Source organism: Necator americanus, chromosome IV (genome assembly GCF_031761385.1).
Source record: "Necator americanus strain Aroian chromosome IV, whole genome shotgun sequence".
In the NCBI taxonomy this organism is placed as follows: domain Eukaryota; kingdom Metazoa; phylum Nematoda; class Chromadorea; order Rhabditida; family Ancylostomatidae; genus Necator; species Necator americanus.
Window position 1 is genome coordinate 2,122,627 of NC_087374.1, and position 142,475 is coordinate 2,265,101.

Consider the following 142,475-nt stretch of genomic DNA (forward strand, 5'->3'; position numbering starts at 1 on the left):
CTACGGAAGCGCATCATAGTAGAGATGGAACAAGCACAAGAAATTTCTCCTAGAGACACTCCCACCACACCCGCTTCATCTTCTATGCCCCCTCAGTCTACTGCAAAACGATATGTTCCCGGTGAGGCTCGAACTCACGACCTTCAGAATTATGAGACTGACGCGCTGCCACTCGCCGACTGCGCTACGGAAGCGCATCATAATCGATTTCGACCAATCACAAGAAATTTCTCCTAGAGAACATTCGACACTCCCACCACACCCGTTTCAACTTCTACGCCACTCAGTCTACTGCAAAACGATTGCTCCCGGTGAGGCTCGAACTCACGACCTTCAGATTATGAGACTGACGCGCTGCCGACTGCGCTACGGAAGCGCATCATAGTAGAGATGGAACAAACACAAGAAATTTCTCCTAGAGACACTCCCACCACACCCGTTTCATCTTCTATGCCCCTCAGTCTACTGCAAAACGATTGCTCCCGGTGAGGCTCGAACTCACGACCTTCAGATTATGAGACTGACGCGCTGCCGACTGCGCTACGGAAGCGCATCATAATCGATTTCGACCAATCACAAGAAATTTCTCCTAGAGAACATTCGACACTCCCACCACACCCGTTTCAACTTCTACGCCACTCAGTCTACTGCAAAACCATTGTTCCCGGTGAGGCTCGAACTCACGACCTTCAGATTATGAGACTGACGCGCTGCCGACTGCGCTACGGAAGCGCATCATAATCGATTTCGACCAATCACAAGAAATTTCTCCTAGAGAACATTCGACACTCCCACCACACCCGTTTCAACTTCTACGCCACTCAGTCTACTGCAAAACGATTGCTCCCGGTGAGGCTCGAACTCACGACCTTCAGATTATGAGACTGACGCGCTGCCGACTGCGCTACGGAAGCGCATCATAGTAGAGATGGAACAAACACAAGAAATTTCTCCTAGAGTTCGCGTTTAATTGATTCACATCAGCATTTTCTAAGAGGAACATTCGATACTGTTACAGTTTTGTAAAACAATATTTTAGAGTGGAATATCACCGCTTTCGTATGCCAACTGTAAAACTATATTTGAAATCTGTTATGTTAATTCCACTTTGAGATAATCAGTTTTTGTAAATCACTTCGGAAAAAATTGGCGTTGACAGCTTTTACAGCTTGGAAGTAACGTAGTTGCCCTTCACCGGACTTTCCAAAAATCGAAAATAGAAAGCAATTTTATTCCCAATTTTACTTTTCTTTAAGCTTTATTAGTGCATATAAACATTCAACAATAGAAATACACATCTTTTCTAGAACTACAATGAACTCTACTAGGTAAATTACTTAGATCCATTGTGTTCCGAAATCGTCGGTGCACCATGTTCCACCAGAAAGTGCTTCTGAGTAACGTGTTCCACCAGAAAGTGTTTCTGAGCACCGTGTTCCACCAGAATGAAAGAACACTGGGCTACTGCACGTGCTTTTAGCGTTATATGAGACTTACTGAGAAGACACAGTTTCTGCAACATAGCCTAAGTGCACTTTGATAACCGTGCTTCAAACTATGGTGCAAAAAACAATCCTCATTGCGAGATGTAATTTTTTGAAGTAATACATTTAATTCGTTAAAAATGGCTACACGTGAGACATTTTTAACATGATTTGAGCCTGCTGCCTTTTACAGGAATTCCGAGATAAATATAGTGCTGTTTAGCGAAGCTTGTTATCTACCACGTTCCGACGATATCGGAACACCCTGTAAATATTGCACTTATGTGCATGGACTTAAGTTATTTACGTGCAGGTTTCAAAGCAAACATCTTAACTTTATACATACCAGATGGGAATCCTGTTTGAACATTTTCGGCAACAACTCTTAAACCCGATTTTTCAAATAATTCTAGAACAAGTCTTTCTGGTCTGGTCCAACTGTTATCTTCACTGTCAAATTCGGACTCTTGCTGAGCGGAAAGATTGTCCTTGAATACTATCACACCCTCTTTAGTGAGACCTTCCTAAAACAAGTACCATAAGCTTTGTCGTATCTGCTATAGAATGTTTACAAAACCCACAACGCAACGCTCGAGAAACTGTATCATGTCGCTATCAGTCAAATGACCCGAACACCACTGAATCCAAATCATATCAAAACTACCAACATCCGGATAAAAGTTTTGAAGTCCAACTGGAATTCTTTTCACGTTTCCTTTATCACCTGGTAAATACAGATTATTATAAACTATGTTAACAACTTCAGTGAGCATACACGGAATGAACCCACCTACATATGTAACGCTCTTCTCAAGCAGTTCAGTAACTGGTTCCACCATGACAACGTTTTTGAAGAGAGGCAGAAGCAGATGTCGAGTAACTCGCCCAATGCCAGCTCCACAATCAGCAGCTCGATTCATATCAACAAGGAAATTCTTCAAAAGATAATTCCGAATAGGCGAAATGAGACCACTTAACGAAAATTTCTAGCAGAAGCTTATACTTGTAAAAACTCTAAGATGGCTTAATATTTCCAATAACCAAATGCTGTGCTGGTGCGGTGCGTTGTTGTACGATGGACGATCTCTAACTCATCGGGGTGGAGGAGTGTATGTTATTCTTCTACACAAAGCCACAAGGTAGAGGTCACTCCATTATGTACTACTTCAATATTCCCTTGTAGTGGAAGTGTAAAGTTGATACTGAGATTGAAATGGTTAGATGGCGATGCAACCCAAACCTAGTGAAAGTTTGCACTAAGCTTTACAGTACTCCCTACAATATGCAGAGAACCTGGACCTCTTTTCTTTTCATGGATTTTCATTATTTTTCTCGTATAATACTACACCAAAAAATTGTTGCAGCACACCTTTTAAAACCCTAGAAATCAATCATTGGAAACATGATTACGAGAGAAGTAAGAGTGACATCTGATGCCCGTGAGCATATCAATGAGGTCAACCTAGTGCAACGGATCGCGAATTGTAGTGATTACATTGACTCGAATAACATCGTTTCTGTTTCTTTTTCATAGCCGACGATTTGAGTAGAACAAAACGGGGTAGTCTGGTAAAGTGTGGTCTCGAAAACCAAGTGAGAGATGTGGAAGTGCTTCCCACAAATCTCAAGAAAAAGCTGACTCGAAAAAGAATGTACCATCGCTTCTGCCTAACTCCAGGTCGTGTAATATGCTCATTCGGCAACGAAGACGACTGCATGGTCTCTGGTGTAATGTATCTAATTTCGTCCAACACATGTGGGGAGCAATACATAGGCAAAACAGGGCGAGCACTTTGCGTTCGTACTAAATAGTACCTCTAAATGCGATGAAACACCCTCTTAAAGCTTACCGCGGACAGCCTCATAAAAATGCTGCTTTTCATGGCATAACTGCCACGATCCTATCGTACAAACCCCAAACTGAGGCTCGTAGAACTTTGGAGGCGTATTGGATAAACGCTAAAAGTCCAGAAATGAATAGAAGGGAAGAGTGCATAGCCAACGAGCTGACTCAACATCAAGACCATTGCGGGTTTTGATCAACGGGGTTACATGCGGGTCGCAACCTAATTAGTATTAGCGGAACGATTCTACCACACAGAGATCCGCTAACATCACGCCAACGCGACCATTTAGGTAAGCACAACGATTTGGGGTTTTTCGGTTCCTACTTCTAGGTGTAATATGTTAGGGGATGATGACTTTTTCTGGATAAGACTTTTGAGAGGAAATGTTGCAAATGTTCTGAATTCACTGGCTCTGACAAAGGTTACGTTAGCCGTTATAAAAACTGCTAACAATCTTGTCTCTTGCTTCACATTGACAATAGACAAGTACAGAAATAGTATTATGTAGCCCTGGTGAAGTCATTTTCCATAAGTTTTATCTATTGTTTTGTTAATAATACGCCTATGAAATTCTAGATTTATTTTGTTGTCCTGTTTTTCAATGTCACTGTGCTCGGCATTCATGTTTTGTGGTCGAAATACCATATAAATCCTTGTTCGTTGAATCAGTAATTCCAAATGATTCCATGGTCTATCCCTGAAGGAGTATTTCTGCACCACTTTCTATGTTATCGTGCAAAGTTAGGCCTTCTTCTAGATAGGATTTTCGGGTTTTAATGTGGATTCGATTACAACAAAAGCAAACAATCCACAATTTCTTTTAAAAAATGAAATAGAAATTGAACTGCTATAGCATAGATGAAATAGTCGGATGCAGTGCTCCAACTCCTTCACTGTTGGATGATTGGCGAAGGGACCCCTTCACTTTTCACGGTGGGCAAAAAGGTCCCCTTCACTTCTGGACGGTTGGTGAAGAGACTCGCTTCAGTTCTGGACAGTTGGCGAACACATCCTCATCACTTGAGCTCCACCCCAAGAGCCAGATCCCCTTCACCTGAAAAGGGTCCAGCTCCTCGCACCTATGCCCTATATGCATCCTGGGAGCAAAATAAACGATAAAAGTATTAGAAAAGGACTTTACTAGGGCCGTGTAATACTGTTCATGCACAATTACACGAGAAAAATAATGAAAAACCATGAAAAGCAAAGAGAAAACAAGTTCGGAGGTTTCTCGCATGTTTCAGAGGGAGCTCAGTGCGTTAATTATTCAATGATTATTTAATTATTCAATTATTTTTTAAACTGTGCATTCAATTATTGCTCATAGAAGAAAAAAAGTAGTAAAGTCCTCTTTGATAGAACTTTTGATTTAAGAATTTAACGCTAACTCGAAAACAATAAATAACTTGGGGGTAACACTCTCCTTTCCCATTAAATGCACGAAAAAAATGAAGGAAATACTACTGTCAAACCATAAAGAGGCAAGACCAGCAGAAAATTAACAAAGGATATAAGTTGGAGAACTGATTCACTGTCAAACTCCAATCACCAACCTTTGTCCTCAATTTTTTGATGAATGCTTTTGAAGCCCTTATATCTGGAGTATGAAGATGAGCGAATCCGCCAAGCATTCCATCAATGTCTCTGCTGGCATTCGACCAGTATTCCTCCGCCTGAAAAAGTCAACTAGTAGTTGATACATTCAACAACACCTCAAAATCTAAGGATTTTAGGAAAAGAACAATGGAAGCTGAATTTTCAGTGCAATGAACCGCAACTATTAATTATGTTGAAGGAGTAAAACAAAAAATTGAATGCTGAAGGTGAGCGATTACCTTTTTGTAGAAATCCTCCGCATTTTCAGGATCAGATTTCGAATGTGCCAACGCCATCCGAGAAGAATACAAACTCGGAAGCAAATAAACCGAAGTTCTGGTGAAAATACGTGAATAACTAGTTATAGGATGCAGTGCAATCCTGAAAACAGAGACAAATTAAAAAAAGAAAAGTATCCACTATGTCATAGTTGGCCAACAGAAGTTCTCAATACTTTAAGGTGAAAGATGGTAATACTTACTCATATTTACGAAAACACTGTAAACCTGTACACTTTGGAGTCGCACATGGACAAATCCTCGTGTGACGCGCCACAAAACAGAATGTTCCTGGCGCAACAAATGGAGTACGGTCACGTTTTCCTGATAAAGACACATTCGAATCAGGTGGTCATATTTCAATGCGTTTTGGGACCGTTGGATACGACGAACGACGAATCCGCAATTTGCAAAGGATCCATTGTTTAAGATGGAATCCAAATGGGTGTACGATAAGAACAAAGGGAGTTGGAGATGACTTAACCAATTTTTCACAAATTTTTGGTTCTCTACCCCTACGCGACTACAACGGGGTTATTTCACACGCTGACAATGAATATGACATACGCTCTTCCTATAAATGGACTACGTGGAGGGTTTTCGAGAAAAATCGAAGCCAATCAAAAGTGCTTCTCGTGGCTAAGCTAACTATTTGTTTTACGAAATCTGCATTCAAATCTAAGGTTTACATAATCTAAGGTTTTGTAACGGTACGTTGGTGTTATCTTCGTGTTCTACATCTGAAATTACCACGAAAGAGGTCTCAACAGTAGCAATAATGGCGCGTGCACAAGACTGGCGCGCTCCAATCGAACCCGTTGTAGAAAGTAGCGCGCCGAATCGCTCGCAGCCGTATCGTCTGGGCTGTTTTTTACGGCAATTAGAAAGAAATGGACGGAATCACCCCACTCTCCATTATCTACTATCCCTTATAAGAATAGTGAACACCTGAAATCCGTACCACCTCAGATTCGTGGGGTGATGCCTTTAAAAATAGGGCTGGTTACGCCTACATCAAGACAGCAACCACTTCAAATAGAATTTTACTTATCATAAAACATAGACCTCCAACATTTCCCGGCTCGACCCCAGCAACTCGTAGGAAAGAATACCTTGATACAGATTATCAAGAGTGGAAAAAGGGGAAAAAAACAAATGCAAGGACACGGCAGTAAGCTCCAAGACGCCCTGTTCCAACCCGGGTTGGAATTCCTCCGGGCGACACAACATGTTTGACGACTTGTGTTTTCACATACGTGCATAAATACACATGTAAGTAGGGTCAAAACGAAATGAAGCTCGGTGCAGTTGCGTTAGCGGCTGCGCTCGAAGCGGTACGGTGGAGCGTAGTGGTGAGGATCGAGTGAGGACCCTCAGCGGTCCAATTCACTGCGGGAATCCCAGCGACGGTCCCACCTCGATTCCGATCGCTATCTCCACCGCGCCGCTTCGGGTTTACGCAACTGCACCAAGCTTCATGCCGTTTTGATCCGACTACAGTGCGGTTGATGTACATAGATCAATCTGTTTGGGATGCGCCAATCTGTTTGACGGTAAGTAAGAATTGTAGAGGTTTATGAACACGTGAGTGACTTGAATGAACTCAAGGGATCAGGATATATCACGTCAGTATTCTAATTCTTCCAAATAAATCCGCCATCAATTTGTGGAGAGATGAAAGGCCTATGATGGTTTCGAAGCATCGCTCGTGCAGACGCTTTGGAATCTCTTATCAAAGCACTGCACCATTCCTTTTTTACGATATTTTCGTTAGAAATCGCATATGAGATTTGGTTCAAAGATTCGACTGGCTCATTAGTTAGAAGACGCAACCAAAGTAGCGCCATTAAGTTTAAGTTAGATCATTTCTACGATGAAATAGTAGCCTAACATGGATATTTCTAGGATGGTCCTATCTTAAATGCATAGTGGTTTCTTTTACCATAACTATAGAATAATTTTGATAACGATGCTCCTGAATAAAAAGTTCTATCCGGTAACATTCATTTTTTACTAACTATTGAAGCAGGTGGTGGTATGAGCTGAACGGTACAGTGTTTTGAGGTGGGTTCGCTGCTTTGTGAGAAACTTAATGATTTGAAGCAAAAAAGTGTGTAGATCATCAGGAAATCTTCCTGAATCTTTATTAGTAATCTGAGTCTTTTGAACACGTAATTCTCTGCAGTAAAAGTAAGAATTTACAGCAAAGGGATTATTCTAAGAAAGTAACGGGATTTGATTATAATTAACTGAAAAAATTCGTTTTTTTCAGTGTAACCAACTACTAAAAATATATATATTTAGCATAATGATCTTTCACATTTTAAAGCAAATTGAAGGAAAAAAAATCATTTTAAAAATGGAAAGAATCCACATAGAAGGAACTGAATATGTTTTTCAAAGTACTTAAAATGCCATTTTGCTTCTTGGAGTCATTCTGGATCAACTATTCTCATTACATTCTCATTATCCTTGAACATCAAAGTCCCGATGTTCACTGATCCCACGCATAATGTGTATATAGTCAGGTAAAAACGACATGAAGTTCGGTGCAGCTGCGTAACCAGAGCGTGGCGTTTATGGATCGAGATGGGGCCTCCGTGAATCGCAACGATGAGAGGTGCTGGCAAGGGTCCCCAGTCGATCTTAACCGCTACGCAACACCGCACCGCTTCGAGTGTATTCGATTACAGAAGTGCACCGAGCTTCAGGTCATTTTGACCTGACCGTACTGAAAATAGCAAAGAATAACTTACAGAATGGGACCTACTACAACTTTCCGCTGTAAATAATGCCGCAATAGCGAAGCCTGCAAATACGGGAGATCATTATGGCCAACGCTGTGCTAAAAGTCAGCAGAATTTCTTTTATATACATCTGTAAAATATTCGGATGCGTCTCCCCTCAGGTTCATAAATGAATTTTAAAAAAAGGCCAACAAAATAAACAGATCCAGGCGAAAGAGCACAAAAATAAATTGTGGACATCACAGACGCATCGTTGCTTATATCGGAAAAATTCGATACAGAGTGCTCGTTCTCCTTTTTTTCTGGACGTATCAGTTTCTATTCCCTGATCAGAATGAAGAAAATAAATAGGAAATTTTCTTTTATATAATTAATTGAGAATTCCGAAAACTAAATGTACTAAATAAGAACAGTCCAGTCTCTTTGGAGTCCCTCATTCGTTCCCATGCGACAAAATTTCCCGGATTTTCAATGGGGGCAATTATCGAACGTTTCTTAGTGCTTAAAAACTTCTCCGCTTAAACCACACATACAATTACTGGAAAGTTTGATAGTAAATTGTGTAAAAACTAAAAAAAAACAAAAAAGAAACAAAAATAGACATGGAAACCAATGACATTGTATTAATTCTATCAGGAAATAACGTCGTTTTCATACAATTTAAATTTTGATTCTACTTTTTTAAAATGAAGAACTCTTGTCATTGTACAAATCCACGGTTGAATATCAGGCCATTGACGGGTAGAATAACATCGATAATGGTGGCGAGATTGTATTATTAAATAGGAATAAAAATATGTAAAAATTATTCTGTCTTGATTTAGTTAAAAAGCAAGGCATCACTTTTTAGTAACCGTATATCATCACGTAACGTCATTCAATCCATTCTCCATGGATAAATCGAAAAACCTTTTTTCCTCATTGAAACTGACATTTTAGTTGCTGTTCGATTTTGTGAATAGCTCATCTGTGCCTGTGTCGTCGAATTTGTTTTAACGTTACACAGCTGGGTCATCCCTTCGAGGAGGCACACATTATTGAAATTCATTCACTTTATTAAAATTAAATAATTAGATTAGAACGAGGATTGTGAGAATACGAAAATTAATTGCGAGAGTCGATAGATGCTTGGCCTCGTTAATGTCATGCGTTATTTTTGAATTTTGAAGATTTTAATGATAATTTAACGGATTTTGTGAGGATATTTTTGCTACTGTTGGTTTTTTTTAATGTTTCGTACCCTCTAGGCAAGATTATGTGCTTGAATGGTTGTAAAATAGTGTCAGGAGATTTTAAGAAGCATACATATCTAGTTGTACAGGTCTTCTTAGTGCTAGTAACTTCTCCTTCGAAGTGGAGTATCCAGGTGAGAAAAGTTACAGGCAGTTTACTGGATAAACGTTTTTAGGCGGTTTGATTAATTACTAAGAAAAAGAACTGGCTTTACGCTATTTTGGAAATAATAACTCCATTTTCCACTATTTTCGTGGGGGTTAATTTTTCTTGATCAGATCCTATGGAAATCGCTCGAATCTTAGGTGGATTTCTCCGCGTTTTCGTTCTGATTCGTGTTTAAATCACAATTCGCCACTCGATGGTTTTCCCTTTCCAAACTAAGAATTTCTAACGTAGAATCCCAGAGGTGGATCTGTCGCTCTCTTGCTACAAGAATCAATCGACGGTGATATTGATAATCGGATTTTATTCGCTCGGCACGAAAGGGACACCTCTTTCTCTCGTTCTTTCTCTGAGTTCACCATATCTCCCGATCAAGGCATCATATACGTGGATTTTCATATTTATGTTTCATTCTGGTTTTGTCCCAGCGAGGTTTAGGTGAAATTTTTTAAAAATGGCCTGACATTTGGAAATACTCCTCTTTATGAAGATCCTAAAAATGGCACGCGGATTTTCATGCTGTGCACTCCTACGATATTAATTCTTAAATTTCATTTTATTTTATTTCATATTTATTTTTACATTTTATACAATGTGATAATTGTACTTATTCGCAAAAACTTATTTGTAAAAAGATTCTGGGTGGATTTTATATTTCAAGTTTATATTTATTTTATGTTTATTTTTACACTTAATTTTTTTTTATTTATTCTTGGTAATTTGAATTATTTCACTATTAATTTGTTTAGTCTAATTCCTATGACGACTTCCATATTTCCGCAGCTTTTTCTAAAATATTATCCTTCGATTCCATAATCTCTCTCATTGCTTGGGGGCTTTCCACTTTAATTTCAAAGGTTACTGTAGTACGCGGATAGCCCTACAAGTCTTAATCGGCCCAGAATCTTTTTACAAATAGGTTTTTGCGAATAAGTACAATCCCATCCCATTGTTCGCAGTTTTTTTTCCGAAAACGACTGAGGAACACGCTAAATTGCGCATGTGCTTAAATTTTCGTTCCCGACCGAACCAGTCTCCTGTCCGGTCAAGTGGATCCGGAAACGTAATTCTTGTTTACTTATCTACTTACTCAGATGCCTCACTGCTTGTTCACGCTCTTACTCTGAAAACCTCCTACCGAAGCTCCTATAGTCGGCGTTGAATGTTTTGAAGCGTGTCTTCAAGGCGATGCGATGAGAATTGTGGAGATTAAAAGAGTTGAACGAACAGAGGAGAAGCAGGTAATGCAGTGCGCGATGCGTCGCGTTGAGCCGGTTGAACACATTTGGTGTTGACTATACACTCCCTAATACTCGCTCTTTTTTAACTATAAATAAAAGGATGGGCGGGTGTGGTGTAGCGGTTAGAGTTTCCGCTTCCTGCACGATCGATCGGAGGTTCGAATCCGCCCTAGTGCTCACCAAGCCTTTCATCCCTCCGGGGTCGATAAATTGGTACCAGACTTGTCTGGGAGGATAAAAACACTGACTTGACACATCGGCCATAGCCCTTCGTAAACCTCGAACGATTCTTAACTGGAGTGAACGTGGGGGCGCATCCCAAGCTGATTGATCAACGCCAGAAACTTTATCCTTTTATCCTTAAATAAAAGGATAAAATCACTGGCGTATCAATCCACTTGGCATGCGCCTTGATGCGTTTTACTGGAATTCGTAATCGATGAGGTTATGGAACGCGTGTTGACCTATACAATGACTTTCGGGGACCAGCCGAAGATCAAGTCAGTGTTTCTATCCTCCCAGACAAGTCTGGTATCAATTTATCGGTCCCGGAGGAATGAAAGGCTTGGTGAGCACTAGGGCGGTTTCGAACCCTCGACCGCGTGGATACAACGGACCTCTAACCGACTGCGCCACACCCCAACCCCCCCCCCCCCTAACTATAAACATGGAGTAAAAAATAAGGATGAGGATGAAGGATAATCAGCGTGTCAATCCGCTTGGGATAGGTTAATTCGATTCTATTGGCTCTAGAGAGGTTTCGAACCATCTACCACCGTGCAGTCAAAGCTAGACCCCTTACCGACTGCGCTATGCTAGCCTTAAATGAATAATGGTTGCCATAAATTCCTGCCTTTTCAGTTCTTTTCTAAACGTCCTTACCTCCGCGAAGGTTACTCAATGTACCATCAGGCAAAGTATATATCTTACTAAATAGTGATCAACAAGCGAACTACAGCTGTATATGTTTAATGATGTGCACTACAGCTGAGTACACAAGTTCATATCTGTATAGATACATTTGTGACAGGTGCAACGCAATCCTTGCGTCATTTTCTCCTCAGTTTTGTAGGAAAGACATCTTTTTTAGTTTATAGCACCTTTATTTAAAAAAAAAACCTTCATCTAGAGTTTGGTGTGCACAGTAAAATTCTGATCACACCATCAATAAACTTCGTATTTCGTTTATTAATCCCTCAAGGAATCAGGATTAGAGACATTTTTGTCAGATTCTTGCCGAGATGTTTCTGAAAGTGGCAAAAATGGTGTTTTTCAAGAAATCTGAGACATATTTCGAAAATATGCATCTATTTTATGACCACTTGTGTACTGAATTTACCTCAATATTCATGGACGACTTTCTATCGTTGTTTCCTATTTATATATATATATATATATTTTTAATTTTCGAATTCTTTGTGAGGAAACAGACGTGTTCTGTGAAAGTAAATAAAGAGAAAGGGGCTCTTGTAAATGTAAAGAAATGTAAAGAAATTCAACACTGCTTCTCCATCTTTTCTCGCTGGTTCGACACTGATTTTCCACTAAATCCACTCTGTTTTGCTGTGGTAACCCGCTGTATGTGGATCGTTCCAGTCCCCAGTGTGGAATGAACCAGTTAGAATGGTTGGGCATGGCTACGGCTTTTCCTTCTTTCTTCTGGCTGCCAATCCGTTTTCTTCCCACATCGTCTACAATATGAAATACATACAGATTAACGAACACAGTTTACTCCGTAAAATTTCTGGATTCGCTGCAATTTTTCTGCAGAAATGAGATTTCCTGAGTTTTTTTTTTCTGAAACTTTCGTGTTGAAAGAATGATTACTATGCTTAATGTGAATGTGTGCTTGAAACGTGAAGCTTGTTCTTTCTGAGCATGGAAAACTCGTCCGAGAGTGCTGTTAAGCTCAGGCAGCACTGGATCAGTCGACGTAGTGCACTGGATAAGGTGCATACGTTCAAATGAACCGACCCACCGACCGACCGGTCTGATTTCACCCACTCGGTCTCGGGTCTTGTTTGTCCTCTGGTGGCGCTGGTGGTGGTCTTAATTTCGCTATCGCCGGTACCCGTCAACCGCGGGCTCCGAGGTCCGGTTCCTTGTTCTCACCTGTGCCTCAGTGAGCGTCGGTGAAAGGAGCTAGATATCCTGAGAACTGCTTCTTTTATTTTGGGATCTCATATTTGGACAAGGTTTTCCCATAACCATTTTTTTGGGAAAAAATGTGTAGATTAAACTAACATACCCTATTGTCACAGCTGTTTCCAGGATCCCCCCATCTCACAGAATCGCTACTAGAAAATTTCCACCCTGACATTGTTATTAGTTTTCGTCATTTCTCCGGTAAATATTCCGTTGATAATTTTAACTGATCTTCCTGATTATTTACCTATTTATTTATTTATTATTTTCATTGATCATTTTAATTATTTTGATTTTTCCATGGATTATTTTGACCAACATGAATAGCTTAATCAGATTTCTTATAAATTTTTCTTGATCTCTGGCAAATAACAGGATTGCGCTAGGAGAATATTGTAATTTTTGGAAAAGGGTGGATCGTTTGAACTCCCAAATCCAGACTTTGGGGACAGGTTTGGATAAAGTTGGAGTTGCCGATGTTCTGGGTTCATGCTAACATTTTCTGTCGACGTTCTATCCTCTAGCGCTTTGAAACTGGAAAATTGATTTTGTGCACAAATTTTTCAACTCTGGAATTTTTGTACTTTTTCCTACTGTGGCTACAACGGATAAAATTCGAAGCAACGCACGGAATAACCTCAATGATAGAGATTCGATAGTCCAACTTGCTTTTCTTTGAATCAAACGTTATGGATGAACGTTTAATTTCATTCCCAAAAATATAATTTATATAAATTATATCATATTTATTATATTTATTACATTATATTTATTTGTATATATTATAATTATATATATATTTATATTACTTTATATTTATTTATGCACTTATTTTTTAACCGGCATTATTGATTTGTACTCCGTAAAAATAGTTCGTGAGTACCGAAAACAATAAGTTCATGAAGTTTGGCTAACGTTCCAGACCAGATCCGAAAAGAAAATTGGTAGGAAATGGTCAGGAACCGGAAGGGTTAGGCGGTGAAATGACTAAGTATAGCAATTGGGTGAGGGGACCTGTCACATCATATCGTTCTCATCCCTGAGACATGCGTGGGTGTTACAATAAAATACCAATAGGGTTAGGTAATTTTAGATCTAACATTCCCAGTTTCCATACGATTTGCCCACGTGGAACCCGCCAGACCAAACATTTGTCTGATCATGATTTTATGATCTTTGTTATTGTGTGATTTTATTTTCCATTTTTTGATTTTTAACAATTGATTTGATGTGGCAACGATATAGAGAGTACCATTCTTAATAATATAATTAATTTTTTTTTCTTGGACGATAGTAGAGATTTCATAGTTCGAGCTGCTTTTGTTTTCTGTAAATTTCTGCAAAAAATAAATTAGACTTTACCAATAAACGACAAAATTTATTCCCAAAAATATAATTTTTTCTGGCGAACTAATTTTTTCTTACGTCCAATAATAGTTTTTAATTTGACCAAATCTAATCACGCCATTTCAACATTTATAAGGGTAAGGGTTAGTGGATAGGTGAAAACAATACGATGTGACAACTCATTCAATGTTGACATTCCATACCGTACCGTTTTTTTTTCACAACCTGTACGGTATTTTCCATACGGTTTTCCTTCGTTGTTTACCTCCTGAAATTGTTCTTCTTTCACGACGTTCACGTTGACATAAAAGCTACCGTATGTGCATGGGCTAGTTTCAAGCTTTCGTATATTTAATTCAACGCCCTTTTTTTTTCTTCGTGGAAAAGAAAATTCTTGTCAACACTCTTCTATTGAGTGTTTGTCTTTTGAGTGTTTACATGCACCGGAAACTTACGTACTTCCGGTGTAGTAATGTGTTTTTACTTCTACGCAACTGGTTGCATTTTCTCCATTGTATCCACGGTTATGTCTGGTGCTATGGATAAATAGGGTGAAGTCGTTTTTTTTTCCTAATTTTAAATAAAGGGTCGCTTTTGGTCATTAATTTAAACATCCTTCAAAACTTCATTAATCGGATACCTTATTTTTTCTAAGAACTCAACTTCTGATTTAACCATTATCCTACAATTAAAATAATAATATTAAAACAATAATAATAATATTAAAATCAAAATAATTAGAAATACTACATTAATGTAACGAAAATTTCAAAAGTTTAAAATATCTGGCTAATTTTATTAAATAGAAAAATAAAAGTTGCAAAAAAAATTGTGGAGAAACAAGAAATAAAAAACAAAAAAAAAAACAAATTGTAGCAGAAAAAAATTAACAAAAATCAAATCAGCATAAAAATTGAAAAACACTATTTTGTGAAGAAGGAAATGGTCTTTCAAATGACGCGTTACAAAACGTTACAATTTTTTCTGTGCACGAGGTTAACGAGGTTATACTTTGAAAAAACAACGCCATTACTTGTGCATCAACCTAATATGATATTAACGGTTCAAAAAAACCCAGGGCCCCGGCTAGGTTGTTCATGTTTCTCTCTGCCCAAAATGACACTAGACTTGTTTTTGAGGGAAAGCGCACTCTGATTTGAGCGAGGTCGGCTGATCCTCGCTAGTGATTGTCAGATCAACGCCTGATCAACGCTAAACATTTTGTCCTTAATCCTCACTTTCTTCCTCATTATTTCGTTGCTTTTTTTCAGCATTTTATTCAGTTTATTCATTATTCAGTTTCCAACAATCAAACAACAACATTCCAACAACAAAACAACAAACAACTCTCCTTACCCTTTTGAGAATTAGTTCATTCTATGAAACGCGATAAATTTCTTCATTTTTAAATAATTCTCAACAAATAAATAAAGTGGATAAACGACAAAGTGCCTGACGTTAATCAATCCGCTTGGGACCCCCGTCACCACGTTCACTTCAACTCAGAATCGTTTGAGGTTTACGAACGTGTAACGGGCCCATAGAGTGACTTGCAGTGGCTAGCCGATTGTAAAGTCAGCGTTTTTATCCTCCCAGACAAGTCTGGTACCAACCTCGGAGGGATGAAAAGCTTGGTGAGCACTGGGAGGGAATCGAACCTCCGATCGATCGTGAAGACACAGCAGAACCTCTTACCGACTCCGCGACACCGCTGCGGTTCCTAGGTAGCATAGGGGTAGGTATCCACGTCTGTCTTATTCTCAACAAATATAAGGGAATTATACACATACATACATAAAGGAGTTGTATTTGTTAAAAATCATTGAAAAAATGAAATAAACAGAATGAAATATGAAAAAAAAAACACCTGAGGCACACATCAACATGCCCTTTTGGCCATTGAGCGTAATAAATAAATAAATAAATAAATAAATAAGGCAGCGGATTCTAGTCATTTAATTAGGATCGCATGTAGCGCAGTCGGTTAAAGGTCCCGCTGTCTGCACGATCGATCGGAGGTTCGAATCCGCCCTGGTGCCAACCAGACCCTTCATCCCTCCGGAGTCGATAAATTGGTGCCAGACTTTTCTGAGAGGATAAAAACACTGACTTGACACATCGGCTAGTCACCGCAGGTCATTGTATGGGCCAGTTACACGTTCCCGTGAACCTCAAACGATTCTGAATTGAAGTGAACGTGGTGGCGCGGGTCCCAAGCGGATTGATTAACGTCAGAAACTTTGTCCTTTATTAATGAAGATCGACACGCAAAATGTTTCTTTTTTATCAGAGAATTTTCAACAATCTTGCGATAGATTCATTATTAACCAATAATACAGTATGTTCATGTTTCACAGTCAAAATATTGAAATGTTCCGGAGTTTTTCCAAGATATTATTCATTGCAAGAATTTATCATGAAGTTTCATGACTAATGTCTGTAATGCCGATTCCATGACGCTTTCCTTCCACCATACACATCGAGAGCCAAGCGATAAACAAGAAAAACGTCTTGGTTTTGAGTATTTTCAGTTACTGGGACCGGTTTTGTGCATAGTTTTCGTCTAACACTACACCAATTCTTCAAGATTACCCCTAAAGCATGTTGGTGTCAAAAATTCATCGCGTACTCTCGAGGATAAAAGAAAACCAAGGACCAACATGAACATAGTCGTCGACGAATGCGTTCAACCAAGTCAACACGTGACGCAACCGCGCGCACGCTCTTCCTCTACGCGTACCCTCCCCTTTCCTCTGCCTTACACCAACTCGTAGGTTGATGCGTAACTGGTGGCGCTTTTTTAAAAATTTAAACTTCGCGCACAGGAGAAAAAAATGAGTTCAGCGTTATGCAACACGTTATTTGAAAGCGCAATTCTTTCTCAATACAGTGTTTTTAGCTTGACTGATCTAAAAATTGACAAATCTTAAATCAGGATCAAGAAACAAAGATATCAGCTCGAAGATAAAGAATTTCTTTTTTAAATAACCTAAAGCTGGACTCTTTTTTCTTTTGGGACGGGGACTAAGGTCCTTGAAATCCCAAATAGAAAGAAGGATTTCCAGCAATGCTGGGAAAATTGTGAAGATATCACAATAGGCCTTCTAAATACTTTGAGAATCTGTCATTATCCTCTAAAATTTACGTCGATTAATTGCATTAAGATGTTGAAGTCTCCTAAGTCTAAGACTACGTTGAAAAATGCGACATTAATGAAATTAATACAAATTAAAAGCTAACAGGCACCCGAGGGAGCAAAAGAAACGAAAAAGCTAATAGGAAAGGATTTCACTAAGACTATGTGGTTTTATTCAAACATAATGATACTAAAAAATAATGAGAAAACATAAAAAACAAAGAGGAAACATGAAAATGACGACATAGGCATGAATCCCAGGTAACGTGAGATTCCTTGTGTGATTTTTCGGGGACGCTCGTTGGGGGGAACCGCAACCGAGCCTGTGCCTGCAGAATAGGTGAATCGATAGATCATAACAGGCATATCCTTGATCCGCTATGATCACTAACCTCCGCCAAATCTATCTAAATAAATGAATAAATGGCGGGCGATATTTTTTTTCTGAAAAACTTTTTAAAAAAAAACATGGAGTAAGTAACGTGGGAAATGTTGGAAAGTGGAATTGGTGAAGGATTGAAAAAAGACCTTGGGATATTTATTAGAGTATTAGAAGATCAACGATTGATTATTTTCTATGAGGAACAACAAAAAAAATGCGATGCTGTTCGTTTACATTTCAAAAAAAGTGTCAACCATCGTCCGAGGAGAAACTACACAAGTTCAGTCATATTCTTGACTACTGAACAGATTTTTTGCAATAATAAAAATGAGCAGACGAAATTGTTGACAATTATGCATACATATTATTTCGTCACGAAAATATTCAGCTTCGGATATTATATGAAAGATTTTTGGAGCGGTGGTTCAGGAGGAACGCATTTTTTTTGTGAACAAAAAGAATTGACCTATAAAAATACGGATAACACAGAAGGGGAATTATTAGGAATAGAAGAAAATTTAATTTTTGAGAAAAAAAATCGTATATTAACAAATCTATATACATATAACAGTACATTATAAAATTCTAGAGAAAATAACGCTAAGACAACAGCATTTGAAATAAATAATTAAAAAAAAACCACAGAGTGAAACTTTTCTCCTACTTCATGTGAAACCCTAAGAAATTTCCGTTCCTTATGTACCCCGAAAATGGAGTAAGAGGATTGGAGTGCCCTCTATTCTTACATATACGTACCTGATGCTGCTACCGTTCCTGAAATTTATTGGATATACTATTAAACCTCGTTGAAAAATAATAGTGGGGACGTTTTTGGGAAAATTTTAAAAATATTCACATGTCTCCAGTTTTTCTTGTGGGCTCAAAGTGCAGGCTTTTTTTTCGTTTCTGGACGTTTCTTTTCTTTTTTCTGCTCGGATTCTTGTGCAATTTATTTTTTACAGTTTTTTTTTGTTTTTTTTTTCGAGCTGCGTCATCATTAATTCAATGCAAGGTCGTTCATGCATATTTTCTCTAACTACTTCTCTGTATCTATTAAGAAGTCTTAGATCTTATTAATTCTATTAATAATTACCCTCAATCGGCCTCATCCTAAGGGACATTCAATGAATTTTAGAAATTTAGCACCTCCTATGACTTAGCATCACGTGTGTTTAAAATTAGACAAATAAATCACAACATTACGCTTTTATTAGAGACATGAATCATTCATAAGGCGTTAAGAAGCGGAGCAATCGCTTCCGAAGACGAAACTTTGTCGTATTCATCAGTTTTATTGTCCACGATCGCTCACGATTTACACGAAATATTCTAGGGATTCGTTGAGTGTATGGCGACTACAGGATTTTCAACACCTACTCAGAAAGGTAGATTCATTTTTTTCTTCTGGAGCTATGAAGTTAATAAATTGATGTGAAATTCAAGCAAGTTGCATGTTACAATTGATATTCAATGGAAATAGCTTAGATTTTTCTTTAAGCGTTGATCTTTGGCACACTTGCAACATCAATAGTATCCTTATTATCACTTTCTGGAGCACTTATTATTCCATTGTTGACTGGTAAAGCTAAACACAGGTACGATTACTGCTTTTATGGTTTTTTTCTCTTTTTTTTTTCTTTTTTTTCTTCTTCGGAGCACCTAAGTCAGCTCTTATGGGTTTTATCGGATGTTGCCCCTTATCACATTCTTAAGCACGTGCTGAGTTGAACTAAAGTTAATTTATGAGTTGAAATTCTGAAACATCAACATAAAAAACCGAAAAAAATCTAATTTCATTATATTTTGTAATTTTCCCAGCGTTGCGTGTCCAGATATTCATAAATGAAGTCTAAGAGAAACTTTTTTTTTTATTAATTAGACAATTCTCTTCACTATATAAACTTCTTAGACAATTCCCTTAGCGTAAAATTCTCACACCTGGTTCTAGTGGATTGGAGGGAAGTTCAGAGATAACCAGAGAGCAAATCATCTCTAATTTTTTTCTAAGTAATGAAAGAAAAAGAAAGAAAAATAGAGAGAAAGGAAGTAGGTATGTGTGTGCACTAACTGTATTAATGGTATATTTAAGCTTTTAGTTAAGGTTATTTTGGATTATTTTTATTCATTGAAATAAAATAAAATGAATAAATGAAATTTTATATATATATATATAAAATGAAAAATGAAATGAATTTAACTCATGTGAAAAACTCACCAGCCAGGAGCATGAGGCTTCAACTGATCTGACATATGGGAATTTTTCAAACCCGTACTGGTAATTAAGTCAATTAAGGAAGAGTATAAATATAAATATATATATATATATAAAATATCCTTCGCAGTTTTTTTTCAAATGCAGCACGATACAAGATGCAATAACTGGGCTGTAAAATGGGACAGAAGCTTAAGAGCGGCAAGAATTGCGCAAGCATCACAACGCGTTTGTCGCTCGCGTCTGTCGTTTGCGCTCGCAGCTCGCACGCTGCGCTACGCACCGCGGCAGACTATAAAAAGAACTTCGAACACTTTTACATCGTAACCGGCGGAAACTCTGTTTCGATGGCAGTTTTCCGAACTCCAGGTTTTTTTCGCGTGCTCCTGACTATTCTTCTCGGGAAGCTTACTCATTACCTTACTCATTGCCGGAAAGAATATCAAAGAATCTCATCAACGCTCCACTGAGTAGTTCTATGTCTCAAAGGAACACTGTAGTGACATTTTCAGTCAGTAGACTCGAATAATTTAAATTAGCTCCGGTGAAAAAACAGCATTCCGCTAAATATTTCACGCAATTGTATTGGGCCGAATTCCTTCACTTCGCCGTAGCTTTACGTCACCGGCTGATCTAAAAATTACCTTAGACTAGGCGAAGGAGGTAGAGAAAAGGTTTCCTTAGAGGTTAGAGGTACAAAAAAGTTTCTGCCTCCTTGAGTGACATGTTGAGATCATCAAAGTATTCGAAAATGATCCTGTAAAATATTGTTACGACCTCTCTTTCAACGTAAAACAGTTCAATCTCGAAATTTCCATTCTCCATTCAGATGGATGCATTTCTTTGTGGCAATGGCTGTCGCTACGTTGAGTTCCGATGCTATTCTGCATATTATACCTGAGGTTAGTTCTTATCATACGTGAATTAGGGTTCAACAGAGCCCACCATACGCAGAAATTCTTCCAACGGCCTAGTGGCACTAATGGTGGACCACGGTACTGGCGCGTGACCATACCACAGTACTGTGCTTGTGGATTTTGCAAATTTTCCGTTTTTGAAGGCGTAGCCCGCCCTGCTTTGTGCGATCAACAAAATTAATAAATTAATAATAATAATAATCAATATAACAACAAAATTAGCAAAACTGAGAGGAAAACATCGTTCATTCAAATTAATTTAAACGAGCGAGGCCATCAATTTATTATTTAATAGCGTTTTAATGTTTCGTGTCCTCCGTCATCCTCTGCTTATGAGAAATCGTTTTTTTTTTTCGTAAAATTATGATATTCTCCCTTGATTCATACTGAGTAAGAGAGTTGAACTTTGAAAAAAATCCCAGAGATTTCCAGGTCGTAGGCGTTCACAATCATGATTTTGCGCATCAGCACCACCACCACCACGATCACGATCATACTGTGTCTGAGAATCTAGGAAACACTACTCAGGTATTTTCCTTTTTCTTCTTCTTTTCTTTTCTGCCTACTGTAGAGAGAGCGTAGTGCACACCTTTACGGAAGAGGAGTCGAGTCGTTATTCCACAAAATGTTTTGCGCCAACTGTTTTTCTTTTTGATTCCCGAACCGCATAATCTCTGTGTACAGTAGAGCCTTACTATTTTTTTATTGTATTATTATTTATTATGTTATACTTTTTCTATATTCCCAAGATTTCCTTACAGAACCGGAATAACACTTCTCATGAGAATAGCCATGACCACCACGACCATCATGACCATGACCACGGTGAACGCGAACATCACAACCATACCATACAGAAACGTCACGATCACGTACGTATCATATTCTTATGCTTCATGTCTAATTGAGCGTATCACGATATTCACGTACTAGTACGAAAACCCCAGGGAACCTATAGAGTTCGCGTTGTAGCCTACGGAATTCAGTCTGGCTCCGCTCAGTTTCGTTGAAATCCCCGTGAAAAACGGCGTGGGAATGGCGTTTGTGCCTACGTCGTACGTTAGAACGTATCACAGTGGCGCACGCGACGCGTCCACGAGCGGGCTGTCGAGGATGAACTATGTCTCCTCACCAACCTACTCAAGTAGAACCAATAAGTAGGCTGCTGGGGGAACATGAGCGTGTTCTAGAGGACGTGTACTAACGTACTTCGTGGGAACAAACGTTCCCGTTCCCACGCCGTGTTCTACGACGAATAGGGGACGTTGAGCGAAGCCACGTTGGATCCTGTAATCTACAACGCGAACTCATCGGGTTTCCTGAGATTTCCGTACTACGTCGATTTCGTGAGAGGCTATCTTCAAGCACAAAAGTGTTGAAAGTTTTTAAAGGACCACGAACATCACGATGATTCCACGAATCAGGGAATTCCGAAATGGTTGGCGCTGAATGAAGAAAGAAAGATACTTCTGCGCCTTTCTGCTATTCTTATTTTGATTTATGTGTTGTACTTGATCGAGTTTGTTGCCTACTATCGGAAAAGAGAAGAGGTATGTATCTGAGACCTATTTGGCGGGAAAAAATAACTGAAAAGAAAGCTCACATTTATCCTGAATCCAAGAATCTTCTCTTAGAAATTGGTAGAGGGAAAAGAAAGGGTCAAAACGAACCGAAATCCTTTGTTGTACTGTTTTGTGTAGTGCTCACATCAACATCCAATACCAATACATCCAAGTGCGGAGAAGATCACTCAATGCGCCGGTACTCTAACTAATCATGCATGGGAAGAAGAACCCTCTTCCCATGCTATCAGTAGTGAAGCTCTTGTAACCAATACCCGGTAATTTTGCTTGGAAATTTCTTACCAACTCACATCCGGAACAAATTTCTCATTTTCAGCTCTTCAGAATTAGATACAGACGATTTAAGCGATGCCGTAGTGATTTGGGGTCTAAAGGTTGGTTGTTTACTTGCTTGTCAATTTGTTGATGTTTATTGTTTATATATTTACTTGCTATTTGTTAGTGATCTTGCAACAGAGTCTACTTTCAAAATCGCTGGAATAATTTATAAATCTGTATCCAAATATCTTCATGAAACTATGTACGGGTAAAAGGTAGTTGGGGGGGGGGGGGGGGGTTGCCCACTCAGTGCTGCTCTAATCGAACAGTAGTTTGGAGCGCAAGGATCGTTCTTAGAGCACAAAAACTGTCCTGAAGTGTCAAATGAGTTTTCCTTTATAGAAGCCAGTGGTTCATTAATTGATGGATCATCACAGAAAGCGAATAGCTGAATCAGTCAGGGGGGGGGGGGGGGGGACTCTAAAGTATTGGATAATTCCACGAAGGATGGGAATTTTCTTTGATATGGTTTGAATTAAACCTGCATTTAAATGGCTACGTACAGCCTGAACTTCTACCACAATTTGTGGGAAATTTCCCTCTTTTCTTTTTGCCTTTTTTTAAATTTTTTTCTGGAACTATTTCTTGTATAATAGTGCCTATATTGGCCTACATGGTCTTCACAGATTCCTTTTCCACTTCCGTTTCCTTTATCCTTTGAGTTGCTTCCAGAAAGCCTCTAAGATCTTAATTTGTAGGGGTTCAATTTTAACCTCATTTTTTAAAATGTAATTTTTAATAATAATGCTAATTGTAATGTAACTGTCTTACTATACTGTTATATAATTTTTTTTTTCTGAAATACAAAAAATGCAATTGTTCAGCAAAGGTCTGTCTTTTCGTAAATCTTATTAAACACACATTCAAATTCACAAAATAATTAATAAAATAATAAAACCAATAAAATAAAAATAATTAACAAAATAATGCATTAGTGAAGCTTTCCAAGGGTATTTTCTCGCCAATCATTCGATTCATATCTTTCCTCATATCGTGATATTTTCAGTCTCGAGCCCTCGTTATCCTTTTCGGTGACGGTGTCCACAATTTTGTGGATGGCATCGCCATTGGCGCATCATTCATTCATTCACCACAGTTAGGAATCGTCACCAGTGTGGCAGTGATCTGTCATGAACTGCCACATGAACTCGGTACGTTCCTTGAAACAAAAAAACGGAGCAAAGTGTTTTACAAAAGTTATTTGACATTTAGTATATATATAACGATTAGATTTTATAATTTTATAATTTTATATAATATATCATATATTAATTAAATGGCGCGGCCTTAGGAATATTCGCTCCAGGGTTCTTCCCACTAACAGATAAGGTTTGGACCATAGTTTTTGAAAATCGCAGTGTACTTCACTCACAAATTCCAGAGGAATTCCAGAGGTCTCACTCATCAAACAAAGACAAAAATCTGCCCTACGAAGCAACTCTGTACACCTACAGGAGAAATTGTTTGTACGCGCGTAGGGTTATTGAACTATTCGTATAATTGTAGAAGAAAATTCAAATTTTCAATTTCAGAATTAATGCTGGTGGGGGAAGTTTGATGTGGAGACTTCAGAATAAATCTTGTAATCACTTTATTGGGAAGAAATCTCGAATCTCTTCAAAAGTTGCTCTTGATCATTAGTCTAATTTTCTCCATTCTTGCGAGGATCTTTTCAAACGTTGTTCTCCTACTGTGTGGTTATTTATTATGCGAAAATATGCATGATAGCTGTTCCAAACAAAAATATTACTGATACTGTGAGAAATATGGCGGGAAAACTTCTTTTTCCAGCCTGAAATTTTACAAAAATCACTAATTTGAGTACTAATCGCTACCGGACATTACTCTTTTTCTAATGAACATTAAAAAAGAAAAAAAAAGATTTAGCAAGGTATTTCGAGACCTTTAATTATCGCTTACTTACAGGAGATCTAGCAGTACTTCTGGATTCCGGCTTATCCATGCGGAAAGCGTTGCTACTAAATCTTCTCTCAGCTTTAACAGCTTTTCTCGGTCTCTACATCAGTATTGGCGTAGGTAAGTGTCGCTCTCGCGTGTCTCTCTGATTGGTTTTCTGAGTTTTTTCTGAAAAGATGGCGATGCTGTGACCCAGATATGTTCAGGACATCTTATGATAGCACCATTATAATACGGTATAGATCACAAAAGGGAATATTTTCCCTGCGCCTAATAATTTCCTATTTAAGGTGAATCAAAAGAAGTTCAATTGTGGTTACTGGCAATAACTGCTGGAATGTTCCTGTATGTGGCATGGATCGATATGGTAAGCGCTGAGTCCTGCCCCAGTTCATCGATAACCCCCAAAATCCTCGAATCGTTACAGTTAGCACACCTTAAACACGACGGTGTACATAAGGATCATTGGGCGATCGCGTGTCTACTACAGTATTCCGGATTTATTGTTGGATTTACGGCTATATTCGCTTTAGGATGGTTTGAAGATGAACTTTACTCTACCTGATACATACATATGCTTATATGCTCAATGTATATGGAATCTTTCTTTCAGCTACAGTTTAACGATACAACGGGTACTGTAATCTGTCATTTTGTAAATTAGCTTATTAATTACTAACGATAGAGAATTCATTTGAATAGAAATATGAGATAGTAAGAAAATTTCTAATTCTTCTTATCTATACAATAGGATATGCTCGCTACGCTTCTTCACTTCATCGAAATAAATATTTTTTGAGAACAAGGGTCCCAACCAAGCAAATCCTTAAAGAGCGGCTCTTCGACTCGAAGGCATCACTCCACGATCCTGACGTGACGACGATTTCTGATGGACAAACTGTATACGGAGTCGTAGATTGGGGGATCAGGGTGGTTCCGCTCCACTCTCCCTGATCGTAGGTAAAAAACGTTGTGAAAGGTTCTATTTTTCACGGCGACTTCAGTTGCAACGCGCCACTCTCGCGCACGCGACGCATCCAGCTGCGCAGCGGTCGGGGATCAATGATGTCTTCTTACCAGCTCATCCAGGGGTAACCAATGAATAGACTGCCGAAGGGACTGGAACGTATACATAGAGGAGCGTTCTAAAGTTCCTCGTAGGAACTAAAGCGATTCCCGCGCCGTTTTTTTAAGACGATTGGAAAGAGGTGAGCGGAACCACTCTTGATTCCGCAATCTACAACTCGTCTCTCGGTTTTCCCGTAGATTCCCTCACTACATCAGATTTGTGGCATACTGCCTTTAATTCGCAATGCCCTAACCTCCGGAAAAAATCAGGATCGTTGCCAGAATGGATGATTCCTCGGTCATAGTGGAAGGCGCCAATTTTTTTTTTGAAAAATCTTTCCGAAAGTTATTTTAAAAGATGTATGTATGTGTAGTTCGTAGAAAGAAGAGAAAATGAAATATTGTGGGCTTCTTTCGACTAGCAGATAGTGTCAGCACCGGATGTGGATGATGGGAAATTGTAAAAATATTCGCTCATCCTCATTATTGGGAAAATAGAATTTTGAATCTTCGCTATTCATCTGATTCTTCGCGTTCACAATATGACTCAATTTATGGAAAAATTTTGGAGTTATACGGGTAGTTTTTTGCTTTTTTCGTTTATTCGTACACATGTACCGTGTAGGACCATTTTTTTTTGAGTGGAAATTAACAAGACACAATATTTATCAAGCTCCAGTTGATATCATGGCGAGTGATGGGGCGACACGTCAGTTGAGATCCGCGTATGGAAGTCCGTGTGGAAATCACCTCGGATCACCTCGAATGTGGCCTGCTGAAGAAATTTTTCTCTTGTTAATCGCTGTAAAATCAATAACATTTTTCCCAGTACAAAAACAAACTAATGGTTTTTTAAAGAAAAAAAGACTTACCTTACATAGTAGTACAGTGCACAGATAGAAAATTTATCGAGAACACAATCAGGAAAGATAATTACGATGGGATAGGAAGAAATTAGAACATTCTGAGAGCAACCGCTAAACACAATGGCTCAACTCAACTGCTTGAGGAGAGGAATGTACTGAAAGGAGGCTGTGATAGTTATAGAGAAAATTCTAACGTCAAATAATTATCTCTGTGTTATGTTAAAGGCGATGTAACTTGAGTAAAACCCCAGTCCTTCTTTTCGTTTTCATTTGACTTAAAGAATGGCCGTAACGCCGCATTGTTTCCGGTTATATCACGGTTACGCGTGGAAGCACACCCGATTAAAGGCAGCGTATCATAAAAATAACGTAATGAGGAAACCTTGGGGAAATATGAGTTTTAAAGTGTAGATTACGAATGTCAGCCTGGGCCCACTCATTCCCTCTGAATCGTCCTAAAAAACGGCGTGAGAAAGTGCATTTGTTCTTACGAGGCACGTGAAAACGAACCATTCTTGTGCACGGACTGCGTCCACGAGGAGCGAGCGGTCTAAGATCAGTAAGGTCTTCTCAACAGCCTTAGATTCAAGTAAAATCAATTCATAGGCTGCTGAGTGGACCGGGACGTATATAAGGGGCGCGTCCTAACGTGCCTCGTAGGGTGAAATGCAATTCCCACGCTATTTTTTTTACGATTACTGAGGGGGAATGAGTGGAGCTACGTTCATACTCGTATCCCGTAAATCCCGAACTCTATGTTTCCCCACAGGTTTTCTAACTACGTCAGTTTTGGGATCCGCTGTCTTTAAGCCTGTAGGCTAACCGAGCTAACTGGTATTTCAGTATTCCGATCAGTATCACCTACGGTTTTGTTTACATGTTGACGCGGGACGGCGTTTTAACAGTTTAACGATTTTTGGGAATCCTATTTTAAACTCGTACCGACTACCGTAATTGCCTAATATTATCCATGAACAATAAGTGCAGCTTGCGGAACAATAAGCAGTGCTAACAGTAAAGCGTAGCGGGCATGTGTAAGTACTACGACCTACTTTGCATAGCTGTTATTCGTGGAAAAGCGACTACGCCAGAGATCTGACGGAGGAAAACGAAAACAATCGGTCGATTTGCAAATCTGAACACGAAAGAATGCAATTAAAGCACGGACATTCACTTTTTCTTTAGAGAAATTGCAAAAGGCTTTTCTTCCAGAATTTTTATGGATGAAACAAGATTTTTCGCTCGTAACAATGTGCTAATGTTCATAATAATGCTATCCATAAGAATGCTAATGTCATTTAATGTCATTTCTTCCCGCAAACCTTTTGTTTTTAGCTCTTTCAAGTTTTTTCCCTTAATTTTTTAATAGGTAGCCCCATTTTTGGTCAGCAGCCCATCTCAGGAGAAATTCCATGAGAACATTTGTAGCTGTGAACTCCTCTAAACAGATTTCAACGATCCCAACGAGTACGAAATAACAATTTCTCATTTCTGTTCGAAAAAATATCAGATCAAGTAGCAGATATCCTTGAAAAGGGTTTATAGTACGCGTATACCACAATCTGCATGAAGTTCAGCACCCGGGGAGAAAGTAAGAGAATAAAACTTTTTAAAGGACTAGAAATCGAGAACATCTTACAAATTATTTCTTCTGATTTCTTCTCTCCTCTCTTTTTTCTTAAAAATTTCACCACAAAACTTTACTTAAGTATTAGTACGAGGGCACCATGTTTTTTTACAAACAGCACCAAAAATTTGATTTGAAAAAAAAAACGAGAATAATAAACGAGGGATGAGATTTCGATTCTTTGACACATATTGCACATAGAACTTTAAGAAACTGCGAAAAATCTGGGATTTCAAGGAAGGAAAAAACCGAAAATGCTGGCATTGATGGATAAAATTCGCTACCCAGAAGAAAAAATCGCTACACGTACGAAGAAGAGAAAAAAGCAAAAAGAATTTTAAGCAGAAAGACCACGCGAACAACAAGCGGTTATAGTAATTATGGGCATTACTGTGACCTGAGATACTATTCGCTTACTTTGGTAAAACGAAAGCCGTTGTTAATTCCACAAAACCTAGCAAATAACCCAAAAATTCGAAAATTATCTACAGTAATCACCTTGTTTTATACCAACTATTTACAATTTCACCATCCTCATTGAACCATGCGATGTACCCGCAAGTAGCTTTTCCTTTTAAGCCGAACAGATCAATTCGATCACAACGATCACCGTAGATGTCTGAAGAGTTTTGAGCCTGTAAAATAAAAAAGATAATTTGATAAATTAGAGGAATTAAAATATTCATTTAATTTTTTAGTTCTTGGAGCTTTCATATGTACAACAATAACAAAAAATCCATCAAATATTTCAGGATTGCTACCCATGAAAAACAATATTGAATATATCGTTGAAGTACAATCCCAATTATAATGCGTTATTATATTACTATTATTATTTTACGTATTTTTAATGAGATACTGTTTACATAAATTTTACATAAACTTTATTGATTTTATCAAAATTCTTTTGCAAAAAAAAACCAGAAATTATGTAAAATTAGTTCGTCAAGTTCAATTCCTTTTTCGTTTTTTTTCTTTTTGTTGGACATGGACCAATCCTTGCAGAGATGCGACCATGAGCCGAGCAATTCTGAGGTTCGAGCAAGTTCACAATCTCAATTGATCTCAAAAATCAAACAATGCAAACGAGACTCATTCGAATATCCATGGAATTAATCTATTAGGATTTATTTGCATGGGACGGCCCAGCGCTGCTCCAGGAATCAGCTCACCTCCAATGAGAGAAAAAAGAAATGAAGTTAAAATTGAACTGAGAATCTAAAAAGTGAATCAACTAATCCGAACAGTTTTACTCCAAATTTTCATTAATAGAGCACTACCTGACTAATCTAAAGGTGAAACTCCAACTAAAGAAGAATTCCATCAGATTCTTCTTGAGTAAAAAGTGAAAATAAAGAGAATAACCTCTTCAGACCATAAAATGAGGATCGGCAGTACTTGACATTACTCTCCACAATCGCAAAAATCTGTATCGTGGAGAACAATGCCTAAGAATTGGGTAGTGTAAAGAAAAATTTAGATGATGACGACTAATTTTTAATGGTCGACCTTGAAGTCGGACAACAAAGAACACACACTGGCAGCAAGTTTTCACCTACTTTCCCTAATCACACCTTAATAATTTTCCCTTAGGTAAAAAGGGAAAATTGAGAGAATAATGATGTGTGGTTCATATAGATTCTAATTCAGCTTATAATTCATACGAATTCATCATTCAATATAACTTATAATGCCGAATAATTAGGACTTTTTTTCATTTTAAAGTTAGAACGGTGGCGAAGATGCTAAACGCTACATTATTATGTTCACATTCTTTTTCAATCACATTTTCTTGTCCCCTTCTCTCCCAAAAATCCTCGCGTTACGTCGCAACCATTCGTGGTTCGAAAAAAAATTCTATTTTTGCTCAATAACTTACTTTTAATGTGAAATGATTAATGGAACAATCGATAGATCCACATTTCCCAACATTATCGTATCTACAGTAGATGTTATGTGCAGTGTTTGCGCCCATCCAGCGACCCGACCATGTACATTCTGTCGGATCCGACCTGCAAAGTGCAAAAGTGAAAATTTATGGGACCTTAAAAAACATACAACAGCTCCGCATCCAGTTCTAGGTACTAAGGGAACTATAAGGACAAATTGGTTGAGGTCTGCGACCGATTCTTACCTATGGAAATATTAGTAATCATAAAAAAAGTTGACTAACGTTGTAATATTTCTTGTGGACGAATCTGCTGTGTGAAACCGTTTAAAATATGTAATAAATAAAAAAGTCCAAGAGAAAACCGGTTTTCAGGCATAATTCTTCGTAATAAGAGGTAAAAATTTTCTCTGCTCTGACGGAGTGCTGAGATATCGCTGAAAAGATTTTGATTTCCTTTTTCCGAGTTTTTCCATAAAGATTTTTCCCCATGAGAACATGAATTTGGAAATTCACATACAATTCCAGGAGTTCTGCTCTGTTCAATTCAAGCAGGTTCCTGAAAGTCTCTTTCCCTATCTTTAGTCCCGTAAGAATATTTTTAGGGCGCTAGCGGCTCACCTTTGTTGACGTCCGCGAATCTAGATTTTGCACCGGAAAAAACTCGCTCCTTTCAAAAGAAAAAAGGAACAAACTGGACCGGAAACCGCTCACCGCTCAGACGTAAATGAGTCAACTCCTGGACTCCTCGTTTTTTTTTTCTTCAGCGCCAGCAAAGTGCTGCGATAGTAAACAGCTGACATTAACGGAAACGATTTCACTTACTTGCAACAAAATCGCTTGTGAAAATAACCTCCTAATACGGTAGAGCACGGTTTTCCAAAACTATCATCTGGAACACAGAAACCGCTGAACCACATATTGGAGCATCTGAAAAATTCACCTCATCTGACGTTATCGTATCACGATGGGATCCGAAAGATTTTCGATGTTACGTTTATAGTAGATTTCGGATTCGGGAAGGGATACTGTAGAGGCAGCACTTCGAAAATGGAGAAAGCCACGCATTAGTTCAAGAATCAGAGGACGAGGACTCAGAGAGGGGTCAATTCAACCGCGGAGCCTGAAGACTTTTCCCACTAGTCGTGGGATGAAGTGAAAAAGTGGAATTATTAGCCAAAGTACGATTTTTCTCCGAAAGTACGATCTACATCTCCACTTGTAGTTATGAGATCTACAGTAGACTTAGGATTTTCTCTATTTATTCCTTTTTCATTATTTTATTTTATTACTTTTTTCTTTATCTTTATTTATAGGGCATTTCTTTGGATGAATCACCTTCAATATCCCCCCTCCAAGCTCTGAAGAAGGCTGACTCACAAAAACGTTAGCCAAGGATTATAGCAGCCTCGTGTTCGGATCAATTTAAGAGCAAAAATGCCCCTAAAAAAACTGGATTACGGTAGCATTCGCGTGAGAATTCCTCATTATGAGTCAGTTTTGTCCTCTGATTCTTGCACTTGCGCGTCGATAGCTTTAAAAATCTCTCCGAACGTACTTTCAGTCTACTGTTTCAAATAATTACGGAGATAATGTTAATGATATAACGACAACAAGAAATTCTCGACTTACCTTCCATTATGCATTCGGATAAAATCATATTCAGAAGGGCAAGGCCAATTACATAACGGTGCTGTGCCGAACCATGTACAACCTCCTTCCGACTGTGAAGGATGGAAATTTGTCAGCTCCGAAACTGTTCGGGCAGTCATTCCTTGAAAAAATTTCATTTCATAAATTTCATAATAATTTCATAATTTCATGAAATAAAATTTCATAATTTCTCGAATTCTTCTGTTGTCATTTTCGTGATGGATAAATGATTGAATTTTTGTTACCAGAATATAAAAAATATAGAACACCAACAAAATATGGTGAAATTTCACTCAAAGACTGATCACGCAAGTATATCATAGGTTCTTTTAAAGGTATCACCCCACGAATCTGAGGTGGTGCAGGTTTTAGGTGGGTTATACCTATAAGGGGTTGTATATTATGGAGAGGAGGGTGATTCCGTCCATTTCTTCCTCATTCCCGTAAAAAAAACGGCCTGAAAGATGCGGTTTCGAGCGTTCCAGGGCGCCATTTTCTGCAACGAGTTCGATTGGAGCGCGCCAGCCGTGTGCCGCATCTTCCAGGCCGCAATTAGGAAGAAATGAACGGGATCACCCTCTTCAATCCATTGTCAGTCATCAATCCGTGAAATAATTGGGGTGTTAGGATCTCATGTGCATTTGAATGTCTGAGATATGTCTGTTGTTCCGAGAAAATTATGACATGGGTCAGAAGAACTAAGTAGAGAATTTCTCACGAGATATATCTGCGTATGTACTGCGTTATTCACCGCAAAAAAAGAGGAACGTTCTTCATTCAGTGTTCTAGTCATATTTTCAGTCACGCTACGTCCTTAATTGTCCGGACGATCCTCACGCGCTCGATTCAATCGACATTTCGAAATAATTATTTGATAAAGTACTTGTGTCGCTTTTTATTGTTGAGACGAGCCAGCGTGTCCTGAACTTTGCCGCGGGAACATCAACTTTCATACAAAAGTACCGTATTTCTCTACGTTTTGGCGGTTTCAAAAAATTCGCCGGGGTTTCTTTGGGATCTCCGCGTTACATGCGCGGTCTTTACTGCTTCACATATGTGCAATCGAGTCATTTATAATGGAATTCAAGGTGGCAAGGCCGGAACCGCGCTGTCCCTCGTAGTTTCCCGAAGCTGGGTCCGGCTAGGATCTCACCCCCGGGATCCCTCGGACACACATTGCATCATAAATCGGCTCAAAATGGCCTATTTTGATTTTAGCCGTATGTTAGACGACGGGTACAAAACATCAATAAACGACCCGATACGCAGCGTAATAAAGGGTGCGACGCAAGTGAAAAACATGCGACTACGTAAACGTTACGTAGATGGTTGTTGCGACAGCTGTTGTAAAGCAAATAAAATCGCTTAGCACATGAAAAATGTCTGCTATATGCTTTTTGTGCTTGCGTCACCGCGTTCCATGGATACCAGTGCTTGCAAGATGTTCTCTGACCCTGGATACCAATGGTCACAAGATGTTCAGTGATAAGCACAAAGAACACAGAACTACATGCTTCAACGAGAACCGGTTTGTGAATAATCGTGAAAAAGATCGAAAAAATCACTCACCAATCATTCCCGTCACAACAGCGGTGGCAATGGGACCCGAGACGAGACCACCGTCTCGTTTCTCTCTCAACGCCATTTTATTGACCATCTTCTTCCGTTTCGGCTCCGTTCTACCCCAATTATGGTAGTCATGTGAGAATTTCTCAGCCGTATAATTCGCGATACGAGCACGCATTTCGGTCTCATCCTCCCAATCAGTGGGTCCTTCGGGAAGTTCCAAAACTGGAATGGAAACATTTAGGAATATCAGGATTGAGAGGTTTATTTTTACTTGGATTTTTTCGCTCACACAATTAAAACACATACAGTAGAGTTAAAACGTCATGAAGCACGATGTAATCACACGAGCGGTCGAGTTGGAGCTGCGCGGTTTTCGGACCGCTCGCAGACGGCCTGCGAGCGGTTCGCTTGGCAGTTCGCCAACTGTTGCCAAGTGCCCTCATCCGAATCGATTTTTCCCGGAGTTTCTTGTTTTTTATTCTTTCTTTTTGGTTTTCTTCCTAGTTTCTTTCGTCTTTTATGATCCTTTTTCGCATATTTGTTATATTTGCTGTATTTCCTTTTGTTTTATAGATTTATATTGTATCTGTTTTTTGAAAATTGCTTCAAAATTATATATTTTTTCTATGCCAATGTTTTTTTTATTGTTTCTTCATCTACTTTACAAACAAAAAAAAAGAGCATTAACATGGAAATAAATGCATTTTTGAACCAAGATTCAAAACTGATACATGAACAAAAGCAGTGTAGATACAATATAGATCTATATAACAAACGGAAATACAGCAAACAGAATAAATATGCAAAAAAAGAGGCATGAAAAACAAAAAAGAATGGAAACAAACAGAAAATTGCGGCTAATATCGATATGGATTGACGTTACTTGGCTAGATTTGGCAAATTGCCAAGCGAACCGCGTTGCAACGCGACACGTGACCGCTCGTGTGACTTCACCGTGCTTCATGTCGTTTTAACCCGACTATAAACATTATTAATGCTAGATGAGAGGAGCATAATTCCTCTCAGTAACTGAACATTGGTTTTCATTCCATGATCAATTATTTCATCTATTCGGGATTAATTACTGTAGTAGCAAAATGTACGATCGTGACATTGACTTGATACATCCTGAAAAAGCGCCACCCTTGCTCACGCAACGCATCCACGAGCGAACGGTCAATTAATCGATTAGGTACCCTTAGCAGTCTGTTCAAGTAAAATCAATAAATAGGTGTTAAGAGAACTAGACTGGACCGAACGAGGGTTCTAAGGTATCTGGTAGGAACTAAAGCAGTTCTCACGCCATTTTTCAAAACGTTTAGGGGAAATTGAGCGTTCACTACGCTCATCCTTAAAATCTACACTCGAACTCTACTTTTTTTTCCATAGAGACTCCAACATCGTCAGTTTCCTGATAATCTTTCTGCCTTTAACCTCACCGATTTGGGACCTCAAGAGAACTGATCAACATCACCCCTCTTAAATACACTACTTTAATCCTAATCATTACTCACTGATAAAATATTTATGCTAAGTGAATATTGCACCTCTATGGTAAGTACTTGGCTTTTTTGAAGTATTTAAACCTTTCAAATAGTATGTGAACATCTTTTTCTTACAGTAATGTCGGCTGTGAGTCAACAAATTACCTTATCGTGTCCTTAATTCTTTTTTTTTAATTTTATTCATTTTTCTTATTTTTGCCTTTTATTTTATTTTATTTTTATTTTTTAAATTTTATTTCTTGGACTTTTCTCAACTACATAGTTAATGAGAAAAGAAAAAAGGTAAAGAGGAAAAACGAGAAGGTGAAAAAAGTGCCAGGTGAGGGGTGGTAGAGCCTTGATGAGTGGGCGGTGTGACTGAAATTTATGTCATACTGCACTCGTTTGAACTACGTCACTTTTCAGGCGTGCCCCGCTGTCGAAGAGAAGTTTCTTCCGGAAGAATATAAATTCACGTTTGTAGTTCTCAGAAAAACAGTTCAAAACAACTAAAGGAATTTTTCCGCCTTTTCTGCTTTGCTGCTTTTTTTCTGCTTCTTTCTGCTTTTCTCTAGAGAACTAGATGTCCCGTAAAGCTTTTGCTTTTTTTCTGAAGGCAGTGATGGGAATTCGGACATAGGAACACCAGCAGATCTTTTTCTGGTTGCTTCCAATGAACAATCTCTCTCTCTCGTTTCGGTTAGCAGTTTATTCCCGATGTAAACATTCGTGACCGAGATGCGAAGTAAATAGACGAGATTTGTGTGGTTCATTAGAGGCAATGCACCATCGCGATGAGTCAAAAAGCGTAGCGTTAAGCAAATCCAGAGAAGGACATATTGAAGAGCTGAAGAGCACTGAAGAATTGGAAGAAAATGATGGCATGGAAATCCTTTCATTGTCGGTTTATTTTGTATTTGTTTTTATTTTTTCCGACTTATTCTTTTTGTTGTTTTGTATTGTAATATTATATTATATTGTATTATGTATCATATATTATATTGTATATATATTATATTGCATTATTTTATTAAGTTGTTTTTTTTTCCTGATTTTACGAGCAAAACACGTTACCTGACCCTAAGAAGGAACCAAGTATAGCTTTTTTTAGATCACTATTCGAAAGTCTGCTAGAAAATAAATGGGATTCGACGTAGACGCAATGTAGTGGCGGTGCGTTTTCACCACAAAATTCAAAAGAGATTTAATTTTTGTTTCACTAAAAATCTAAAAATCACTTAATCCGGGCCTCATCCTTAATCTGGAATTTCATCGATGCCACCCTTGCATTCATTCATAGCAATATTTCCAAAGGAGAAAAAAAAGATTATCGAAAATAATGAGGTACTCTGTGAAATTCTCGGTGACCCACGATGAAATTCAAAAATTCGTCAGAAAAAAAGCGAACATTTCTGCTCATGTTCGACTTTCTTTGAATCTCGGCATGTTGAAACGTAGTTTTCAATTAATTTCCTTGAGCTGAACATTTTTGCTTTTTTTTTGTTTTTCCCCTCTTTCGTCACAATCCCAATATAACCCTCTCGGGAAAAGCTGCCCAAAGATGACTCATCCCACGAATGAACTCCTCGATCATTCTGACCACCTGTTGTTAACCAAACATTCGAACACTCGGCCTGCGGTTAATTCCGCTAAACTCGTCATTGAGAAGGATTATTCAAATTTCTGCGCATAAACCTATGCCGAATTCAACAAAACACGGAATCATATTCCCGAAACAAATCGAATCATCAATATGATTGGGGATCGTTAATTGAAATTGGCGAAAAACCTATATTATTATAGAAAAAGTACAGAATCCAGTGTGAAAAATTATTTTTGGAAGATTAAACGTTCCCTCTTGCAGCGAGAAATAAAATAAAATGCCAGAGGCAGGAGATAAATCGCATGTGGATCGATTTTCTGCAGTGCACGACAATAGAAGAAATGATATCGGTGGACAACATTCAAGATATTCCTTCGGTGAAAAAAAAACCACGGCTCATGCCTGGTGTTTCCCGAGTTATCCGCCAAAAAATGACTCCGTCATATTCACTGACAATAAATTGAGTGAAGATTTTTTTTTTGTTGAAAATATTTTGACTCGGAGAAAGTGTGTCTTCTTCTTTTTTCGGTGGATCATTATGGTGTACACAAATAAATAAAAAAAAGGATAAATAAGGAATGAGGAGGAAAATAAGAGTATGAAAATCAAGTTAGTAGTTAGGATAAATAGGACTAAAAAAGAGAATAATAATGAAAATTAACAATTAAGTACCAATTTTTTTCGTTCAGAATATTTTGACTCAGTTCAAGAGTATATCTTCTTTTTCTTTCGGTGCATCATCATGCTCTATATGAATAAATAAACAAATAAATAAATAAGGAGTGAATAGGAAAATAAGAGAATGAAAATTGAGATGACAATTAACCTAAATAAGATAAAGAAGAAAGGGTTAATAATAAAAATTAACAATTAAGATTAAGGCAATAATAATAATGATAATAATAATAATAAAGATAAAAATTAGAAAAACCTTCAAGCGGAGGTCATATAAAAAAAAGAAAAAGAGGTGGAAATTAGAGGAAGCTATAAGCGGAGGTCATATAAAAAAGAAAAGAGGTGGTAATAATATTAATAATGATAATAAAGATGAAGATTAGAGGGATATATAAGCAGAGTTCATTTTTTAAAAAAAAGGGGGAAAAAGATGGTAATAAAAATAATGAGGAGAATTAGAAGAGCCTATAAGAGTGTAGGTCATTTTTTCAAAAAGAGGAAAAAAAGGGTGGAACTTACAAAGAACTTCGGCCGAGATGGTCGTAGTAAACGTGAGAACGATGAGTAACGGAGGTAATAACAACATGAACAGGTCTCCTCGAATTGGCAGCGACAGTGTGCTGGGCGTGGTCGCCGTCGGTTCGGTTCGGCCCCGTCCTCCGTCGGCGACCGACAACTGCCGGCCGCGCTGTCGCCCTCGCCATGCATGCATGACTCACCCGACACGCACGTTACGCTACGCCACCAGGTACTACATACAGAAAGAAAGAAACCATTGAATCATGCACTTAAACTGGTTCCACCACGAGTTTACGATGATGCTGGTAAACATTATGGGCGCAAACAAGCGGCTGATTTTCTTTTCGTTTTCTAGAAATTTCTCCACAACGTTACTCAACTGGCCAAGTGCTCTTCACAAACCGAAAGCATGTAAAACTACTTTTTTTCCTTAAAAAAAAGTTGGCTACAATGGCGTTTTAGAAATAAATCAGCTATTAATTACATTATTTATTTAATTTTAGTTATTTATCATTTATTAGTATTACTTAATTAATTATCGCTTACTTAAATTATTATTAATTAGAGAATTAGAATTAGAATTAGAAAATATTATTTACCTAGTTTTAATTATTTATTATTAATTACTATTAATTAATCATTTATCGTTTACTTAAATTATTAATTGATTGGAGAATTAGAATTAGAATTAGAAAAATACTTTTTATCTAATTGTAATTATTTATTATTTATTCCTACTAGTTGATTATTTATTGCTTATTTGTATTACTAGTTAATTAGAAAATCAGGGACCGGGACCTTTTTTGTCCTTTTTTTCCTCATTATTATCTTCTTTAAAATTCAAAAAATAAAAGATTTTTCGAGACTATCACGCAGTATATAGCTTCATTTCTGATACAATTTAATTATTCGCAAAGAATAAGTGACAAAAAAGTGAAAATATAGCAGTAAAGCTAAATCAAATAAGAAAAGAACTGTAGTCCATGTATGGACTATGTGCCAAAGAAATTTCTGTAAATTTACTCTGTAAATCTACTCTCGTAAATCACACAATTTATCTTTCTTCTAGTAATTTAGTCAATTTTATCATCATTAATAATTGATCAATCAATCAATCAATTGACCATTAATTTCATCATTTAATTAATTCCTACAAATAATTACTAATACTAATGAATACTAATGTTTCGCATCTACTTTTCTGAAAAATATCCATTTTCCCATTAACCCTTCGACGACAGCTCAATTAATTTCCTGATTTTCTAAAAAGTTTTCGAAAGTTGATGGGTTCATTATTTTCGAATATAATACGAATATGTACAGCTGGTAGAAGTCGATAGGATTTTCCCAGGCAGCAGATACGCAAAAAAAGTGCGCTGCCGTCAATCGGTTAATTTTTCACCATCTCCCACGCTAGATGGCGAAAGCTGATAGAATTTTTTCACAGTCACAACATGTTGCGTGAATGAATGAATGAATGAATGAATGAATGAATGAATTAATGAATGAATGAATGAATGAATGAATGAATGAATGAATTTGTATGAATTTGAATAGAATTAGATATGGAATGGATAATGGAATAGATATTAAGTTGAGTGATAGTTAAAATAAATACTTACACGAAAATGCAGTACTGTAGAACTTCGGATTAATGCCAAGTTACTAGATCGGGGAAACAGCCTCACTTCGAGCATTATATAATACTCCATAGAAATATTTTCGATTTTTCCCCCTTGACTACACTATTTTCTTCTTTTTCTTTTTTTTTATTTCCCCTTTTGTTTATTTCTTATAATAAGTATCTTCTTCGGAGTCATCCAAACGAAAACACAATAGTGAAAGACCGGCAGAAACTGTGAAGCACCGAAATTTTTTTTTTTTATAAAAGTCAAAAATAGCAAAATCTCAAAAAATTTTCAAAAAAGAAATCTCTGCGCACATAAAACTACCATCTTTTTTTAACAGTTATGATTCTCTTTATTAGTGAAAGATGTTAGTTTCGTACACAACTTGAGTAGGACAATAATTTGTCACAAAACACAAGATGTACAACAAAATAAAACATTTCTACAGTTGACATGAAAACTTTTGATACTATGATTGTGTCAAAGATAAGTAAATTTATCAATAGTCAAGCTTCGATTCAGCTTTTAACATTCGTATTTTGTAGATGGAGGTGAGGTCGAGGAACTGAAAGCATATTTTTGGATGAAATGTTTTCTTTTAAATTCTAAATCAAATTAAATAACTAAAAAAATAAATAAATAGATAAACAAAAAAAATAAATAACTAAGTTTTCTTTTAATTTCTAAATTATCAAAATAAATATGAAAATTTGACAAAAATCACGAAAACACACTCTTGAGATCCCCTAAGGTTCTCATGGCATACAAGCATGGAATAGTTGCCAATTTTTAGTAAACGGAAATGAATGACAGAAAGATATTTAGCCATATTCACTGTTATTCCGCCAGTTTTACAAGTTTTTGTAAATATAATATTTATAGCAAAAATCCTTTGCCATCAATAATAAATAATAAAGTTATAGAAGTAGAATTATTCCTAATTATCTTAAAATTTAATTTAATTTACTGCGCCGCCACCAGACGGTATCACAGATAGATGTCGAAGAGGTTAAATTGCGTACTGAAACTTACATATTCGGATTTCAAACGTTAGAACACGAAATATTTCACTCAAACGACATTTTTATTATTTACTAAGTATTTATTTTGTTTCTAAGCAATTTTACAGTTATTTTAGCGGATTTGATTAGCTTCTGAAGCAACAATGTGGAGTATTTTCCTTCCAGGAAAAGAAAAAATGTCATAAATTCTTGACATAACCATAAAAATACCTTTCGTGCTGCGTTATGTTGCACAGGAAAATCTTCACTAGCATCCACGTAGTCGCTGCTGCCGAAGCTGCAAAATACGGTAAATTAGGGTAAACTAAGGTAAATATTGCAAATATATTCAAATATGGAAAATATGAATTAAATGTAGATGGCATCTTTAAAACAACAGAACTGCACTAAAGCAATTCTTTTTTGTTCCGACTCAGACAAATTCTGTTTTTTTAAATTTTTTTCTTTATTTTTGGTGCATCTATGGTGTACGTGAATAAAGAATTAAATGAATTATAAGTAAATAAAAATAATAAGAAAAAGAATAATAATAAGAAGCGAAAAACTTAGGAGTAAAGGGGGCACTGTCTTTAAGGAACTATTCTCATTCCTCTGTCAATTCAGGCCACCTACAGGTTTATTACAAGGTCCACCATAATTTACTTATTCATTCATTACATAGTCATTCATGTGAATAGTAGTATACAGAAAAAATAAACAATAAAATAACAATAATAGTGTAGTATACAGAAAAAGTAGAAATAAGAAAAAATAATACAAGTATGTACCGTGAATATATGCTGAATATTAAATACTGGATACTGAATATATACAATTATATACTGTTAATATATATAATATAATGTAATAAATAGGTAGTACATGCACTAGACCATCTTTTTAAGTACATGCATACGTTTCTCAATTGTCGTGTGGAGGGTCGGCTCCCAAATGAGCAGCCGGCATCAGTGGCCGGACCGGGGATCACCACTGATCGGATCCGCTAAGGCTGACTGGCTGAGCCTCTTTGATGTGAAACACGTGTTTTCGAGCAGACCCAGTAAACGTCTACAGGGTTTGTTGTTGGTCAAACTAGTTTGACCAACACTTACACTTCTTCAAAACTTCTCCACGACTGTTCACGAGTCGTTTACAAATCCTCAAATCCTTGTAAAAAAAAAAACACTTTGTGAGTATCGCTCTCATCTTCATCCTGTAGATTCAGTAAGGATAGGACAAGGACAAATTGTCTGACGTTAATCAATCCGCTTGGGATGCGCCCCCACGTTCGCTTCAATTCAGAATCGTCTGAGGTTTGCGAACGTCTAACTGGCCTATACAATGACTTGTGGGGCTAGCCGATGTGTCAAGTTAGTGTTTTATCCTCCGAGACAAGTCTGATACCAATTTTTCGACCCCGGAAGGATGAAAGGCTTGGCGAGCACTAGGGCAGATTCGAACCTCCGATTAATCATGCTGCAGCCACAGTGTAACCTCCTACCGACTGCGCTACACCCGCTCTAGAGCCGGTAAAAATAGGATAAAATGGGTCAACTGGGAGGATCTATAAGCAATCAATTTACAACTAAACAGATTCTTCTAAATATTTCATGAATATTTCCTTATATCGAAAAAATATCTCCTAATATGACCAGCTATCCACTGGATTGTGGTACATTATTTATACGACTTTAAACTTTATGTAGGCTATAGAAAGCTCCCTCTGACTCACGCTCAAAGCTCAAAGGTGCGAACCTTTTTATCTTTGGCCTTTCTTCCCCGTTATTTTGTGGTCACTTCAATTAACTAATAATCAGTAATTATATTTTTGAGGCTTCAACGTCAATTATATTCTTAATTAATTATATCATTAGTATTAAGTAACTATCGCACGTCTTGTATTATTTTCTCTTTTAACTACAGGTACAAATATAATTAGTAATATGTTCAAGACGTGCATCCTACCTGTCATCTCCTTTCTGTTTTGCATCGTCTGAGGTACCGTCCTGAAATGATATTCTGCATTTTTTATTTTTACTCCACTTTTCATTTTATTTATTTATCGTTTATTTTTATTTTTCTACTCCTGTGTATCTGATATTTTGCTGCAAATAAAACTCATTTACTCTACTGGGACGTAAGTTGGAAATAAAATATAACAAATTATATGATGATCCAATAAAAAAACACAAAAATAATAGTACCGTAGTAGTTTTCCACTAACTGAAATCTTATGATTTTCAATAACGAATGGGATATTTGGGATATTTCTGATACAAATTTGTCCCAATTTTCGGAGAAAAAGAATAACATATGTCAAGATGGCGTAAAGAGAATAATTCTGGATAAGAACCACAGTAGTAAGTGTTACGGTACTTACATGCGTGTTTATACTTCCTCTCATCCAACCCTGCACATCATTTCGTGCGTCGCCAGTTTTGTGAAAGGATTCCAGCGCATCCTTCAAAAAAATTCCTTTTTTTGCTGGTTTGAAGCAACTATTCCAAAACATCCAGACAGACCTTTAATTCTGATATTTTCTCGTTAAGCGCTTTTATTTCTTCATCTTTTTTCAACATATCCAGACGTAATTCTTCACATTCGTGGATGCGTAATATCTAAAGAAAATACGATCAGAAGAAGTATGACCTGAAGGACAAGATCCTTAATTTGCACGGTAGATTCATTTCATCGCTGCTGTGCTAATAAGAAAAAAAGGAAAGGAGGAAAGATGAATAATGCTCCCACACCCGCTAAGCTTTCTGTATTTAAAGGCATCACCCCACGAATCTCGAGTGATACGATGGAGTATTCGCATACGGGGTCGTAGATTGTGGAGTGGGGAGGGGGAGGGGGGGAGGGGGGGGGGGGCGGGGGTGATTTCGTTCATTCCACAAAGACACACAAAATCCACAAAGAGTTCGATTAGAGCCCTGTGCGGCGCCGCATCTTCCGGGCCGTTTTTTACGGCACATTGTTCTTCGGCACAATTACATTTCTATCGCGCTCAATGTGTTCTTTTATTCTCATGCGAGGAACACGTGATGTCGCCTGACACCTTATGCCGGGATCTAAATATTCCCACTACTCGTTGGAAAGTTACGAGAGAAAAAAGTGACAAGCTTCAATTTTTTGTTTGCTGTCGAAGGTAATATTTCAGGGAAAGAAAGAGGATTGACAGGCGCGTTCATTTTCGAAATTTCGTGACAAAACTGAACGCTTGAGATGAAAAACAGGCGATAGGTTTACTCGAAGTTCAAACATAACTTTAATCATACGTTACAAGTACTGATACATGCTGGTCGTACTTGTAACGTATAATTTGAAGCCAACATACCATAAATGTCATAAATCATAAATCATAAACGTCGTAGGAACTAAAGCGGTTCAGATACCGTTCTTTTTACTACGATTAGGGAGAGATGAGCGGAACCACTCCGGATCCTGTAATTCCCATCTCTAGCTTTTCCCGGTGGATTCCCACGCCACGACAAATTCTTGGTAAATTAAATTAAACTTATTTATTTATTTATTTCGTGGTAAATTCGCCTTTAAAGATTAGCCCAAGGTTTAAATCTGCGTTAGATGTAAATTTTAGGTGATTGATCAGGTCACTATCTGGAAACCGGGCGGATTTAGCGCAGTCGGTAGGAGGTTCCGCTGCGACTGCACGATCGGTGGATGGTTCGAAACCGTCCTAGTGCCAACTAAGCCTTTCATCCCTGCGGGTTCGATAAATTAGTGTCAGACCTGTCTGGGACGACAGAAACACTGACTTGACACATCGATTAGCCCCCACAAGTCATTGTATAGGCCTGTTACACGTTCGTAAACCACAAACGATTCTCAGCTGAGGTGAACGCGCTGACGTATCCCAAGCGGATTAATCAATGCCGGAAACCTTACGCCTTATCCACTTCATCACAAATCTTACCTCCTTATTCCTCATGCTTTCTATTTTCACAGTAAAATTACATTCCACGTTTGAGAGCACTTCTGCATGGTGCACATTAGCTGCTATGGATTCCTCGAGCTGTCGATTCAAAGAACAAGGTTTTTCTTTCGATCGCACAACAAAATTGTAAGGTATGAACATAAAAATGCTTCGTTACCGCTTCAGAGATTTCACTGATTTTGTATGCCTTTGATGTGATTTCCTGTTTCAATTCTAGTACAGATGAACGCAGATTCTCAGTTTCTTTCTTCAGCTGAGTGCATTCCTCTTGTAGATTTGAGGTTTTTTCTTTCAGCAAAATATTCTGGAAATGAACATTTCAAACCATGTTTCATCTAACCAACAGCAACGGTAACAGTTCAATCAAGTGGCCAGACCTCGCTTTTCACCTCGCTTTCGCTCTTTTGCAGTTGTTTCATACAATGTTCCATTTCCCTTCTCTCCTTTTCGAATGCGGCTCGTTTCTGGTCCGCGGCAAAGAGCTAAAAGTTCTCAATTTCCGTACCATTATCGTGTACGAATCCTCCACAACAGTTTACCGCCTCATAGTGGTGTGGAGGACTCTGAGTATCGAACTAAGATGCACAGCGAAAGTGGGTCCTCTGACAGTGCTTCACAAGCTGAGAAGAGGTTCGACACCTCCGACATCCCGAGTTCTCAGAATCGGTAGCCTAGCTAAGATAAACCACTGCCAGATTTACCACCGTCCTGGTAGGATGTCCCAAGGTGGCTTCCTGATCCATATAGATGGGCGAGAACCTCGCCGATGCAAGTCTGCTTAGTATGAAGAAAAGCCTACCTGGCACTCCAGCATACACAATGCCTCACTATCTTAAACACTGGGCCCTGTTCAGGCGTCAGACGGTATGGGGGCCGGTTAGATCCGATCAAATCTCAGGTTGCTCAGGACGTCATTGATTCTGGACCAAGGCGACACGCGCACGACTCGCCATGGAGACTCTCAGACTGTGTACTTACAACACGAGAACAGTGTCCACAGACGCTGACCTGTATGCCCTTCTCGGGGCTGCAGCGCGCATCAAATATCACGTGATTGCTCTGCAAGGGGCGAAGTGCAGAAGGCGTACGACAGATGAATGACGGTACACTCGTTATTCGCGGAGGGAAGATTCTGTCGCGAAATGCGTCGCCTCCGCCCTCTGCCTCAAAAACCCATTAGCATCGTCAACTGCTACTCACCAATATCAGCAACTGATGAATCTGAATTGCACGCATGTTATAAGGAGCTGGAGCAAGTGATGATGAGTGAACGAGAAGTCCTACAAATTCGTTGTCGAAGACTTCAACGCAAAACTAGGAGCAAAACTGGAAGATTTGGTCTGTGACCGAAATGGAAACGGCAGTCGTCTAGAAGAGCTGTCCTCCACCACATGCTCCCTTTATGGGAATTCTCCTTTCGTGAAGAAACATCATCGTCGGTGGATATGGGAATCGCTAATGGCTGCTGAAACTTCATTTTTGGCTTCACTTTTCGACAATTTCATCCTTAACAAATGCTGAAAAGACATCCATGAATGGCAGAAATGGATGCTTATCTATTACGACCTGTGCGGAGATTGACTACATGTTCACCTACCGGAGGTGCTGTTTACTTGACGTCTCGATAGTACCATCCTTTTGTAGCGGTTCGCCTCCTTCCTGCGAAAATACAGTTTAACCACACGATGGAAAAGAACGTCTGCTATCGGCAACGAAGAAGGAAAGACGTCGAATACGACTTTGTATTGTATACTCGAAGACTCCTTGTCCCAAGGTGACTAGCACATCGAGGAGGACTCGAACGTGGGCTACGAACTGCTGCTCAAAAGACTGCGAGCCTATGCGGAACATGTCTCGAAGCCTCGCAACACGAATTTAAGACGAATTTTGAAAACCACCAAGAAACTGTTGGAAGGAAGAAAAACTTTGAAGCTCGATCCAAATCTTTTCCGTTCGTCACCTCCTGTCTTAGCCCCGATTATTTCCACTATTCAAGTCCCTTCCGGAGTACGAGTCGCTATCAAGAGCATGGAACCTGAGACAGCCCCCGAACCTGACTTTATCTCACCAGACTTTTTTCGGCTGTTGTAATTTTAGCGGCGCACATGACGTCTTACCCTCAGAAGGATAAAATTCTAGATCAGTGGAACACTTCTCGAACCGTTCTTATTTGTATTCGAAAAGTGACCGCGAAGACTTCCGGAACTACTGTCCGACGTGCTTGCTGAGCATCCTGTGCAAAGTGTTGTTAGAACGAAACGATTGGAGAGGATGCTGGGGCCCACACGTTCACTAAAGACGTCCCATCTATGTATCCAAGTAAGTCTCGTTTACGAAATGAAGGAAAAAATCGAAAAAATTGAACAAATTAATGGACCAAAAACATACTCTGTACTGGAGGTCGTTGACTGTTTCAGTGAGATCGGTACCTCGAATATTCTTACACAATTCATGATCATCCACTGCTAGACGTAATTCCAGATTCTCAAACTGTCTACAGTATGTCTCAACAATAGACATAACATGAAGAAGATCACTGTATGGATCTGGATTATCTCCTCCATTCACACCGTCATTTTGCTCTCTTTCTTCCAAGTAACTTCTTGTGAGTGAAGATACTTCATCATGCATACCATCCATTATTAGCAGCGCCTCTCGTAAAACCTCTGTTTTTCTTTCCATTATATCTCCTATCTGTATTTTTTCGTTCTCTAGTCTATCCTTATCCTCTGTTAAAATAACCAGCTGATCTCTTAAATCCTCTATTGTCCTTTGACCATCTGCTATGGTGCATTCAAGCTGAAAAGTTAGGTAAATCAATACATAAAATAGGTAATAAATTTTGATGTGGCTTGAAAAAAACTTGGCTGAGCCTTGTTTTTTTTTATTTCTCGGTAGAACTTCATTATAGGCTCATATATCGAATTTAAAATCTAAGCAACAAAGGATTCTGCTCACGGCTTCTGCTCTTTCCTGAAAAACCCTCGATAGCTCTTTCTCTCGTTCCTGAGTTGTCCTTTTTTCCTCATCCAAAAGATTTTGCAGCCGTTGCGCCTAAATCTCAAAACTCAGGACAAATTTTATAGTCGTGTGTGGATGAACCAGCAAAAATTCATCGTAAAATTTTTTCTACCATATTTGCAATATTTCTATAATCACTCCTTAACTCATGTTCCAGAAGACTGTACACAGCCAATGATACACGGCTTACAAATAAAAAATCAATAGATGGAAGATAGTACAAGTAAGCTTAGGTGAAAAACATACCTCATCAATTTTTTCGCGCATTTCTAGCGCCATTGCAGCGTTTCTCTCTACACTAGTTGCAGAAGTGATTAAGTTTTCGGCTTCCTGAAGGAATATTTTAATTGTTAAGGAGTAATTGTCATTCGAAAAACCTGACTTTTACAAAATTGAAGGTAGCACCGGTTTTGTGCGGATGAACTTAATTCCTGTTGCTCATCACTAGACTTCTCCGATCAACTTTACAGTTTTCGCTCCTCTTAGACAATATTGTCCAAATTGTTTAAAATTGTGACATTTCTATTCGGCAAAAAATAAATAAATATAAATTTCCCGGAGTAAACTTTTGCTGTTTACATGTCAAGAAAGCAATGGCTGAAACCCTTTCAATCCAGTTATTCTACTTTGAAGAACGGAGAACGTCCTCCTCAATCCAGAAAATTTCGGCTGCGCCCGAAAATCAGGGACCAGGCACCGCTGGCGCTTGGGTGAGAACACATTCGGCATCGAGCGCCTTTTATAGACTCAGGACTGCCGTTTAAATCGGTCATGGACTGGATTTACATCCTACTTCAGGTTGAAAGGTGTTGAAAAATGAGCGAATGAAAGGATTTCCTCGATAGATACCGTGTTCTATGGTTGTAGTACTGACGTACAACTTGTTGTGAGAGGGACAAAGAGCTATGGAAAGGAGAGGGGCGATTACCTCGGTTACAATTCCTGCATAGCTTCAAAATTTAATTCTGGACACAAAAAAAAACAGGAGGAACCGCGATTATCACCCCCAGGACTTTAGGATGACTTTAGGACACCTAGGACTTCAGATACGTACCGCCTTCTCAAATCTACATCGCCAATCTGCAATCGATGCTTGATAGTCTTTTCTTTCGGATTCAGCAATTCTCTTAAGCTCTTCATTTTCTCGTTGCATTCGAGAAATATCCAACTCTGCATTCTTCATACCCTGAAATACAGGAAATCTGGAACATGTGCACAATTAGTATGGAGAATCTCTTCAGTGCTTGTTTACCTGTAAGCAGTTAGCCAGTTCATCCTTAACATCTCGTAGCTCTCTTTCCAATAGAGTAATTGCATTATTTTTTGAATAAAGAGCTTCATCAAGGTTGGCGCGAGTTTCTTCCCATTTTTCTTCGCTTGTTTTATACGTAATGAGCTGAATAATGTGCAGATATTCAACTTTACCCTTTATACGTACTACCTGTAGGAATACAGGAGTAATAGGGCAGAGATCATTGACCAATGTGCTGAGAAAATAAGGACCCGCGTCACTCAATCCTTGGTTTTTCCGTAAAAAAATTATTATTATCACAACTTTGCATTAATTCGCTGCTGCCTCCAGCTTTTCTGGTTATGTGATCCAGTCATGTGCTTCATCAAGGTAGAATTCAGTTATTTCATGGCAGTGTGAATTGTATCCAGTCATCGCCGATTCCCTTTTGCAACCCTTGGTCGCTTGCTTGGTACACCAATCAATCAAGATCCATAACGATCTTATGAATAGCGTTCCTTTTACCGCATAGAACGTAACCGTAGCATCAGAGGTAAATTTCAGACATCTTTTCGGCTATGGGAGCTTTATTATATTTATATTATATATCCTGATGTCGTCAAGTCGAGTGATTTCCACCACCGACAGCATCACCATCTTCCACATGACATCTGAGATAACGTTCCGACTTCAGGTGGAGTATTCGTATGCAGCATTCAGTAGATTATGGTCGAGGAGGTCGATTCTGTCTGAATTTCTTGGCCTAATTGCCGTAAAAAACGAGTGGTCCGGACGATACGGCTTCGCAGAGCCGGGTGATTCCGTCGCGCTATTTTCTTCAAGTTGAGTTGGACGTGATTGGTCCGGACGCCAGCGCTTTGCACGAGTTATTCCGGCCCGCTATTTTTTACGGCAATTAGAAAGAAATGGATGTAATCACCTCCATAATCTACGACCCCGTATAGGAATTCTCCACCTGAAATCCGTATCACTTCAGATTCGTGGGGTTATGTCTTTAATCTGATCACAATTCTCCTGCCACAGGGCACACCATAGCCGGTTGCCACTTCAACATTGCAACTTTTACACGAGCACTATCCTTACGTGCAAGGCTGCTTTCGGATCGCAGAACAAGAGCATTTGGAAATATCGGCATCCGTAGTATCCGGCATTCTCGCGAATATCCGACAAAAAAGAGCCGGAGGAACAAATTCGATCGGACATCAATTTACAAAACCCCTACAAATCCATTAATTTTCTTCGTGACACGGCAAACCCTTGAAATACAAAATTTACACACGTTCTAATAACCCACTTTTAGCACCGTTACCAAAATAGCATCATTTTAAACGCGGCTTACTCTCTCCTTCTGGATTTCGTAGTGCCGCTGCAACTGTTCTAACTGCTTGCTCATCATTGCACTTTTTGTTTCCATTTCCTCTAATGTCCGTTGGTACAGCTTTTCATTAATTTCCATATCCCTTATCCTTGCTTTTTTTGTAGTGACCCTAAATTTTTGTTTTCTTTTCGTAATCCGTAAGAAGTAGCTTCCAAGAACCTACTCTTCCATAAGCGATTCCACTTTGAATTTAGATTCACGCAGTTCACTTTCCATCCGAACAAGTTGCTCTTCTGTTTCGGTTTGTTGTGATTGTAGTCTTTTTAGTTCTCGTTCACAACGCAATTCTCTAGAATTGAGGAAACATCATACATTTATTTGTTTGTGTCATTTGTAATCCTAGAAACAAAAAGTGATGATGCCCCTTCGAATCTCCATGGTAATGTGTTACTCTCAAATACTAACTTGAACTAGTTCTCAATCTTTTCCTTTAAAAAATTCGCTACGCACTGTTATGAAAAGCACCTTCGGAATGAAACGACATGAAATACGGTGCAGTTGCGTAAACCCCTGCGTGCGAAGCGGTGGCGAGGAGCGTAGCCGGTGTGGTGGGGCCACTCATCGCTGCAGTTCGCTATGGTCCCACCTCGATTGCAACCGCTTGTCCCATCGCGTCGCTTGGCGCCCAGCTGCTTACGCAATTGCACCGCGCTTCATGTCGTTTTGACTCGACTACACTATCGGCGCGAAAAGTGCTTATTTTAAGGACAATCGTAGGAGGAAAAGGGAGTTATCGGCCACCCCAAAAAGTGGTCGTAATGCCTAAGTAGCGGAATTGCGTGCTTATCTGCTGGGCTTATAAGGAACAATAATTATATCACAGAGTTCTCAGATCCGTCAAAGTTATACAGAGCGACCAAACGCTTGCGTGCTATCCTTATCGTTCCGACAGAGAACAGTAGGGTCGGGAATGTTTTCTGGATTGGATAGACAAGGATTTGATAGTGGTAGTAGAACTTTAAGAACACCGAATATGATGGAAGAGGGCTAAAATTTCAATTAGTATGACGTTTCTACAAAAACTGCTGGTGTATTATGTGATCATATTCGTCTCTCCGACACAAGTTATCTTTTCTTTTTCATTTTTTTCATTTTGCTTGTTTCTCTTCTCAAAGTGGATCTATGTTCATAGGTGCGATAGAGAGAAGCTGTGTTGTCCTCAGTTGAAGGGGGTCTGGCTCATGGGGTGCAGCTCAAGTGATGAGGATCCCTCCGCCAAAAAGTAGAAAGGGTCCTTTCGCCAGACATTCCAAAAGTGAAAGGGTCCCTTCCCCGATCGTCCAACAGAGAAGGAGTCGTCCCCAACCGTTCAAAACTGAAAGGGCCCTTTCCCCGACCATCCAAAAGTGAAGGGGGTCGGAGCACCGGGTCCCACTATCGATCGCATATATAGTCGGGCCAATACGACATGAAGCACGGACATTTGCGCAAGCGGCTGCGCTCGAAGCGGAGCGATAGAGCGTAGCGGTTGGGGTCGCGTAAGGACCCTCACTGCCGCCACTCACCTCTGCAATTCGCCATGGTCCCACCTCGATTCCAACCGCTGTCTCGACCGCACCGCTTCCGAGCGCGGTCACTTACGTAACGGTCCGTGCTTCATGTCGTTTTGACCCAACTATATGTGGTTGCTATACACAGCTGCTTATACAGTTCTTAGTTGTTTGCTCCCATGACCGTGACAGCAAAAATGACGAGCTACTCATCCTGAGGTTCTACAGAGATCATATTTCCCGAAAAAAAAAATACCGATATCTTGGAGAAGACACTGTTTCCGTGCCATAACTGCCGTCGTATCTTATAATATTGTCCGAGCGTCGAGTTATAGAGCGATGATTGACGAAAGACGCTCGAGCCACTGTAAATCCTTTTAAATTTAAAAAATTAGTGGTATTATTGGTAGTAATTAATGAATTAATCGTACGAGGGGTACAGAAAATCTATGTACCTGACACTGCGGATAGATCTTTCTTAACAATCGTTTGTAATGATGGTGAAGATGGTTCTATGGATACATCCGGTAATACAGAATCAGAGATGCTTTGCATCACCACAAGTCGACCACTTCAATCTTACGTTAAAAAAAATAACTGCATACTCAGGAACTTCTTTTATAGTCCAGATTGTTTGTCCATCACCTTATCACTTTTCTTAGCAAAACAACTATTCATTTTTATTTCCAAACCCGGATTGAAGGTCCGGCTCGTGCCGTACTTTCAGAGTTCATACGCTTCGTCTTAGTTGATCTAGAAAAATTTTAAATAACAACACTTTCTGCAGTCTGCGGTCTTCTTTCTGGACGTGTCCGTACTCCAATTGAAAAAAAAAAATATTCAGGCTTAATTTCACATGTGTTCACTATCTGTAAATTGCTGCCACAGGATCGTGTCCTTCTCAATAAAGATTTTTTTCGGCGCTTTTCTAAAAAAGATGTTAGCAGGTGTAAAAAATATTGCAGTCTTCTTTGAATAAGTGTCCGTACTCTATTTGAAAGAAAAAATATTCAGACTTAATTCCACACCTATGTTCTCTGGTTAGTCGTTAGTTTAATAATTGATGGGATTCCGATCGTAGATTCCATCAGGAAATTCCTGAAGTTAACACCTAAATACAATTGTGTTAGCGATAATTTACAACAGTACTATTCAAAAAGGCCAGCGAGAACTAGTCCGTGGGTAAAATGTTCTGAGGCTAGAGGATATTCAGTGGTACCCTCATTTCTAGAAGTAAACATCTAAATCAGTCCGGGCCTTAAACTAAAACCTAAGCATTAGCCTTTGAGGATCCATGAAATGTAGGCTAAAGTTACTAAGAGAAAAAAGTAAGAGCGTCCTGAAATAAGAGCGCTACTGAGTTCTTTTTCGCAGCATCGGAGACTTCCACCCTATTCGCACAAAACCACAGTTCAAAACAATTGACCTATCTAGAAACTTCCGCGAGTGCCTCGGAACCTCTTCGGGCGGGGTTTCATCGGTAGGGCGCGACATCCGTTTCTGAGCGCACTTTATCACTGGTCTACCTTTCAAGCACTCAGTAATTCGTTAGTGCGAGATGCCTTCGAATTAGTATGTTCACCCTTTCCCGTGAAGAATTCGAAAACTGTAGGAACGTTCTATTCCGTCATTATCTTGGTGATTCAGGCTCTGAGGCCAGCAGCCGTGACCGGCGTAAAGGTAGGAGGCCTTTGTGTGACGTCTTGATTTTACTGAGCCCCACATTTTCGGCTCTTCAGAAGATAATGGCCAGAACAGATGGGAAACTCAACGTCGATTCATTGATAACTACTTTAGTAGATTTCTCAAGTGAGACATTTCCGTACCATTATTTTTTAAGCACTTTTTTAAAACACTTTGATTCTAAGTGATTCTATGTGAGTCGTTTGTGTTCATGAAATTTGTTGAGCGTAGTCGTAAAGCTGACTTCGTGCTTTGTATACCCTTAAATCTATTGAAATGCTTATTTTGAACGAGTTTGTTCGTTTGTTTGTGTTCATGAAATTTGTTGAGCGTAATCATAAAGCTGACTTCGTGCTTTGCATACCTTTAAATCTATTGAAATGCTTATTTTGAACGACATTTTGAACCCAGCAGCGTCTCACTGTAATTTTTTAAATCTAATTCTGCTTTGTAAGTGTGAAGCAACTCTTACCACTGAGCAAGAGAAAACGCATAACTTTTTGTATTTCTTTCTCTCGCAGACAGCAGGAAGTCCTGGAATTCACTTTGTTTTTCTTCTGTACATGCTCCTCCTCCCAAGCTTTTTCGATTAACAACTTGGTGATAGTGTCAGTTCGTAGCTTTTGAATACACATTTCTTCTTTTAAATCAAAGGTGATGAAGAAGAACTTTCATTTCATTCAACTCAGTACAGCATGCATTAGGTTCGCTTTTTTTTTAGTTCTACGCAATCTCCTTCTTGCTTTATACTTTTGTTTTCTTCTATAAATTATGCATTATAGGAATGGTGGAAAGAGTAAAGATCATTTTGATTTGAAACGACTGAAACGCGATAGCTACGGCATACCACAAGATATCAGCAAACGATACTTCGTTTTCGCTCAGAGAGAATTCCAGGATCCACCTAGTCATCTGCAACATGTTAGTTCTAGCGTTATTTAGACAAGATTGCTTACTCCCTAAGTTTTTATTCTCAGATACCGCCATGGCTAATCCGTCACTTCGAATATGCCATTCAATTATCATTGGATTTTTTCAATGATCTGAAATTCAAGAAAGTGAAAGAACTCCGAAAATCACAGAAGGAACTCCCAATTGCTGAAAGAAAGGATGAAATAATAAAGCTCTTAAAAGATGTCCGTTTCAATAAGAATTTTTTCTCTACCTCTCCAAATCCTGTTTTCTTTTCTAAACTTCTACTTTAGAATCAAGTGCTGATCATCGCAGGAGATACTGGATGCGGGAAAAGTACGCAAGTATGTTTTTTTTTTTTTTGTTACTCATTCTGTCCCACTTCTTTTTTCCAAAAAATCACATACAAGTATGCAACTATTTCATAGCTCACACGTCGCCAAAATCTGAAATCTATGAAATAGATTGAAATACTGAAATATTATTGAATTGAACTCCCTACGAACTTCAACAGTATAGTTGATATCAGTGTTGATTGACAAACATAATTTTACGAATTCCCGTAATAAGTAATCGCTTTGGTCCCATCACAGCTTCTCGCCATTTTTATTATTATCATATATGGTCTTCTTTCTCTTGTTACAGGTTCCCCAGTATCTTCTTCAAAGCGGTTATACTGGGATTGCTTGTACACAACCTCGTCGTATCGCTTGCACAGCACTGGCGCGACGAGTCGCGTACGAAACGCTAAACGCCTATGGAAGTGAGGTTGCATATCAAATCAGGTGAATTTCTTGGTGCCTAGATTGTTGAAATCCTTATTCATTCTGTTGGAACTCTGAATATTCACAAGGAAGTAAAAAAAAGTTCTGCTTTTATTGACTTACATACTTGTTACATGAATTAGCCGTCAAGTACTACATTCTATGCTTCTTTTTTCAAACACGAGTACAAAGTCTAGCTGTGCTTTTTTTACATCATCTTTCTTATCACCTTCTTCTAGGTTCGAAACAACTAAATCGAAGCGAACGAAAATGGTGTTTCTCACTGAAGGCCTTTTACTCCGACAAATGGAAAATGACTCTCTCCTCCAGCAATACAATGTGGGTATTGTCCTTTCTAGTAATTTTCAACTTGCTTAAGTTTTGCCAATCATAGGAAAAGAGTTTGCATTCTTAAACACCATTAATTATAGGTGGTAATTCTTGATGAAATACATGAAAGACATCTGAGCAGTGATTTGCTTATTGGACTATTGCGTGATATGATTGGGAAAAGAGATGACCTGAAGCTAATACTTATGTCTGCAACTATAAATCTGGAACTTTTCAAAGGATACTTTGAAGGAGCTCCGGTCATTCAGGTAATCATATATTTGCTCCTTATTCCCGTTTTTTTTTTTCTAAAAAGAAACTAGTAAACGATGGAGCTGCTACTTGGTTATTGGTGTTGTCCCTCACATGCTTCTACGAGTCATAAAGAGTTCCTCTTAGTTCTTCTTAAGGATACCGATAATTATAAAAACATTTCATTTTCGGTACCTGGGCGATTGTTTCCCATACAACTGCGATACCATCCAATCAAGCAGTTTATCGCTGAGAGTGAGAAAAAGAGTCACAAAATTGATCCGGAGCCGTACGTTCGGATACTCGAGGTTTGACTTTCCTCCTTTTTCTCAAGTTTGGTCCTGTAGAAAAAGTTCTTTTCTTTCAAACTGTTTCTCTAGCTTATTGATAAACAAGTTCCATCTACCGAGCGCGGTGATGCGCTAATTTTTCTCAATGGTGTCGCAGAGATTACAACCGTGGCTGAATCACTGAAAACTTATGCAGAACTGACGAAGGCTTGGATTATACTTATGTTACATAGGTACGAAGTAAATATGGTGCTTCAAGAGATTGTAGCTTGTAGTTTTTTTTTGTGTCTTCTTCGAACTTTCACTTTTCAGCACTCTCTCTGTTGAGGAGCAAGACAAAGTTTTTGATGTGGCGCCCTCAGGTGTGAGAAAGTGTATTCTTTCAACTAATATTGCTGAGACGTCAGTTACTATAGATGGAATTCGTTTTGTAATTGATTCTGGGAAGGTACGTTAACTTTACATATTTAACCTCCTTAAGTTTTGAGTAATTAAAGGACCTATTTTATTTTCTTTTATTCGTCCTTGTACCAACTATTCTATCTTAGTCTCTTTTTTTCGGATTTCGCATAGCTAACACGGTTTCGAATTCTAGGTCAATCTAATCAAACACGAAACGGGTAGTGGCACTCAGAAATTGAGCGAGTTCTGGGTGTCGAAGGCGTCTGCTGATCAAAGAAAAGGTAGTTCTGTTTCGCTTCACATTTTTCTTTCCCCTATTCTCTAAGACATGTTTTTCTGCTAATGATTATAGTCGGGATAAAACAGTGAACACTACCTATCACCTGAAACCTGGTGCAGTTTCGTAAGCGCTGCGCAGTTGCAATCGAGGTGGAACCAGTGCCAGCTCCATTCGAGCTGCGGAGCTTCCGCGGTTCCATCTTAATCGCAACGGTTACCTCCACCGGGTCGCTTCATTCACAGCCGCTTACGCAAACGCATCAGGCTTCAGTTCATTTAAACCTGACTAACGGCTACGGCAGGGCTCTACGTAGCAGTCCCATTTTTTTCCTTCATATCACTTCAACCGTTAATTCTTCAGGACGGGCAGGCAGAACAGGACCAGGAATATGCTATCGACTGTATTCTGAAGAACAGTACAATAAGATGGACGATTTCACGACTTCAGAAATCAATCGTGTTTCATTACAGGAGATGGCTCTTCGTATGATAAGCCTTAATCTCGGTTGTAAGTCAAATTTGTTGCATCATTTTTTTTTCTGATGGTGCGTTTAGAAGTTTGAGAATTATTTCAGTGGATCCTCGAACGTTTCCATTCATTGAGCATCCCGAAACAGAAAAGTTGAATGATGCACTCGATATTCTGAAGTTTCAGGTGTCTACTTTGTTTATTCGCTTGTCACCATGATTCCAATTAGGTCGCACTATTTGTACACCTATGCGCAAATTTTTGGCTTCTGAAAATGGCATGGAAAAGGATTCGTTCCTATGAGATAACTTAGGAAGTACTACGCCTGTGTACGCGCCGTATCTACGTGCGAGCGGTCGAAAATCGATGAGATATCCTCAACAGCCTATTCAAGTAAAACCAATGACAATGATAGCTTTCATTTCAGGGTGTTCTATACCCAGATCGTGATAATCAGCTCACAATCTTGGGGAGTGCTATAGCAAAACTACCTGTTGACGTGCCGATAGCAAAGGTGCTCCATGGAAGTTCATTACTCTATATTGTTATTGCTTTAAAAACCAGAAAAGAAAATCATTGCGGTATTTTGCTTTAAGATGCTTGTTCTGGGATGTGTTGTCAACCAAGTGGAAGTGATGTTAACCGTTGCCGCAGGTCTCTCTGTTCAAAGCCCGTTCACCAATCGCTCGTACCGGTATAGTAATGTTTTAAACATACTAAGTGAAATTAACTATGAAGAAGTTCCATTCTCAAAATTATTGGCGATTCAGAGAACTTGATGTGGTTGAACGAAGAAGACGTCTAACCAGCGCGATGGGAGACCCGTTCACACTCATTGAAATTTTCAGGTTTTGTTTTCTGAATTTCTCTTCTTAGCTTAAAGGCATCACACCACGAATCTGAGGTGGTGCAGATTTCATGTGGAGTATTCGTATACAGGATGAGAGACTACGGAGGGGGGGGGGGGATTCCGTCCATTTCTTCCTAATTGCCGTAAAAAAAACGGCCCGAAAGATACGGCTTCATTCGTTTTGGCGCACCATTTTGTACAAGAGGTTCGATTGGAGCGCGCCAGTCTTATGCGGCGCCGTATCTTTCGGGCCGTTTTTTACGACAATTAGCAAAAAATGGACGGAATCACCTCCCTCTCCGTAGTCTCCCATCTCGTATACAAATACTCCACCTAAAATCTGCACCACCTCAGATTCGTGGGGTGATGCCTTTAACACTCAATCTTAACGAAGATGTATGCCAGGGTGTATTAAGGGGTCCTGTGCAAACGGATTGGAAGTTAAAAGTTAGAAAACTTTCACTCTAGATGATTGAGTAGCCTCATGTGAGATTATGGTATCTTTTCTTTCTCTAGAAATCCATTTGCGGTTGATTCGTCTCTTTCTAATGCAAACATGAGCAAGAAGATTTCTTATGACATTGCCATATGCAATACTTCTTGGCTTCTTGGTCCGTTCCGTAAGTTAGAACGCCCACTACTGCTCCACAAATTGATTGTGCGTGCAACCGAATAAATTCCCATAAAAGAATTCGAACGAATATTTTCTGTATGTGCCCAGCTTCCAGATGTTGTTTTTCTGCTAGAAGTTCATGTAGAGAATGAGTTAGTAAACGGGCCCTGTAAAAAAGAACGAATTTCCTTTAGGGACCTTTGCGCGACAGCTAGTGAGGATTGCTGAAAGCTTTTTGTGTCGGCAACGTGATCTGAACCATGCTAAAAGTTGATCCAGAGTTCATAGATTCCCTAACCGAACGATTTGCTTTTAATGGTAATTTTTGTCAGATTCTTTTCGAAGATGCAACTGACAGAGTTACGAATTTGTCATTTATGATTATGATAATATATAGCCTTTTGTCCATCAGTGTCATAAGATGTCATCGTCTATCGTTTCCACTTTTTCATCCAGTGATCTCTGTGTAATATGCAACGAAGAAATAGTAAATGTTGAAATACTGTTTAGAGAATGGGTGTTGCACAAATGTACTGGAGGCAAAGTTCGCCGATGGGCTTTGGAAAATGGAATCGATGAGCATAGGATGTACGAGATTAGCAAATTACGCTCCCAGTATAGGTTTGTAACTTATTTGTCTGTTTATTTATTTGAATACACTGTGTGTACGAATTCTTCATTGGTTCATCGAGGAAGTCTTCGGGACATGTAATATAGTATTGTATTCCCATAATTAGGCAGGTCCTTGAAGACGCTGGGTTGATTGATAAACCAGATGCACATGAATTAGGACAGGACGATTCCCGTCAACGTCGAATTGATCAAGGAGACAGAAAAAAGCTACTAGACATGAAACGCGATGCCAGGTACTGAACCTAAGGTCAACGGCTATTGAGCAAAAAGTACTAAGCGTTTTAAGAAACCAAGAAAAAACACAGAAGATATTGCGAGCAGACAAGCATTTCGACTCGATTCTCAATGAAAAAGAGGAAGAAGATCTAGGTTCCGCTTTTCTTTTTCCGCCAAAGAACTATTAAATGAATTGCTGTTTTATAGAGAACGAACAGGATCCTATGAAGACCGACGTAAAAACGGTCGAATTTCTGTTGAGTTATAAGCAAAGAGATGTGGAAATAATTCGTCGCACTCACAAATTCAGACGAAAAGAAGCTGAAGTAGGTGACATATTTTGCCTTCTTAGTTTTTCTTGCTTATTTTAAATTCATCTTTAGCTAATCAGGGTCGTTATTGCCGCAGGTCTTTATCCTCAATACACTATCGCAGACCCTATGAACAAGTATCAGGTTGGTGGCTTATATATTTTAGAAGTAACTTGATTGTAAGTTTGTGGCGTCTGTCATATCACAAGCATCAGCGGCGATGTCTTCATGAGCATTTGGTTAATCTTCTGGATGAACTATTCCATTGCTGAAGTATTTCGGTAATTATCAGACTGATGTTACAGGATTTAAAAACCGAGGAGTACTATACCAAAGTGCCCTCTGTGTCCGTTAATGGGTTTTTGTTTGCAGCACGGGCAGGAGCTCTTTGTACACACTCGAATGAAGCCATTCAGTCTCATACATCCGAATTCTTCAATCGCACAGTACCATGCAGGTATTGTTATTACCTAGTTAGATATCAGAACGGATATTTCCAAGTATATATCTTTCTTGAATAATACATTTTAGAGTCGCTAGACGCACATGCTGACAGTGAAGGTCGTTCAACGTTTCATCAGATTCTTTTTTATGGTTTACTGCTGGAAACTACGAAGCCGTACATCTGTAACGTAATACCAATTCCTGCCCTTGGTCTCTTACTGTTCTCAAAAAAGGTTAGTTGAAAGAACTATCTAGGAAATCAGCATAGTATTTCTTAGGGGCTAAACTTGACACTTTTGTAGTTGAACATATTTGTAACATACTTCCTCGAGTCTGTAGAAGATTTAGCATTACCACCAGGTTCAGTTCTTACAGTCAAGGTGTATTATCATGTATAATAATGGTGATTAATAAGAACGATCTTCATTTGCACTCTCCTTGCACAAGATTTCACTTCGATATCTACATATGTACATATAGTCGGATCAAAACGGTACATAAAGCACGGTGCACTTGCGTAAGCGGTTGCGCTCGAAGCGTTGCGGTAGAGCGTACCAGTTGGGATCGAGTGAAGACCTCTGCTACCACCGTTCATTACTGCAGTTCGCGATGGTCCCATCTCGATTCCAACTGCTATCTTCACCGCGCCGCTTCGAGCACAACCGCTTACACAGTTGCACCGTGCTTCATCTCCTTTTGACTCTTCTATATATTCTTCGTCACGCCACCGCAGATTCCTGATCTTCAGTAATTAATTCATAGGTGATGTGTGATGACTGGAAGCTGGTGCTTGTTGACGATTTTGTAGAAATTTCATTCGAACGGATACAGCAATGTAAGGAAGTTATGCATTCTATCGTGGATATAAGAAAACATCTCAACACAGGTTTGTTGCTTCAATTCTCTGTTTATTGCCAACAAGTTAACTACGTAGTCTACCGAATAAATCTAGTTTCGTTGAAACTAACTTTAGGCTTGCAAAGGAAATTACGGGGTCTATCGTACAATCCAAGTGAACTTTCCGAGATCATCAATAGGTTTGCCTATACTCTCGCCGAAGGAGATGTAGAGATTTCGTATGTTTTGCATCTTTTCTATCTTACCCAAATTATTTTTTTTAAAATCATTCTATTTAGTGTAAAGCGTATTGTTCATCCGCCGCGAACACTTGAAAACGTTGGATTTTTCTTACCAGATGGAGAAGTTGAACTAGATGTCGAGGAATACGTATTAGAGGATGCGGATGAGTTTGATGACAGCAACCAAGAGAAAGAGGAATGCTTAGATGATGTGGGAAGATTCTATGACTTGATTTTCTTTTTTGGATGTTTTAGCTGCATTTCAGGTTCCAAAACAAGAAAGTGAAGGAGTGCAAATAAAGGAAGAACCACCAGAACAGAAAGAAAGAAAACCAACATATTACGAAATTCTGCAAAAGAAGATGCGGGAACGAGAAGCAAAAACTGCTGATACTCAACCATGCGAAAAGAAACCTCGAGTAGAATAAAAGTCTTAAAAATACTTCATTGAAGTACATATCCTTGAAATTGTACATATCAATAAATCAGGATAAAGTGTCTTCATTCGAATCTTGGCTTTCTTCCCATATCTGTCCCATTTCTAGAGTTACAAACGGAGGAAGATCCGTTCTATTCTGCATTATATCATTTAGCAGCTCCTTTGGTTCGAGGTAATACTGCAATATAAACATATCTATAATCTAAGAAATCAAAGGAATTTGGGTCAAATAATGAAATAGTGGGCACCAAATATGCTTACTTCGTATGATCCCATGTGATAAGTTCCCCAGTGAATTCCTACAGAAAACTTAGACCTCACCAAATCATGGATCGCTACGGCTTCGTGTGGGTCAATGTGCTGAGATTTCATGAACCACCTCAAATAGTGTGGATTCTAGTGTGGTTGTTAAGTGTTAGTAGTGTAATGATTTGCATACCTTGGGCTGTATGCACCTATAGGAATTGCAGCAAGGTCGAATGGTCCGAGGCGGCTGCCAATCTTCTTGAATTCGCGGTCGCAGTATCCCGTATCTCCCGTGTAGTAAAAGCGGCGATTCGGCGTCACAACGGCCCATCCTGACCACAGTCGCTTAAAAGTCTTCTACATTTTTCTCTAAATAGACGGGAAGAAATCTTAGATATATAGTAGAGTTAAAGGCAACATAATTTCGCTGTTTAGCTTAGCTTTATGAAATACTTAGTAGAGCCGTTTAAATGAAGCAATCATATTCGAATATATAAGTGTGTGGCGCAAACCTTGTTCCTGTCAAAAGCACCTCGTTGTCCCCAGTGTTGGGAAGGGAGGCACCAAACTGTCACGTTTTTATCATCAACCTTAAATGAGTCGTGCTCACCCCTAAAAAAAATAGGATTGGTAAGCTTTCTTATTCAGTTGAATTAAATCAACTAGCCATTCCATTTCCGTGACTTTCTCTGGATAGTCCTCAGAATTACGGATTCCTATGGAGCTCATCCATTTTTGCATGCCAAGAGGAACGAACCATCTCATTGAAGGATTTCGTCTGAAATAATTAAATGCACCACAAAATGTTAACGTTACTGTTTTAATGTACTGCTTACTCATTTATCGTTGTTACTGCATAGGAGTCAAGATGGTCATAGTGATCGTGGGAAATGACGCCGAAGTGGAGCTGAAACATAGTTTAGTGTTATTGAAGCTTGTCCGCTTTAAACACAATGCCTGATCTTTCTTTTTTAACAAATTAATGCGAGATTACAGTTGGTAGATGCTCAATTTCCATGGGAGGCGGACGGTAACGCTTGGGTCCAAACCATTGTGAAAATGAGACTCGTCTCGACCAAACGGGATCAGTGATGAACCTAGGAGGCCATTTTAAAGCAATTCCGTCAAGCAGAAAAGATTCTCAAAGATGCCTGACGTTAAAATGCATATTTATTCAATTTGTTGAGCTGCTTAGCTTTACATTCCTTCCGAGCTACATCACAACCAAAAGTACCTCAGTGTTTCAGTTAGCCCCCTGACCAACGACTATCCCAAGCCAAAAGAATCAGTGAAAGTTCACGGGGAATACGTTCTACTTTATTACCGTATGTCTTCCATTTGAACTAGTACAGTCGCGTGTCCAAGCCATGTAGCAAACATTTCCGCCTTCGATTTTGATTCGAATTTCGTTCCATTGTGTACGGGTAACACTTCATCTAATTCCTAAAGAGTACTGAAATATTAACTGAGACATTATGGAACATTACTGGTGGCAATATACAGAACAAGAACGAGAACACAACCTATACCGCATTGTCGTCTGGTATATTAGAGTTGTCCTTCTCAAACAATCTCCACTTCAATAGACTCCAAAAACCAGGAACTCCGGTCCATTTGTCAAAAGACGGGGGGTTCGCGAAACGTCCATTATCCCGCAAAGGTTTAGCAAAGTCCGAAGGACTTTGAGAGCTTGAGCTCGTCATAGCTACCTGAAGGCGTAGTTCTCTTGCTGTATGAAATGGCGAAAAGAGAGGTTTCTGTGAACGCATACGCTTTCATAGAAACCTCTCTTTCCCTGTCCAATGAAAGACAAGAGCAAAAAAAGTGCTCAACAAAATGGAGACTTTGGGCCGCCACAAATCTCGTCACAGGGAGTTTCATAATCAGCCATTAGGTATCATTGCCTTACAAGTATCAATAAACGTTACAAGGCATTTATGAGGTATCAATGATAAGCCGTAGCCGTCTAGCGCTCAGATCAGGAGCTCTAGCTTCAGCCTCACACTTATTGCTCCAGTTCAAGGTTTCCAATTGCAATCAATGCAGACACATTGTAACCGTACTATTGGATTTACTATTTCCTATCCAAATTTGAAATACATATTTCGTCTTTATGAGTAATTTCCACTAGGTTCCCTACTTCACAGGTCAGAATCGATGACTTCTTGAAGTTAACTTCGGGTGTTTAGAACTTTAAAGGTCCCTGGAAGCGGGATCCCACGTAACTGAAGACTCATTGTTCTCACATGGGCAGTGGTATATGGAAATTCGCGTACGAAATTTTGGAGTTATTGCTTATGACAAGTTCCTTGAGGTGAAATAACTTCAGTAGTCAGAAATTGAAAGGAAACCATCAATAATACAAACATGGAGGGTGACAGAATGTAATTTTAAAACAAGAAAATCGTATTATCTCAGGAAGCTCGAGTGGCACCGTTTCTGCTTAACACATCCATTCTGCTGAAGATTGATACTATCCGTCTGTAACTGTTCTAATGAAGTCTGATTTTTTTTTGTGCACCAAAGAACTCACTTCCGTGAAGCTTCGCACTGATTCGTGTGGCCATGTAAATATAGTCAGGTCAAAACGACATGAAGCACGGTGTAGCTGTGTAAACTGTTGTGCATGAAGCGGCGCGGAGGAGATGGTGGTTATAATCTACATGGGACCATCGGGAATTTTAGGAATGTACGGTGGCAGCATATTTATTCGCGAAGATCGACTAGAAATTTTGCTAAGTGTTAACAAACGCGGCTACGCAGACACGATCACAAAACTTTCATGAAACAGCATAGATATACTGCAACATGTGGAGAAGCTAAACCTAAAAAATGACTCTTACAGTGCATTCACATACCGAACAAATAAGTATCCAAGTCAGTGGGCCAGGTCGCATAGCCGGAAGATACAGATCTTCTATGTCGTCTCGAAAGAACAAGGAAAAACTAGTTCTTGAACTGCATAAGAACTGGACTTCGAAAGATGATCGAGGGCATAGGCATCTTATTTGTTGATTGTGGATAAGATAATTTTTTGGCGCATACTGCAAAACGAATGTACATTGTAACAACATAAACAATTGGAATCACATTGACGGAATTAACGACAACCAAATCGAAGAAGAATAGAAAAACCACAGCGAGCGGGAGCGCATAAACAATTTTATATATCACTGATATGCCAAATGTTTCGAGGTGGGAGCACTGCACCAGGGCACACAAGATAATTTGACCGACTTTCATTCGGGTAAAGAAGACATGTAGCATAATGTAATTGCGTAAGTGACTGCGATCAAGGAATTGTTAGCTCCGATCAGCTTATAGAAATGACTAAAGGCAGCGCGCCACTTCGAGCGCAGCTGCTTACGCAATTGCACCAGGCTTCACGTTGCTTTGACTCGACTATAGACTGCATTAGAATTGGATCAGTTATGCATATATAATTGCATATTTTAATTACATCGCCCAGTGGACCGATGGAGTGTTGAAGTCTCGCAAATTTGCCGGGTCATACGCTTATATTTGTTTTCACAAATTCACTAATTGGCACTAATTCTGGGGAAAAATGTAGTGGGAGTGGAGGGGGAAGGGAGGGAAGACACTTACTGGCGCCCTTTTTTCTGAACGCTCTATCTTACTTTTTTCTCTTGATAACTGTAGCTTACATGTCATAGATCCTTTAAGACTAATGTTTAGGTCTTAGGGCGCTGACTGTTTAGTTATTTGCGCTCAGAAATAGGGGCACTGAGTGCTCCCCCAACTGCATTTTACCCTAGTTCTGCTGTGATCCCCTCGTCTTCTTCGCATTCCCCACGTATCACATAAACGAGGGAATTCAGCAGCGGATAAATACGATGGGGAAAAGAAAACTCACTGATTGACTGAGTATATCAGGCAACTTGTTCGAGGCAGACGGAATGCGTGAACGGTAGCGGACGCGTCACAATCGCGCGGACAAACAAATGTCAGCGACTGCGCTTAGAGTCGGTACCTAACGCGTTCAATCATGTGACCGCAACGCACACCTTTGGTCTGTCGGGCTAACATTCCGTATTCGCTCACGCTTTACCCAATCGAATGCGACCATTCACAGTCGGCCGCAAGCAAATTTGTACAAAAGGAACCGTTAGATCACGAAAAACGTACGGGTAATTCCCATCAGGACCACAATAAGGGACGAAAACTAGCAGAAAAAGTATAACAAATGGAAACCACAGACAATCAACAACACAAACCAGCAACGGCCCTCAATAGAGTTTTCAGACGCGCGGGCGGCACGGTCGGGCGAGTCTTGTCGCGCCGCGAGGATCGTCGCTCGCGTCGATGCGCGCGGAAAACAAGCAGTACCACTTTAACCGCCTCAAACAGTATGGACTAGATTCCCCTCTTCCCTCGATAACTATCCTTCTGCTTCTTTCCATCCCTCTCTAGGACACTTCCTGCTCCAATCGTCTTTGTTTGAACCATTGAATCGACGAAACATCCGAGCTTTCATGAAATGTTCGTAATTGCGGAAATAGTGCTCTTCAAATTACGCACTAATTCTCGGAGGAAGATTTGTTCCTCCTTTCTTTTGGTTCTCTTTTGTAGCGCGTATCTAACTTTCCGGAGAATTTGGAATGGTAATTAAAGAAACCTTGGATGTGTATTTCTGTCATATGTGTGGTTATTCGTACACTTCGCATCAGTCTTGTCATTAAATAGTTCTAAATGCGAAAAGCCATAAATACTCTACTCAAAGGGAATATTTCACAAATTAGGAGACGTACTTGTGAATTTCACTCATCTTGTGTGAAGTTCAATAGAAAAGGTGTTGGATTTCTTCTGAGATGTGTCCTTCAAAATTAACATTTTTTTATGTCCTAGTTCCAGGCAGTTTGATATGCTCAGACAGGTTTTTCTTACCTCGAGGCCTGTCCTTACACAACTAGCCTGCCGAAAGGCCACAAACTTGGTATCGTTTCGACCGCTAGTCGTTAACGCCATAAGCTTGAAGTCCAGAGAACAAATCAGGTCGTATTCATCAAAGGTGGGATTTTTTTTCGGTTTTGTTCGGAAATTCACTAAGTTTCTTCAGTTTCTTAAACTTCATTCATAAATGTTGTGAGGTCTATACGTAGGTGCATTTAAGGCTCCTCTCACAAAGAAAACTCTGGAGGATCGGATTATCCTCGTTCTCAGTCTGTATGATAAAATTGATCCTAAGAAGTTGACTATGGACTCTGATTTTTCGAAGGTATGTACATTAACAAACTGGGTAAACTTTGAAAAGGACAATCAACGATTTAGGATTTGGGCTTAGATTCGCTCGATCATGTTGAAGTGATGATGGCAATGGAGGAGGAGTTTGGGTGAGTAACTCTATTGCATCCAATTTCTAACAGATATTATGCTGTAAATTCTGTTCGTTTCTTTTTTTGAAGAATTGATCATTCATTCATAATATTATGTATGGATATGTTGTTATATTCAGGTCAATTCATCATATTCACCACACGAAGCTTAGTGCATTTGCGTACACACGCTGCGCTCGAAACGAAACAGCGTAATAGATGAGACAATCGGGAACTGCACCGATTAGTGGTGCTAGCAAGGGTACTCCCAACCCCTACTGCTATGCTTTATCGCACCGCTTCAAGCGCAGCTGCTTACGCAACTGCACCGAGCTTCAGGTCGTTTTGACTGGACTATATATTATGCATTGTTAATTGTTAATTGGATGTTCTTCATGCCGTAAGTTTTTCAACTAGAACCCAATGCCTCTCTTCCACTTATGATTTTCTTAGCTTCGTAGAAAGATATAAGGTAGAAAGGTCATATTCTAGGTGCAATGATTGAATCGCATGAAAATCCTTATGAATATGTGATTAGAGTTAAAGGAGCTATAACTTAGTTGCTTTTCAATTGGTAAGCATGAAGCCAGCCCTTTATGGTTCATATTCACATTTCTTGATTCGGAAAAATTCAAATCCAGCAGAGGAGCTTCGTTCTGTTAACTCATATTTCGCACCTATTCTTCCAGTTTCACTCGTTGCTTCCTGTCTTCCACTGTTACTTTATTTTTGTCTTGCCAACTCTAAGCGCACGTCGTAATCTTAGTTAATACTGCTCTTATCACTTGAAGCATGTCGCTAGTTGAGCAAACTTTTGGACTGAATTTTTTTTTTGAAATCCACATCTTCATGTTTCTTCGAGGTCAGATTGATCTGTGTTTCACTCGTTTCGAATTACTCCATCTATTACTTCTTTTCTTGCAAGTTCATAGAGAGGCGGCTAACAAACAGTCCGTTGGGTAGTTTCTGACTTTTGGGGGCTCGTCATATACCGTATAAACCTACAAAGAAGTTGAAGATTAGGAAGGAAAAGAACAATTTGAAGGTTCAAGCTATTTCATATCAATTGTGGCGGATTTGCTTTTGACGGTTTCATACACCCTGCCTTACTGCTTATCAAAGAAGGTAATCTGATGACATTGAACTCAGAAGAGAGAGAGTCAAAGATCATCAGGTGGAAAGTTTACTGATAAAACAACCGAGATCTGACTGCTACGATTACGTCAGCAGAGGGATGTTCGTTTGGAACATTGGAAATTTATACCTCCTAGGAAAAATTTGTGTAGTGATTTAGTTCCAGTTTCCATTACAGTTTAGATTTATTTAGCACATTTCAGCGCCCAAGACAGGCTAACAAGCTTCTGAAAAGGAGGATTTAGTTCAGATACATATGTTATTATCAGATTTAGGAAATATCATTTCCCTAAATAAAGCGTTGATTAGCTTCTCATGAAGCCGAACTTTTTAGTTTCGAGATTCCCGATGGAGACGCTGATCGGCTGAAGACCCCACGAGATATATTCCAATATGTAGCTGATCGTGAAGATGTTTTTGACTAATCAAATTTGTTGTTTTTCGAAGTTCTGCATTGGAAAATGCTTAGAGTCGTGTATTTACCTAGGCAGATTTTTGATCGTTATGTTTTGAATGCAGAGGATAGTTTTCATAGTGTATTTAGTTTTCTTTTTAATTTGATTTGCAATAAATCTCTAGAAGTCCTTGATTATTTACCTAATCACAATTAGGTGGTTTAGCCTTTTACTTATGTATCTGAGAAGTCTGAGCATCGGTCGTATAATCCTGCCTATTTATTGTTTAGATACATAAAATTGTTATAATTTTCGTGAGGAACGATGGGCAATATTCTGGTGAGTGAACTACATTTGTCGGAGTGGACCGCCGAACGAATTGCGTTTACTTCAATTTGGGTTTACCTCGTGGTGCTAGCTATTCGCCGGTTTATTTTTAATAAGGTGCGCTGAAAAATCATGTTAATGTCATGTTGCTGCCCTAGTCTCCTATGCATCAATTTTGGCAGGGCGAATAGTGCATAAGTAAACTCACAGGCTGGCTTCAAGGGCCATAGGAGTCGATCACAAGCACTTAGTCAAGGAGTTGAATGGGGAACACGCTGTTGCACATCATTGTTGTGTGTGGCTCTCATAGCCGCAGATAACAAAGCTCATACACAAGTTCGATCAGTTAGCATTACACCCTGATTCCTTTGGAGATCTAGAGGAGACACATATTTGCTTACAGTTATCAGGGCGCAGCCATAATTCTAAACCTCCAGGTAGTTTCGATACAAGTTTGAGAACATGTTGATGTTTTCGTGCTGCATTCTGCGAACATAACAATATCGTTGGTGTCCTCGGGATCGGTCAAGAGGTGTCTTGATGCTAGGACAATGTCACCAGGATACTGGTCCATTGTCCTTTCCATGATGGTATCGATGGCGAAGTTGAAAATGAAGGGTCACGCCACTCTACCTTTTCTTAGTCTAGTTGTCACATCAAATGATTGCATACATCTGGAAGCTGTTCGGACTGCAGTGGTTGTTCGCTGATTTGCCTATCAAGTACGCCAACTAACTTTCCTTCTTCGGCTCGAAGCGGCCAGAGAAAGCGGCCTCGATGAGGAGAGCCAAGAACGGCTTCGTTCAAGGCATCACCGCACGAGTCTGGGCTTGTATGGATTTCCGATGGCTAAGGACTATACGGGGTCGTAGATTACAGTTGGAATAACGCACATTTCTTCCTTACCGCCGTAAAAAAAGGCCCGGAAGATGGGGCAGGTGCACAAAGGTGGCGCACCCCAATAGAACTCATAGTAGAAAACAGCGTCCCGGAACGCTCGAATTTCTATTGAAGCGCACCACCCTAGTGCACGCGCCGCATCTTCTGGGCCGTTTTTTTTACGGCAATTAGGAAGAAATGAGCGTTATCCCACCCGTTTCTGCAATCTACGACCCCGTGTAGTCTTTAGCCACCGGAAGTCTATACCATCCCAGATTTGTGTGGTAATGCCTTTAACTACATTATCTTCGAGTACCACTGCTACATTTCGACCACTCTGCCAATTGACGACACACGATTGACTATGTGCTCACAAGATTAGAAAAATCAAACATAGAACAACCGGATGAAAGCCGTCCCAAGATAATCCGTTCCAAAACCTCGCATATAACACGCCGAAAGGAGATTCCTCCATAGTTCCTATGATCCGGAACGAATAGCTTCATGTAGAGGGGAATTCTAATAGGGTGTCTCCTTCTGTCGATCCATATTGGGAGGATTGTCTTCGTCATCTCAGATATCCCAGACTGATTTCAGCATCTCTACGACAATTCCATCAACCCTAACAGACCTCCCATTCTTCAGCTTTTGGATACAGATCAGGAACTCTGACTCAGTTGGTGAGTTGGCTCTGTGTCTGTCTATGTTTGCATCATATGTCGGTCCTTGAACGTACTCGAGCTCAGGAGCTGATTGCGCTTGTTGGTACAACAAGGTGTTAAAATGATCTTCTAATTTGTTGGAGTTGTTCCACCGATAGCTGCTCCATTAGTATTGTTGAGGACTGGAGAACAACTCATTTCGCCAGTATACTGTTTTGGTGAAGCCAGAAGGTTTCTCAGGTTCTCAAACTCCCTTGTTCATACTTCTTTCCATTCTTTTTGTGGTTTGGTCGCAGCGAACGATGGAACTTTCTTCTCAGACGCTTCCCCGGGAGTCACCAGTGTTTCGGGCGACTTATAAGAATTATACATGGATTTTGTCTCCAGAAAAGCAAACTTCTTCGAGCCGGGGGCGCTTTCCTTGCAGTGTCCTGGATATAATTTGATACTCCCCATCGCAAAGATTCTTTTTGTTCCGCAGAGGATGTTGTTCCGTTCCTGTTTTGGTAGAGGTGGAGCTCGTCGTTTTCTCTTGTAGAACCGTACCTTGAAGCTGAGAAGAACTGCTTAGTAGTCAGAGTTAAATGCAACGTCACAAATAGCTGTGGATTCCCTATCTCTCGACTAAGGAATGTCCTTGGTCAGAAAGAAGTCGAGCTGAATTTTGAGAGTTATCATCGACCGCTTGCTTATCTCTTAGGGCGTAAAAGAAGATGAACTTCGAACACATGGTAAACTGATGGCGTCGTCGATTCCTCTTGAAAACGTGGATGAGGTGAGAATGAGGTGATGCCTGCTTGTCCACATAAGTCGTCTAAGTCTTTACCATACGATCTCACAGTAGTACAAATCTAGACAGCCTAGTTCAGCCGATTTCTAATGTTTCTCTGTTTCCTCTAGTGCAGCAAAGAGCACAGAGATACCGTGCAAACCAGGACGGAGCGGCTTATTTGAGTTCACTTGACAGTGCTTGGCAGTTCTGATTTTCCAGGTTATGGGCTTTAGCAGTGTGCTGGACGACAGCACTTTTTTTTAAACGAGTGAGATTATTGCACCACACTGTAGCGCAGGTTAAATAGTTTGTACGTCCCCACTGCGTACTCTCAGCTTCCTGGCGGCGTGGTCTCGCGAGCAAGTAACAATCAGACGCGTATGCGCAAAACAAACAAACGTGCCACAACGTATCATTATTTAGTATTATATTGCTTATATAATACTAAATAATGGTACATTGTGGTACGTATTAGTTATATAAAACTAAATAATGGCACTTATAGCCATGGGGAGCACGCGCAAACTGTCGACAAGCAATCGAAAGGAATGAGAAGTCGCGCTCAGCGGGCTTTGAAGAGTTTCGGTCTCGGGTTGCAACAGAGGATTCCGCAGTTATCGAGAGGAGACGAGAAATACTATCTTGGTCGTTATTTGATCTGAGAGGTGAATATTTCTAGTAGGTTAAAGTCGAATCCATGTAATCCAGTTCCTACTTTTGAAGATCGTCTGCAGAAGGATGAGCTTAATGCCGTGCAAGCATTGGAGGCCTACGTATGGAAAGCTATGGAAGTGCAAGAACGACTCAATTGCTGTATCGAAGTTATCAAAGAAGTGGGCTTAGACATTATGGATATCAACTACTGGTCAGCTTTCATTTTGCAGGCTTTCGACACTGCTGCTGAAGCCGATAAAAATTGGTCATTTTCGAAGGAAAAACCACCTCTTTATGGCATACCCTTCAGTGTGAAGGGGAATTTTTATGTAAGTCAAGTTCCTTGCTCACATTATATGGAATCTCACGTGACCTTAGACGAAGAAAAGATTTCTCCAGAAATATAGTATGTAGATGAAGACATAGAAGAGCCGAAAATAAAGCTGTGATCGTACGTGTAGTTTTGATCCAGTTAATCAACAACTTTCTCTTTCTTGGCTAACCTATTCAGAGAGACCTTCATTTTCAAGGGGCATCAGATTGATGTTGATAATATACATATACATAGATAGCAGGGAGATTTGTGGACAGCGATGAACATGAAAGTGTAGAACACGATTTTGAAAGTATTGGGTCGTAGTTATCCCAATCAAGTTGCGATGTCCATTCGAAGTGTACCACACTTCACTATGTGCAACCAGATAACATACGCGTATCGTAATGCAAGGTATCTTTTCTACAGTTGTTGAAAGAAGGATGCTGTGTATTTTTTTTTTCAAATGCGTTTTAATGTAACGTGTTGATGCGTGGAAGAATCTCTATTAGACTATGATGATCGTGATTATATATTCATTCTAATATACAAGTATCCTCACTCAGATGCCAGGTTACGATTGTTGCATCGGTTTGGCAAAATTTCTTGGTCAGCCAAGGTTGGAAGAATGTTCTTTTGTGACACATCTACGCAATATTGGAGCAGTACGTCCTTAGATCGTGTTCCACACTTGGATATTGTGAAGCACTAGCTTGTAGGTTCCTTTCGTAATAACCAATGTGCCACAAGCTCTCATATCTTTTGTGTGTTCAAACGCTGTATATGGAACTACATGCAATCCTCACGATGTCACCAGGTAAACCTTTCTACACAGCTTATCATAATCTTTCTTGGCAAATTGATATATATATATATATATCAACTTGCCAAGAAAGATCATAATAAGCTGTGCATATATTGATTTTATTAGGTCGCCGGGAGGTTCTTCTGGAGGAGAAGGGGCCCTTTTGATGGGTGGAGGCACTCCATTCGGCACAGGAAGCGATCTCGCTGGAAGTTTGCGCATCCCTGCCGCATTCTCCGGTGCCGTGACACTGAAACCAACGGAAGGTACTGTAGAATGAGAAGTATGCCATTTGGGCTATAGTGAATACGACGTATACGTATTGATTGTAGACTTATTATGGGAGTGCCCTTTAAAAGAAGTGTCGTATATTTCAGAGGTGAAATTGAACTTTACGCGTAACCTTCCACTTAAACACATAACTTGGGATGTGAATCCCCTGTCAAGGTGAAGAATCAGTATCATTCCAGCGCGGATAGAGTGACTGCGGCGTGTGTTCTTTTTCTCCTTAACACATGCACCCGCTCTTTCCTCTGTTCTACTCTCCAGACGAAGGCGCCTGGCACTCACCCAGTAGAAAACACATTCGGAGTCCACTATAAATACTTTATTACATGCTAATGTTTCGGTGAGTTTGTCTCCCTGCAGAGTTGCGTTTCATCAGTTAGGATCGTATCGTAACTTCGGAGTTAGTTCCGTTTAGGAACCGACAACCCAATGCCAAATAGTGCCGTTGACTGACATTATTTTCTAGATTGTCAGTAACACATTGTGAACTGAGAAATCCGTCTGAAGCTCTATTGAGCACCGTTCCTCCATGTCTGAGGTAGAATAAGTATAAGAAAAACAAAGGAGGCTTGATGAAAATGTTTGTGAAGAAGTTTTCACTTCCACGAGCATTGCATTGGACACTGCCAAAGGCATGATGTATACCCTCCATCTTCTGCATGATATCATTGATTGCGCCTATCATTTGGTTGGAAAATTACTGTCAACTTTTAAATTTTAAGGTTAGACATGGTAAATTGTCTAGACTATTACGAAGAAATGTTGTTTGTAGGTCGCCTAGTCGTGGTAAATACTCATCCTGGAGTCCCTGGTCGTTGCCGCCTAGGGTTGAGTTTCGGTTTCTTCACGCACACCGTCGAGCAGCAAGTGATGTTGCTCAAAACGATAATCGGTAATCCAGACTATCGTGCGATCGTTCCTACATCCATTCCTGCTCCGCTTAATGACACGGTAGATTTTTGTTGTTTTTGAGAAGACTTTAAGTTACCCGAGCGAGTGTTTTGGAGTTGGAATTTAGTTTTCTAGTTACTGTCACAAAGAACCAGACTCAAGATCGGGTATTACGATGACGACGGATTCTGCCCACCAGTGCCTTGGTGATTGTTATATTGAGATTTTGTTTTAACTTGCTCAAGACATTCTCTGTCTTGAGGAACAGAATTGGCACTGAGATTCGGTTAATGTTACTTGCAGCGTAAAAAGATGTGTGTTGGAAACAGTTGAACGTCTTAAACGAGAAGGGCATGAGCTAATTCGTTTTACAGTCCCTAAAGTGGACGAAATGGTGCAGATATTCTATAAGGTTAGTTAGCTTCACATATTTGTAGTAATTTGTCAAGTTTCCTATGAAACACATTGTATTGAAGCTTCTTATGGCTGATGGTGGTAATTACATGCAATCTCTTTACGATAACGACATTGTTGATCCGTACATGAAAGAGTTTGTGATGCTCTTGAAGGTAAAGTTCATTCTTACATCTTGCTATTTACTGTCTCTATAGATTTGAATCTAACCCACCAGAATAAAATTGAGAGAACGTAGAAAGTTTTGTGTTCTTCTAGGTGCCCAATTGCTTGCGTTGGCTTTTGTCTTGCGTAATTCAAAACATCAGCCCTCAACTAGCCGCACTTGGCACCGCCTATGTCTCGAATCTTGAGGATCTCCGTTACACACAGGAGCAATGCGATAGGTACAGAGAAAAGGTTGGTCTAGTGCTATTTTTGAGTCAGAATGCAATGTTTCAACAATGCTCGGTATGAATTAATTGTGCCGGGAAGTCAAAGTTTTCATTCGTTTTTAACTGAGACTGTGGTAAACAGCTTTCTATCAGTTTGTGTAACCACATTTTCTACCTAGAGCAGCTTGGAGTACTTTTGAGAGGACTGCAAGCACCAAGGAATTAAGAAGTTTGCAGTGCATTTAAGAGGAGCTTTTATAGGATAAGTTGATACACTTGGGGGAGCAGCGTATTAGACAAACAATTCGAACAGAATTGTGACAGAGGTTTAGGACTTGAAGTTTGGTGCAATTACATATAGTCGGGTCAATACGACATGAAACACGAGTGTAGTTGATGTGCATTTGCGTACGCGCTCGAAACGGCGCTGTGGAGGCAGCAGTTGGAACCGAGCTGGGCCCGTCGCCAACTGCAGCGATGGATGATGCCAGCAAGGATTTCACCACGCTCCTAGCCACTACGTTCCACCGTGCCGCTTCGAGCGCAGCTGCTTACGTAACTGCATCGAGCTTCATGACGTTTTTACTCGCCTCTAGTTTATGTTCAAGATTTCCAAAATGCCCTTTACATACGTTCGTTAACGCGTTTTTATATAAAACGTTTGTGAGATAAACGTGTCAATTCAGTATTCGTTATTTCAGTTCACGGAGTACTGGAAAAGTCTGAGAATCGATGCTTTGATTTGTCCAGCTTTCCCTGGTACGTGATGTTTTCTCCTTTTTCTTCGTTTTGGTGAAACCTGACTTCTTATGAGTTTCGGATTATAAATGTTGAGATAGAATTACCTAAAAGTTTCACATTTTCAAGTTCCGCCTGTACCGCATCGGTTTCCATCGAGAATGTCAGCAGTGGCAACGTATACGGGATTGTTCAACTTGCTAGATTTTCCTGCTGGTGCAGTTCCTGCGGGAAATGTGAATGCACAAGACGACGAAGACTTGATGAATGAAGAGAAATATCCTGTTGGTATGTGGTCTTTCTTTGATCTTTCAAATTTCCAGCGTATTGAGCGATCTCTTCATTAACAGTTCTTTCTTGAGGTTACAACATCGTACTGAAGACCATACGCGATGCTGCCTCAAGAAGCGTGGGATTACCTCTTTCCGTTCAAGTTGTGACGCTTCCATATGAAGAGGAGAAATGCCTTCGCCTCATGAAAAAAGTGGAAAAAGTGTGGAGCAACGAGGGCTCCACAAAGGAGCTGCTAGTACCTTCAGATTAACTTTGTTATGATTTGCAAAAAAAAAAACTTCATAAGAACATTTTTGATTGTTAGTACATTCGATATATCAATATGTTATTCTATTTAACTTTTTCACATGTTATATACGCAAGACTTGCCCTTGAATATTTATTACTTATAAGTGTTTCTCAAAGTTGTGACCTTCGTTCTACGGAATTTTCTGTACGATCTAAGAATTTGTCGATAGTCCAATTTAGCAAGTTCTAATTTTAGATCTAAGAATTCTATGATATAGATAAAAGAATTAAAGCGCGTTGAGTAAACATTGTTATGATCATGTTGTTCAGAGAAAAGCGACCCTTAACAGCTGTAGGTTTTATTTCCCACTACTGTCTGTTCATGGTGAAAATGTTATTTGTTGGCACTTAAAAGAGTTTGCGGTTGTCCCTAATGACTAAACGGTACGGAATTATTAAGCGTTTGTATTGTATGCCTTATCTTTGACGTATCACCGGCGTATAAATAGAATCTATCAGCTCAGTCTCATTGATTGCCTATTGTTCGCATCTTCGAATCGGTAATAAGGGCTCAGGATTCCCTGGCTCTGGGAAGGATGGACGAAGAGAGACGGGTATTTTCTCTATGATGGTAGTCACTCGTAGGAACCTCCTTGTTACCCATGTCTTACATGGGTCCTTCTGTTCTAATTCTGGAACTAAGACATATCTTCTACATTGGTTTTGGGGCGCTGCTCGCCTAGCTGATTGATAAAGATACTATGGAATCATTTGTCCTTTCATTGGATTGATGCAGGTTTTGATCTCAAGGATCTCTGATCAGCACACTGATGGTCACTGAATCAGTAAGTCCCGGGACACAATCACAAGCTCCTTCTTATTCCCGGGACACAATCACAAGCTCTTTCCTATTCCCGGGACACAATCGCAAGCTCCTTCTTATAACTCTTATAAGATCCTGAGTGGTTGTCAGAGATCTTGGCAAAAGGTCTGGTGTGCATCGAAACGTTGTCATTGTTAGTTCCATCAGCCTGAGTTCCAACTGTACAGGCTGTTGGCTGTTGAAGTAAAAGTAGGAGTGAAATAGAGGTCTGTTTCTGTCTAGCCTGATAAGTTTGGAAATGCGATGTTTTTGACTATCAAATTATCCCCGCTTCTGACAAAGCATCGTGTTGTTTTGAAAGTTCAAAAAGTTTTTCTGAACAGTTGTTGTTTTGAGCAATATTTTGATTCATTATCTAGAATTGATTTTAGGGGAAGGTGGTTGAAATTATAGTATGGTCAAAACGACAAAGGCACGGTACAGTTGTGCAAACGATTGCGCGGTAGAGCGTAGGGATTACGGTCAAGAGGGATCCTCGCCAGCATCATTCTTAGCAGCAGTTCGCGATGGTTCCTTCTCGATTCCAACCGGTTTCCGGCCACAGTGCCGTTTTGACTCTACTATATAGAGTTGTAATTATGTATTCTGAGAGTTAAGAACGAAGCTACGTGGCGTATTCCAGCTAGGTGAGGTACGGAAACAAGTATTTATGTTATCTATGTCATCAATTGACCTTTTATACCATAGTTATCTCAATGAATTATAACAAATTTTACAAATATAACACTGAAGAGTTGCAGATGTGCAGCAGGCAGTAATGAACCTCATCAAGCATGAGAAGAAGTCTGGCGGAGATGAGGTTGATGCTCAAGTACCGTTACGAATTTCGAAAGCCATCATTTACGGTGGTTCTGTTATTGTACCTGATGTCATAAGTTCAGAGCATATCTATACTCATGTGAGTTGGAATACTTGGTTTCTCGTTGAAAAAAAAAACAAGTTGAGGATATCACACTTATCCAGGAACAATCCCTATCTATAGAAACGAGATTTACGAAGTTCATGTATGAGCACTGCTGGGTCCTATAATTAGTTAAAAGTTAATGCAAACATGAAGAATATTTTGTTTGCACTGAGTATTTTGGTCAGATTCATTTGGAAATCAATCAGTTTTCGTGATATTTACCTCTGGTTATAACATCTATCGCGCACTCAGAAATCTTTGCTTGCCAATGTTGTGCCCTTATTTGGTGTAGATTTTATAGCTCAACTCATCAGTCATTATCTTGAACTAAACTGTAAGTTTTTAAGACGCTTGACTCGTTGTAAAGACACGTTTCTCTGCGGTCATGTGGCAACTGTTTAATTGCCAGATTAGGTGACCCACGCGGACCTAAGTACAGTCGGATCAAAACGACAAGAGGCTTTGTACATCCGGGAGCGAGGTAGGACCATCGGAAATTGCGGCGGCGAGTTGTGCTGGCAAATATTCCCTTCCGCTTCTAACCGCCACTCTCGGACGCACCAGCGCAACCGCTTACGCAACTGCAGCGAGCGTCGAGTCGCTGCAGTTGCGTAAGCCGATTGTAGAAGGAACTGAGGGAACGTTCACATATTTAATTGGCAAGTATAAGATGTTGTTTGATGCTGTGTAATGTTCAAGGGCGGCTACGGGTATTACATGGGCGATCGACAGGATCGAGTGAATCATCTTCTGTTCCCAGGAGAAACTGTTGGAGGTGTCGATATCCCGCCGTTAAGCGAGGCAGGACGTGATTGGAGCGGTGAGTTATACAATTCGGCAAGATGTTCCCACTTATAGTGCGACATCGCGTAAGCATTTATAGTAATGTCAAAACGACGAGAAGCACGGTGCGGTTGCACTCGAAGCGGCGCGGTGAAAGTAGCGGTTGGAAAGGACCATCGCGAATTGCAGCAGCGAACGATGTTAGCAGGAGTCATAACTCGATCCTAACTGATATGCTCGAACGCACCGCTTCGAGTGCAACCGCTTGCCCAAGTGCACCGCGCTTTTGTTTTTTTGACAATACTATACGTATAAGACGGTACGGTTTTCAAAATTCACAGATGACCACGACTTGCGACGCGAAAGCGGATTTAAGAGAGTGCCACAGAGCATGTTCCCATGTGCGCACTGTCAACGTCTGCATAAAGAAAGCCTAGCTTATTTCCTTAGCCAGACTTAAAGCCAGCCACCAACTTCCTGTAACGATTCCATCAGTTTTCGACCGCACCTGTGAGTGGTCGAAAACGTCTCTGGAGCGGTTTTCGGGAATTTTCGTTGAACAGGAGAGGAAAGGAAGTGCTTAAAGAGGACATCTCCCACTACGTTGTATTAGTGGCCTGTGGCTAACAATTAACATGCTGCATTTTTCCAAATAAAAGGAAACATTTGTTTTTATTGAACATCAGGATTTTCTAATTTTTGTGAAAGAAGATTTTCCTTTGTACACTTAAATGTGTTTCAGAGAGGTCACCTGTACACGATAGGCTTTACCTCAGTCCGGAGGAGACGATATTCCTTTCCATTGAAATGAAGATGTTAGAAGTGTCAGAGAACAAAAGAGTTTTGACACCAGGTGTGTAGCAATGAGGTTTATTTTTCGGAACGATCGTTATTCATAATGAATTCAATTGCCGAATCATAGCGTTGTTCATGGTGGAGTTCGGTCTTGTTGGCTGTAGTATCGCCTGTGTTATTTTTCGATGCGAACATGTATGTGTTTTGTCCAAGAAAATTGCGTGATGTCTTATGAAAATATCATTCATAGATCTCCAGACACAGCAGTCTGATCTTCAGAATATTACCCGTTAGAAAGAGTGGACATAATACACCTTCATGTCCATTTTGAAAACAGCCTTAGCGGCAGAGTCGAAGGTGTAAAGTCGGGTCATAACGACATGAGGCACGGTGCAGTAGCGTAAGCGGTTGCGCGCGGTGGAGATGGCGGTAAAAATCGAGACGGAACCATCGAGAAGTACGGCAATGAACGGTAGTAGCAGTTGTTCTCACTCGATCCTAACCTCTACGCTCCACTGCACCTCTTCGAGCGCAAACACATACGCAACTGTACCGTGCTTCATGTCGTTTTTAATCTAGTATGGTTGGGACAGAATCCACCTATTTTTAACAAATTTTCCAATTTTTTGTCGACTAATTTTTGAGAGAAGAAAAGAAATGTGGGGAAGTAAAACAATTTTCTAGTAAAACAAATCCTCCATGAGTAAATTTTTATAAGATGTCAGCTGAGTTATTGGAGTTTTTTCAAAGTCACACAAATTTTATCCGCCAAAAAAAGTCCAAATTTTCGCATTTTCGTAGCAATCAGACAATCCTAGCCTTGCATTATCTTTTCTGTATCAGCGCATACCATAGTTCCACTGTTCAGCATACATATCAAATTGTTTTGGTTCCATCTTGCCATTTTCACAATGCATTTGCATCTATCTTTCCTCCTTTTTCTCAGAAAATTTCCATCTTTCAAAATAGTCAAATCTGAATCATAGCTCGTACGTTGACTTTCAGATGAACTATGGCTGCGTATGAGAGACTTAGGTGGTTCGATGTTCTTGAAGAAATACGTTGTGTATCGTTATCTTCGACGATGTGGGTGGTGTGTACGAAGTGGTTTGCCGTATGGATGCCATTACTGTGAGTTTGTCACATGTCGGATTTGAAGGTCATATTCGACTGTTCTAACTTTCCACTTCTTTTGTATTTTTTGTATATGTATGTATATCATATGTGTATATGTATGAATGTATATCATTTTGTGTATAGTATTATTATTATTATTAAATCTTTAGTGATCTACCGCGGAAGTCCCGAGTCTCACCATGCAGCAGCTGGTGTGAAAATTGAAACTCAAATAGAGCCTCGGTTCTTTGTTGGTATGAATCGTGTGTTGACTAATATGAAAAAGGTCTTGTGGTTTATGTTGATTTTGTTTCTGTGTTTTGTATCTAGAGAAGCGTTATTCCCTTATTTAGGCGTTGATTATAATGAGTCCGACCATTCCAGACGGCTTGAACACGGCAAGTCACAGAAGTGCGGACTCGGTGCTTATTTCGGTATGTTTGGATTGCTGTTCGTCGAAAACGATGATGGGAAGAACCTTTCTTTGCGAAAACTGACTTCTCCGGTCATGATGTTTGTGTCTTCCCAATAAGTGTTCTAGGCACTCCCTGACTACCATATACAGGTACCAAACACTAGGAACTGTTGGTATTTAGCGCCGCTCCAACGATATGGAGCACGACGCACGACTTCTGTGTAGAAACGCTGTTATCTCGTGAAAAAAAAAACTGCGAGTGAGGTGATCCCGAATGTAAAAAGGGAGAGAAAATTTCTGTAGTAGACTTCATGGCACTGGTATAGAGACCGACGAAGTCTTGCAAAAAATTGCAAGAACGTTCTGATCTAAAACATGCCTATTACTGTCTCAGATAACGCTCTTCCCTAGTTTTGAATAAATTTTGTCTCTTTGAAAGTGAAAGTAATTCGTTGTGTAAGTTATAAAAAAAATTTTCAGAGTTCGAAAGTACCGGAAAAATCAAAAGTGATGGTGTAAACAACGATTTTCTTCTATTTCTGAATTTCCTTTTCTTTTTTTTTGAAATGGTGCAAAAATCAATCGGACGGTCCCTGTCTTGAGCGTAGAGACACCCACAATTTTGCCTGCTGGAAGGACTTTCGCTATCTTGTTTCTACGTACCGTTACTTTTATGAATTACCCTGTTCAGATGTCGACATCAACGACAATGTTCGTTGAACGAAAGATGAATGAACTGAAGGCAAAAAACAATGAAGAGGTTATCCTTAACTCAAAAAAGGAGGAAAAATGAGGGACTTTGCTACTTCCAGGAATATTTTGTTTGTTTTTTTTTCTGTCCATTTCTTGAAATATTTTGAAGTAGATTACTAGCTTATGTCCTTATTTACACATTCAGAAGTAATGTTTATCATTTGGAAATTGTTCTCTCTATGCATTTATAGGTGTATATTTCACTTATGTCTTCTTTTGTTTTTTTTTTGTGGTTTACGGTAAACAGCTTTGTTTATGTTGCACCTTGAATAATTCATGCACATATCCAGGATAGAAGAATATCTCAAGATTTAGTGTTAAATAATGTTTTAATAACGAAGTTCATCCAATGCTTGTAGTCGGATCAGACGATTCTGCAATCGGATGACAGATGCAACCGCTCATATGATCTATTGGTGAAAAGCAGTAACCGTGGACAACGTAAGAGTTGAAATGCCTCTTGAATACGATGTCTTTAAAGGTGTTTTGTGAATATTTTGGTAGTTTCGGTCTAATTGTATTGGCAGAAATTTAAAAATTAGTACTAATTGCTTAGTTCTGCGATCAGCGAATCAGAACTCCCCTATATGGATAACTGCAGAAATCTGGATTCTCGGCAAGTTAGCTGAAAGCGAGTAGATGAACTAGCAATCTAGAAACTAAGTTTACGGTCAATGTGAAGCGTGTGATGGGACTTTCCCATCGGGTGTCGTACAGGGAAGGTGTCATAGGCAACAATCAATGTGATTAAGAGATCGAAGCAGGTCTTTTTTGTAGAGCGAGGTATGTTTTATGAAATGGTGTATAACAATTTGCCAGTCCTTCCATCTATTACCGTTAATTTTGAATGTTCTCCTTATAAGCCACAATTGCTGCTACTTTAAATGGGTCCGCAGCAGGAAGTACCGTATCCTTCGTGCTTCTTTTGTCTGCACTTAATGAGTTCGATTGGCTTTCCTCTGTTTTTTTAGAAATTAGAAATGCCATCAAAAAGCAGTCGAATTTTTGGAACAACCACAGCATGCTGAAGAACATTTATAAATACATCAAATTCATAGCACAGAGACAGAAGGAGAAGTAAGAGACAGGATGTTGATTCGCATTTATTGTGCACCAATAAGCTTTTGGACACCTTTATCAAGTAAAAAAATGAGTATCACACATTCGCATCAAGAAATATCTCGAGAAATTCGCTTCATTTCGTGTTTAATCGAGTTTGATCCTTCAATTTTATCGTTCCAGCTACTAACGCTTTTGGTTTCTCTTTTTCAATAGAAAATTCAATAATGCCCCGTCGGGAACTTCGAATGAACCTCTGTTGCTAATTGAAAACCAGATATTTCTGAAGGTCGGGCTATTTTTCTCCATAACTTCCAGATAGGTTGTTGGAACTCCCTTTGAAGAGCGATAATACAATATCTTAAAAAAGTAACTTTAATGTACATAAATAATCTAAAAGATGTCATTTAAATGTCACAAATGTCAATGGAATTTGGATGAGGATCATAGCGAAGGATGTAAGACCAAAGAAGAAACTTGAAGGCAGAACCGACATTGTGCAGCAAAAAATATTTCAGAAGAGGAAAAAATCAAAGTTTCTTGCTTTCAGCATCTGGAAACCACCAAGACGTGCTTTGCAAGAACTGATAGATAGGGATCCATGGAACTACACATCCGTTTAAAGATATACCGCATCAGTACGGTCTAAACGTGATCTTCCAAAAGAAAATCTTAGAGGAGATTTTAGATGATGATTTCTATCCGCTAGTGAGTAGGGTTTATGAGATAGTTTAAACCACCCACTTTTTGGCAACGTAATATACAGACGGAAAAGTAGCGCCGGACTGATCAGTTTATCCGACGAAACAACTCATTACGCAAATAGCATTGACTAACTGAAGCCGCGTGAAGTGAAATACAGAAAAAAACGAAGCGGTAAACATGTCTTCACATTTGTGTTACTAATGAAATTCACTTTGCGCTGTTTTATTTCGTCAATCACACGGGTGTAAGAAGTTGCCTTGTGAGGTGAATTGATCAGCGTGGCGCTCTTGATTCACCTTTTTTCTACGCTCAGCGGAATGTTTCGGGCTTTCGCTGTGGTACTTGCAAACTAAGCCATGGACCCTACAAATACTCGATAGAACTGGGGATCTCTAATTTCAATGAACGGAGCCTTCGAGAGCAGCGAAACTGTCAGACAAAAGTGGCCAACATCAACAAAAGAAAAGGAAAAGAAAATCGACTCATAAAGTTTTTTTTTTTTACGAATAGATCTTTTTTTTTTGCAGGCCTGTCGAATATGTGCTAGTCAACGTTTGAGAATTTGGGGAAATCTCCACTTGTAGGTAGCGATCTAAATGTACTTTTCTTCTTGTCGTGGATAAACTCATTATCTGAGGGCGCTTAAGTCCTTTTGCCAACTATGTATTCCCGGATAACGGGCACACTGAAGCTCCCAAGCGCTCTTGTTGTCCAAAATTCCTGAATTCTTGTGCGAGTTTGCGCATCCTCCCTGTGGTAACTGCAAACAACCTCCCTACTACTGTTGTGGAGATCCCAACGGCGTTAGCTTAGACAACTTTTCAGAATCACTCCGGAAAATACAATTCCGGCAATTCATTATTGATCCACGTAGATGCCTTCGACTTCGATGCCTAATGATGTAGCTGTCGGTGAGGCAATCCTCGGTTTATCAATAAACCACAAGTGGTGAACAGGCTGGCTTTTGTTTTGGTCCAGTTACAACTGTCCAGGTGTCCAGGTTATTCCCAGAAGGGTGAATGAAATGTGGCTGTGGCGCTTGAAGCGATTACCCTTTCTGGAATTCAAAGCAGCTTTCGGCTCTACTTCTCATTAACGCACGTAGAGACATTCGAGGAAGGTTCATTCGCTTAGTCGAGAACAGGAATAGAAGACCAGTTGCTATTGTTCGAACAACACGCAAATGCACTTCGTTCAAAGTGAAAATTGAAGTAAGACGAAGGATGTTCTAGGACTGTTCTTGTTCAACTTTTTCATCGATGATTTCATGAGAATTACAGTTGGGCAGTGTTCCGACTTGTTGATGTCATTTTAACACCATTTGTACGTAACCTAATAGACCCCGGATACTCCGGCGATGTAGTAATATTTGCATCAAGCACTTCAAAGCTGTAACATGTCGTCGACCTTGTATTGAAATTAGTCGCATTCTACGGTTCACGATTTTGCTCTTGTAAATGTAAGCGGGTGTGGGTCTCCACGAGATCCCCAACCGGAGCTAAGGGGAATGAACAACCGGCTGAACGCGTGAATTCTATTATCCCGAGCTGAAAAAACGTTGGGTACGAGCAGTTTACCATTCAACTCTTCGACGAAGTGCCTATGGTCGACTCTAATCGTCAACAAAGTCACGCTACTAGCTACTGTTTTCTCCACACTGGTGTGCCGGTCAGAGATTTTGGTAGCGACTATGATTTAGAAACTCGTCTGTATGGAAAAAAAGCTGCCTGATTTGCCAACGGTATGCCATAACAAAAAACTTTCCGCAGAAGTGAATAAACAAGGAGAACATCAACGTCTTGGCTCGCCCTGTGAACTAGTCGGAGCAAAAGGTCTCCACCTTCTTTCGTCGCATCATAAGGAGGCCATCAGATAGCCTTGTCTAAGTTGCTTAGAGACTGTTCTCAAACTGGAAAAGTCCACTAGACCGTGAAAGAAAGTCCTGGGCAGAAGTAGTGAGAGAAGATTTGGAGAAACGTGGAATAAGCAATCAGTTCAGGCAAGAAGTAAGGTTTCACAGAACATGGAACAAACTCGAATGGACAAATTCTTTGCGAGTTGTGGCAGGAGATCATACAGGACCTCGAATATGTTCAAACAGGGCTCAGCTCTTCAATGATGGGGATAGGTTGCATTACATAACGCCCGTTTGCAGTTTAATATAAGTGATTAGGCCAATGTTAAGAATACTTGAGAATACTCACGGTATCGCACCGAGCCATAGTTGCCAACCTATCACTGTTAAAAAGAACTTGATAGTATCATCATCCAAATAGTCGGCGATGCAAAATAACCCAAGCATTGATAAATAGAGAGCGGAATTGATTGTGGCCTGAAACAGATCCCTTTAGAAATGTTCATACTTTTATCGTAGTAGACGTAGTAGTTCGAATAAGAAGTCAGAGTACGCAGAAAAGGATAGAATGAAGACTCTCTGCCGTTTGGCGGCAGCGTATCACGAAACTGACGTAGGACGGTAATCTCAGGAAAACCATAGCGTTCGGGTTGTAGATTAAGAGTATTAGCGCTGATTCTCTCAGTTCCCCTTAATCAGCTAGAAAAAAACAGCGTGGGAACCACCTTATTCTCCAGGAGATTCGTTAGAATGCGCTACCTTTGTACAACTAATTTCGTGAAAAGGAACACCGTTTTCCAAGCCGTTTTTCTTAGTGGGATTAGAGTTGGATAGGTTGAGCGGGGCCACGCTGGGTTTCCTAATCTACAACTCGAACTACGGCTTTCGTAGATTTTCGGAAACGTCAATTCGTGATACGTCGTCTTTAAAGGTTTAAAGTCTTTAAAGGTAGGTATTTAGTTCGCAAATCTGAGCATGCCTGTGCTTTTTGTTTAGTTCCAACTTGTACTTCAGAAAGAGGGGTATGGAACAGCCTTGGCTGCATCTATATCTTCAACTTACTTGAGTTAATAAACGGGTTGATATCGTCTGACACGAGTGGCCTCATCTCTTCCATATCATGCGAAACATTACGCCCTACTTGCCGCCTGAACTCCCTAAACACGCTGGATATTCTCAGGTCCTCAGAACTCGTTGAACGAGGCGATCAGCTGCTCTACTCAGCATATCTCAAAAGCAAGCGATTTTCTCTAGCTACTTTCGATGGCTGTGAAAGATGTTGATACTTTCCACGTGTCATCCGCCGATACTCCATAGCGACCATTTTGGCATACTCCAGCCCAAGAGTAGTCAAGCAGTCGTCTGAGTAGTTTCATTTCCGTGCAATGAAGCCTCTCCATCACCATAGACGACGCTGTCCAAGTTAACGACGAGTTCGACCGGTTGTCCGTTCACCTCGTTTCCCATTTGAGAGCTCGAAGAGACTCTCATTTTGCACTAATCAAGGTATAGGCGTAGTCTATAAGCTTCAGCTAGCTTCGATACAAGGTTGGCACCATGTTGAAGTTTCGAACTTTGCATGAATATGGCATACTCGAGATCGGTCAAAGGACACCCTGATGGTGCTAAGGCGATGTCGACAGGACACTGGTCAACTGTACTTCGAATAACGTCATCGAAGGCGAAGTTGAAAAAGAAGTATCCTACTACCGCCTCCTGTAGTAGTCCTGCTACCACTTCAAGCGGTCCTGCACGGGGTGTGGGGCAAGAGGTTCTCGCGAAAATCGATCGCTGCTGACCTGCCTTCAGCGCGTAATTAAGGCTAGGGCTCCACCACAGCACGTGGATCTCCCAACAAGAAAGCCAGTTTGCTGGTCGCGCATTGTTTCTTCGCAATCTCTAATAAGTCTGTTCAGGATAATTTGTTCCAAAACTTCTTGTGGAGAGGAAATATGATAGTGTCTCTCCACGAGTCAGGTTTCCTTTTGTCGATCCATATTGGACGGGTGATCTTCGTCATCTCGCGAGGAAGATGTTCTAGCTCCTCTGCGGTAATTCCATCAGGTCCACTAGATTTACCATTCTCCATTTTTTGGGTACAGAGATGGTGCAGAAATGTTAAGGGTGGCAACCCGCAACGCATCTGTACTGCATTCTCTAGCTGTCCTACAGGCGTGACGATAGAGCTGAGTTTTGCGAAAATTCCGAAATTTCGAGGAGATAATTCCTGGTGTGTACCGAAGGCAGCCGAAAAATACGCGTATTATTGTCAGTATGTACATATGTACCTGAAGGGACCGTTCAGAATGGAGCTGCGGTTGGAAGTAACGTTTGTAGGGAGGAGTAGCTTCACCATCGCTTGTAAAACACTTAAAAAAAGTGCGTTTGCACTAAAGTTAGTCATTCGCTTGGAATTCAACTGATAATTGCTGCACACTTCTACTACTGGTAAGACGATAGAGCCAGGCTTTGGAAAAATTCCGAGAAGTTCGAGTATTGCCCATGTTCGACTGTCTTTGAATCTCGGCATCAAGGAGGAGGCATCATCATAAAGACGATGAATACCAATCTTGGCTACAGCTCAAGGAAATCAATTAAAAACTTCCGAGAACTTCGATGACAACCAGAATGTGCTAGAGTATTATTCTCAATATGAATACCTGTACCTGAATAAACCAAGGCTTTTCGCGTTTTGATCCTCTGGGAAAGTATACGCCTCCCTGAAAATAAGCTGACGATCACATTTGCTGGCCATGGTGGCAATAGAGAACAACAAGCAATTTTCAAAGATTACCAACCTCACTAATGTTTTTTATTCGGGATAAAGAGAAGATGTCCAAAGTTGTAATAAAAAGAGCCAAAATAGAATTGGCTATGAAGGGAAGAATTCGGCTGCAAGCGGTGTAGATGAATTGTTTAGATTGAACGTCAAACACAAAATGGCAATCCGCTGAAACTTGGTAAAAAGTTGGAAATATTCAGATGAACCTAATTTTATTATCTTTGCAGTTTCTGGTCACGTTCAACGTCAAAGTTCATCATCCGAACCGCGAAATACAATATTCGTATTTCCTAACTCCTGCATATAAGTTCGTAGTAAACTGTTTCAGTCTTGATTATCCAAAGTGTTCCAGAGAATAAAAAGAAATCAGCAGTTGAATACTAGAGTTGCCCTCAAAAAATCTCGCCTTATCGCGAACATATGAGATGGGCCTAATCTCATCTTCGTAATTTTTCTAGAATTCGTCCTTTGATTCCAGATTTTTCCAGTAATTTTTCATATTATGAACTCAAAAAAATATGCAGAAACGGTTTTAAGGGTGAGTGAGGACGGACAGTTACATTAAGTAAGATTGAGTTGAAAGATTTGGCAAACAGACCATGATGATAATGTGAACTCACAGTACACATAATCTAGTCTCACTATGAATGCCAAAAGCCAAGCAATGATAATAATTGTTGCGGTCTTGCTCTTCGTAAACCAAACGTTATATTTTAGAGGATGTAAGACGACAAGCAGACGATTGGCCGTCATTGCAATCGAGGTGTGGAAACTTGAGTATTGCAGTCCTACGGAAAAATATCCAACTGCAGGTCGATAATATTGCGGAACCCACTCACCACTGAAACATGATCCCTAATGTTCATATATAGATCTCTTTCTGAAAATAGTTTAATTAACGTACAATATCAATTCGGACGGAACCAGTACCATCATAACAATAAACAGCTCTAGTCCATCAGCCATGAGCTTTGATAGTATCAAACATCGAAACGGTGTGAATCTTCGACGATAGTAGAGAATTTGAAGAACTACCAATAGCAGTGGAACAAGACCAATGAAATCTACCTGGGAACACTCAAAAATATGATCAGTCTATCGCTTTTTCTCTTTTTCAGGGTTTGGACAATCAGTTTTCAGGTTATGCTCACTCACTTACTTAGATACTTAGCTGTAGAGTTGAGCAGATAGGCACGCAGCTCTTGCTTCGTCATTGTGCCTGTAGCTTCCCTGACTGGTGCAAACCTTGCTCTCACCGTTTTATTCAGTTCTTCCCTCAAGTTGTTCTCTCTATTCAAAGAACGTCCCATGTAGACATACCACGAAGGTTCACTATTTGGGAGCATTCAAGCTGTACTCTTCTTTTCTCGTAGTAGACAATCGTCGTGAGCTGTTTCTTCCTTCTATTTATTCGCAATCATGGCCTCTTCCTTGCTTTATTTAACTCCTTGAGCAAAGTTTCCGTTTCATTGGTACTTTTTGAAAAGAGAACGAGGTCGTTCTTTTTTCGAAAAGCACCAAGAAATCGAGAAAAATCTTCCACAAACACGTATGCTCCATGTCCTACTCTTTATCGACTATGTGAAAGCCTTCGACAGCGTAAAAGCGAGTGAAATACGGCCAGGGGTGGTCGACCAAGGTATAGATGTGTCATATGTGAGAACATTATCCAATTGCTACGATTGGTGCACCACTACGATGCAGCTTTTCCACCGCCCCTGAGGTAATGTTTATTCAGAAGATGTTATTTTTACGTCACTATCCTTTAACATCATTTCAACATTATTTGTTTTGATTCAATTTGTTCCACTACTAGTTTTTAAATTTTTCTAGTTCTCTAGAAAATAGGACTCACTGAAGAAATCGCGGTAATTTTTATACATGTAGCACAAAAGGTACATTAGATGTTTGCAACACTCGTTTTTAATAAGCGTATCGTCTGATTAGCTGACTACACTCTAAGGCGGGTGGATGTTGATGTCCTGACTTTCATAGTTTTCGTTTCCCTCCGCGTGCGAAGTTTCGAAGAGGCATCTCTCGAATTTCGGTGAGACCAAAGTACCATTTATTAACAATTACCCACGCACTCTCGGGAAAGGCTGTAGGCTGGACAGGCTCAGAAGTATAGATCACCAATGTAACTGCGGCCACAACACACTCTCGTACACGCGCCGCAGAGCGCGCGAAGATTGATAGGATCTCCTCAGCAACTTATTCGAGTAAATGAATAGACTGTTGAAGAAACTGGTACGTGTTTGAGGGTAGCCCGCCATAAAGTGCCTCATGCGTAAGGTAAAATCGTGTTTTGAAAATGAGAGGCTGTTTCATTCGTTTTGTTCCTGAAAGATTAGTTGTAACTGAGCACAATAACACTCATACTCGTATCCTACCACCCGAATCCTCTCCTTTTGAAGAGATCTCATTATTATCAATTTCGTAGTATGCTGCCTTTAAGAAGATACAGTCAAAGTTGACTGCAATTTCCATAGAAATTTCATAATACATTTCGGAAACGTTGCTCTTAAGATAAAAAAAGCCCCATCAAGCTGACCATTTTCAATTCATTCATTCATTTTCAAAATTAAAAAAATCTTAGTGATCATTCAGCTGTCAAATACTTTGATGCTGTAAACACTGCAAGACATAAGAATTTCTCCGTATTGTTCTAATTCTAGTGAATGTCCACTAACGAACGGGTGGGTGTAGCAGCAGTCGGTAAGAGGTTTGGCCGTAACTCCACGGTTGTTAATTCAATCTCGACTTAGTCCCCTCATCCTTCCAAGTTCCATAAATTACTGGCAGGGTTGCTTCCGCAAGTTACGTTGAGGCTGCACACGCAATCGTTGACTTTGAGTGGATCTGACTTAAAGTTCAACCCGTAAACTTCTCCCACAGGAATTGATGAACGCTGTACACTCTAACCATTATTCTTCCTGGTAATGTGCAGAAGTTTTAAAATATACAACGAAACCTACGACAATCATAAGAACTCCAGCGCAAGTAGAACTAATTTTCATTGCAGCGATCTTCCAGGGTGTAGGCGAACTTGTCTTCAAGGGATCTGAAATATCTACTATCTGTTCTTTTCAAAAGTAGGTACCAAAGTTAAGATGTACCGCTTTTTCTCAAGAAGTTACAGGTCCTGTCTGCAGATAAACGTTGCAATTAGCCGTTGAAAACATAACACTGCGCACCTGAGATAAGTAGGTGGCGTGTTACCTATCTGCTAAAAGGCAAGATATAAACAATTTAAAAAGTTTAACCTTAGTTTAACCTCCCAAAAAACGCCATCTTCAATATTTCAACTCAAATAGTATAAATGCCGGAGAGAAGAAACGCTGCGTGTATACAAAGATGAAAAATCAAAACAGAGCAGAGGACCACTGATTTTCAAGAGAAGTTTGGAGTGATCCTAAATTCGGGTAGATATGAGGAGAGAAACAAAACAATAAAAAGCTATCAATATTTGGGTTTCCTTAAGGTGTCAGGAAAATCTAAATCCATTAATCTCTGTCACTAGAGCGATCACAGCTATCTGGCGCGTTCCCGTTTAGCCGATACGGGCGAACCACGGACTAGAGACTACCCTGGGGCTGCCTCAAAGCGCTGATATATAATATTTCGAGGACTCTATCTCTGTGTTGCTGCTGTGGCAGAACTGACTTGTAATACCTTTGCATCCCGAACGTCGGTCCTTCAGGCCAAAAGTCTGCAATTAATTGACTGGGATGGGCAAAGAAGGCAGTTTAAACTTGCCCCAAATAAGCTTCTTCTGTGTACTGTAGGAGGGCGCAACGTCCTTCCACAAAGCCCGTTGGGCTGGAAGCGTATAGATTTGCAGGGGCCTCACAATATGGAGAAGTCTTCCGAATAAGGAAGAAGCCTTGTACCGCAGAACTGGGAACGTCAGGGATGCAGGAGTCATTTAAGCTGCTGAAACGTAAATAAAAAAAGTGTAAAATAAAGTGTCTGGAGTTAATCAATCCCGTTGGGATGCGCCACTACGTTCACTTCAATTCAGAATCATTTGAGGTTGCGAACGTGTAACTTGCGTATACAATGACTTGCGAGGCTAGCCGATCTGCCAAGTCAGTGTTTTTATCCTCCCTGACAAGTCTGGTACCAATTTGTCGACCCCGGAGAGATGAAAGGCTTGGTGAGCACTAGGGCAGATTCGAAGCTTTCTGTTCTGAAACGTTCTGAAATGCAAATGGACCAGAAAATGACAGTGTTGACGATCTGAACATGTAACACGCATTTTTGTATTATGAGCGGCCATTGAAGATCTGATGATGCAACCTAGAGAAGTTATACAGAAAAGACCCTTCTTTCTACAAGGTCGTTGCTGTTTTCAACGTCAGAATTGACCCCAGAAGAACGTCTGAAGAACTTCACATTGAGACCCACGATCTACAGTGGAACGAGCAAGTGAAGAGGCCTACCGTACTTATCGAGCTTATCATGACGAGAAAAACGGTCTTTGGGAACTTGCAATTTCAGGTGACCTTCTCTATGGGCTGGACCTGCGTATCGGCTAGTGGAACTCGCTATGAAAAAGTAGACCACATTATGTTATCGCAGTAAAAGATTTCTCTGAGGAGTCTCGCTCTTGTGCCACTGTTTCACACAGGATCTGACCACCATTTTCGTTCATGAAGATTTAAAAAAAAGAGAAAAAATCCGCAAAGTTCTCTCCCAGTTCTTCATTTTAACAAATTAGATTGAAATCCCGTGTGTGCTTTCTTGAAGTCGGCTGACTAGGGACAGTTAGAGAAAAAATGGAATAAAAATCCAACTACCTCCGTATTTGTCAGTAACATCGAAACTCTCGTTCTTTTGGTTTTTTTTATTTTCCTTTAGATTTTATGACTGCTCTTATATGCATTAATATTTGTTCCTTCTCGGTACTGTAACATTTCTTCCAGGGCAACCGCTATTAAAAATATCAAAAATTGTTGTAAAAGAAAGATTGCTTCTTTCATAATATCCTCTGCACCATTGATTGACAAAATAAGCAAACAAACGAACTACCATTCTCACTGATTCTCATAATATCATCTGACAGCACCACTTTCAACAAGTTGTTTTTTTTCAGATTTTGAGAAAATGTTACCTGACCTCATGGAATGAAGAAAACAGCTATAACTGTGATGATTGTATCAAACTGATGAAGAGAAGTAGAGTGGTGAAAATGTCGAAGGAAAAATAAGGCAAGAAATTTCAAACATAGTTGACATCGCTGATAATGAAATCAATGAGAAACTCGCTGTCAACTTTCTCAAGACTGCGATTGTTTTGCAGTCGAATACCGTATGTGTAAATCATGCGCATGTGAAGCGTATAATTTTCTGACCAGATAGCAAGAAAAGACAAATAATTGGAATGTCTACACAATGAAAGCCTAACGGCAAAATATTTCAATTTATAACTATCACATTCAAGAACGAACAGTATATTTATGCTTCGATAATTGTCCACTGGGATCGACTTTATTGTTGGGATCTGTGGACTTGTACAAAGTTCTCACCAAAACTCCAGGAAGATGTTGTTTTGTTCATGTTTTTCTCACTCTCATAGATTCAAAATTTATCAGATCTTTAAAGTAAAAATAGTAAAAGAAGATAAAGTAATAAAATAAACAGATAGTGTTTTTTGCGCTCGAAATACCATTGCTTCAAGATTCAAAACTAAAAATAAACAGATAGTGCGCTTGAAATATCATTGTTTTTGGTGCAAAAAAAGGCCAATATAGTTCAGGGTTTCTCAGTCCCTCCTTTTTAATAAACTATGAAGTAGTACCAGCAAAACTGATCTGACTGTAGATACTGAGTATTAAAGGATTTTGCCTTTTGTAATTGAAATCTAACGAAAACGACCAGGTGTGACAGGCATGTGACCTAATGTGAAAAACGGTTGTGTATATAGTAGAGATGATTAATGAAATCATCTCTACTATATACACAACCGTCTTATAACAACCACTATTATTCCTGGAGTGGTAGTAATCTGGTCGAAATTGGCTGCCAAGAGAGTCAGTATGTTAAGAACAAAAAATATTGAAAAAGCGTAGGAGGACAACAGAACGCTATGCTTCACCAGAACAAAAAAAAAATGAAAATGGAAAATGAAAAGATGTTTCCCAGTCCTCAACAGTGTCCATGGAGTGGTCGTCGGTGAAGTAACCCGCTGAACCGGCAAGCGCTGTCAGCCTCTGAACTCGAACTATTCGTAGATCGACATATGCGGTTAACGAGGATCCAACAGCCGAGTGAGGGGTTGTGGTCTGTAACCAAAAGATGAGATGTGGAAAATCTGGTGGAGACGACGGAATTAGCGCAGAATTGCTGAAATATCTTACTTCGTCAGGGATTCGTGAGATGACAAAGATCATCCGCGCAATAAGGATAGACGGAAGGATACCTGACTCGTGGAGACACGCTATTGTAATTGTCCTCCAAAAGAAGTTATCCGTTGCGGATTCTAGGAACTATCGAGGAATCTCTTTGCTGCATATGGAATGGAATACGAGAGCGGAATAACGGATATGGAATAGCGATGAATGATTCTGTCCAAGCTCTCACAAAAGATCGAAGAAGGTTGGGCAGAACTTTATTTTCAAGGACTGCACTTCTCGGCGAGGAAGCGGGTAATCGCGTCAAGTCAGTAGGTCAATGAGGAAGAGCAATAACTGAAAATGGCATCGATTGTTTGTATACTCCGATCGTCACTGTTTTCTGGAGTCGATGTTTTGAGGAATCCATCAGCGTAGTTTTTCTTTTCCCACGTTCCCTTTCTTAGTAACTGATATTTACTCTATCTATCTATTTTAATTATATCCGTGCATTTATCGAAATGACAACAGAACAACACCTGGTACTTTGATGTTGACTTCCAGACCATCACCATCAAAAACAGCGGTTTTTCGTTTCTCCCACCAAATAATATATATTCACACACGTAGTTGCTTCAGCGATGCGAAATTAGTGGAACTGCGAGATCTTCAGTGAGATACTTCTAAAAACACATGTAAATTATTTTTCATGAGTTTTCAGAAACATTTCTGTGAATAATTTATCTAAAGAAGTGTTCTTTATGAATGCAACAGATAAAAGGTTTATTATTCTAGTAATCATACAAAATCAGAAAACATTCGTCAAATTATGTCACCTCACCAACGTCGGATTTCAATTTGATTTTAGTGCGGACACTCCCAAAACTTTTGGATCCACTGGTATCGGCAACAACATCTTCTTTTCCACTTTTTTGTAGCAACAAAGCAAGTATCAACGGTTTAATCCTTTTTACTCTGTTTTTGCCGCACGTGCGACACTGAAAACATGAAAACGTAAATTCTCTGTCGCCGCAGCGGCGACACGCTTGTTTCGTAAAGCGACTGGTTGATCAGTTACGTGGAGAATCCCGAGAAGATCGATCACATCCATTAACTTCATCCGAGACTATGCTCGACAAAAATACACATTCACATATTACGGAAAGAAAAGAAAAGAGACCGTATCGTATGTTTAAATCGGCAAGAAAAAGGAAAACGACGCGGAATAGCGAGTCTTGTGATGGATGATATAAATATCAGATGCAGTAATATTCGGTTCAAGCAGCGTGAAGGTGCATGCCGACTTTGTACCGGAACTAGTTGTAACCTACAGCAACAAATATAGACATATTGATCTCCGCGAGATCTTCAACGGGAACCACGGTGAACGAACAACATGTTGAACTCGTGGACCAATCAGCAGATATGCGCTAAAACCAGTTCGGGATTTAATTTTTCAACGAAGAGACTACGGTCGGCGGTCTGATCGCCAACTATGTCAGTTGTTTGTCTGCCTACTCACTATTCGACCCATAATGACGTGCGGAGATTCGGGCACCGCCGACGTGACAGATGATGAAGAAGCTCGGTTGCATGCCGTTATGACTCTGCTATGGACTTGCAGTTATGTATTCTGAGAGCTAAGAACAATGGCGTATTTCAGCTGGCTGAGGTACGGAAACAGGTCTTTCTGTTCTGCATACCATCACTTAGAGGCATCACCCCACGAATCTGAGGTGGTGCAGATTTTAGGTGGAGTATTCGTATACGGGATGGGAGACTGTGGAGAGGGGGGTGATTCGGTTCATTTCTTCCTAATTGCCATAAAAAACGGCCCGGAAGATGCGGCGCCGCACAAGACTGGCGCGCTCCAGTCGAACTCCCTGTACAAAATAGTGCGCCAAAACGCCTGAAGCCGTATCTTCCGGGCCGTTTTTTACGGCAATTAGGAAGAAATGGACGGAATCATCCCCCTCTCCATAGTCTCCCATCCCGTATACGAATACTACACCTGAAATCCGTACCACCTCAGATTCGTGGGGTGATGCTTTTAACGCTATACCATATTGTTATCTCAGTGAATTGTAGGGAAACTTACGACTATAACATTAACGTCACGTCTTTCGAAAGCCATCAACTACGGTGGTTCTGTTATTGTAGCTGATGTCATAAGTTCGGAGCATATCTAAACTCATGTAAGTTGGAACACTTAGTTTCTCGTTGAAAAAAGTTCAGAATATCACACCTATCCGGAAACAGGCCTTGCTTTCAGAAATGAAGTTTAAGAAGTTCATGTATAAGCGCTGCTGAATCCTATGATCGCGTGAGCACTTACGGATAAAACGGTGGCGACCACGAATAGTCGTCGCACGGCTGGTGGCTGCTTGCATCCCGAGAGAGGATTTGAAGGAGAGCCACAGTACATGTGCCCGTGTGCACAAGGTCCCCGCAGGCACAGTGGGACGCAGAACGGAGATCGCAAATCTTTGACTGCACTGTATTTGTAATTTGGTCAAACATTTGCGGTGTCGTGCCAACGTCTTCATGGTTGGATCTTCGCTTACTTCCACACACGTACTTGAAGCCAACCACTAACTTTCTGTAACGGTACCACCAGTTTTCAGCTGCACCTGTGAGTGGTCGAGAACGTCTCTGGAGCGGCTTTTAGGAATTTTCGTTGAATGGTAGAGGTATGCTTAAAGAGGACATGTCCCACTACGTTGCATTTGTGAACTGTGGCTAACAATTAACATGCTGCATTTTCCTACATAAAAGGAGACACTTGTTTCCATTGAACAGCCAGGATCCCCTAATTTTTTTTGGAAATTAGGTTTTCCTTTGCAATTAAATGTGTTTCACAGAGGTCACCCGTACACGATAAGCTTTACCTCAGTCCAGAGGAGACGATACTCTTTTCCAATGTCATGAAAATGTTAGAAGTGTCGGAGAACAAAAGAGTTTTGACACCAGGTGTGTAGCAATGAGGCTTATTTTTCGGAACGATCGTTATTCATAATGTATTCAATTACCGAATCATCGCGTTGTTCATGGTGGAGTTCGGTCTTGTTGGCTGTAGTATCGCTTGTGTTAGTTTTCGATGTGAACATGTAAGTGTTTTCTTCAAGAAAATTGCGTGATGTGCTTGTGAAAATATCATTCATAGGTATCCGGATACAGCAGTGTGGTTTTCAGAATACTCTCCGTTAGATAGAATGTGCTTAATACAGCTTCATCTCCATTTTTGAAAGCAGCCTAAGAGTCAAAAGTGTAGTTTGTACATGATCCTCCCATTTTAGGTGTATCTTCAACTTTTTCGCAACTATGCTTTGACAGGAAGAAAAGAAATTCGGAAAAGCAAAACTCGTAGACTCGTGTACTGGCCTTGTATTATCTTTTCTGAATCAGCGAAGACCATAGTTCCACTGTTCGGCATACATATCAAATTGTTTTGGTTTCTTCTTGCCATTATCCCGATGCTTTAGCATCCATCTTCAGTGCCACTTCTCAGGGAATTTTGATCTTTCAAAATTGTCAAATGTGAATCATAGCTCATATGTTGACATACAGACGAACTGTGGCTGCGTATGAATTGAATTGAATTTGAAGGTTATGTTAGTCTATTCTAACTACTTCTTTTATATTTTTTGTATATCTGTCATTTTGTGTACATCATTACATCTCTAGTAGTCTACTGCGAAAGTCCCGAATCTCACTATGTGGCAGCTGGTGTGAAAATTCAAACTCAGATTGAGCCTCGGTTCTTTGTTGGTATGAATCGTGTGCTGACCAATATGAAAAAGGTCGTGTGGTCTGTGTTGATTTTTGTTCTGTGTTTTGGATCTAGAGAAGCGTTATTCCTTTATTTAGGCTTTGATAATAATGAGTCCGACCATTCCAGACGGCTTGAATACGGCAAGTCACAGAAGTGCGGACTCGGTGCTTATTTCGGTATGTTTGGATTGCTCTTCGTCGAAAACGATGATAGGAAGAACCTTTCTTTGCGAAAACTAACTTCTCCGGTCATGATGTTTGTGTCTCCCCAATAAGTGTTCTAGGCACTCCCTGGCTACCATATACAGGTACCAAATACTAGAAACTGTTGGTATTTAGCGCCGCTTCAACGATATGGAGCATCGCACACGACTTCTGTGTAGAAACGCTGTTATCTCGTGAAAAAAAAACTGCGAGTGAGGTGATTCCGAATGTAGAAAGGGAGAGGAAATTTCTGTAGTAGACTTCATGGCACTGGTATAGAGACCGACGAAGTCTTGCAAAAAATTGTAAGAACGTTCTGATTCAAAACATACCTATTACTTTCTCAAATAACGCTCTTCCCGAGTTTTGAATAAATTTTGTCTCTTTTGGAAATGGAAGTAATTCGTTGTGTAAATTATAAAAAAAATTGTCAGAGTTCGAAATTACCGGGAAAATCAAAAAAGATGGTGTAAACAACGATTTTCTTTTATTTTTGAATTTCTGTTTCTTTTTTTTTGAAATGGTGCAAAAATCATTCGCACTGTTCCAGTCTTGGGCGTAGAGACACCCACGATTGTGTCTGCTGGAAGGACTTTCGCTATCTTCTTTCTACGGGGAGGGGTGGAGGCGGTCGTTAGGTCCCCGCAGCCGAATAAGTGGCTGCAGAAGAGGCTGTCAGTAGACCAGAGCAGGCATATGTTAGTCCATCTATGATCACTAAGCCACCCCCACTCATCACCACGTCACTGAGGTCATCTGCCGTGTTTGTATTGCAATTAAGTGAGAGAGTTGACTTCTAGGAAGGTTCAAAGAACGAAAAGGTATCCAACGTAGAAAGTGAAAAAAGACGTAGGAAATGAAAATGCTAACAATGAAGAAAGAACGTAGAAGATTTGTACGCGTGCATGCAAGCAATACGAGAGATAACGTGCTCCCGCGCGGCTGCGGATACCTAACGATACGCATCCTTTATGAAGTGCATTACCCTGTTCAGATGTCGACATCAACGACAATGTTCGTTGAACGAAAGATGAATGAACTGAAGGCAAAAAACAATGAAGAGGTCATGCTTAATTCAAAAAAAGGAAGAAAAATGAGGGACTTTGCTACTTCCAGGAATATTTTGTTTTTTTTTCTGTCCATTTCTTGAAATATTTTGAAGTAGACTGCTAGTTCATGACTTTATTTACACATTCAGAGGTAATGTTTATCATTTGGAAATTGTTCTCTCTGTGCATTTATAGGTGTACCAATCTGAATGTCTGGCTGAAGCCGGACATCAGACTTTCTGCGATTTTAGCTTTGCTCCCCTTCGCTGATCAATGGAAGTTCATAGTAGTGACATTTTCTGTAAAATCAGAATTCCCTTTCTCTAGCAACGTTTTTTCCTTTCTTTTTTACTATAAATAAAGGCAAAAGATTTCATAGTCTTCTTTCTAACACGTCAGCTTTACATTTTGAGAATATTCGAACTTTAGCTTCAAACGCTCCTTCGGTTTCTATATCATATAGGCACAATTCTAAAGCATTACTCGAAGTATAGGTGTTCTTCCGTTTTTTCGGTGTTTCCACTTTTTGAAGAAGGCATGGCACCAAGTTGAGGCAAACGTGCAAGAAAATGGATACGTGAAGAATTATAGAGGTGTAATGCAACACGTGCAGTGGCCATGAATATGGAATGGTTGCAACGTCTAATTTACCTTTCGCGACAACTGTACGAAGTTATTGCGCACCGATATGACGCCGTGGGACACGTCACACCCCATTTCAAAGCTATCTGGCGCCTGTGGACCAATTTGACGCCGGTGGACTCGTCGCACCCGCTTCTGTAGGTATCTGGCACCGATGGACTCGTCGCACCCTCTTCTATGGGTATCTGGCGCTTGTGGAGCAATCTGACGCTGGTGGACCCGTCACACCCGCTTCTATAGGAATCTGACGCCGGTGGACACACACATACACACACACACACGCACATACACACATGTACATACACCTACACATACACCTACACATACACATACACAAACAGATGCACATGCACATGCACACATACACATACACATATACATGCCTATATACGTATATATATACACACACACACACACGTGACAGAATAAGCCCGTTGTTATGTATCATGATATTTCACTTATGTCTTCTTTTGTTTTTTTTTGTTTACGGTAAACATCTTTGTTTATGTTGCACCTTGTATAATTCATACACATATCCAGGATTGAAGAATATCTCAAGATTTGGTGTTAAATAATGTTCTAATAACGAAGTTCATCCAATGCTTGTAGTCGGATCAGACGATTCTGCAATCGGATGACAGATGCAACTGCTCATATGATCTATTGGTGAAAAGCAGTAACCGTGGACAACGTAAGAGTTGAAATGCCTCTTGAATACGATGTCTTTAAAGGTGTTTTGTGAATATTTTGGTAGTTTCGGTCTAATTGTATTGGCAGAAATTTAAAAATTAGTACTAATTGCTTGGTTCTGCGATCAGCGAATCAGAACTCCCCTATATGGATAACTGCAGAAATCTGGATTCTCGGCAAGTTAGCTGAAAGCGAGTAGATGAACTAGCAATCTATTAACTAAGTTTACGGTCAATGTGAAGCGTGTGATGGGACTTTCCCATCGGGTGTCGTACAGCTAAGGTGTCATAGGCAACAATCAACGTGATTAAGAGGTCGAAGCAGGTCTTTTTTGTAGAGCGAGGTATGTTTTATGAAATGGTGTATAACAATGTGCCAGTACTTCCATCTATTACCCTTAATTTTGATTGTTCTCCTTAAAAGCCACAATTGCTGCTACTTTAAATGGGTCCGCAGCAGAAAGTACCGTATCCCTCGTGCTTCTTTTGTCTGCACTTAATGAGTTCGATTGGCTTTCCTATGTTTTTTTAGAAATTAGAAATACCATCAAAAAGCAGTCGAATTTTTTGGAACAATCGTAGCATGCTGAAGAACATTTATAAATACATCAAATTCATCGCACAGAGACAGAAGAAGATCATGATTCGCATTTATTGTGCACCAATAAACTTTTGGACACCTTTATCAAGTAAAAAATGAGTATCACGCATTCGTATCAAGAAATATCTCGAGAAATTCGCTTCATTTCGTATTTAATCAAGTTTGATCTTTCAATTTTATCGTTCCGGCTACTAACGGTTTTGATTTCTCTTTTTCAATAGAAAATTCAATGATGCCTCGTCGGGAACTTCGAAATAACTTCCGTTGTTAATTGAAAACCAGATATTTCTGAACGTCGAGCTATTTTTCTCCATAACTTCCGGATAGGTTGTTGGAACTCCTTTTGAAGCGCGATAATACAATATCTAAAAAAGAAACTACTGTATATAAATGATTCGATAGATATCGTTTAAATGCCAGAAGTGTCACTGAAATTCGGATGAGGATGTAAAACCAAAGAAGAAAGTTGAAGGCAGAACTGAAATTGCGCAGCAAAAATAATTTAGAAGAGGAACAATTCAAAGTTTTTTTGCTTTCAGAGCAGCCGAAAACCACTCAGACGTGCGTTGCAAGAACTGTTAAATAGGGATCCATGGAACTACACATCGGTTCAAAGATATAACGCTTCAGTATGTTCTAAACATGATTCTCCTGATGGGAATTTTAGAAGAGATTTTAGATGATGTTTTCTATCCGCTAGTGAGTATGTAGGGCTCAGGGCATAGCTTGACCCACTCACTTTTTGGCAACGTAGTAAACAGGCGAAAAAGTAGTATCGAACTGATCAATTTATCCGACGAAACAACTGACTACACTCATTGGAGTGACTGAAACCGCGTAAGGTGAACTACGGATAAAACAAAACGGTAAACATGTCCTCACATTCGTGTTGGTAATGAAATTCACTTTACGCTTTTTAAATTAAATTAGTTGTATTAAAAAAAAACAAAACAATTTTTTAATTCGTCAATCACACGAGTATAAAAAGCTGATTCCTGAAGTGAATTGATCAGCGTGGCGCTCTTGATCCTCCTGTTTTCTACGCGCAGCGGAATGTTTCGGGCCTTCGCTGTGGTGCTTGCAAACTAAGCCATGGACCCTAATAATAGTCGAGAGAACTGAACATCTGGAATTTCAACGAACGGTGCCTTCAAGAGCAGCGAAACTGTCAGACAAAGTTGGCCAACATCAACAAAAGACAAAGAGAACAAAGATTCATAAAGTTTTTTTTACGAATAGATCTTTTTTTTCGCAGGCCAGCCGAATACTTGCTAGACAACGTTCGAGAATCTGGGGAAATCTCTAATTGTAGGTAACGGACTGGATGTACTTTTCTTCTTGTCGCGGATAAATTCATTTTGTGAAGATCCGTAAGTCTTTTTATCAAACGCACATTCCCAGACAACGTTCACACTGAAGCTCCAAAGCGCTCTTGTTGTCCAAAATTCCTGAATTCTTGTGCGAGTTTGCGCGTAATACCTGTGGTAACTGGAAACAACCTCCCTAGTACTGTTGTGCGTTAAATTACACAACTTTTCAGACTCCGGAAAATACAATTCCGGCAATTCATTATTGATCCACGTAGATGCCTTCGACTTCGATGCCTAATGATGTAGCTGTCGGTGAGGCAATCCTCGGTTTATCAATAAACCACAAGTGGTGAACAGGCTGGCTTTTGTTTTGGTCCAGTTACAACTGTCCAGGTGTCCAGGTTATTCCCAGAAGGGTGAATGAAATGTGGCTGTGGCGCTTGAAGCGATTACCCTTTCTGGAATTCAAAGCAGCTTTCGGCTCTACTTCTCATTAACGCACGTAGAGACATTCGAGGAAGGTTCATTCGCTTAGTCGAGAACAGGAATAGAAGACCAGTTGCTATTGTTCGAACAACACGCAAATGCACTTCGTTCAAAGTGAAAATTGAAGTAAGACGAAGGATGTTCTAGGACTGTTCTTGTTCAACTTTTTCATCGATGAGTTCATGAGAATTACAGTTGGGCAGTGTTCTGACTTGTTGATGTCATTTTAACACCATTTGTACGTAACTTAATAGACCCCGGATACTGCGGTGATGTAATAATATTCGGATCAAACACTTCATGTAACATGTCGTCGACCTTGTTTCGAAATTAGCCGCATTCTACGGTTTACGATTTTGACATAAATAAATAAATGTAAATAAAAGAAACCGGTAGGGAGAATGAAAGCGGCTGTGGATACCGAGCGAGCATTAGCATTCAACTATTCAACGAAGTGCCTGGTCGACATCGTCAACAAGTCACGCTACTAGCTACTATTTTCTCCAAACTGGTGTGCCGGTCAGAGATTTTGGCAGCGACTGTGATTTAGAAACTCGTCTGTATGGAAAGAAAACTGCCTGATTTGCTAACGGTGTGCCATAACAAAAAACTTTATGCAGAAGTGAATAAACGAGGAGAACATCAACGTCTTGAGTCACCCTGTGAAATATTCGCAGCAAAAGATCTTCACCTTCTTCGTCATATCACAAGGAGGCCATCAGATAGCCTTGTCTAAAATGCCTAGAGATTGTTCTCAAATGGGAAAAGTCTAGTTGATGAACGTGAAAGAAAGTCCTGGGCAGAAGTAGTGAGAGAAGATTTGGAGAAACGTGGAATCAGCAATCAGTTCAAGCAAGAAGTAGGGTTTCACAGAACACGGAACAAACTCGAATGGACAAATTCTTTGCGAATTGTGGCAGGAGATCATACGGGACCTCGAATATGTTCAAACAAAGCTCAGCTCTTCAATGATGGGGATAGGAAGATAACGCCCGTTTGCCGTTTAATATAAGTGATTAGGCCAATGTTAAGAATACTTAAGAATACTCACGGTGTCGCACCGAGCCATAGTTGCCAACCTATCACTGTTAAAAAGAACTTGATAGTATCATCATCCAAATAGTCGGCGATGCAAAATAACCCAAGCATTGATAAATAGAGAGCGGAATTGATTGTGGCCTGAAACAGATCCCTTTAGAAATGTTCATACTTTTATCGTAGTAGACGTAGTAGTTCGAATAAGAAGTCAGAGTACGCGGAAAAGGATAGAAAATGAAGAATGAAGACTCTCTGCCGTTTGACGGCAGCGTATCACGAAACTGACAACTTACTTGAGTTAATAAGCGGGCTGATATCGTCTGGCACGACGGGCCGCATCTCTTCCATGTCACGCCTAACATTACGCCCTACCTGCTGCTTGAACTTCCTACCCACGCTGGATATTCTCAGGTCCCCAGAACTCGTTGAACGAGGTGATCAGCCGCTCTACTCATCATATCTCCAAAGCAGGCGATTTTCTCTAGCTACTTTCGATGGCTGTGAAAGATGTTGATACTTTCCACGTGTCATCCGCCGATACTCCATAGCGACCATTTTGGCATACTCCAGCCCAAGAGTAGTCAAGCAGTCGTCTGAGTAGCTTCATTTCTGTGCAATGAAGCCTCTCCATCACATAGACGATGCTGTCCAAGTTAACGACGAGTTCGACCGGTTGTCCGTTCACTTTGTTTCCCATTTGAGAGCTCGAAGAGACTCATTTTGCACTAATCAAGATATAGGCGTAGTCTATAAGCTTCAGCTAGCTTCGATACAAGGTTGGCACCATGTCGAAGTTTCGAACTTTACATGAATATGACGACGGCATACTCGAGATCGGTCAAAGGACACCCTGATGGTTCTAAGGCGATGTCGACAGGACACTGGTCAACTGTACTTCGAATAACGTCATCGAAGACGAAGTTGAAAAGGAAGTATCCTACTACCGCCTCTTGTAGTAGTCCTGCTACCACTTCAAGCGGTGCTGTACGGGGTGTGGGGCAAGAGGTTCTCGCGAAAATCGGTCGCTGCTGACCTGCCTTCAGCGCGTAATTAAGGTTAGGGCTCCACCACATTGGCAGCACGTGGATCTCCCAACAAGAAAGCCAGTTTGCTGGTCGCGCATTGTTTCTTCGCAATCTCTAATAAGTCTGTTCAGGATAATTTGCTCCAAACTTCTTGTGGAGAGGAAATATGATAGTGTCTCTCCACGAGTCAGGTGTCCTTTTGTCGATCCATATTGGACGGGTGATCTTCGTCATCTCGCGAGGAAGATATTCTACCTTCTCTGCGGTAATTCCATCAGGTCCACTAGATTTTCCATTCTTCATTTTTTGGGTACAGAGATGGTGCAGAGATCATGATGATGGCAACCCGCAACGCACCTGTACTGCATTCTCTAGCTGTCCTACCGTCGTGACGATAGAGCTGAGTTTCGCGAAAATTCCAAAATCTCGAGGAGAAAATTTCTGGTGTGTACTGATGACAGCGGAAAGATACGTCTATTATTATCAGTATGTGCGCACCTGAAGGGACCGTTGAGAATGGGACTGCGGTTGGAAGTGACGTTTGTGGGGAGGAGTGGCTTTACCATCACTTGTAAAACACTCGAAAAAAAAACACGTATGTTCAGACTAAAGTTGGTCGATCGCTCGGAATTCAACTGATAGTTGCTCCACGTCTACAGTACTACCGGTATGACGATAGAGCTAAGCTTTGGAGAAATTCTGAGAACGTTGATGACAACTAACTTGTACTAGAGTATTATGAATATACCTGAATAAACCAAGGCTTTTCGCGTTTTGATTCTCTGGGAAAGTATATGCCTCTCTGAAAATAAGCTGTCGATCACGATTGTTGGCTATAGTGGCAATAGACAGCAACAAACAATTTTCAAGGATTACCAACCTCACTAGTGTTTTTTATTCGGGATAAAGAGAAGATGTCTAATGTTGTAATAAGAAGAGCAAAAATAGAATTAACTATCAAGGGAAGAATTCGGCTGCAAACGGTGCTGATGAATTGTTTAGATTGAACGTCAAATACAAAATGGCAATCCGCTGAAACGTGGTAAAAAGTTGCAAATATTCAGATGAACCTAATTTTATTATCCTTGCAGTTTCTGGTCACGTTCAACGTCAAAGTACATCATCCGAACCGCGCCATACAATATTTGTATTTCCTAACTCCTGCATATAAGTTCGTAGTAAACAGTTTCACTCTTGATTATCCAAGGTGTTTCAGAGAATAAAAAGAAATCAGCATTTGAACACTAGAGTTGCAGCAAAAAAGAACTCGTCTTATCGCGATCATATGAGATGGGCCTAATCTCATCTTCGTAATGTTTCTAGAATTCGTCCCTTGATTCGAGGATTTTTCTTGTAGTTTTTCGTACTATGAACTCAAAAATTATGCAGAAACGGTTTTAAGGATGAGTGCGGACGGACAATTACATCAAGTAGGATTGAGTTGGAAGATTTATCAAACAGATAATGGTGATCATCTCAACTCACACAGCATATAATCCAGCCTTACTAGCCATCCCGAAACCCAACAAATGATAATCATTATCACAGTCGTGCTCTTCGTAAACCAAACGTTATATTTTAGAGGATATAAGACAACAAGCAAACGATTGGCCGTCATTGCAATCGAGGTTTGGAAACTTGAATATTGCAGTCCTATGGCAAAATAGCCAACTGCAGGTCGATAACGTTGCGGAACCCACTCACCACTGAAACATGATCCCTAATGTTCATATATACATCTCTTTCTGAAAATAGTTTAATTAACGTACAATATCAATTCGGACGGAACCAGTACCATCATAACAATAAACAGCTCTAGTCCATCAGCCATGAGCTTTGATAGTATCAAACATCGAAACGGTGTGAATCTTCGACGATAGTAGAGAATTTGAAGAACTACCAATAGCAGTGGAACAAGACCAATGAAATCTACCTGGGAACACTCAAAATTATGATCGGTCTATTGCTTTTTCTCTTTTTCAGGGTTTAGACAATCAGTTTTCAGTTTATGCCCAATCACTTACTTAGATACTTAGCTGTAGAGTTGAGCAGATAGGCACGCAGCTCTTGCTTCATCATTGTGCCAGTACCTTCCCTGACTGGTACAAACCCTGCTCTCATCGTTTTGTTCAGTTCTTCCTCCAAGTTGTTCTCTCTATTCAAAGAACGTCCCATGTAGACATACCACGAAGGTTCACTATTTGGGAGCATTCAAGCTGTACTCTTCTTTTCTCGTAGTAGACAATCGTCGTGAGCTGTTTCTTCCTTTTATTTATTCGCAATCATGGTCTCTTCCCTGCTTCGTTTAACTCGAGCAAATTTTCCGTTTCATTGAGAACGATGTCGTTCTTTTTTTTTCGAAAAGCACCAAGAAAACGGAGGTTCGGGAAAAATCTTCCACGAACACGTATGCTCCATGTCCTACTCTTTATCGACTATGTGAAAGACTTCGACAGCGTAAATACGGCCAGGGGTGGTCGACCAAAGTATAGATGCGTCATATGTGAGGACATTATCCAATTACTACGATTGGTGCACCACTACGATGCAGCTTTTCCACCGCCCCTGAGGTAACGTTTATTCAGAAGATGTTATTTTTACGTCACTATCCTTTAACATCATTTCAACATTATTTGTTTTGATTCAATTTGTTCCACTACTAGTTTTTAAATTTTTCTAGTTCTCTAGAAAATAGGACTCACTGAAGAAATCGCGGTAATTTTTTTATACATGTAGCACAAAAGGTACATTAGGTGTTTGCAACACTCGTTTTCAATAAACGTTTCGTCTGATTAGCTGACCACACTCTAAGGCGGGTGGATGTTGATGTTCTGACTTTCATGGTTTTCGTTTCCCTCCGCGTGCGAAATTTCGAAGAGGCATCTCTCGAATTTCGGTGAGACCAAAGCACTATTTATTAACAATTACCCACGCACTCTCGGGAAAGGCTTCTATGGTGGAATGGGAGTTTATTTGTAGTCAAGTGAAGTAACATCCCATTGAAGGCAGTCATCACGAAATTGACGATGTTGGGATGTCTCCAGGAAAAGATAGGCTCAGAAGTATAGATTACCAAAGTAATTGCGACCAGTTCGCTTAGTCCCGTAAACTTCTCCCACAGGGACTGATGAGCGCTGTACACTTTAACTATTATTCTTCCTGGCAATGTATACAAGTTTTAGAATGCATAACGAAACCTACGACAATCATAAGAACTCCAGCGCAAGTAGAACTAATTTCCATTGCTGCGATTTTCCAGGGTGTATTCGAACTTGTCCCTTGGGAATCTGAAATATATACTATCTGTTTTTTTTTTTCAAAAGTAAATACGAAAGCTGAGATGTACCGCTCCTTCACCAGACGTTACAGGTCCTGTCTTCAGATATACTTTGCAATTAGAAGTTGAAAATATAATACAGCCCACCTGAGAGAAGTAGGTGGCGTCTGTAGCGTTAATTATCTGTGAAAAGGCAAGATACGAACAATTTAAAAAGCTTAACCTTATCGGCCCAAAAAAAAACATTACATTCAATATTTCAACTCAAGCAGCATAAACGTTGGTGAGAGGAGACGCTACGTGCATACAAACATGAAAAAATAAAAAAAGAGCAGAGGACCACTGATTTTCAAGAGAAATTTGGAGTGATCCTAAATTCGGATAGACATGAGGGGAGAAACACAGTTATAAGTTATAAAATCTGTCAATATTTGGGTTCCCTTGAGGTGTCAGGAAAATCGAAATCCATAAATTTCTTTCACTAAAGGGATCACGGCTATCTGGCGCGTTCCCATCTAGCCGATACGGGCGAACCGCGGACTAGAGACCACTCTGGGGCTGCCTCAAAGCGCTGTTATATAATATTTCGAGGACTATATCTCTGTGTTGCTGCTGTGGCAGGACTGACTTGTAATACCTTTGCATCCCGAACGTCGGTCCTTCAGGCCAAAAGTCTGCAATTAATTGTCTGGGATGTGCAAAGAAGGCAGTTTAAACTTGCCCCAAATAAGCTTCCTCTGTGCACTGTAGGAGGGCGCAACGTCCTTCCACAAAGCCCGTTGGGCTGGAAGCGTATAGATTTGCAGGGACCCTCACAATATGGAGAAGACTCCCGAATAAGGAAGAAGCCTGGCACAGGAGTGCTGGGAACGTCAGGGATGCGGGAGTCATCTAAGCTGCTGAAACGTAAATAAATGAAGTGTCTGGAGTTTACGGATTGGGATGCGCCTCCACGTTCACTTCATTTCAGAACCGTTTGAGGTTACGAACGTGTAACTTGCGTATACGACGACTTGCGAGGTTAGCCGATGTGTCAAGTCAGTGTTTTTGTCCTTCCTGACAAGTCTGGTACCCACTTTGTCGACCCCAGAGGTATGAAAGGCTTGGTGAGCACTAGGGCAGATTCGAAACTTTCTATTCTGAAACGTTATGAAGTGCAAAAGGACCAGAAAATGACAGGGTTGACGACCTGAGCATGTGACATGTGCGCTTGTATTATGAGCGGCCATTGAAGATCTGATGATGCAACCTAGAGAAGTTATACAGAAAAGACGCTACTTTCTACAAGGTCGTCGTTGCCGATTTCAACGTCAGAATTGGCCCCAGAAGAACGTCTGAAGAACTTTACATTGAGATCCATCACCTACAGTGGAACTAGCAAGTGGAGAGGCCTACCGTACCTTCTGTGTTTATCATGACGAGAAAAACTGTCTTTAAAAGGATAAAGTAAAGTCACTGGCGTATCAATCCACTTGGGATGCGAATTCGTAATCGATGAAGTTTTGGAACGCTTATCGGCCTATACAATGACTTGCGAGGCTAGCCGATCTGCCGATCATGTCAGTGTTTTTATCCTCCCAGACAAGTCCGGCACCAATTTATCCAACCTCGGAAGGATGAAAAGCTTGGTTTGCACTAGGGCGGTTTCGAACCCTCGACTGTGTAGCTACAACGGACCTCTAGCGGACTGTGCCTCCCCCGCCCAAACTGTCTTTGGAAACTTGCAATTTTAGAAGAGCTCCTCTATGGGCTGGACTTGTGAATCGGCTGGTGGAAAGCGCTTTGAACAGTGAACATGATCCTTTGAAGGATCCTCATATTTTTTTTATTATGGTAGTAATAATTATTCTACGCCAATACAATTTGGAAGAAGAAAGAAACTCAGTTTAATACGCCACATGGCAACACCGAGGTTAATAGCTGTAGTCCATACTGGAAGAAATATAACAACACCGAGAAGGAACAAATACACTGCACGCGGGATATATGGTATTGTAACATGACGACGCGTCACATCTTCGGTGACCATGTGCACCGAACTGTCTTTGTAGATTGCAACAAACTCGCAAAGCTCTGTTCTTCTTGCTTTTTACATTTCTTCACTATTTCTTCTCGTAATAATTTACGTAATGGTGCATGAATAGGTTCATGTGATCCAGATCTTTTTCCATTACTTTCGCCCTTTGTTTTCTTCTTATGATGCATCAACGATCTTAGTTTCTAGGGGTTAAATTTCTACCTGTTCTTTTGTAAATTTATGTATAATTAATGTTCGTTCTAACAAATTAGACTGAAATCCCGTGTGTGCGTCCTTGAAGTCGGCTGACTAGGAACAGTTAGAAAAAATGGAATAGAAATCAAACTACCTCTGTATTCGTCGGTAACATCGAAACTCTTGTTTTTTTTTTCAGTTTTTTCTTTAATTTCCTTTACAATTTATGACTGCTTTAATATGCATTAATATTTGTTCCTTCTCAGTACTGTAATATTTCTTTCAAGGCAACAGCTATTAAAAATATATTATCAAAAATTGTTGTAAAAGAAAGATAGTTTCTTTCATAATATCCTCTGCACCTTTGATTGACGAAATAAGCAAACAATCGATCTACCATTTTCACTGATTCTCATATTATCATCTGACAGCATCACTGTTAACAAAGTTTTTTTTTCAGATTTTGAGAAAATGTAACCTGACCTCATCAAATGAAGGAAATAGCTATAACTGTGATGATTGTATCAAAGTGATGAAGAGAAGTAGAGTGGTGAAAATGTCGAAGGAAAAATAAGCCAAGAAATTTCAAACATAGTGGAGATCACTGATGGTGAAATAAATAAGAAACTCGCTGCCAACTTTCTCAAGACTGCGATTTTTTTGCAGTCGAATACCGTATGTGCTAGATCATGCGCCTGTGAAGCGTATAATTTTTTGACCTAATAGCGAGAAAAGACAAACAATTGGAATGTCTACACAATGAAAGCCTAATGGCAAAATATTTCAATTTATAACTATCACATTCAAGAACGAACAGTATATTCATGCTTCGATAATTGTCCACTGGAATCGACTTTATATTGGTTTCTGTGGACTTGTACAAAGTTCTCACGAAAACTCCAGGTAGATGTTGTTTTGTTCATGTTTTTCTCACTCTCACATATTCAAAATCCATCTTTAAAGTAAAAGTAGTAAAAGTAAACAAAGTAATGAAATAAGCAGACAGTGTTTTTTGCGCTCGAAATATCATTGCTTCAAGCGAAAAAAAGGCCAATACACTTCAAGGTTTTTCAGTTCCTCCTCTTTAACAAACTATGAAGTAGTAACAACAAAACTGATCTGACTGTAGATACTGAGTAGTATAGGATTTTGCCTTTTGTAATTGAAATCTAACGAAAACGACCAGGTGTGACAGGCATGTGACCTACTGTGAAAGACGGTTGTGTATATAGTAGAGATGATTAATGAAATCATCTCCACTATATACACAACCGTCTTATAACAACCACTATTATTCCTGGAGTGGTAGTAATCTGGTCGAAATTGGCTGTCAAGAGAGTCAGTATGTTAAGAACAAAGAATATTGAAAAAGCGTAGGAGGACAACAGAACGCTATGCTTCACCAGAACAAAAAAAAAATGAAAATGGAAAATGAAAAGATGTTTCTCAGTCCTCAACACTGCCAATGGAGTGGTCGTCGGTGAAGTAACCCGCTGAACCGGCAAGCGCTGTCAGCCTCTGAACTCGAACTATTCGTAGATCGACATATGCGGTTAACGAGGATCCACCACCCGAGTGAGGGGTTGTGGTCTGTAACCAAAAGATGAGATGTGGAAAATCTGGTGGAGACGACGGAATTAGCGCAGAATTGCTGAAATATCTTGCTTCGTCAGGGATTCGTGAGATGACAAAGATCATCCGCGCAATAAGGATAGACGAAAGGATAAATGACTCGTGGAGACGCTATTGTAATTGTCCTCCAAAAGAAGTTATCCGTCGCGGATTCTAGGAACTATCGAGGAATCTCTTTGCTGCATATGGTTTCGCATATGGAATGGAATACGAGAGCGGAATAACGGATATGGAATAGCGATGAATGATTCTGTCCAAGCTCTCACAAAAGAGCGAAGAAGGTTGGGCAGAACTATTTTCAAGGACTGCACTTCTCGGCGAGGAAGCGGGTAATCGCGTCAAGTCAGTAGGTCAATGAGGAAGAGCAATAACTGAAAATTGCATCGATTGTTTGTATACTCCGATAGTCACTGTTTTCTGGAGTCGATGTTTTGAGGAATCCATCAGCGTAGCTTTTCTTTTCCCACGTTCCCTTTCTTAGTAATTGATATTTACTCTATCTATCTATTTTAATTATATCCGTGCATTTATCGAAATGACAACAGAACAACACCTGGTACTTTGACGTTGATTTCCAGACCATCACTATCAAAAAACAGCGGTTTTTCGTTTCTCCCACCAAATAATTATATATTCACACACGTAGTTGTTTCAGCGATGCGAAAGTAATGGAACTACGAGATCTTCACTGAGATACTTCTAAAAACACATGTAAATTATTTTTCATAAGTTTTCAGAAACATTTCTGTGAATAATTTATCTAAAGAAGTGTTCTTTATGAATGCAACAGATAAAAGGTTTATTATTCTAGTAATCATACAAAATCAGAAAACATTCGTCAAATTATGCCACCTCACCAACGTCGGATTTCAATTTGGCTTTAGTGCGGACACTCCCAAAACTTTTGGATCCATTGGTATCGGCAACAACTTTTTTTCCACTTTTTTTGTAGCAACAAAGCAAGTATCGACAGTTTAATCCTTTTCACTCTGTTTTTGCCGCACGTGCGACACTGAAAACATGAAAACGTAAATTCTCTGTCGCCGCAGCGGCGACACGCTTGTTTCGTAAAGCGACTGGTTGATCAGTTACGTGGAGAATCCCGAGAAGATCGATCATATCCATTAACTTCATCCGAGACTATGCTCGACAAAAATACACATTCACATATTACGGAAAGAAAAGAAAAGAGACCGTATCGTATGTTTTATGGTAGTTGTAACCTACAGCAACAAATATAGACATATTGGTCTCCGCGAGATCTTCAACGGGAATCACGGTGAACGAACAATCTGCTGAACTCGTGGACGAATCAGCAAATATGCGCTAAAACCAGTTCGGGATTTAATTTTTCAACGAGGTGACTACGGTCGGCGGTCTGATCGCCAACTACGTCAGTTGTTAGTCTGCCTACTCACTATTCGACCCATAATGACGTGCGGAGATTCGGGCACCGCCGACGTGACAGATGATGAAGAAGCTCGGTTGTATGCCGTTATGACTCTGCTATGGACTTGCAGTTATGTATTCTGAGAGCTAAGAACAATGGCGTATTCCAGCTAGCTGAGGTACGGAAACAGGTATTTCTGTTCTGTATACCATCAGTTAACCCCCATACCATATTGTTATCTCAGTGAATTGTAGGGAAACTTACGACTATAACATTAACGTCACGTCTTTCGAAAGCCATCAACTACGGTGGTTCTGTTATTGTAGCTGATGTCATAAGTTCGGAGCATATCTAAACTCATGTAAGTTGGAACACTTAGTTTCTCGTTGAAAAAACTTCAGGATATCACACTTATCCGGAAACAGGCCTTCAGAAATGAAGTTTAAGAAGTTCATGTATAAGCGCTGCTGAGTCCTATGATTAGTTAGTCTAAGTATAATTAATTCTATGACTAGTTGAAAGTTAGCGGAGCGTAGAAGGAACTTTTGTTTGCACTTAGCATTTTGGTCAGATTCAGTTGGAAATCAATGAATTTTTCGTGATATTTACCTCTGGCTTTAACATCTACCGCACACTCAGAAGTCTTTGCTTGCCAATGTTGTGCCCTTATTTAGCGTTGATTTTGTAGTTCACAACTCATCAATCATCATCTTGGACTAAACTGTAAGTTTTTAAGACGCTTGATTTGTTGTAAAAATACGTTCCTGTGCGGTCATGTGGTAAGTGTTTAATTGCCAGATTAGGTGACCCATGCGGTCCTAAGTAGAGTCGGATCGAAACGACAAGAAAGTTTGTGCAGCCGGGAGCTAATTGCGGCGGCTAGTTGTGCTAGTAAGCATTCTCCTTTGATTCCAACCGCTACGCTTGGACGCACCGCTTCAAGTGCAGCCGCCTACGCAACTGCAGCGAGCTTCCAGGATCGAGTAAATCATCTGCTCTTTCCAGGAGAAACTGTTGAAGGTGTCGATATTAAGGCGTTAAGCGAAGCAGGAAGTGATTCGAGCGGTGAGTTATGCAATTCGATCGAGATGTTTCGAATTAGAGTGCGACAGCGTGGTTTTGGGGTGTCGTGCCAACTTCTTCATGGTTGGATCTTCGCTTACTTCCACACACGTACTTGAAGCCAACCACTAACTTCCTGTAACGGTACCACCAGTTTTCAGCTGCACCTATGAGTGGTCGATAACGTCTCTGGAGCGGCTTTTAGGAATTTTCGTTGAATGGTAGAGGTATGCTTAAAGAGGACATGTTCCACTACGTTGCGTTGGCGGTCTTTGGCTAACAATTAAAATGCTGCATTTTTCATATACAAGAAGGCACTTGTTTACATTGAGCATCCAGGATCTCCTAATTTTTTTTTGAAACTAGGTTTCCCTTTGCAATTAAATGTGTTTCAGGGGGCACACGATAGGCTTTACCTCAGTCCAGAGGAGACGATATTCCTTTCCATTTTCCATGAAGAACAAAAGAGTTTTGACACCAGGTGTGTAGCAATGAGGTATATATTCCGAAACTTTCGTTATTTACTATGAATTCAATATCCGATTCATAGGGTTGTTCATTGTGGAGTTGGCTCTTTTCCTGTAATGTCGCTTGTGTTAGCTTTCGATGCGAATATTTATTTGTTTGTTGGTATGAATCGTGTGCTGACCAATATAAGAAAAGGTCTTGTGGTCCATGTTGATTTTTTTTTGTTTTTAGATCTAAATGAGCGTCAATTGCCTTCTTCAGGGTTTGATAATATTGAGTGTGATCGTACCAAACGGTTTGAATACGGCAAATCATAGACATCCAGACACAGTGTTTATTTCGGTATGTTTGGATTGTCTTTTGTCAAACGTCTTTTCAAAACCGAAGAATGAAGTGCCTTTTTCTGGATAATACAAGATGGTCCAAATTATTGGTATTTAACGGTAACGATGTGCAGCATCGGGCAAAACTGCTGTGCAAAAACGTTATCTCGTAAAAAGGCTGCGAGATGGTCTCTATTGTAGAAAGGGAGGGACTTTTTGTAACATACTTCGTAACACTAGTACGGTGACGGACGAAGTCTCGTTTTTTATTCTCCAAACTTTTTTTTGTTAAGTAGCGATTTGGAAGTTGAATTCTTTCGGAGTTGAAAGTCAAAGCAATTCGCTGTATATACTATAAGAATGTCGAGGCTTCAAAAACTGGTGGAAATAATGAAAATGCTGGGAAAAACACGAATTGGTAAAAAAAAGAAGAACGAGAACTTCCCCTTAAATTTCGTATTTCTGTCTCTTTTTTTTAATGTGTGCGGATATCCTTCGGGCGGTCGCAGTCCTGAGCGCAGTAAACAGGCACGATTGTGTCTGCCGAAAGGAATTTACCCGGGAGACACAATCGTCTTCCTTCCTTGTTTCTACAAACCGCTCCTTTTATGAATTGCATTATGCTGTCTAGATGTCGACATCAACGACGACGTTGAACGAAAGATGAATGAACTGAAGGCCAAAAGCTGTCGTGTGTTTATGCCTAAAAAAAGGAGAAAAATGGGGTACTTCGCTACTTTCAGGAGTATTTTGTTTGTTGTTTTCCTTTCCAATTCTTGGAATATTTTGAACTATATTGCTAATTTATGTCTTTATTTACACATAGCATTTATAGGTGTTTATAGTCGGGACGAAGCGACGTGAAGCACGAATGTAGTTGCAGGAGTGGTCGCGCTGTATCTACGCTGTTTTAACGACCCGCGGCGTCCAGCGAGCGGTTTGCTTGATAATTTGCCAAAGTGAAGTCACCCGGATCGATACAGGCCGCAGTTTTTTGTTTGTTTTCATTTTTTGCTTTTCCCTCTGGTTTTTTTCGTCTTTTAAGTTTCTTTTTTTTTCGTATTTTTGTTACATTCCCTGGTACTTGCTTTTGTTATGTAAATTAATGTTGTATCTGTATTGTTCTTATGTCATTTTGTTATTTTTGTTCATGTTTTGCTTTTCAAATTTGGTTCAAAATTGTATTTATTTCTATGTTAATGTCTTTTTTTTTGTTTCTTCGCCTTCCCTCCCTACCTTACAAACAAGGGAAAGCATTGACATGAAACTAATCACACGAACAAAAACAATACAATTACTTTAGAACAGTGCAGATACAATATAGATCTACATACATAACAAAAGGAAATACAGCAAACACAGCAAAAATACGAAAAAAAAACTTAAAAGCTAAAAAAAAAACTAAGAAGAAGAACAAAAAATGAAAGCAAATGAAAAATTGCGGCCAAATTCGAACTGGATGAATTATTTTCACGTTTTACGTTCTGCAATCGTGCTTCACGTCGTTTTGACCCGATTATGTTTTACTTATGTCCTGTTTTATTCTTTGTGGTTTCCGCTAAACGCTAAGCAGTTTAGCACCGGGTATGCGCATATCAAGAACTGTAGAACATCGCAAGGTTTAGTCCTAAATATTGTTCAAATAACAAAGCTCGTCTGATGTTTGTAGTAGGATCAAACAATGCTGTAATCGGATGGCAAATGCAACCACATATATGATCCATTGGTGAAAAGCAGTAACCTTGGACAACGTAAGAGTTGAAGCACTTCTTGAATATGTTGTTTTTGAAGGTGTCTTGTCTTGACAATATCGATTTATGTTAGCGTTGTGCTAGAGAAAGTTTAAAAATTGATACTAATTACTCAGTTTTGGGAATAGAGTGGAAACTCCCGTATGTGAATAACCGCAGAAATCTGGATTCTCGGCGAAAACTGAACATAACTGAAAACGAGTAGATGAACTGGAAATCTAATATCTAAGTTTTTACGCTAAACAAAGTCAAACGAGGACCCGTTTCGCATGTAAAAGAAGACACGTGGTTTTAGATTTGTTTTTATGCTCTCTTAAGGAAGACCCTACACTATACTTCCGAGTTCTTTCAATAAGGCGCTAGTTTCTATTGGCATTCGTTTGTTTTTGATAGAGTTCTCAACAGAGAACTAAGAAAATCTGTCGAATATGTCAAATATGGAGAAGCCGGGGCATGGGATCCAGACACATGGGATGCAGTTCTACGATAAAATCCCAACAATGTTTCAATTCCTTTAATATGTACTAAGCTCCTACAAAGTGCACATGGAAACAAAAAATACTGTTGAAAAGTTGTGCTATTTAATAATAGCGTAATGAATGTATGCTATTTAATACACAACTTCTGTCCACTAGACAAATGGATTTTGTTTCTTTTTATTTTTTCGACTCTTGTTTTTTTTTTGGATCATTACGCTGAAGGATCAGGGAGACAACCTCTGCTTCTAGCATTCAATCGAAATGTTAAAACCAGCGAAGCGGCCGCCGGGATTTATGCTATGCATATTGAGGATTGAATCAGACGGAAAAAGCTTTAAAAAGAAACAAAAAAGCGAAAAAAACATAGCTAAAACCAATTTGAGATACCGAGAAACCTAATAGGTGATGGAAGGAGATTAATTTATTAAGCAGTAATGGTTCTTCTCATCGCGAGAAAATTCCAAGGAAGTGAATTTTTTCAACCCACGAGTATAGGACAACCGGCGTCTGGTTAGTCCTCGCGGTCAAGATTCCCATCTTTGAGGGGCGGAAACGAACAGCGGACACTATTTTCAAGCATTACTCCTTTTACACAATACCAATAGTTAGATTAATCGCCCTTATTATTTCGATTAAATTCGAAAAACAGTGTCAAAAATACATAGTTTTATCCACTTGACACACCTTTTTAATGGACAAGAAAAAAAAAACCATCAACGAAACTAAAAGATTGAAACACGACTTTCTCGAAGAGTGATTATTTTCTATTTAATGGTATATAACATTTTGCCAGTACTTCTACCCACTCCTATAATTTCGTATAGTCTCCTTAAGAGCCACTATTCTTGCTGTTTCAAAAGAGTTAGGTCAAAAAGTACCGTATCCTGCATGCTTTTTTTTGCTTGCATCCAACAGATTCAGATTCAGATTGACTTTCACATGGTGTTTCTTCCGAAATTTGAAGTGTCATCAAAAAGCAGTCGAATTTTTCAGAAAAACCGTAACATACTTAAACATTTAGAACTACATCAAATTCATCGCACATGTGCAGAAGGACGGAAGAGAAAAATCTCACATTAGTTGCGCACCAACAAAAATAATAAAATAATATAATTATAAACTTTTGGACACCTTTACCAAGTAAAAAAACGAGTATCACACCTTAGTATCAAGAAATCTCTTGAAAAATCGGCTCCTTTTCGTACTCAATCAAGTTTCATCCTCTAACTTTGTCGTTTCAGCTACTAACGGCTTTGATTTCTCTTTTCCAATAAAAAATGGTTCAATAATGCACATTCGGTAACTTCAAAGTATTTGATTGTAAGTAAAAACCAGATATTTCTGAACGTCGTGCTATTTTCCTCCATAACTTCCGGACAGGTTGTTGAAACTCCTTTTGAAGCGCGATAATACTGTATCTGAAAAATGAATTTCAATGCACATGAAGGATTTAATAGATATCGCTAATATCAATAGGTATTTGATATTCAAATATCAGTAGATTTAATAGATACAATTTAAAACGTCAGCTAATTCGGGATCGCTTGTACGATACCATCTGTACAACACTAAATTGTATGATCCGTCCCACAATTAGACCAAGAGGCTGCTCGAGATTTAGTGTAATCTACCTGATTTCTTACACGAGGTGTGACTACGAATATGTTATTGAAACGGCATGACCGCTATATGTTCGCATCAATGAACACGCGAATGGAAGGATTAGGCTAGGAGAATAGACACCTTAAGGCCACAAAACACAAAAATACGAGGAGTCGATTCTGAAATCAAGATCCAAAGCGCACGAATCTAAAATGCTCGAGAATCACAGGGAGCATTCTGGATCCTACCCAAAAACCATAAAATGGTTTCAGGCGTACTGGCGCACTATTTTCTACAGGGAGTTCGACTGGAGCGCGCCAGCCTTGTGCGGCGCCGTATCTTCCGGGCCGTTTTTTTACGGCAATTAGGAAAAAATGGACGGAATCACCCTTCTCTCCATAATCTACGATCCCGTATACGAATACTCCACCTGAAATCCGTACCACCTCAGATTCATGGGGTGATGCCTTTAAGCCAAGTGAGCAAGCTAATGTTAGGAATATTTAAGAATACTCACGGTGTCGCACCGAGCCATAGTTGCCAACCTATCACTGTTAAAAAGAACTTAATAGTATCGTCATCAAAATATCCGGCGATGCAAAATAAACCTAGCATTGATAAATAGAGAGCAGAATTGATTGTGGCCTGAAACATCTTTCTAGAAATGTTCATATTTTTACTGTGTGAAAGATGTAGTAGTTTGAATAAAACTCAGAGGATGAGAAACGCGAAGTAACGGATTGAATGAAGACTTTTTACTGTTTAATAGAGGCGTATCACGAAATTGATGTTCTATGGAATAATCAAGAAGAAAACCGTAGTTTGGGCTGTACATTAGGAGTATTAGTATGTAACATTAGTAACATCATTAATCTCTTCTCAGTTCCCCATAATTGGCCTGAAAAATGGTGTAAGATCCACCTTACTTCCAAGGAGGTTCGTGAGAATGCACCATCCTTGTACGTAAAATTCCTAAAAAACGCCGTCTTAAACGCTGTTTTTATACCACGATTAGGGAAGTTGAGCGGAGCCACGCTAGTTTCCGTATCTACAACGCGAACTACGCGTGTACATGGAATTTCCGTACACGTCAATTCGTGATACGCTGCCTTTATAAATAAGGATTTAGTTCGCAGGTCCGAGCGGGATTGTGCTTATTTCCAACATATAATCCAGAAATAATCGAATGAAACCCCCTTGGCTGGATCTGTGCCCTCAACTTACTCGACCTAATGCGCAGGTTGATATCACTCGAGGCGACAGCCCGCATCTTTGCTGATGTGTGCCGTCCTTGAGCATACCTCTGTCCAAGCCTCTCGATCTCCAACAAGAGTATGCACAAAATTAATCCATTCGTCAGTACTGCATGCCTTCCGAAACCTTACGTCTTGTCTGAACTTCCTATCCACTTCTATCCAGAGTGTCCTCTTTCATCACCTTAGTCTTTCACTAGTCCAAAACCTCTGTTTTTGTCCAGGTAGTCTTTTCCGGACAGCTTTAACCGGATAAACTTCGGCATGTTTAAGGTCTTCTCGTATCATATACCCATCTATTTCCGGTTAAATATCTTCATTGTGACATACACAAGACGAAAGTACCCAAGCAGCCTTCTAAGCAGCTTTCGTTCCGTGCAATGGAGCCTCTCCATAGCCGTAGACGTCCGAGTTTCCCATCCATAATGGGGCATATTGCGGGTAGGTAGACTCCTAACTTGATTTTGTTGGTGACGGGGACGACCACTAGCATTTCGTTGAGGAGTTGAGTGCAGGATTGGCCTCAGTGCATCGTTGCTAAATATCTTCCTGTCGTTCCTCTTCAACATGGTGACAGAATTCGACGACAATTTCAATTGGTTGTCCGTTCACTCTGACTTCCGTTCTAGGTATCGATGAAACTCTCATCTGTTTGCACTTATCAGAACGTAGACGTAGTCTATGGGCTGCAGCTAGCTTCGGTACAAGGATGACATCATGTTGACATTTCGTACTGCTTTCCGCGAATATAACAACAATATAACACACTCGAGATCCGTCAGAGCTGATGTCCTGATGGTGCTAGGACAATGTCGGGAGGACACCGTTTCACTGTCCTTCGCATAATGTTGGCATCGGTGGCAAAACTGGAAAGGAAGGATCCTGTCACTGCCCCTCGTCTTACTCCAGTTACCGCCTCAAAGGGTGCTGTACATCCTGTCAGTGTTCCAATTGCACAAGTTCTTCGTTTATTTATGTCATCTAGCAACAAACTTTCTTGGTACTCTATTGGCACGAAATGCGTTGAAAAAACGGTTTCGGCGAGGGGAATCGGAAGCGGCTACAAAGTCCAGAAATGCTAATTGCATTAGCTTCGAATACCACTGCTATATTTCGATCCCTCTCCTGACCATGAACACCTGGACAGTCGCAGATCGGCCAGGACGAAAGCCAGCTTGCTCGTCGCGCGTTGTTTCTTTGCGATGTTGAAGAATTGGGTACAGGATAATTCGCTCCAAAACCTTATACGTAACACGGATCAAAGGGGTTCCTCGATATTTCCTAGGGTCCGTGACAGATAACTTCTAGTGGAGGGGAATTATGATAGCGGGTCTCCACTAGTCAGATATCCTTCCTTCAATCGTTATTGGACGGATGATCTTTGTCATCTCAGGAATCCCAGACGGAAGAAGATATTCCAGCACTTCTACGCATCAGGTCCACTAGATTCTTCATTTTTCGTCTTTTGGATACATTTCAACTCGATCGGAGGTTCTGCTCTGCATCCAAAAGATCTGTGTTCTCAACTGTGCGAGTTATTACGAGTAACTGAAAGATGACTATTTTGCACACATCTGTATAAAATTCTCTAGTTGTCCTACTGGCGTGACGAGGCTAAGTTCTGCAAAAAAAAAATTCAAAATGTCGAAGATGAAATTTGTGATGCGTACTAAAAAGTAGCCGAAATGTACGAGTGAATTATTGTGAAGGAACCGTTGAGAATGGGTATGAGGTTCGTGAGGAGAAGTTGCTTCACGACCACTTGTAAAACACTAGAAAAACAATTATATTCAGACTAACGTTAGTCGCTCGCTCGTGATTCAAATGATAGTTGCTACACATCTACAGTACTACCGGTATGACGATAGAGCTAAGCTTTGGAAAAAATTTGAGAACTTTGATGACATCTTGCTTGTAATAGAGTATCAAATATGTACAATATGAACATACCTGAAGAAACCAAGGTTTTTCGCGTTTTGATCGATTAGGAATGTCTGCATCTCTCTGAAACAAGCTAAACGTTGCATTTGTCGACTATAGTGGCAATAAACTACAACAAACAATTTCCAAGCACTACCGACCTCAGTAATATGTTTTACTCGGGATAAGGAGAAGATGTCCAGTGTTGTAGTTAGCAGGGCCAAAATAGCATTACCTATGAACGGAAGAATTCGGTTGCACGCGATGTAGATGAATTGTTTGGATTGACGGTCAAACACAAAATGGCAGTCCGCTGAAACCTGCTGAAAATTTCGAAAGTTCAAATAAAGCTTAGTGTGATCATTTCTGCAGCTTCTTGTTACGTTCAACGTCCGAGGTCATCATCGGCCACGCAACATATAGTATTCATATTTCCTAACTCCTGCATATAAGTTCGTAGTAAACTGTTTCAATTTTGATCATAGAAAGTGTTTGTGAAAAAATCAACGAATTGAACACTAGAGTTACAGCAAAAAGGTATGCGATTTCTCGCGAATGTTTGAGATGGTCTTATTCACGTTTCAGAAGTGTTTCTGAGACACATCCATTGATTTGATTTTTCTTGTTGTAGTGTCTCGTACCATAAACTTATGTAGAAATAATTTGGAGGGTGAGTGAGAACGGAAAATTACATTAAATAAGATTGAGTAGGAAGATTTGCCAAATAGATTAAGGTGATAATCTAACTCACACAACACAAAATCACGTCTCACTATCACAAAATCACGTCTCGCAAACAGATAATGGTGATAATGTGAACTCACAGTACACATAATCTACTCTCACTATGAATCCCAAAAGCCAAGAAATGATAACCATTGTCACAGTTGTGCTCTTCGTAAACCAAGTGTTATATTTTAATGGATATAAGACAGCGAGCAAACGATTGGCCGTCATTCCAACTGATGTAAGGATACTTGAATATTGCAGTCCTATGGCAAAATAGCCAATTGCAGGTCGATAACGTTGCGGAACCCACTCACCACTGAAACAAGTTCCCTATTGTTCATGCACACAACTCTTTCTGAAAATAGTTTAATTAACGTACATTATCAGTTCGGATGGAACCAGTATCATCATTACAATTAACAGCTCCAGTCCATCAGCTATAAGCTTTGATAGTATCAAATATCGAAACGGTGTAAAGTTTCGACGATAGTAAAAAATTTGAACAACCACAAATAGCAGTGGAACAAGACCAATGAAGTCTACCTGGGTATGCGCAAAATTATTATTTGTCGATCTCTTTTTTTGGTTCTTTTTCTAGTTTCGAACAATCAGCTGTCTTGGAGTAATACTTACTCGCTTAGATACTTAGAGGGGCCGTCCTCACTGAAAGTGCGGATCCGAGCATCATTTCCAGCCGTTTCGCTTCTTCGCCAACCATATCCAAGATGTCCTCCAGTTTCGTGGGCGACGTTGATGTGATCTTTGAGCCGTATCCAGCTTAATCAATCCAGTCTACCAATCAATTCTTCGGTTTCGACATGCGCTCCGTTGTTTCGCGAAGACGGGGCATTTTTCTAAAGTCGGAGCACCGACGAGCGGCTGTGTTGTGTGCTCCTGTTAAACTTTAGAAGACATCTCTTGATGGGTCTGTGAGGAGTATGTAGGTAGCTTCCTAGACGTGGTAGCAGTGTCTGCCCATGTCTCCGCTGTATAACATAGCGCTGAAAGAACTGTGGAGTGAGGGTGGAGCTCTTGGTCGGTCAGTTGGTCCGTAGCTTTTCTGTCCAGCTTGCCCTCTGTCCTCCTCTGTCCTAGTAGTAGACGTTCTTCATGAAATGTTTCTTCTCTCTGTTTATTCGCAATCGTGTTCTCTTCCCTGCTTCGTTCAACTTCTTGAACGTCGTCTGTGCTTCATTGGTACCTCTCGAAGGGAGAACGATGCAGTCCTCAAAACGAAGGTTTGAGAGGAATCTTCCATCAACACATATGCTCCTTGTCTACTCTTTATGAACTTTAAGCTTTCGACAGCGTAGAAACGAATGGAATACTGTCAGCGCTGGTCGACCACAGTTTTTATGCGTCATATGTGAGGGCATTATCCAATTGCTGCGATCGGTGCACCACTGCGATACAGCTTTTCCGCCTCCGCTGAGGTAATTTTTGCAAAAAATAAAAAAAAATATGGACTAAAATAGCAGTTGTTAACAATTACTCAAGCCCGCTGGAGAAATGCTTTTATTGAGGATTACGAGGTTTTTTTTGTAGTGAAGTAAATTATCACACCACTGAAAGCAGCATACCACGAAATTGACGATACTAGAAACGGCCTACTTTTTGCTTACTTTTTACACGTGGCACCTCATGAGACCCTCGTACACGCTCCGCAGAGCTCGCAAAACTGATGAGATCTCCTCAGCAGCCTATTCAAGTAAACTAATGAGTAACTGCTGCTGAACCTGTAACTGCTGAAGAAACTGGCACGTGTGTGAGGGTAATGCACCATAAAGGACCTCGTAAGAAAAAATGTGTTTTGAATACGAAAAAGTGTTTTACGAGCCATATTTCAGGACGATTAGGTAGAAATGAGCGTAGTCACACTCGTACTCGTATTCTACCACCCGAACGCTATCTTTTCCTTAAGGGACATTGTCAATTTCGTGGTCAATGCTGCCTTTAAGAAAACGCAGTCTAAGTTGACTTCATTTTTTTCATCATTTCATGATACTTTCGAAAATATTGCTCGTTACTTCTAAAGGCCTAAATGGTCCCATAAAGCCAACCATTTTCGTGGCTAGAAAGCTGAAACAAATCTAAATGATCATTCAGTTGATAGGTTAGTCCTTTTATAATGTAAATACCGTGAGGTACGAAAATTTCTCTGTATTGTACCAATTTTAGTACATGTTCAGTAATAAACGGGTGGCTGTAACGCAGTCGGTAAGAGGCTCGGCTGTGACTCCATGATCGGTGGTTCATTCCGGATCCATGATCGGTGGTTCATTCCTGAACTAGCCCATCATTCTCAGGTCGATACACTACTACAGGGCTTGCTCGGGCAAGTTATTTTAAAGTTGCACACGCATTCATAAACCTCAAGTGAAGTAATTGCGACCAGTTCGTTCAGTCCCGTAAACTTCTCCCACAGGGACTGATGAGCGCTGTTCACTTTAACTATTATTCTTCCTGGCAATGTATACAAGTTTTAGAATGCATAACGAAACCTACGACAATCATAAGAACTCCAGCGCAAGTAGAACTAATTTCCATTGCTGCGATTTTCCAGGGTGTATTCGAACTTATCCCTTGGGAATCTGAAATATATACTATCTGTTTTTTTTTCAAAAGTAAATACGAAAGCTGAGATGTACCGCTTCTTCACCAGGAGTTACAGTCGTGTCTGCACATAAACGTTGGAATTCGCCGTTGGACATATAACACTGCGCACTTGAGATAAGTAGGCGGCGTCTCCACCGTTGTTTATCTGTTAAAAGGCAAGATACTAACAATTTAGAAAGTTTGATCTTATCCATCTTAGAAAAACACCCTTTCAATATTTGAACTTCAAAAAAAAAAATTATATAGCGCCGGCGGTCTGCTTCGCCATCCTCTCGCACTGCTTAGCTTCTCTAAGTTTGATAGATTAACCATTCTAGCATAAATGCTGGTGAGAGGAAACGCTGCGTGCATAAAAACACGAAACAATGAAAGCAGAGAAGAGGACCACTGATTTTAGAGATAATTTCGAGAAGTTTGGAGTGTTCCCAAATTTTCTTAAAATAATTGATGGGCTTCTGGTTCCTGACATGAAACTTCATTGTGCACAACATTATTTTTATTATTGTCTCTAGCCTACTACAAAAAATCCTTTGCTAATGTGCGTATGCGAAGAGGGATCGCAGTCAATGGAAAGTTGTAGGATTTGTTGGCATCCGCATAGGATGATGACTGCTGTATTTGGCGATATGATAAACTTTTGAAGAATGTATTGTTCCTTTTCATTTGGAGTGACATGAAGAGAGAAACTAAGTAATGAAAAGCTACGTGATGCGTTCCCATCTAGCAAATAATGCTAACCGCGGACTAGTGGCGACCTTGTGCCTGGTTTGAAGTGGAGATGTGTTTAGAGGGGTGACTGTCAGTTACTGCTGTGCCAGGACTGACCTGCAATACCCTTGTATTCCGAATGTTGGTCATTTGAGTGAAAAGTCAGCGACCAAGTGAAAGGTGCAAAGACGGCAGCTTAGAATTGCCCCCAACCTTGCAAGGCCTCACAATATGAAAGAGTCTTCCGAATCCGAAGGAAGCCTGGTGCGGAGTCAGGGAAAGTCAGGGATACAGGAGCCATCTAAGCTGCTGAAACCTAAAAGGACTAGAAAATGACAGGGATGACGATTTGAGCATGCAACCCTTCCGCTTTCATTAGAAACGGCCGTTAGAGATTTAATTATGCTAATGTACCTAGAGAAGTTGTATAGAAAAGACCGTACTTTCTCCAAGGACATCGTTGCTCTGATTTCAACGCCGAAATTGTCCCTAGAGGGACGTTTGGAGAACTTCACATTGAGACGCATGACCTACAGTGGAACGAGCAGGAGAAGAGACTCAACGAGTTTATCATGACGAGAAAAACTGTCTATGGAAACTTCCCACTCCTCTTTACGCTGGACGTATGAATCGGCCAGCGGAAAGCACCATGAGAAAGTAGACCACATCACTTTATCGTGGTAAAAGATTTCCCTGATGGATCTTGCTCTTGTGCCCGCAAGACTGGACCATCACCTCCTATGAGAAAGATTTTTTCTTCACACAAAGAAGAAAAACCCGCGGACCTCACCGAAAAAAGTCTGAGATTGCTAATAAGCGGGACTTCTTTGCTCTACTACATCTTATAAAATGAAAAAAAAAAGAAAATATCTATCGCTACTACATCTTATAAAATGAAGAAAGAAAATATCTATTGCTGTAGTGATTATATTGAAGTTTTAAAGAGAAGTGAAGTAGTGAGAATATCGAAGGAAAAATGGGGCGAGATTTCGAACATAGCTGACATCGCTGTTAGTGAAATCAATGTGAAATTCGCTGTCAACTTTCTCAACATTACGATTGTTTTCCAATCTAATACTGCATGAAATAAATCATGCGCGTGAGAAGCGTATAATTTCCTGACGAGATAGTAGAAAGAAAGGTAAACAATGGAATGTGTTCACAATCAAAGCCTTATATCGTAATGTTTTGATTCGTAAATATTATATTCGGGAACGAGCAGTACATTAGATAGTACAGCTCTGTAATTAAAATAATTCTTTTCTGTCATCGACTCTATTCTTAGCACTTATGGGCTGCATCCGTGTTTGTTCAAAGTTTCACCAAAACCGTGGAAAGATGTTTTGTTCATGCTTTTCCCACTCTTCTAGCAACGAAATTTATCAGATCTTTACAAAGTGATAAAAAAAAAGAAGACAATGTTTTTATAGCGCTCGAAAATTGTAGTTTTAGATGCGGAAAACGATCAATAAGGTTCGAGCTTTCTCAATCCTTCCTCTTTCAGGAACTACGAAATAGTGGCAACAAAGCTAATATGAGTGGGTACTGATTAGTAACAAGTTTGACACGCTTGTGATCTTATACAAAAGGTAGTTATGTGTATAGTGGAGATGATTTATGAAATCGTCTACTGAGAACCACTATTATTCCTGTAGGGGTAGCAATCTTGTCGAAATTGGCAACTTGGTGTCAACACCGTATTAGCCTCTTAATTCGACATCAGGTTTCATATAACTTAAATTCGCGCTAAATAGCCAGTTCCAAGTAGATAACTACCAATTATGGGATGCCTATATTTTAAAATCGCAATCTTTGTAGAGAAGACGCTTTAGACCGCCCAGAGTACTGTATTTTGACACTAGTTGAACCGTCTACCGTGATCTATTAGGTTGAATAGGCATTTTTGAAGATTAAAGATGTACATGTAAATAGAAGGTATTGACAGAACGCTACAAATTACTTAATAGCTCGTTCTACTATATTTTGATGTAACTATAGGGAGTAATTGGTTTATGCTGCATGTGGAGAAATAGCCAAGCTTGAAAATGACCTTGTTTGTTTATATCGCTTCGATTGTCATTGTTTTCTGGATTCGATGTCTTGAGAAATCTATCAGCGTAATTGTTCCCATGTTTTTAATTATATCCGTGCATTTATCGAAATGACAACGGAAGAACACCTGGTACTTTGATGTTGATTTTCAGGTAACTCTGCGCAGCAGACTATCACCATCAAAAACAGCGGTTTTTCGTCTCTCCCATCAAATAATTATATATTCACACACGTAGTTGTTACAGCGATGCGAAAATAGTGGAATTACGAGATCTTGGGGGAGATACTTCTAAAAACACTTGTAAATAATTTTTTATGAAACCTTTTATGAATTTTCAGGAACATTTCTGTGAATAATTTATCTAAAGAAGTGTTCTTTATGAATGCAACAGATAAAAGGTTTATTATTCTAGTAATCATACAAAATCAGAAAACGTTCGTCAATTTATGTCACCTCACCAACGTCTGATTTCAATTTGATATTAGTGCGGACACTCCCAAAACGTTTAGGTACAGATCCATCGGTATTGGGAACAACATTTTTTTCCCACTTTTTTTTTTGTAGTAACAAAGCAAGTATCGATAGTTTAATCCTTTTCATCTGTTTTTGCCGCACGTGCGACATTTAAAACACATATTCATTGAAAACATGAAAACTCTCCTCAATCAATGTAGTAACAATCCTCTATCGCCGCAGCTGTGACACGCTTGTTTCATCAAGCGACCAGTTGGTGTGACGCAGTCGGTTAGAGACCCGTTGTAGCCACACGGTCGATGGTTCGAAACCGCCATAGTGCAAACCAAGCATTTCATCCCTCCGTGGTCTATAAATTGGTGCCAGACTTGTCTGGAAAGATAAAAACACTGACATGATTATCGGCTGGCCCCTGGAAGTCATTGTATAGGCCAACACGCGTTCCAAAACCCCAACGACTACGATCTGCAGTAAAACGCGTTGCCGCATCCCAAGTGGATTGATACGCGAGTGACTTTATCCTTTTTATAGTGGAATTACGAGATCTTCGAAAAGATACCTCTAAAAACTTATGTAAGTTTTTTTTTCATGATTTTTCAGAAGTATTTCTCCGAAGAATTGATCTTAGAGAAGTGTTCCTTATTGATGCAACAGGTGTAAGGTTTATTATTTTAGAAATCCTATTAGGAAATCGGCAACAACAACTTCTATTCCATTTTTTCTCGTAGTAATAAAGTAAACAACAAAAGTTTAATCCTTTGCACTCTGTTGTCGCCGTACGTGCGACACTGAAAATATGTACTTCAAATCCACTGTCGTCATAGCGGCGATACGCTTGCTTAGCTTATTTCAGCACTTCCAGATAAAAAAAGTTTGTTTGTTCCTGCAGTTTTCTGTACTGCATTTTTATTTTTTTTACTTCTTTTTTCTTCACATATTACGGAAAATAAAGAAAAAGTACTGTGCTTAAACGCACAAGAGAAGGAAAAACGACGCGAGAGTAGCGAATTTTGTGATACTTGTCCTGAGAATCCTCGAATCCATATCGAGTAACTGCTTCCAAAAATGTCATACTTTGAGAAATTTCAAAATATAAACAATTTATTTCGTTTATTACTATTACGTTTACTATTCTATAAACTAAAATTAGCTGGTAATGGTGTTTACAACAAATAAACAGTATTGCAATAACTGTATTTTCTGCTTTATAGAATATGTGACTTAGGATTAGGATAGCAGTTGTAACGAAAAAGTGCTAAAGGTGAAGCTCGATTGAACTGGAGTCCAATGGGTTAATGATTCTTGATACTTATGTTACCGGTGGAATACTATTTGTTATTGCATTCGATTCTGTCTACAACGTAAATGGTAGATGTTTCTCTCATTATCTAGCGGAAATAATAACACTTTTTTTCTACTTGCATGAATAGCTGCTCTTACATCAAAGATTATTCACACTACACAAAGAATACGCATACAACATTGTGGCAGAGAATCCAGAATTGCTGTGTATTCTACTTAAATTCAGCACGTTGAAGGAATAATCTTCATCAATGTTTTCTCGTTGTGCCTATGATGTTGTGATGCAACTTTATTAGTGACCCGACGTATTTACAACTAGGTCTTTATCGGAAGGGGAAATGCTTCGAGGTGTTTTGATGTCTGTGTGTCTGTTTGTTCGAGGTGTTTGGTGTTTGCTATGCATATCCTATCCGACTCCTCTCTCCTTGCCAATCCTCTATCTTTATCTTATAGGATATCTTTATCTTTATAAGTGCATCACGCAAGAGTTCCAAATAGGAAAACAAACTGACTAGTCTCGTCGACCAGCAAGGTTTTTCCTTGTTCTTACGGATTGTCGCCCAACGCGAATGAGGTCTACACACTGTGCAGAATCATTAACTATTGATTTCTATGCAGGGTTAAAGGCATCACCCCACGAATCTGAGGTGGTACGGATTCCAGGTGGAGTATTCGTATAGGGGATCGTAGATTATAGAGAGGGGAGGGGCTGATTTCGTCCATTTCTTCCTAATTGCCTAATTGCCGTAAAAACACCCCGGAAGATACGGCTTCGAGCGTTCCGGCGCGCTATTTTCTCCAACGAGTCCGATTGGAGCATACCAGCCGTGTGCGAACCCGCATCTTCCGGACCGTTTTTACGTCAGTTAGCAAGAAATGAACGGAATCACCCACCTCTCCATAATCTACGATTCCGTATACGAATACTCCACCTGAAATCTGTACCACCTCAGATTCGTGAGGTGATGCCTTTAAGGAACTGGATGTGGGACAATCCTATATCTCACAGAGTGTTATAAACGACATAAAATCATTAGTAATCGATAAGAACACTCTGTTGTTGTTCATGGATGGATTCTTGATGGGCATCGTCATAAACGTTAAGTAATCGTCGTTGATCGATGTAGTGACTAAAAACATTGTTCTGCATACTAAAGTGGGGCATCGGTGTTAAAGTAATAAAAGCAAGCTCTCTAGATCCACGAAGCAAGATGTAAACAGCTAGGTAAATTAGATTTATGTTACCAGACTGTAACTGAGATGAAGGGTTAACAGTGTCGCTGATGCGCAAACAAATGTATAAACTTCGTTTCCAAAGCTCAGTACTGCGCTTTTCATATCGCTAAGACCTCCACGTCGGTTGGATACAGCTACCAGTAGCGCTACAAATGATACTATCGGTTCTTGAGCATTTTTTTTCCTGAACTTCTCAATTCAGCTCAGCCAATCCTTCGATTGGAAATCCAATATTGTCCATGAACATTTTCATTTTGCTCTGCTTTGTACGTACAATTGTGTGGATGTTGAGGTCCACTGTCCAGATAGCAAGATGAGAAACAGCAGGGACATGAGTAAGAGAGAGGAACATTTTACTAATACATATTGGTTGCATAAAATCACACTTTTGCATATCTTTACCCAGCACATAAAAGAGAATGATCATACGTGCGTATCAGGCAGAAGCGAAGAAGTCTACTCTCTTCCATAATTGATCAGGTTTGATTCTCGGTTCTTGTAGTTTCCGCTAATAACAGCTTCGCTGTCTTCTTTCTTTCATATTAAAAGTAGTTCATTCATGACGCTTGGAACTTCAAAAAAACCTCCGTTGCTAGGTGAGAGCTATCGTTTTTGAACGTCCAACAGTTTTCTTCCATATTTTTCGAATGGGGTGCTGGAACTCCTTTTGAAGGGCGATGATAGTGTATCTAAAATAGGAACGTCAGTGTACTTAAGGAATTTAATGGATATCGTTTTGGTGCCAGAGATATTTTTGAAATTTGAATGATGGACACAGCGCAGGATGCAAAAAAAGCAGTAGAAAGATGATAACAGAACTAAAAATATTTTTTTAAATAGGACTATAAATATTTAAAAAAAAAGAAATTTGAAGTTTTTTGTTTTTGTAGCATCTTGAAATCACTTAGACATGTTACCGCAAGAACCGATAAATAGCTCATTTATGGGACTACACACCCGTTCAAAGATATTCTATAATTTTCCGCTCCAGTATGTTCTTTATGTGGTTTCGTTAGAAGGAAATGTTAGAGGATTTTAGATGTTGATTTCTATCTGCTAATGGATAGGTAGGGCTTCTGGTGTACTTTGCGCCAATACCAATATAAAAAACAGGCGGAAAAAGTGACCGAACTGATCAACTTACCCAACGGAGCAGCTCAACATACTCTCATAGTATTGACTGGCTCAAACTGCGTGGAGTGTTCTACTAATAAAAGAAAGCGGTTAACAGTTCTCTTACTACTAATAGTAATGAAATCCACTTTATGCTCTTTTACTTCGTCAATCGCTTGGGTATAAAAGTTGCTTCGGGGAGTAAATTGATCAGTGGAGTGCTCTTGACCAACCTGTTTTCAACTTTCAGCGGGATATTTCACTCTTTCCCTAACTCAGTGAACGGAGGGAAATCACAAACACTGCATTGCCAACTACTTTGAATGGAAACGTGACTGGAAAATTGGGCATAGTGGTTCTTTGTAACTCGATATGATCAGCCGAATACTTATTAGGTAACGTTCGATGAATTGTGGTTTTTCCGCTTTTAGATAGTTATCTGGGTGTGCTTCACAAATGTCATGGGTGAACTCGTTTTGTGGGAACGCACCAGTCCTTTTTTCAGCAGGGCATTCGCAGTTCTCGTGCACACTGAAGCTTCTCAGTGCTACTGATGTCCAAAATCTTTGAATTCCGCGGGAGATTGTGGGCTCGCCTCGACGTCCAATCATTGTTGGGGAGATTCCAACTGCTTCAACTTAGGAATTTACCAGATTAAAAAGACGAAACAGAACATTGGCAGAGTTAAGAACAAGATATAAATGCGAGGAGGCTAATCCCTACACAAGAAAGAAGCCTACTGAAGTAAACCGAAAAAAATGAAGAGATGTCCACCTGCCTTCAAACTACCAACGGAGACGTTATCAGTGATACAACCTTGTCAATTTGAAGGGATCACTTAAAGACCTTGCTGAACTGGCGAGCGCCATCAGCCCCTGAACTCGAGTCCGTTCGTAGACTGATATATGCGGTTAACGAGAGGAAGCGCTGGCCGAGTCGGAGGCTCTGGTCTGTAACCAGAAGATGAGAAATGGAAAATTTGGTGGAGGCGACAGAATTAACGATCGTATTTGAGAGGGTCATGTCCCATCACTACGCATGACCCTGGTTGCAGCTTGCAGTTCACGACTCCGCACTAATAAATGTAAGTGGATGTACTGTTCATCGACATACTGTTTGATGAGATCGCTTTAGAAGGCTTGGCTCGTCCTTCGAAGTAGTCACAGCAAGGATCTCCGCCTTTCTTGTCACGTTATAAGAAGTGTTGTCCAAGTTGTGTTGAGGTTGCTCTCAGACCCAAATTGGAAAATGCTACTCAAATGCAAAAAAAAGTGCTGAACGAAAGTGGTGAAGCAAAGTCTGGAGAGACTTGGCACTGCAGACGAGAACTAACGTTTTGCAGAGTATTGAACAATGACGAATAGACAGATTCTATGCGAGCAGCAGATAAGAAGATTAGAAAGGATCTCGAATATGTTCAGGGGCGGTTCACATCGGCGAAAATGAGAATAAGACACGTTAGACTGTAACATCCGTCACTGTTTATGTTAAGTGAATAAGTCAGTGTTAAGAATACTTACGGTATCGCACTGAGCCATAGTTGCCAGCCTATCACTGTCAAAAAAAACTTAACAGTTTTGTCGTCAGAATATCCAGCGATATAAAATAAGCAAAGCATTGACAAATAGAGAGCAGAATTGATTGTGGCCTGAAACAGACCCTTCTAGAAATGTCCACATTTTTATCGTGAGCAATGAGTAGTAGTTTGAGTAAAAGGTCAAATGATGTAGAAAACACGCAGTAGTGAATAGACTTGAACTCTCCGCTGATCAACTGTTGCATATCAAGAAATTGATAATGTAAGCGAATAGTTGTAGGTGGTGATCTAGCTTACAAATTTGAGAACGACCATTCTTAATTCACACTTATAATCCAAAAAAAGGCATGTGAAACACCTTTAGCTGCACCTGTTTCCTCAACGATGCAACCTATCACAAATAGTAAAAGTATCTGCATCGCTTCTGTTCTACATTTTCTAGCATTTCCTAGCAAAAATTCTAAAATCTCGAGAAGAAAACTTCTGGTGCGCTGTAAAGGCGACTGAATTGTGCTAGAGTATAATTTTCGGTCTGAATGTACCTGAAGAAACCAAGGCTTTTCGTGTTTTGATCCTCTGGTGTCTACGCCTCCCTGAAAATATGCTAGCGATTACGTTGTTCGACAATATTGAAGCAATTTTCAAGCATCACCAACCTCATTAATGTGTTTTACTCGGGATAAAGAAAAGATGTCCAGTGTTGTAGTTAGCACAGCAAAAATAACATTATATATAAACGGAAATATTCCTGTGCAACCTGTGTAGATGAACTGTCTGGATTGAGGGACAAACATAAAATGGCAATCCCCTGAAACACCCCCAAAAATTGCGAAATATTCAAATAAAATTTGATTTCATTTCCCCTGCAGTTTTCTCTCACATTCCACGCCCTATCTGCTTCACATCTCTCACAATGTGCATGCTTACGAACAGATTAATGTTTTGTGGAATGTTTCAATTTTGACTCCCCAAAGTGCTTCAGAATAAAAAAAAATATTAGTCAACTGAACATTAGAATTTGAGCAAGAACGTACACACTTTTGCGCGAATATATGAGTTGTTCCTGTTCACTGTTTCCAAATAGTTCTGAGAATCGTTCGTTAATTTGTAATCTTTAGTCCTCTTTTCAATCATAAACTCAGAACATGTGTGATAGTAAATCACAGTATTCATCAAAGGCAGTTATGCAAGGAAATTGTATGTGTTGGTGTTGCTCCTCGAATAGGTTAGTTTAAGGATGTACCTTACGACTATGAGTGTTATTTTCTAAATCGCTCCGTAATTAGTCAGAGGAACCGCTCTTACTCGTGAACTACACTCCCAATCCAATCAGTCTTCGGGAAGTTTCCAATATCCTCAATTTTGTTTTATGCTGCTGTTTGCTTTGGAGGAACGATTTTGAGAGAGAACGACAGGTAGATTGTATCAAGTTAGGTTGAAAGATATTCCAAATAGATTATTGTGATTAAATCAGCTCACACAGCATATAATCCAGCCTGATTATCCATCCCGACAACCAACAAATGATTATCATTGTTATAGTCGTGGGCACCGTGAACCAAGCGTTATATTTTAGTGGATATAAGACAGCAAGCAAACGATTTGCCGTCATTGCAATCGATGTGTGGAAACTTGAATATTGCAGTCCTACGGCAACATAACCAACTGCAGGTCGATAACGTAGCGGAACCCACTCACCACTGAAACATGATCCATAATGTTCATATATTCATTTCTTTTTGAAAATAATTTTATTAACATACAATATCAATTCGGACGAAACCAGTAGCATCATAACAATAAACAACTCTAGTCCGTCAGCTATGAGCTTTGATAGTATTAAATATCGAAATGGTGTGAAGTTTCGACGATAGCGGAGAATTTGAAGAACTACAAGTAGCAGTGGAACAAGACCAATGAAGCTTACCTGGGAATACGCAAAATTACGATTTGTGGATTCTTGTTTGGATCTTTTTCTAGTTTCGTAAAATCAGTTGTCCTGAGTCAATATTTACGAAAAGGATGCTGTAACGTTTTATTTTTTCCTAATACGAGTACCGGTCAACATCATTTGAACATCATCAATTTGTTCGACTATCAGCTTCGCGCCGCGAAGCGTACAAAAAGTCTCCTGAGCAGCCTGTTCGAATAAAACCAGTAAATAAGATGGTGTAGGAACTGGCGCGTGTACGAGCGTGGCGCATTATGAAGTCCCTCGTGGAGAAATTGTAACGAAAGGTTGTTTTCCACGCCGTTTTTCACGTCCACTAGATGGAATTGAGCGTAGTCACGGTCACACTCGTAAACCTACCTCTGTAACCCTTTCATTTCCTGGACGGATTCCAACGTTATCAAATTTGTGGTACGCAGTTCTAAGAAAATGCAGTTAAAGTTGGTTTCAGTTGTTTTGGCATTTCATGATACATTTATGATATGATTCCGAAAATGTCGAACCTGTTGCGATGCAATGACTAAGCTGATCACTTTCGTGGCCAAAAAGTTAAAACAAATCTAATTTTCTTATTCACTTGCCAGATTTGTGCTCGTATCCTGTGGCTAGTGTAGGATATGAGAATCTTTCTGTGTTGTTCCAATTTCACTACATGTTCAGTAATGAACGAGCGGGTCTTGCGCAGTCAGTAAGAGGTTTTACTGTGACTCCACGAATAACGTTTTTAAGCCGACCTAATCCTTTCATCCATCCAGGGCCGACAAATTCGTACCAGCCTCGCCCCCTTAAACCTGTTGAGGCTGCACGCGCATTCACAAACCTTTAACGAATTTGAATTATAGTTGAACGCATAGGCGTATTCCCGTAGGGATTGATCAACGCTGTACCTTCTAACCTTCACTCTTTACAACAATTCGCGCATGTTCTAGAATACATAGCGAAACCTACCACGATCATAAGAATTCCAGCGCAGGTAGAACTAAATATCATTGCAGCGATTTTCCAGGGTGTGGGCGCGCTCGCCTTTAAGGAATCTGAAATATTTAACATCAGTCTTCTTTAAAACAGATACAAAGAGCGAGATTTGCAGTTCTGTTGCCAGGCGTTGAAGATCGTGCCTGCAGACAATTTGCCGTTCAAAATAAAATGTTACGAGATAAATAGGCAGCGTCTGCAGGGTTCTTCATCTCTTAAAAAGCAGGATCCTAATCCTAAAAAGCTAAACCTCGTTGTTTTCAAAAACACTACCTCCAATACTTCAACTTGTGAAAGTGCTGGCGTTCTCCTCTGTTGCTTCTCGCGGTGCTTATTTTCTCTTATTCACTGGGTATTTAGTTCATTTTGTTAGCCATTCTGGCATGAATCCTAGTAAGAGGATACACTGCGTACATGCGTCAGAGAAGAGGACCACTAATTTTCACAAAAAGGTCGAAAAGTTTGGACTGTTCCTAAATTTCCTTGAAATAATTGATGGACTTCTACTTCCTAGCATACTACTTCATTGCACACAGTGTTGCTTTTCTTATTATCTCTACCCAGCGCCAAGAATCTTTTGTTAGTTCCGTCCCCTGCCCCTTCTCAATCTTGAGTGGCTTCGCTCTGTCTCCACCCCAAATCTCTATGTCCTACAAATGGATTACAAATAGAGTGTGAAACACGATCGATACACAAATAGGTCTATCCTAATGGCATCTCTACAAAGTGGCTAGATGGCAAAACACAGAACACGATAAATAAAGGTGGTACATGGTATTGGGCACAGCGGAACTGGTTAAAGGCATCACCCCACGAATCTGAGGTGGTGCAGATTTCAGATGGAGTATTCGTATACGGGATGGGACGACTGCGGTATAGGAGAGACTTCCGTCCATTTCTTGCTAATTGCCGTAAAAAACGGCCTGGAAGATGCGGCGCCGCACAAGACTGGCGCGCTCCAATCGAACCTCTTGTACAAAATTGAGTGCGCCAAAACGAATGGAGCAGTATCTTCCGGGCCCTTTTTTACGGCAATTGGGAAGAAATGGACGGAAACACGATCGCTCACAATAGGTCTCCCAATGGCATCTATACAAATGGCTCCATCAAACCTAGAAAATCAATAAAGGCACCACCTCAGATTCGTGGGGTGATGCCTTTAACTGCCCAAGCGGCTCTCGGCTTGACTAAGTGGATTGCGATGTGACGGGCATCCTATCCTTTGATGCCCCAGCAAGAGCATAAGTAACGTATTTTTGAATTATATAGAACAATCAATATAAATTCGTCGCAACTACAAATTTAAACACCGCATACAAATCGAAAACGTAGTACAAAGAGAGGGATAGGTAGCATGCACGAGAGGAGTGACGAAAGAATCGGAATCCCGAGCGCTGTATACCGACCTTCATAGAGGCTGGCTTAGCGTGTAAAAGCTACTGTAAGAACAATACCCGCGGCGATTTTCCCGTCATCTCGCAGACTGGGAAAATCGTGCACGGCATGGCACAAATTCTTCGGACGTCTGTTCTTCCTGCTTTTTACGTTGTTATTGCTTTTTCGTACAATAGGATGTGAATAAGTTCGTGTAATCCTAGTCCCTTACCATTAGTTTTACCGTTTTCTCCTCTTAGCAATGCCTCTATGATTTTAGCTTGTAGAGGTTCAATTTCTATTCCATTTTTTTTGTGAAATTGTGCATGACTAACGTTTATTCTAATACATCACAGTAAAATGCTTGACTTCATCTTAAAAGGCTGACTATGCATAGTTACACAAAAAGTGGCGTACAAATGCAGTTCCTGCATTATTTTAATAAATCACAGTAAGATGCTTGACTCCATCCTCTCATCTTTGAGTGGTTTTCTTTGTATTACAACAACAAAAGATGAAAACAGTGCGCGATTGCACAAAAAATTCACAAAAATTAGATCCATACGAATTAAGATCTCAAGTCCTCGCTAGAAACAAAATAGACAGCGATACCAATGGAAAAGGACATTGCTAGGAATACTTAGGCCCATTTATGCGCTATCAAGTGTAACATAATGAAAACTGTAAAAACAGAAGGAAAAGAGGTCTGGAGAGGTCTTCCGCAAACTGTAGAGAAAGTTTTGTGCACGTCTTCACCGAGGACGTGTCGCTTCGTCGTTTTACAACACGGTCAACGTCGAGTGTAGATATCGTGAGCGTGAGTCAGCTGTATTTCAGATCCACATCGAATATTTACTATCAATAAAATCTTTTTGAAAAATGAATTCCTCTGTATTCGTCATTAACACAAACAATAACGAAACGTTTTTCTCTTGCTTTTTTTCTCTTCTACCTCTTCTTACACTTTCATTATTCTAATATATATTAATATTTGTTCTTTTTAGGTGCTGTTATATTTCTTTCAGCGTAGCACCTAATAAAAGAAAATGTGAAAATTCAGCCAATTGGTACAAAAACATGTTTATTTTATAATATCATTCGTATCGTTGATTGAATAATAAGCAAACAAAGGAGCTATCATTCTCAGTGATTCTCGTATTCTCAGATTCTCATCCTCTAACTGCATCACTGTCAAGAAAATTTTTCTGAGATGTGGAGGAATTGTTGGCTAACCTTACACCTCATGAAATGAAAAGAATAGCTACATACTACTGTGGTGATGATATTGAAAGGAAGTGTGAGTGTTGAAGATATCGAAGGAAAAATAAGAGAAGAGATTTTAAACGTAGTAGGTGGAATGTTAGTGATGAAATCAACGAGAAACTCGCCATCAACTTTCCCAAGACCCCTATTGTTTTGCAGTCTCAAACTATATGTGATAAATCATGCGCGTAATTTCCTGACGAGATAGTGAAAAAAAGACAAACAAGTGGAATGTCTACACAGCGGAACCTTATAACAAAATGTTAATTAATTCATAACTATATTATACTAAAGAACGAACAGTAAAAAAAAAGAAAAAGAAGAAAAAAAGTACATATATATATATATATATATATATAAATATATATATATATATATATATATATATATATATATATATATATATCATCTTCGCAAAGTAATATAATGAGCAAACAATGTCTTTTTAAATTGAGCTTGAATGGTTGTAGTTTTACATGTGGAATGTATATATAGTGTGTAGTAGTACAATATTGTATATTGTAGTATATTGAATCGTGTAATGTAGTATAGTATAATATTGTGTGTTCAATGAAGGTGTTGTTTATTAACAGCCATTGTTATTCTTGAAGTGGTTGTAAGCTGGTGGAAATTATTCACTATTTTAGTGTCAACAATAGTAGCTTATTATTGTATAGGTCAATACACTATCCAAAATCTCATGATTACGAATTGCAGTAAAACGCGTTGGCGTATCCCAAGTGGATCGATATGCCAGAGACTTTATCCTTTATACGTTTCACTTACTAGTAGCCTATCAATACCGAATTGCGTTACCAAATCCAGCAAATGATGTAATCGCTAGCCGATGTGTTGCTGCTTGAGTTTACCCACCAATTGTATGTTTTCTGTGAAATGATAAGGCGCTTGTGAGAATAAACCACTGATGGCTTTGATTTTTTCAGGCTCTGACGAAAGATCTGCTCTCAAACGGCTTTTATTCCTCTCATCAATATTGTTTTTCTGCATTCGCTTTTCAAAGAAATCCACCAAAGGATTTTCTCTTCCCGGTTTCCTTTTTAATTAACTATGTCTAATAATATCCGTACATTAATCGAAATGTTAACAAAACAACTCCAGTTGCATTAGAGGTGATGTTGATTTCTCAGGAAACGTCGCAAAGTAGAATATCACAATCAAAAACAGAAGTTTCTCATTTCTCCCATCAAATAATTACATATGCAGCACCGAAGTTCAGTTGTTTCGATGATCACCTTGATCACCCTGTCTCCGGTTGATCTTCGAACTGGTCGAGCGGGCGCTAGTAATTCTTTTATTTGTCCCGATCGCGTGCCAGAGTCGCCCAGTGGTTCCTCCTTTCTCGTGGGACACGAAGAGCAACATAATTTTTTTGAAGGACTTCGTGAAGAAATCTGACCATCGGATCGGCGTTCTTCCGGCTGTGCGCTTAATATCACGGGGAACCCCTGTCGCTCACGGCTCTGGTCCAACGGTTGTCGTTAAAGCGCATCACGTGTTCAGTACAAACCTTGTCTCCGAAACCTAGTGCTGCGCTTGTCATATTGCAAGGACTTCCACGTCGGCTGGATACAGCTACTAGCAGCGCTACGAACGAGAGTATCGGTTTTTCTGCGTTTTTTTTTTAAACTTCCCAATTCTGTTTAGCCGGATCGTCGATGGGAACTTCGATATTGTCATTGGATATCTTCATTTTGCTCTGCTTCCAGTGTGCAGTTGTGTAGAAGTTGAGGATCATTGTTCAGATAACAAGATGAGAAACAAGAGACAAGAGAAAGAAGGAGGAACAATTTACTAACACACATTAAATAATTAATTGCATAAAATCATACTTTTGCATATCTTTATCCAGCACATAAAAGAGAATGATCACACGTGCGTATCAGGCATGAACAAAGAAATCTACTCTATCCCATATTTGATCAGGTTTGATCCTCGCTTCATGTTATTTTCGCTAACAACAGCTTCACTGTCTTCTTTCTTTCATATTAGAAATAGTTCATTCATAACGCGCTTGAAACTTCGAAGGAACCTTCGTTGCTAAGTGAAAACAGTTGCTTCTGAACGTCCAGCAGTTTTCTTCCATATCTTTCGAATCGGGTGCTGGAACTCCTTTTGAAGGGCGATGATAGTGTATCTAAAATAAGAACTTCAGTGTACTTGAAGAATTTAATGAATATCGTTTAGGTGCCAGAAATATTTTTGAAATTTAAATGAGAGACATAGCGGAGGATGCAAAAATAAGGTTGAAGAAAGATGATGACAGAATTAAAATATTTTCATAAAAATGGCACTACAAATATTTTAGAAAAAAAGAAATTTGAAATTTTTTGTTTTTGTAGCATCCAGAATCTAGAAACTATTTAGACATTTTTTCGCAAGAACCGATAAATAGCGTATTTATGGGACAACACACCCTTTCAAAGATATTCCATTGTTTTCCAGCATGTCCTGAATGTGATTTTGTTTAAAAGAAATGTCTGAGGAGATTTTAAATGTTGATTTCTATGTGCTGGTGGCTAGGTAGGGCTTGTGGCGTAGTTTGCGCCACCTGCTCCCTACCAGCATAAGAAACAAACAGAAAAGGAGCATAGGACTGAGCAAATTACCCGACGAATCAAAC

At 39.7% G+C, this 142,475-nt stretch overlaps 16 protein-coding genes across 27 annotated transcripts; 8 read left to right on the plus strand and 8 right to left on the minus strand.

The window, feature by feature from the left end:
* Positions 1–1,783: 1,783 nt before the first annotated feature.
* On the minus strand, positions 1,784–5,627 carry RB195_000181 (uncharacterized protein; the record flags this gene model as incomplete). Of its 2 annotated transcripts, XM_064196371.1 has the most annotated exons (7): positions 1,784–2,008; positions 2,066–2,208; positions 2,275–2,419; positions 4,885–5,004; positions 5,167–5,308; positions 5,409–5,529; positions 5,582–5,627. In XM_064196371.1, 7 exons carry the CDS (start codon positions 5,625–5,627, stop codon positions 1,784–1,786), a joined length of 942 nt encoding a protein of 313 aa, XP_064052252.1. The 2 variants fall into 2 exon arrangements, with proteins under 2 accessions (XP_064052252.1, XP_013305419.2); XM_013449965.2 differs by lacking the exons at positions 5,409–5,529; positions 5,582–5,627 and having other exon boundaries at positions 5,167–5,223.
* Positions 5,628–6,713: 1,086 nt separating this feature from the next.
* On the plus strand, positions 6,714–25,113 carry RB195_000182 (uncharacterized protein; the record flags this gene model as incomplete). Of its 2 annotated transcripts, XM_064196373.1 has the most annotated exons (14): positions 6,714–6,758; positions 7,261–7,269; positions 18,935–18,986; positions 19,100–19,196; positions 20,643–20,715; positions 21,163–21,258; positions 21,492–21,602; positions 22,122–22,280; positions 22,431–22,570; positions 22,630–22,687; positions 23,638–23,782; positions 24,558–24,668; positions 24,839–24,915; positions 24,976–25,113. In XM_064196373.1, the coding sequence occupies 14 exons, from the start codon at positions 6,714–6,716 to the stop codon at positions 25,111–25,113; spliced, it is 1,311 nt and encodes a 436-aa protein (XP_064052253.1). The 2 variants fall into 2 exon arrangements, with proteins under 2 accessions (XP_064052253.1, XP_064052254.1); XM_064196372.1 differs by lacking the exons at positions 6,714–6,758; positions 7,261–7,269 and having other exon boundaries at positions 18,950–18,986.
* Positions 25,114–26,372: 1,259 nt separating this feature from the next.
* RB195_000183 (uncharacterized protein) lies at positions 26,373–37,693 on the minus strand (the record flags this gene model as incomplete). Its single annotated transcript, XM_064196374.1, has 7 exons — positions 26,373–26,391; positions 28,608–28,744; positions 29,989–30,121; positions 30,823–30,927; positions 31,630–31,771; positions 33,220–33,441; positions 37,501–37,693. The coding sequence occupies 7 exons, from the start codon at positions 37,691–37,693 to the stop codon at positions 26,373–26,375; spliced, it is 951 nt and encodes a 316-aa protein (XP_064052255.1).
* A 1,934-nt stretch (positions 37,694–39,627) lies between these two features.
* Positions 39,628–51,780, minus strand: RB195_000184 (uncharacterized protein; the record flags this gene model as incomplete). Its single annotated transcript, XM_064196375.1, has 17 exons — positions 39,628–39,693; positions 40,361–40,427; positions 42,095–42,135; positions 42,510–42,590; positions 42,652–42,747; positions 44,064–44,162; positions 44,242–44,388; positions 44,462–44,566; positions 46,473–46,883; positions 47,043–47,138; positions 47,352–47,435; positions 48,160–48,291; positions 48,358–48,501; positions 49,697–49,844; positions 49,899–50,024; positions 51,482–51,590; positions 51,681–51,780. The coding sequence occupies 17 exons, from the start codon at positions 51,778–51,780 to the stop codon at positions 39,628–39,630; spliced, it is 2,052 nt and encodes a 683-aa protein (XP_064052256.1).
* Positions 51,781–52,799: 1,019 nt separating this feature from the next.
* On the plus strand, positions 52,800–61,180 carry RB195_000185 (uncharacterized protein; the record flags this gene model as incomplete). Its single annotated transcript, XM_064196376.1, has 28 exons — positions 52,800–52,905; positions 52,965–53,034; positions 53,691–53,829; positions 53,886–54,044; positions 54,114–54,164; positions 54,466–54,605; positions 54,824–54,923; positions 55,016–55,183; positions 55,325–55,474; positions 55,547–55,689; positions 55,769–55,904; positions 56,052–56,139; positions 56,499–56,645; positions 56,713–56,792; positions 57,034–57,120; positions 57,203–57,300; positions 57,377–57,454; positions 58,580–58,690; positions 58,807–58,935; positions 58,989–59,071; positions 59,126–59,244; positions 59,302–59,373; positions 59,602–59,686; positions 59,761–59,906; positions 60,436–60,559; positions 60,647–60,749; positions 60,810–60,963; positions 61,019–61,180. The coding sequence occupies 28 exons, from the start codon at positions 52,800–52,802 to the stop codon at positions 61,178–61,180; spliced, it is 3,228 nt and encodes a 1,075-aa protein (XP_064052257.1).
* A 57-nt stretch (positions 61,181–61,237) lies between these two features.
* RB195_000186 (uncharacterized protein) lies at positions 61,238–65,524 on the minus strand (the record flags this gene model as incomplete). Of its 2 annotated transcripts, XM_064196378.1 has the most annotated exons (11): positions 61,238–61,369; positions 61,453–61,570; positions 61,631–61,782; positions 61,950–62,049; positions 62,105–62,215; positions 62,274–62,344; positions 62,432–62,534; positions 62,762–62,880; positions 62,967–63,146; positions 65,312–65,318; positions 65,463–65,524. In XM_064196378.1, the coding sequence occupies 11 exons, from the start codon at positions 65,522–65,524 to the stop codon at positions 61,238–61,240; spliced, it is 1,155 nt and encodes a 384-aa protein (XP_064052258.1). The 2 variants fall into 2 exon arrangements, with proteins under 2 accessions (XP_064052258.1, XP_064052259.1); XM_064196377.1 differs by lacking the exons at positions 65,312–65,318; positions 65,463–65,524 and adding an exon at positions 64,296–64,334.
* Positions 65,525–66,319: 795 nt separating this feature from the next.
* RB195_000187 (uncharacterized protein) lies at positions 66,320–68,329 on the plus strand (the record flags this gene model as incomplete). The annotated part of the gene is made up of 4 exons (XM_013449738.1): positions 66,320–66,466; positions 66,569–66,673; positions 66,727–66,788; positions 68,239–68,329. The coding sequence occupies 4 exons, from the start codon at positions 66,320–66,322 to the stop codon at positions 68,327–68,329; spliced, it is 405 nt and encodes a 134-aa protein (XP_013305192.1).
* A 294-nt stretch (positions 68,330–68,623) lies between these two features.
* On the plus strand, positions 68,624–75,960 carry RB195_000188 (uncharacterized protein; the record flags this gene model as incomplete). 2 transcript variants are annotated; one of them, XM_064196379.1, is made up of 15 exons in its annotated part: positions 68,624–68,743; positions 71,445–71,604; positions 71,663–71,772; positions 71,824–71,922; positions 72,473–72,571; positions 72,626–72,723; positions 72,838–72,977; positions 73,772–73,950; positions 74,026–74,096; positions 74,194–74,302; positions 74,367–74,459; positions 74,563–74,703; positions 75,380–75,437; positions 75,546–75,704; positions 75,779–75,960. In XM_064196379.1, 15 exons carry the CDS (start codon positions 68,624–68,626, stop codon positions 75,958–75,960), a joined length of 1,818 nt encoding a protein of 605 aa, XP_064052260.1. The 2 variants fall into 2 exon arrangements, with proteins under 2 accessions (XP_064052260.1, XP_064052261.1); XM_064196380.1 differs by having other exon boundaries at positions 68,624–68,638.
* A 1,618-nt stretch (positions 75,961–77,578) lies between these two features.
* RB195_000189 (uncharacterized protein) lies at positions 77,579–81,627 on the plus strand (the record flags this gene model as incomplete). The annotated part of the gene is made up of 7 exons (XM_064196381.1): positions 77,579–77,719; positions 78,425–78,545; positions 79,251–79,361; positions 80,309–80,434; positions 80,590–80,705; positions 80,773–80,853; positions 81,526–81,627. The coding sequence occupies 7 exons, from the start codon at positions 77,579–77,581 to the stop codon at positions 81,625–81,627; spliced, it is 798 nt and encodes a 265-aa protein (XP_064052262.1).
* Positions 81,628–86,703: 5,076 nt separating this feature from the next.
* On the minus strand, positions 86,704–91,005 carry RB195_000190 (uncharacterized protein; the record flags this gene model as incomplete). Of its 2 annotated transcripts, XM_064196382.1 has the most annotated exons (7): positions 86,704–86,954; positions 87,006–87,105; positions 87,495–87,575; positions 87,644–87,780; positions 88,609–88,829; positions 88,893–89,052; positions 90,960–91,005. In XM_064196382.1, the coding sequence occupies 7 exons, from the start codon at positions 91,003–91,005 to the stop codon at positions 86,704–86,706; spliced, it is 996 nt and encodes a 331-aa protein (XP_064052263.1). The 2 variants fall into 2 exon arrangements, with proteins under 2 accessions (XP_064052263.1, XP_064052264.1); XM_064196383.1 differs by lacking the exons at positions 87,006–87,105; positions 87,495–87,575; positions 87,644–87,780; ... (1 more) ...; positions 88,893–89,052; positions 90,960–91,005 and adding an exon at positions 89,148–89,202.
* A 3,538-nt stretch (positions 91,006–94,543) lies between these two features.
* Positions 94,544–99,613, plus strand: RB195_000191 (uncharacterized protein; the record flags this gene model as incomplete). 2 transcript variants are annotated; one of them, XM_064196385.1, is made up of 5 exons in its annotated part: positions 94,544–94,634; positions 98,004–98,119; positions 98,187–98,267; positions 99,289–99,357; positions 99,539–99,613. In XM_064196385.1, the coding sequence occupies 5 exons, from the start codon at positions 94,544–94,546 to the stop codon at positions 99,611–99,613; spliced, it is 432 nt and encodes a 143-aa protein (XP_064052265.1). The 2 variants fall into 2 exon arrangements, with proteins under 2 accessions (XP_064052265.1, XP_064052266.1); XM_064196384.1 differs by lacking the exon at positions 94,544–94,634 and adding an exon at positions 97,244–97,289.
* Positions 99,614–101,501: 1,888 nt separating this feature from the next.
* On the minus strand, positions 101,502–108,377 carry RB195_000192 (uncharacterized protein; the record flags this gene model as incomplete). 2 transcript variants are annotated; one of them, XM_064196387.1, is made up of 5 exons in its annotated part: positions 101,502–101,640; positions 104,123–104,250; positions 105,883–105,936; positions 106,930–107,067; positions 108,336–108,377. In XM_064196387.1, the coding sequence occupies 5 exons, from the start codon at positions 108,375–108,377 to the stop codon at positions 101,502–101,504; spliced, it is 501 nt and encodes a 166-aa protein (XP_064052267.1). The 2 variants fall into 2 exon arrangements, with proteins under 2 accessions (XP_064052267.1, XP_064052268.1); XM_064196386.1 differs by lacking the exon at positions 105,883–105,936 and adding an exon at positions 106,705–106,840 and having other exon boundaries at positions 106,904–107,063; positions 108,332–108,377.
* A 6,548-nt stretch (positions 108,378–114,925) lies between these two features.
* Positions 114,926–116,343, plus strand: RB195_000193 (uncharacterized protein; the record flags this gene model as incomplete). 2 transcript variants are annotated; one of them, XM_064196389.1, is made up of 7 exons in its annotated part: positions 114,926–114,934; positions 115,103–115,188; positions 115,258–115,370; positions 115,437–115,470; positions 115,501–115,517; positions 116,130–116,223; positions 116,334–116,343. In XM_064196389.1, 7 exons carry the CDS (start codon positions 114,926–114,928, stop codon positions 116,341–116,343), a joined length of 363 nt encoding a protein of 120 aa, XP_064052269.1. The 2 variants fall into 2 exon arrangements, with proteins under 2 accessions (XP_064052269.1, XP_064052270.1); XM_064196388.1 differs by lacking the exon at positions 116,334–116,343 and having other exon boundaries at positions 115,258–115,378; positions 115,437–115,517; positions 116,130–116,165.
* Positions 116,344–121,120: 4,777 nt separating this feature from the next.
* On the minus strand, positions 121,121–126,857 carry RB195_000194 (uncharacterized protein; the record flags this gene model as incomplete). 2 transcript variants are annotated; one of them, XM_064196391.1, is made up of 7 exons in its annotated part: positions 121,121–121,384; positions 122,534–122,587; positions 122,665–122,816; positions 123,328–123,548; positions 123,612–123,775; positions 123,897–124,009; positions 126,770–126,857. In XM_064196391.1, 7 exons carry the CDS (start codon positions 126,855–126,857, stop codon positions 121,121–121,123), a joined length of 1,056 nt encoding a protein of 351 aa, XP_064052271.1. The 2 variants fall into 2 exon arrangements, with proteins under 2 accessions (XP_064052271.1, XP_064052273.1); XM_064196390.1 differs by lacking the exons at positions 121,121–121,384; positions 122,534–122,587; positions 122,665–122,816 and having other exon boundaries at positions 123,287–123,548.
* On the plus strand, positions 121,393–121,665 carry RB195_000195 (uncharacterized protein; the record flags this gene model as incomplete). The annotated part of the gene is made up of 1 exon (XM_064196392.1): positions 121,393–121,665. One exon carries the CDS (start codon positions 121,393–121,395, stop codon positions 121,663–121,665), a length of 273 nt encoding a protein of 90 aa, XP_064052272.1.
* A 5,367-nt stretch (positions 126,858–132,224) lies between the features above and the next one.
* On the minus strand, positions 132,225–141,395 carry RB195_000196 (uncharacterized protein; the record flags this gene model as incomplete). Of its 3 annotated transcripts, XM_064196393.1 has the most annotated exons (8): positions 132,225–132,310; positions 133,225–133,371; positions 134,630–134,762; positions 134,814–134,864; positions 134,928–135,079; positions 135,751–135,971; positions 136,035–136,198; positions 141,363–141,395. In XM_064196393.1, the coding sequence occupies 8 exons, from the start codon at positions 141,393–141,395 to the stop codon at positions 132,225–132,227; spliced, it is 987 nt and encodes a 328-aa protein (XP_064052274.1). The 3 variants fall into 3 exon arrangements, with proteins under 3 accessions (XP_064052274.1, XP_064052275.1, XP_064052276.1); XM_064196395.1 differs by lacking the exons at positions 132,225–132,310; positions 133,225–133,371; positions 134,814–134,864; positions 134,928–135,079; positions 135,751–135,971 and having other exon boundaries at positions 134,732–134,762; positions 141,312–141,395; XM_064196394.1 differs by lacking the exons at positions 134,630–134,762; positions 134,814–134,864; positions 134,928–135,079; ... (1 more) ...; positions 136,035–136,198; positions 141,363–141,395 and having other exon boundaries at positions 133,225–133,345.
* Between the last annotated feature and the right edge of the window lie 1,080 nt (positions 141,396–142,475).